This window comes from Hibiscus syriacus, unplaced genomic scaffold, assembly GCF_006381635.1.
Source record: "Hibiscus syriacus cultivar Baekdansim isolate YM2019G1 unplaced genomic scaffold, ASM638163v2 tig00110391_pilon, whole genome shotgun sequence".
NCBI classification, from domain to species: domain Eukaryota; kingdom Viridiplantae; phylum Streptophyta; class Magnoliopsida; order Malvales; family Malvaceae; genus Hibiscus; species Hibiscus syriacus.
The window spans coordinates 1,371,612-1,515,790 of NW_024062719.1; the positions used below are offsets into that span (position 1 = coordinate 1,371,612).

At 34.2% G+C, this 144,179-nt stretch overlaps 4 protein-coding genes, 3 long non-coding RNA genes and 1 pseudogene across 8 annotated transcripts; 5 read left to right on the forward strand and 3 right to left on the reverse strand.

Annotated features, from left to right (window-relative positions):
* Window positions 1-1,586: 1,586 nt before the first annotated feature.
* On the reverse strand, window positions 1,587-2,784 carry LOC120123233. Its single transcript, XR_005516176.1, has 2 exons — window positions 2,520-2,784; window positions 1,587-1,775 (listed from the first exon to the last, which is right to left on the reverse strand). It is a non-coding gene; the product is annotated as an uncharacterized LOC120123233 (long non-coding RNA).
* Window positions 2,785-3,753: 969 nt separating this feature from the next.
* Window positions 3,754-6,730, forward strand: LOC120123163 (rop guanine nucleotide exchange factor 1-like). The gene is made up of 5 exons (XM_039142116.1): window positions 3,754-4,121; window positions 4,412-4,528; window positions 4,629-5,167; window positions 5,419-5,772; window positions 6,165-6,730. The coding sequence occupies exons 1-5, from the start codon at window positions 3,848-3,850 to the stop codon at window positions 6,591-6,593; spliced, it is 1,713 nt and encodes a 570-aa protein (XP_038998047.1). The 5' UTR covers window positions 3,754-3,847; the 3' UTR covers window positions 6,594-6,730.
* Window positions 6,731-9,795: 3,065 nt separating this feature from the next.
* LOC120123169 lies at window positions 9,796-12,566 on the forward strand (annotated as a pseudogene).
* On the reverse strand, window positions 12,338-16,844 carry LOC120123168 (hippocampus abundant transcript 1 protein-like). 2 transcript variants are annotated; one of them, XM_039142123.1, is made up of 14 exons: window positions 16,639-16,844; window positions 14,591-14,699; window positions 14,404-14,519; window positions 14,200-14,322; window positions 13,912-14,120; window positions 13,762-13,837; window positions 13,595-13,681; window positions 13,408-13,488; window positions 13,278-13,310; window positions 13,124-13,177; window positions 12,986-13,027; window positions 12,832-12,910; window positions 12,656-12,726; window positions 12,338-12,558 (listed from the first exon to the last, which is right to left on the reverse strand). In XM_039142123.1, the coding sequence occupies exons 1-14, from the start codon at window positions 16,804-16,806 to the stop codon at window positions 12,472-12,474; spliced, it is 1,335 nt and encodes a 444-aa protein (XP_038998054.1). In that variant the 5' UTR covers window positions 16,807-16,844; the 3' UTR covers window positions 12,338-12,471. The 2 variants fall into 2 exon arrangements, with proteins under 2 accessions (XP_038998054.1, XP_038998053.1); XM_039142122.1 differs by having other exon boundaries at window positions 14,404-14,516; window positions 14,588-14,699.
* Window positions 16,845-21,409: 4,565 nt separating this feature from the next.
* On the forward strand, window positions 21,410-23,770 carry LOC120123224. Its single transcript, XR_005516174.1, has 3 exons — window positions 21,410-21,473; window positions 22,834-22,926; window positions 23,729-23,770. It is a non-coding gene; the product is annotated as an uncharacterized LOC120123224 (long non-coding RNA).
* A 5,844-nt stretch (window positions 23,771-29,614) lies between these two features.
* On the forward strand, window positions 29,615-32,018 carry LOC120123235. The gene is made up of 3 exons (XR_005516178.1): window positions 29,615-29,722; window positions 31,081-31,173; window positions 31,977-32,018. It is a non-coding gene; the product is annotated as an uncharacterized LOC120123235 (long non-coding RNA).
* A 23,496-nt stretch (window positions 32,019-55,514) lies between these two features.
* Window positions 55,515-84,138, forward strand: LOC120123191. Its single transcript, XM_039142134.1, has 5 exons — window positions 55,515-55,783; window positions 83,262-83,424; window positions 83,516-83,655; window positions 83,780-83,861; window positions 83,972-84,138. The coding sequence occupies exons 1-5, from the start codon at window positions 55,515-55,517 to the stop codon at window positions 84,080-84,082; spliced, it is 765 nt and encodes a 254-aa protein (XP_038998065.1). The 3' UTR covers window positions 84,083-84,138.
* A 52,946-nt stretch (window positions 84,139-137,084) lies between these two features.
* On the reverse strand, window positions 137,085-141,311 carry LOC120123160 (probable protein phosphatase 2C 46). Its single transcript, XM_039142114.1, is given in 6 exon segments — window positions 137,085-137,496; window positions 137,825-137,998; window positions 138,000-138,062; window positions 139,445-139,812; window positions 140,014-140,435; window positions 140,947-141,311. Coding segments are annotated over 5 exon segments (1,194 nt in total). The 5' UTR covers window positions 140,333-140,435; window positions 140,947-141,311; the 3' UTR covers window positions 137,085-137,226.
* Window positions 141,312-144,179: the final 2,868 nt, after the last annotated feature.

Here is a 144,179-nt window from a genome sequence, read left to right on the forward strand (position 1 = left end):
GAATAAAGAACTTCATCTTATTCTTCCAATAGACGTAATTAGCGCCATGGAATAATGGAAGCTTGTTGACGGGCTGTGAATCAAGAACGAAGTCGAAGTTTGATGTAGAGGCCATTGCTGACTTGAATATCGATTGACACTTCCCATATCTTCTCAAGAGGTGGTAAGACCTTCAAATGAGTGTAGCTTTGATTCTAATTTATGAGTTAATCAATCAGATGAAAAATCCAAGAGGATGTAAATTGGCAATTAAAATTTTGGTGGAAGCTTTGACAGAAAATTGAAAAGATTTGTACATCGATTTAGAGTGGTTCGACTTTCTTAATCAAAGTCTACATCCACTACCTTAGCTATCTACACTAAGGATTTTCCACAAATTCACTAATTTGTCTTTCTTTTGAGGATAAATAGTAACCTTACAACTCTCTCAAGAAATATACCCCAAATTATTGAGACACTCTATTCTCAAAGAGAAAATTACAAACTTTGCAAACTTGAAGAAAAACCTCACATGGTAGAATGTTTGCATAATTCTCGAACAAAGAAAGAACACTTAAGTATGAATATAATTGAGCACAAATGGTGTTCTTGAAAGCAAAATGAATATTGAATGGATTTTGGCTTGAATTGCTCAAACAATAAGTTTAAGGCTTTCTCTCTTTTAATTCTTTCTCAAAACTTGTTTCTTGTTGTTCATCAACGACTTTAAGACTTGTTTAAATACTCATTGAATGAATTCTAAACGTTGGGGATGATCATGAAGTCAATAGAGCTGTTGTTGTATGTTTTCCACTTCAAAAAACTGTTGGGAACGTATGGGTATCGGTACTCCTTCATAGGGGTATCGATACTACCTGTATAAAATTCAAATATTTTGACCGTTGCAAAACTGATGGTATCGGTGCCTCTCAAGGGGGTGTCGATACTACTATGTAAAGAGGTATCCATACCAGTCATGGTATCGATACCCATTTTGCATTATGTCATTTCTCGGAGTCAAAATCAACATGAGGGGTATCAGTACCTTTTGGCTAGGTATCAATACCTCTATGTAAAGGGGTATTGATACCCTTTAGGGTATTAATACCTCTTTTGCATTCGATGTTTGAGGGGTATCAATACCCATTAAAGAGGTATCGTTACTTCACTATTAAAACTGAATTTTGACTCGATTATGGTTCGAAATACTTTGTAAAAATTGTTTGAAATTTTTTTAAGAGTAAAACACAAATTTTATTTAAGTAAAGAGTAAAATTGATATTTGAAAACTTGGAGTAATATTTGTTATATTCGATTAATTGAATCGAATATTATATTTGAATTTAATATAAAATCTTAAAATTCATTAATACTTTATTTGTTATATTGAAACATCAAAAATATTTTCAACAGACAATCTGAAATTCAATTAAAACAGAAACTAAAATTCAAACATTTCTTTCTATTCAAAATCTATAAGCCAACTAAACATTTTAGCTGAACATTTTAGTATGACAGAATCTGAAATTCAAACATTTCTTGCTATTCAAAATCTATAACCCATCTAAACATTTTAGTATGATGGAATGTGAAATTAAATCAAAATCTATAATCCAACTAAAAATACTCACATTCAATATTTCTTCAGCAGTTTTAAGATTGGTACAACGACACCCACCGCCTCACCCACACAATGTAGCTCGAACTACAAAAGAGCTATTCAATCGAAAAAAAGAACCAGAAAGCTTCGATTGCTACCAGGACTGCCAGAGAAGATAGCTCCCAAATTACATAACCTGCCAAAAGTCTCAAGCAGAACATAAGCAAAATCCAGAGAACTAAAACAATTGAAACCTACCCAGCTGACCCAAAACATCTCTTGTAAAACGCAAAGCAATAACATCACAACACACCCAAACCATAGAAACAACTGCACAAGCTTTGCCTCCCCATTTCAAAACCCAACTACAAGAGCAGGAAGAACGCATTACCCAGCTCCCCAAACAACGAAGGATCGCACATAATTCAAATCGCATAGACAACAAGCATTGCACGAAACACAGAATCAGACATTGGACATCATTTACAAACCATGACAAGAACCTCAAAAACCAAAACCTAAAACTTCCTCATCCCTTAAAGTCACGCACCTAACTTAAACAATTATGCAGAGGCTAAAACCTTGAGAAAATCACAATTAGAATCAACATCATTAACGAATCCAAACCTAGCACCTACTCGAATCCTCTTCTATGGATAGAACACACATATGGCCTCACCATAGCACCCATAATCTGCCATAAACCCTCATACTATATTTATCAAACGAGCAAAAGATTGGTTCACTATGGCTTTAACACAAACATCTTGCGAGCAGAAATAACTATCGCAATCTAACTCCATAAACTGACAGAAACCCACACAGTATCTCAAAAACTTTGAAACTCATGTCAAGAGTAACCGAAGCTCGAGCACGAACCAGCAATCAAATAGAGATAGGAATATAATCACAGCTGGAAGAAAGAGAGAGTCGAACTCACCAAGCTAGACGAGAAACACCCAATCAAACGAGAAGAAAAATTGTGGACGAAAGCCGACGAATCCTAAATCCAAATACACCAGAGCAGGGCCGACCAAACCCTTATTCAAAGAACATGAAAAAGGGTTCAACGTCATTGTGTTGGGCTGTTGAGATCTTGGAAGAAATGGTCGAAAAATAGAAAAAAGTAGCAAGAACGGTGGTGGAGGCGGCCACCGCCTCGCCAGAGAAAAAGTTTGTGTAAGTAACCGTGAATGGTCTCTTAGTTATAGCGGCATTTAGTGTTATGAAACTGAATGAATGGTCAAACCGACCAAATTAATGATCTTTAAATTGATTTAATTGGTTGAATCACCAATGGATCAATTTATTATTCTTCAATTGGCTTGATAGATTGGTTTGTCCGTTAAAGATAATTAATAAAAATTAAAAAAAATTAACCAGTTAAAATATCAATCCTTTGGATTTAGATTTTTAAATTTGTAATAATTTGGATAATTTGTATTTTATTTATATAACTAGGAGTAGTATTTAATTTTTAATTGATAAATTTAAATTAAATATTATAAAATCTAATTATGAATAACTTTTTTACAAAATTAAGATTCAAACTATTAAATTCATTTAAAAATATAATGTTTTATCCTATTAGATTAAACTGGAGCTGGCGCTGTCGTTGATTAGCCGTTCTACTCTACACCAATGTTCCCTTGTCTTTTACTTATAAATGTCGGAATTCTATTTTTACTTATGTACCCTAAAATGTTACCATTGAAAAGAAAATCACTAAACTTATTTTAGAAAGTGTAACGTTTGGAATGAAGTATATATATTTTTTATTTCATTGATATAGTCTAATGATCCAAAGTATTAATTATTGATTTAAGTCGTTGAACCAATCCAATATTTACAGGCGAGAAAGGGGGAATTGAGAGGAGGAGTGGGGTCCAAACTGCAAAGAAAAAGGCTACTGTCGGGTGGGTTAAGGGGCATGGAGGAGCTTTGACGGAAAGACAAAGCACTGGGCAAAGCCGTCTCTTTAAGATTTTGCGCACACAAACACACCGTCACAAATGGAAAGAGAGAGAGAGAAAGAGCAACGCAACAAATTAAAAGTTTCAGTACTAATATAGAGAGAGAAAGGTGAAAAAGAAAAGAAACGAAAACTTGTTTACGAGATCTTTCACTTTATATATATATATATATATATTTTACTTCACTGCTACAAGTGGGAAAGACCCACCTCTCTTCTTCTTCTTCTTCGTTTAGCAAATGCGTCTGAGGGCTTTCTTTTTTTAAAGCCATTGGAATTTGCGATTAGAAAATATCATGGCAAGTGAATGTTCCGACGACGGTTCCGATCAGCAGAGCGAGCGGTGTGGGAGCTACAGTTTGAGCGCTGACGTCAGCGAATCCGAGAGTTGCAGCAGCTTCTCGTGTCGGCGTTTCGATGGAGAAGGCTGTTCCAGTTCGATGACGTCATCCCCGAGGTTAATGGCTGCCGGAGGGTTCGGTTTTCAGGTGCCAGTGATTGGTGGGAAGGATGTCGTGATTTGGGATGACGACGACGAGAAGATTGAGAAACGTGACACCGATTTGTCCGGTATTTCCGGTTTCTTCATTTTTTTTTTGCATTATAATTAGAATAAAATCTTTCAAAATGGTTTGTATATTTCTTACATCGATTTGCTTGTTTCTAATTTTGTCCTTAAAAATTACTAAATCAAATATTAAAAAAGAACAAACAAATCCAAGTAGGGATGAAAATTAAAGGAAAAATTGCACCTGTTAAATCATTTTGTATCATATCAAGTTCATTTTTATATTTTATGAAGGAATTTTGGGATAATTAAGCATTTACCTGGGTTTTGCAATGTTTTCCATATCATGTAGGAGTTGAGATGATGAAGGAGAGATTTGCTAAGCTTCTTTTAGGAGAAGACATGTCTGGAGGTGGGAAAGGAGTGTGTACTGCACTCGCTATTTCGAATGCGATCACGAATCTCTCCGGTTAGCTCCATTTTGCTTATAATTCCTTGTGGTATGTATATATCTGCATTTTGTGTAACCTTCTTTTAAGCTAAATGGGTGCTCTTCTTTGTAATGCCAGCCACCGTGTTCGGTGAGCTATGGAGATTAGAGCCATTAGCCCCGCAGAAGAAGGCAATGTGGAGGCGGGAAATGGAGTGGCTCTTGTGTGTGAGCGATTCGATCGTTGAACTTGTACCTTCAATACAACAATTCCCAGGGGGAGGAACATATGAAGTCATGGTGACAAGGCCAAGGTCGGATTTGTACATAAGTCTTCCAGCCCTTAAGAAGCTCGATGTGATTTTGATTACCATGCTTGACGGATTTCGAGAGGCAGAGTTTTGGTACGTTGATCGTGGGATAGTCGTGGGTGATGGTGGGGACTCTGGTGCTTATTATCCATTTGTTTCTGGAGGGAGGCCCTCTATTAGGCAGGAAGAGAAGTGGTGGTTGCCATGTCCGAAAGTGCCGACGAATGGTTTGTCAGAGGATACAAGGAAGAAGTTGCAACATTGTAGGGATAACACAAACCAAATACTGAAGGCAGCCATGGCGATTAATAACAGTGTGCTCGCCGAGATGGAGATACCTACTGCTTACTTGGAGACATTACCAAAGGTATGTTGCTTTGTTTCTCGAGCAGCTGAAGTTCTTGCAGTCATGCCGAAAACCGTATGCGTTGTTTACATTTTGGGTGAGATTTCTTAAATGTTAGTATTAGGTAGTCAACATTGATCTGTCAAGCTAATGAGCATCTTTATCAAGAGACCTGTTAACTAAGCGAGGTGGATTTTGGCGTAGCTAATTGTGATTTAGTATGATTTACCTTATATCTGCTTGAAGGGTTAACATATTTTTCTTGTCATCAGAATGGAAAGGCTTGTCTGGGAGATATTATCTACCGCTACATGACAGCGGATCAGTTCTCGCCTGAATGTCTCCTCGATTGTCTTGATCTGTCAACGGAACATCACACTCTGGAAACAGCCAACAGGATCGAGGCAGCGGTACATGTTTGGAAGCAGAAAGATCATAGGAAACACATGAATCACATAAAAGGTAGGCGTTCTTCGTGGGGAGGAAAGGTCAAGGGCCTTGTTTCTGACAGTGAAAGGAACAACTTTCTATCTCAAAGAGCTGAGACTCTCTTACATAGCTTGAGGGTTCGTTTTCCCGGCCTCCCGCAGACCGCATTGGATATGAACAAAATTCAATATAACAAGGTATTTTCACATTGAATCTTTCGTCGTGTCCGCCTAACCATGTGGCCTAATAAATGAGATATGGTAGCTCCTTGGGAGGAATAGGACCAACTTATGTTGCTTCCTTGTATCTTTTTTTTTTTTTGGATAAGTACTTCCTTGTATCTTTTGCCAATGTGTACTCATCCATGATCTTGGGACCACAGCATTTTAATAGGGGATAATGGGGGGCCTATATTGAGTGAATTTACAAACCACGTTATCTTGTTTTGGTAATCTCTGAAGTGAAAGGTGAACCTCCTCTACTTGATGGGTACATTTTGTAAGCAGTGGTTCCCACCGTTACTCGATTTGTGATTCGAATCGACCTCATTGTTTTAGGTTATATAGACCTCATAATCTTTTAATTGCAGGACGTTGGGCAATCAATTCTTGAAAGCTACTCAAGGGTGATGGAGAGTTTGGCCTTCAACATTATGGCAAGGATAGATGATGTCCTATATGTTGATGATGCTGTCAAGCATTGTGCTGAAGCCGAATCGATCGCCCTTTTCAGCAGGGGCGGCTTAAGCAGTCGGCCCATACAGAGGAGAATGTCTCCCAGTCCCTTTTCTATTCAACACACTCCTTATGCCTCTCCGTTCGCGACGCCGACCTTTTCTTCATCTCCGATTACCGGAAGTCCAGGAAGGGCAGCTTCATCTTTGAAGAGAAATGGTATTAAGGAAGAACCTGATTGGATACACGAGAAACCGTATGCATCCGAGTTTGAGAAGGTGTGGTCGTATACCGGGAACCTCAGCGCAAGAAGAGTTTCGGAGAATGCTCCCGAGAGAGACTGAAACCAAAGATTCATAACCATTTGTTTAGTTTCATTGGGTGTCTGAATATGGGTAAATCTAATATTTGTATATTTCTTTGCATTAGGAATATCAATTTCAAAGTTTTGATATTTTTTAAATCTCCTATTGTGAGCTAATACCGACTAGTTAGACCTGTGGATTCTTACAACGAGCATTTCGATCAAAATGTTGTATAAAGCCAACGTTTAAACAACGGTCAACTACGGTCGTTCTTCCGTTTGATCAATGGCGTAAAACTTGTTATCGAAGGTGATAATATCCTGAACACCATGCACATTTTCAAGTCAAGTCCTTTCATTTTCACCTGATCGTATCGATGTAACAAGGTGAGCATCACGAGATTGTACCAATATCGACCGCAAGATTAGCTGCACGGTGACGGGGTTACATTGGTTACGGTGGTTTCCGGCGGGGAACGAGGTATTTCTGGTGACATGGAAAATGGGATATATTCGAGCAAAGGTTTGGTGGAAAGGAATGTCATGAACGGCAAACTGATCGGAGTTGGAGAGCATCTAAACGGGTTTCCTTGAAGGAATCACTGATTCCGAACAAGTTACCCACGGAGGAGGTGGCCAAAACAAGCAGGGCAATTCTCTCAAGGACTAGAAACACCCTGTCCCCTTTCAAAATCAAACACACATAAGTTTATCGTCAACATTAAGATATTGTGGCGTGCACGAGCAAGGAACAAATGATGTAACCATCTCACTGTTTAGATTTTGAAGTTTATCCATTTTAAATGGATTTCCCATAAAATCATTCTAAACAGAAATAATATAAATTATAAATAAATATTTGGGTATCAATATTACAGCAACAAATGATGATCGAAAAAATTAATGATGTTTTATAAGATTAAATCAATGACAAATTCAAAAAAAAATATTATTGACTATGCCGATATAAATATTTGAACCAAATTTCAATACTTGAAATGAAAGTGTCTTTAGTCTTCTTTGTCGATCGTTTAACTATTATTTTTTATTTTTGTTCTTTTAGGGTTAGATTTGATGTTATTATGGTTGATCAATATGACGCTTATTTGTAATCACGTTAATCTTCTTTACTATAGATTTTCATATTGAATTTGAATATACGATTTTGTGTTTGTAGATAGTTTTTCATGACGCTCTAATTTGATTTTCGGTTCTCGATAGTTTTTAATAGTTTAATCCATTTTTGTGGTTCGTTTATCAATGCGGTCATATATTTCGTTCGAGTCTTTTGATTGAGTTTTTAACCTTTTTCATTTATGGCCCGGTACTTATATGATTTAAAATAACTAATTTTAATATTATAAAAATATTCAAATTATGTATCTAATTCACAATAATAGTTGTAAACCCTTGTCGCTCATCTCTTTTCCTTTTGGTCTTTGTTGATTAATAATGACATCAACTTTAATGTTGGTTGTCGACTTCCGACATTCTATATTGATTTTTTTTCTTCTTTATATCGTATCTCTATTTTATTTTATTTTTTATTAGTCTCTAGGTATGACACGATTTTAGTTGTCTTTATAACACATGTTGATAACGCCACGACTGATCATGATAGTGCTTATTTAATATATTGTTGATATTCTCTGGTTTGGATACTCGGATTAAATGTGGATACCCAATTTACGTTTGTGGATAGTTTTTCACATCGCTCGAGTCTGATTTGCATTTTATCGGTGATCTTTCAATAGCTTGATCCCTTTTGTGGTTCGTTTGCCGATATGATTAGATCTTTTTATATTTATCTTTGTTCGAGTTTCTTGGTAAAATTGTTAATCTTTTATTTTTTTTATCCTTATGTGATTTTAAATTGCTAGTTTTGTTTTAATTATTATAATTTTTTTTAATTATGTGCTTAATTTACAATTATAATTATAAATTTTTATTGTAATTTGAGATATTTACTATTTTGAATTCTAAAAAAAAATTGTAAACACTTTTTATAATTTTAGATATTTTCATTTTTGTAATAAGACTAGTTGCTTATATTAAAAAATATATATTCAAACTAACCTCTTTACGCCTGGATCCCTCGCCATTGATGGAGAAAATTGGAATATAAAGTTCGCGGTTATTTGTTGGCAGCTTTGGAAACAGAGATGTTGTTTGATTCTTGAGCCTGACTACACCCAAAGAGATGATTTCCTCACTCGTTGTAGTCGACTAACAATGGAGTTTTCTTCAGCTACAACGGCAGCTGTCCTTGTAGACACTAATATCAAAATTAGTTCGGATGGAGCAGTTAGGAGTAGCAACAACATGGCCGCTGCTGGAGGTTTGATACGGGATGCTGAGGGTACTTGGTTGTTTGGCTATTCCCGCAGCCTTGGACGTTGTTCGGTGCTTGTTGCCGAGTTCTGGGCTCTTCATGACATTCTTCTACGTGCTTGGAAGTTAGGATATCGACAGGTGGAAATAGAAACGGATAACCTGGAGGTATCGAGGATATGGTATAACACCTCTGATGCACTGGCCGGGAATGCTCTAGTGGAGGCGATCTATGATCTTCGAGATCGTGATTGGTAATGGAAATGCGACATGTTCGACGTGATCAGAACGCTGCGGCGGACTATCTTGCGGGTTTGAGTCTAGAAACCCTTTTTTAAGCTTCTCTTTGGGTTTCAATTGAGAATCGAAGTTTTGTTTTCATCTCTTTGATTTTATTTTAAAAAACATTTTTGACCAAAAAGGTAGTCTTTTCTACCTTAAATTCACGATGACTAATGAAAGGCCAAGGATTAGCTTGGACAAGGCGGTGGTTGATGTTCGGCAACCGGAACTCGGGGAACTCTCAGCTAGGAATTTCGCCAAATGCCTTGCTGCTTGAGAGGTTTCAACTCTTTATTCCAATCCCGGAAATCCCTTATTCCCCTTTCATTCATTGATTAATTGTCTAATTGATCATTGATGGCGGGTTGATATTAGTTAATCTTGTTAATTTGCATCTGTTATTGACCTGGGGTTGCAAAAATAATCGATGGGTGCCAATTCATGATGATTAATGGTAGAGAGAACAGTGCTAAAATGTCTTCTTTGACATTGATTGCATCGGAAAATTTTTAACTTTTTCTATAGAATTTTATTTTCTTGGATGTGAAATATATATTGGCATTAGCACTTTATGTGAAGTTTTGCCTGAATGAATGGATAATCTTATTTATATTACCTTGTTTTGGATCGATATTCTGTTTATAGTACCAATCCGGCACACCGGCGGGCCTTGAAGGTGGAATAACTAACTTGCTATCTTTCACAAATTTCTATGTTGAAGGATCTTGTGCCCCGGCTTGGCATTTATAAGAAACTCAAAAAGCACCACGGTTGTGTAAATACAGTGAGCTTTAATGCTGATGGCAACAATTTAGTATCCGGCTCCGATGACATGCGTGTTATTGTATGGGGTTGGGAAACTGGGCATTCCAAGCTTTCTTTCTGGTCGGGTCATTCCGACAATGTTTTCCAAGCAAGATTCATGCTTTACACAGATGACCGCAGCTTGGTCACCTGCGCTGCAGATGGGGAGGTGAATTTCTTGTCTAGGCAAGCAACAATTTTCTAAAATTTACAATAAATTTTTTAGGATCAATTTGCTACATGAATCTCGTCCCTTTGAGCTTAAATGTTGATGGTTTAAATGGAAAAGGAGTCGATTTTCAAAGTCTAACAAGTATCATTTACATCATTACATTGAGAAAGAACGCCAGGCTTGATATGGAAAACAGTGCTACATGGCTAACAAGTATCACGAGCTTAAGCAAAGGCTTTTGTTTACTGAATTTAAAGAGCTGTTTCTTACTTGTAGGTTTGACATGCTCAAATTTTGGAACGCGGCTTCGAAACTAGGCTGCTGCCAAACATCAGGGCTGAGCTTTTAAATTGGCCATTGAACCAGGAAGCCCTCATATATTTTACACTTGTGGCGCAGATGGGTTAGTGCAGCATGTGAGTTGGGTTTAACTGCAAAGTCGTCATTATTTCCTTAAAATTCTTTTAGGTTTATAATTTACAAACATTTACGTGACTGAAGCAGCACCAATAGTTCTTTGGAGAGAACTTAAGTCGTCCGTGGCCAAGTTGGACAACCTTTTGGGAGTTCAATTTCGATATCTAGTTGACTGCAATTGGTTTTCATGTTATTGTTCTCTTCTTTTTGTTGTATGATGACATTTTGTCTAATGGCCTTACTTTTTGGCTTGATTTTAATATAGCCGACTAATACAGCTCTGTTACACTATCACTTGCATTTCAGAATGATCTTAGAACTGCACAAGCTACTGAACTTTTCACATGCTATCCACTTGACGATAGCAGGGCTTGCATGCGAGTTATCAAGCTCAACTCTATTGCAATTGATCCAAGGAACCCAAATCTCTTTGCAGTTGCAGGATCTGATGGGTTCACTCGCCTTTATGATTATACGAAAGTATAAGTGGGATGGCTCGACTGATTTTGGTCAACCTACTGATTGTTTTTTCCCCCCCACATTTGATTGGTGATGATCTAGTTGGAATAGCAGGTTTGGCCTTTTCAGATCAGAGTGAACTTCTAGTCTCTCACAGTAACGAGTTCATTTATCTCTCTACACGAGATATGGGACTGGGGCATGATCCAGCCCTGGCATCTTCATCATCTGTATGTAGTGAAGCAAGTGAAATTGGACTTGATCATTCAGCTGTGTCGGCATCAGCTATGGATGCCAATGACAAAGGTATTCCACAAGTTTACAAGGGACATATGAACCGTGAGATGGTGAAAGGAGTGAGGTTCTTTGGACCGAGATCAGAGTACGTTGTTAGTGGATCTGACTGTGGTCGAATATTTATATGGAAGAGGAAATGTGGAGAGCTAGTTCGTGTGATGGAAGCAGAGAAGCACGTGGTCAACTGTATCGAATCTCATCCTCATAGTGCAGTTCTTGCTAGCAGTGGAATCGAGACTGTTATCAAGATATGGGCTCCAAAGGCTCTTCATAAAGCTATTCCTCCGACAAATATTGAAGAGGTATGTCTTGTTCTTCTAATCTCTTATAGAAAGAAAAATATGAAGACAAACATAGAACAGGTCTTCTGTTCATAACTGTATATTTATTCACTCGTATTGGTCGGTATATACGTTTTTCTATTATAAAGACATACGAGAAGCAGAGGAGCTGATCTCTCTGCTATTACTTCTTTGCAAAAGGTGCCAAAACCAAGTCACTTTCGTTTGTTTTACCTCAAGGATGATGTGTATGATAATGACGACGACGATATGATCCCCTTTTTAACATTGAAGATGATAGTAGTGATGAGATTATGATGGGCCAGTTTCAGAGCTGTCAATTTTTCCCCAAAACAGAAAACCTACCCAACCATATGATGATAATGTCGACGACAATAATTGTAAAAAAAATTTATATCTTTCCAGTTATAATGATGCTAACGATGATTGTAATTTTGCACACTGTCTTCAGTGCAAACCAAAACCTAGGGACTGGATGTACCGAATGATTGTAATGATGCTAATGATGTGTTTACTTTCATGGCAGAGGCTGGGGAGTAGACCAGAACAATAAGGAGAAAACTCATCGGCAAGAGGGCGAGAACTTCTAGATCTCATATGGATATCCGACACCAACAGCGATGCTTATTTGGATAACGGAGAGAATGCTTCCGGTCCAGAGGACTTATTCAGTTGAATGATAATGTTGTGGTAACCCTGTTTAGTCATTGCACTTGTACATACTCATAACAATATCTTTCTATAGCTTTTGTTTTGTCTCACATAAAAAGTCGCCTTTCATGAAATCATCCATTGATATGAAAGAGACTTTCACCTTCTATAATTATTATACATACATCATTTCACTCTCCTGTCTAAACCTCCATGCAATTGCTGCTGCTTTTGTCACTTGAATTTGAAGGAGCATTCCCTATTGTCGAACTCAGAATGAAGGCGATCGCCTGTTAAAGTTGAAAAGAGTCGTTTTAATTGCGAAAGACTGAATCTATGATGGTAAAAAGGATACTTGGTTACTTTTATACCAAGTAAAGTCCATACCAATATGATGGCAATGCACAAGATACTAAATCCAGGGAAATGAAATGGTGCATCTTCTGATAGGAATGATGCTGGATAAGCAGTAGAAACCATTGGTTAATTTACCTTCAACAGTAAAAAAAAACAACCGTGAATTCTTTTTTGGGGGAAGATAGAAAATATCAATCTTTTCAAACCTGTGAGAGGACTAAAAATCAATGGAGCAATGATGTTGGCCATGGAACTCACTCCTGATATGCATCCTTGAGCCTTCCCCTGGTTATAATTAAATGTTTTGACAGTTAAATTCATGCTTGAAGAAAAGGGTTCAAAACAGGGAGATTCAGTCACCTGCTCCGTCGAGCCAACTTGTTTCGAAACAATGCTGCGTAACTGTATAATTCGTAATTTGGATTCGATCAGATGACATCGTCTTTCAGATAATCGAACAAAGCTCACAATGAAATGTCAATAAACGGAAGAACTTACAGACGGTGGAGCAAAGACCATCACAGCAGATAATGCAGTGGTTGCATAGGGAACCTGCAGAAAAATATCGAATCATTCGAAGGAACGAGATATAAATACGGGTAACTGGTTGTCTATGATCGAACTAAGTTAAACTCTGGGTTTATCTAACTACCCATGGTGACCAGGCCAAGCTGTAAATAATGGCCTGCAAAAGAAGGCAGGTAAGAAAATTCATCAGTTTACATGTCTTCAAACCATTGTTAATAAGAGATTGAGCATAAGATGAGAAAAAAAACTCTTACGTGTATACATGAAACTAAGAGTCCTACTGAAAGCAACTTTCCATCTCCAATGGGAGATACCAATAAGGGCATGATAAACAACTGCAGGAATATGATTCAGAAACACAAAAGAAAAACAACGTTTTACTGATAATTGATCAACGAAAGAATCAAATAGCTACGAGAAATGTATCGACAGTGTTTATACCTGCGAAGCGGTCGCTATAATTCCAGAAATTAGCATCAAATCAGCAAATTGGTTCTTGTTAAAGTGGAAACGAGCCTTCAAATAGTACTGCAGGGTCACAGAATTTTGAAGTATAATAAGAGAAAGTGTAACATTATTTCCACAATTTGATAGGGAAAAAAACATACCATTGATGAAGATATCAACCCACCCTCTGCAAGATTATAGAAGAAAGCAACAACTGCTGCTTGGGTAAACGATGGACTGAAATTACAGAAGTTCACCGGTCATTTTAAACTTCGAAAAATTGAAAGAAGGAATTTACATCAAACCAGTACCTGCTCCTCAGCAAGGAAATAATGTCACCAAGGGATGGAATTCTCTTGAATGCAGGCATCTTCCTAGGTACAACATTGCCATCCTTTTGAATGACATCTTCACTTTCTTTCAAGATTGGTTGTGTCATACTGTCATCTCGATCCGGTATACTTTCCTCAAGGAAAATTCTCATGTAGACAACGGCGAGCATCGATACGAACGTAGCAACCTGCAGAGTTTTGATTCAACAATGAGAAAGGTGCAGATTGGAGGTTGCAGAGAAGAATTAAGGGTGGGAAAAACCTAACCTGAAATGTCGAACCGGCAGAGAGGAAATGAGCTGCTAAATTTGCACATACAAATGCAGCAGAGGTTATACCAGAGAGAATTCCAAATGCAGATGCCCTTTGACTATCTGCTATGTTGTCTGCCTGCAGAGGCCCATAAACTTCAGCCTTACACAATTACACAATGATTACAAAGCAGTTACAGAATGATTGAGGGTTAATTACCAAATAAGCAAGAGCAAGGCAGTTAACGCTGCCTTCACAGATCATGGCAGTGAGCGTCTTGAGGGCGTAATACGCATAAAAATAATTGGTTGTTCGGCTGCACGCCAATACAGCTGCAGGAAGACAATTCACATATTTACATATATAAATTGTTTGACAACATGAAAATGAAAAGCATACGTACTGAAGGGGATAATGGACAAAGCCATAGGTAAAGTGAGGAGAGATTTCCTGCCATACTGATCGGACAGATTCCCAATAAGTGGCATCATCAGAGCCGTCCCAACTCCTATCACCTGCATGCTTCCATCACATCTAACGCGTCACAACTAGGACGGGGTCCGTATACTATAACTAAAGTATAAGAAAATGGAATCACAAAATCTAATTAAACTAAAATTAAAAGATCTAAGTACGTATATATGTATATATAATCTTTAATAATACAAATATTAAGGGGACAGAAGCATAGCTTCGTCCTCACAGTTGTGAACCTCTATTATTTTTCATGCTCTACATGTGATTTGCTTTGATTCCAAGCATATCAGAGATAAGGGTTAGACAATTAGAAGGATTAAATCATCTAATTTTGAAGTTAACAGTAAACAAGTATTTAATCTAAAATTTGAGAGGAACTTAAAGGTGTAATTTGATAATTATTTTAATTAATAGGGACTAAAATTATTATTAGACAAAAAATATAGATGATCCCCTCCCATGCCCTTGATAACTTCGTCAATTCATATAGATTCTTCTCTAGAATTTTTTCTAAAACAAGTTGATGTCGATAGCATTATTTCTTGTAATCGTGAAAATGATGACATCACACGTGAAGATTAATTAAATTATCTTTATCGTAAGAAATTCATTAACTAAAAGAAAATTTATATTATCATTTTAACCATGCCGCTATCAATTTAATGACATTTGTATGAATTAAGTGATTTCGATGGTAAACGGATTATTGTTATTCTTTTAGGTCTCGTATTAAAGTACTATATATATTAAGGGTGTGAACATTGTCGATTGAGAATTATCTTTAAATAAATACTACCATACACTTACGTGAGATTAATAAAAAAAATGATAACATTGATTTTATCATACGAAAATTATCCAAGCCATCTTCATTGTAAGAAAGATACCAACCACATATTCATGAAAGGATTAATTATACTGACACTAAATCATTTATTTTCTAGATATTTGCAGAACATGGTAGTCTGTGTATCCAAATCGCAGAATAATTGGTTGGATCTGAAACAAAAACAAAGAGTTGAAAAAAGAACAATGACAAACGTGAAATGGACCCTTTAGTTAAAGCTGCACTAAGTTGCTTGTTTGCCCTTAAACAAGTTTTTGTATGGTTTCCCAACTGTCACGCAGCAAAGACATAAACATGGGCGTGACAGTGATGCATAATATGTCTGGTTTCAACATGTATACATCGCTTGCACATCTCAATTATTCCCTAATGCCACTTTGCAGGTTAATGCAATTTGTTTGCTTGCAAGGGGCAACTTCAGTATTAATTCACATGAAAGATACTGTCTATGATAAAACCACAATTATTCTGAATAATATCAAAGAGAATAATTAATCGTAAACTTTAACTTAAAAAACTTTGTTAATATTATATCAGTTGGATTTTTTTCCATTAACCTAGCACTCGGTTCATACTTTAAATGATGATTCGGATATGAGATGAAGCATATTTGAAACACGTGGATCCAGTGTACACCCACTCTATAGGTGGTACGCATATGATATGATATGATATGTTGAAAAGTAACACTATTAAAATTTTTGAACATGGATAGAATTGGGTGATAGATAAAGGAGTATATTATACTCGAGCCTGGGTCGAGTGTGCCAAAACCCGACCCGACCTATGATCATCCTTAAAATTGCTCCTGTGGTGTGGGGCAGGTGGATCTAAGATGGGGAAACCTGGCAGTAAACGTAAAACGATGGATATATTGGAGTTCAACCGTAAAAGTGCACATTAACGAAGGCTTTGCTTTTGCGAGGGAGGAAGAAGATCTAACTGCTAAACATGGTGCGTGGAAGAACGGACTCGTAAAACTTTTATCGCCGGGTTTAAAGAAATAATCTAAAACGCCGATGAGATGATCGGCGGTGTTATTAAAAAGCAGCTCTAACGTATATATATCAATAAGGAGCGGAAGGTAATAATAATAATAATAATAAATGAAGGGGAAGAAAAAAACGTACGGCTTGCTGGAAACCGGAGAGGTAAATGGCGAGTGAGCACTCGTCGGTGCCGGGGCAGAGGGCCAACATCGTCACATCTGTAATTGCAGGAATCACTATGCAGGTCGCAAACCCCGACATGAAAACGGTGACGTATAGATGGCTTAACGCTTTTAGCTTCTGCTCCATTCTTTTCCTTTAGAATTAATGGAAAAGCAAACTGCAAATATTGGAACTGACAAAGTTGGAAGTGCGGAGAGTGGATTCTCTTTTATTTAAGTTCATGACTGTGTCTAATTCTGCTCACTCCTTATACTTTCTTCAACTTTTGAATTTCAGTCCCTCTTCTTTTTTAATTCCTCAAATATTTAATCTCTCCACTTTATCAAACAATCTAACTATATCATATACTTAATTTATACAAAATATCAAACATACTTTATAGTAAAATTTAATGTTTTATTATTTACTTTATAGTTGCAAAGGAATTGTTGTTATTCATTGAGGTCTCGGATTCGAGCACTAAGAATGTTAGGGTTGTGAACATTCAATGTTAAATGATTGAGAGTTATTTTTAACGGATATTGTATTGTACCAATCCCATATTAATAAAAAAATAATGTTTAATTTTAAAGTACTATTTAAAAAATATTTAATTTTAAAGTATTTAATTTGTCAATACTCGTTTGTCAATTTATGAAAAGATACTTCAATTCTGTTAAATTTGAATAAAGTTTTATTATTTACTTTATAGTTGCAAATGAATTGTTGCTATTCATTGAGGTCTCGGATTCGAGCACTAAGAATATTAGGGCCGTGAGCATTCAATGTCAAATGATTGAGAGTTATTTTTTAACGGATATTGTCTTGTACCAATCCTATATTAATAAAATAATAATGTTTAATTTTAAAGTACTATTTAAAAAATATTTAATTTTTTAATACTCGTTTGTCAATTTATGAAACGATACTTCAATTCTGTTAAATCTGAATAAAGTTTTAATTATGATTATAAAGTTCATCGTTCTGTTATATCTACTTCAATTTGTTAGAATTGGATTGTTTTACTTTGCAAAAATTAAGAAATTTGTCCATTAGATAACATTAATAAAAGCCTTTCGCCAAGGACGGCGTCGGATCTAATCTTAGCAGGAGCCATATCTTTTTAACGACTTTAAAATTTATGAATAATTTTATTTATTTATTTATTTATTTCAAAATATATATAAATGCCTACATCAAATATTCTATCATTTCTTTGAAGTAACAAGTAGAAAATTATAAATAAAATTAAAGTAAATAATGATTTTAAAAGGTGTTATCATAATAAAACATGTCACTCCTTCAAAATACATACATGAGTGATATTGTATTAAATATAATAAAAATTAAATATAATATCATACAATAATTTAATAAATATACTATCACTTAATTACTTACCTTTAAAAATTGTCACTCAATTAAATTTCGACCTCTTAGTAAATCTCAAATAATCAGAGTATAATATAAGGGATTTACTTTTGTTGTGGAATTTTCATGCAGGAAGAACAAGAGTTTATAACTTATTATATTATCTTTTGAGAAAGAGAAAATCTCTGTAATTTGTTTAGGGTACTATTAATTTTATTCTGTTTTGTTTTGGTATCCAATTTTGTTTTCAAAATCATACCTAACATTTAATTTAGATTTTATTTTGATACCTCATCATTAAAAATTTAACAGTGATGTTGATGTATTACTATATGATAATGTCACGTTATCATTGAAAAATATTATATCAAGAGTTTTGTTAATTTTTTAAATGACGAATACCAAATTGAAACTTAAACTAAACGTTGGGCCTTATTTTAAAAATAAAATAAAATTTAGTATCAAAATAGAAGAAAATAATAGTTTAAATACTAAACTTGTAATTTATTCAATTCTTAATAATTTTTATATTAATATAAAAATTAAAATTATATATTACAACGAGAGTCGGGGCCACTTTGAACCCCAATGACCCTCCGCCCTGCTTTTCATTAAAAATCATTAAATAAAATAACTCTTCATTCAAATGTGTTGTCAATTAAAAATTTATTTTTTAAATATATATTTAAATTTGAAAAAAATCCATTAACAGTGATTTAAATAAGGTTCTAATTTTCAAATCAAACAAGGGACTCAATTCCATGAATTAAAAGAAGGAAGGCTGAAATTAAAATGTTTTGAAGTATGAGGATTGCGAACATAGTTAAACCATTTTAAAAGAGATAGGTAAGAGATTCAGGACTCGAAGTTGAATCTTTTCCTTTGATTTTTATTCTAAAACTGACACGTGGCTCACATTGCAAGATTTTTCTTATCAAATTTTCTTTTTACATTTTAGTATTATTGGTGTACTGATAATGACTCATTATCCAAAAAAATAAATAAAAAGAGAACATTAAATTAAATTAGGTTAAAACCCACAGTTAGCTAAGTTTATAGGACCTATAAGAAGTTTTATTTATTTATTTTACTTTATCTTTTAGTATCAAGTTAACAACAATAACTAATCTTGTTTTCTTGACTAAATTAAATTAAGAGATATTTTTAGATATTTTTTCAATGTTATTAACAATATTTTTAAAATCGTCATGTAAATTTGATAATTTATAATAAAGTTGTCTTTCTTTATTGACGGCTTTATATCGAGTTTTTATTTTTATTTGACTTAATACATTTTTAGATGTTTAAATCATATTTCAAATTGAATTTTGATGTCTAAAAATATTTTATTAAAAATAAGTGTATAATATTTTTTTATATTTTTAGGTGCCAACTGTTATAATTTATTTTCTAATAATAAAAATATTAATAAAAAACTTCAAAAAATATCAACCTTGGGTCATCCACGTCTCTCCCATCCCCTATCTCCGAAGATGAAGGGTCATTATTGGCTGAATTTTCCTAAGTAGGGTGAGAAATTCAATGGTGGCAACCCTGTAACGTACAACTAGTTGTAGCCGTTAAATTCTTTTGAATATAATGAAAGAAAACTTAGAAAATTGACAATTAGGGATGGACATAGGTCGGGTTGAGTTAGATTTTTGGTCCACCTGACTCGACCTGAAAATTATGCATCCTCCATCCGACCCGAATCTAACCCGAAAAATATACATATTTCACCCGACCTAAACCCAAATCGCCTTTTTTAGATAAAATCCAAACTCAACCCGACTCGAAATAATATAATATACTAAAAATATTACTTTTATTAATAAAATAGGGATTTAATTGAAAATAATAATATATAGAGGGGTATTATTATAATTATCTTTAAATATATAATATAAAATTACAATTTTTTCGGGTCAGGTTAGATATTTTTCACCCTAAACCCGAACCCAACATAAACCCAAAAAATCTAACATGACCTGTAACACCCCAACCCATAACTGACCCGTATACGAGTCCGAGGTTTCACATTGACTTTTTAAATCATTTACTTTGAAAAAAATAAAATAATTAAATAGAAATCCAGTTCGACATTTTCAATAAACCAAATAATTGCTAGTGTGTAAAATATATTGATTTACAAAACTTATCAGAGTGTATCCGACACAAATCTTTTATCTTACATGCCAACTACATTTCATAAAATGCATATAATTCAAGATTTTTCTGATCTGAACTTTAGAAAGGAGATGCTGACCTGATGAGCTCATCTTCGATCCCTTTTTTCTTTTCTCGAAACCTACGTGTGAAACATTCACGCGCTAAGTCGATGACTTAGTGAGACATTAAATTATGAAAGAACTCTAACTATTTACACATACATGAACATATCATCTTATAATGCCACATCAAAACCATATAACATTATATATATCATATACATATCACACATTATTTTAAATCTCTAACCTTAGTCCACTATCAATATTCTTATCATTTATAACTTATAATTATATCCTTATATCTATTCTTTTACTCAACATATTATTCAATTAACCAAGCAATACAAACATCATCATATAAATCATATCAGATTATCTAATAAGAAATACATGCATACATATAAATCATCATTAGTCACTTATCATTTAATCACATAACACATATACTTAACCTTCTTAATCATATACTATACATATACCTAATCATGTCCTTGCTATAAAATTTATCATATCACAACATATATTTGTTATTATCTTTTGATTAGCCCATGTACATGTAATACCCCAAAAATTTGACCAGCGACTAAAATGTAAGTTTTGAAAGTTTAGTGGCTAAAGTATAAACTTTGAAAAGTGTAGGGACTGAAATTTGTAATTTTTAAAAGTTATATATTTTAGCCCGTAAATGAACAGTTTGGCTGAAAACAAGGATTTTAGTGGAAATCATATTTTCGGTACGAGATTTGTGTTAAAGGCTATAAAGCGGTAAAGTTCGGTATTGAAATCGGATAATCAGATCGAATCAAAATTTCACAAAAATATTAAGGATGCTAGATAAAGGTTGGAAATATTATTTATATATTTTAGAAAAGTGAAATTTAACATGGATCAATGGAATTAAGGTCATGTTTCCATGTTAAGCCAAAAATTTGGAATTAGGTGACTAAATTGGAATTTTCAAAAATTACAAAGACAAACATGAAAAATCAGAATTTAGATATTTTTTCTGTATATGATGAGGTAAGGGATGATGTCATTGAGTGGCATGGATGTAATTTTGAGAATTCATTAATGGTATTTTAGGTTTTTGGCCCAAAATGAATATAAAATTCATTTTTCTAATCATATATTAAAGATAAGAGGGAGATATTTTCTCAAGAAATTTCATGAACTCTTCCCCCTATTTAGCTGCTGTCGGGTCTTCATAGCAAGGTAAGTGTGTTTTATATTTTTTTTTCCATTTTTGGTTCAATTTATTAGGATTTTGGGCTAAAGTGTGAAATAAGAAATTTACCTACACTATTTTCTCTACAATATGGTATAATTATTTCTTTGTTTCATGTTGATTTATGAAAGTTGTGATTTTGGAGGTTGAACGGGAAATGAGAATTCAAAGATATAAGATTGGGATTTTGGTTCTAGGAGTGTAATGGAAGCATGACTAAGCTTGAAAGTGGAAAAAATATATATTAGAGAGACTAGTTTAGTGATTCAGCTATGAATTTGGTGGGTGAGAACGATAAAATTGATTTGTTTTATTTTGTTAAATTTTGAAGAAGTTGAGGTTTGGCTTAGTTTCAGCAGACACTTTTGGGGTTACGAAGAGTTAAGTGATTTTAAAGAATTGGTTGTAAGGATTGATGAAGAATTTAAGGATGAAGTTAATGAAAACAGTTTAGATTTTGAATTTGACAGTGAATTTGAAAATTCACCAGAAATTCTATAAAAATGATTAGAATGTGATTTTTATATATTGTGTTCGTATATCAATATAGTTTCGTTTAAAACAAACGGGGATCAGTTTCAAGGTGTATAAAAAAAGATATAAATTTTTAACCGAGGAAAGGTCATAAAAACGGACAGCAGATTCTGCATAAAACAGATTCTGTCAGTCAACTTTAAAAATTCACCATAAATTGTACAGATTGAATTAGAAGGAGTTCTTTATATGGATAGATTCGTATTAGAGTTTAGTTTTCAATGGAAGAAACGGAATCAAATTCCAGTGTGTACATTAATACAGAATATTGATTGTTTAAAGATAGAACAAGTTGTCTATATATGGAAATTTGTAGAATTTAAGTTGAAATGGATTAGAAGATGAAGAATAATGTTTAAATGTTGAATATATTTTTGGATGCTTGGAATTGAAGTTAAATGGCAAGAGACCATTTTGAATAAATTGGAAATGTTGAGAAGAATTCTAAAAGAATTCATTCTAATGGTTAGATGGTGGAATTCGAAAGGTTCCAAAACTTTGGGGACTTGTTTACAAGTTCTTAAATGAAGAAGTATTATTTGGGTATTTTATTCAAGTTCTGGAATTTTAGTAATTAATGTAAAATTATCATAATGGCGAAGGACCATTATGAATTAAAGGAAAAGTTGAGTTGAATTTTAGAAAGAATTCAAAAATATGTGGTTTGACGTTATAATGGAGTTATGATTTAGGTTGATATCGATTTAGTTATCGATTTTATTTTATAGATTCTCAAATGTCAAAAATGAGCTTATGTTAGAACGATACTAATATGTAGTTTAAACATTTTGTGTTATAATTTCGTATTGTCAGATTTCAATAAAACTAGCAATCCGAACAATCTGAAAGGAAAGGACAAAGCTTGTGACTAGTATTATCGTATACAAGCTCTTAAGTGAGGCAAAGGTGAGTGCAATTTATTTATTTAATTATTTTGATCGAGGACGACTTGCGATAAGTCAACCTCACCTTATTTATTTCAAAGATATGAATTATGTTTTGATTATGAAATTATATCCATAATTTCTTTAATAAGTTTTATGAAAGATTTTGGACATGAACTGTCCATGTCACATTTTAAGAATGTGAATTAAATATATTTTCGACTCTGATATGATGTTTATCAAATGGTTAAGAAATGAACTAAAAGCCCACTGTATGTTATATTGAGAGTCAAAGGTACAATTGGCTTGCCATGAGGTGGAGTGATTATCTGTTCTGATTTTGATATACTGTGGTGTACCGGAGTGTACACTAGTATATATATATATTCTGATCTGAATGCACTTGGTGTGCATATTGTTATTTCCGATGTGATAGCACTATGTGTGTTTATATATTCCGACAGATGATCTGATATCTGTATTGCGCACACTCGTCTGACTCACGTATCTTATATTCTCTTAAAATATACTTTGGGCTATAAAAATGAAATAAGAAAGTTCTGAAAAGTGTCTGACTACAAAGAATTATAAACTGATTATTCTGTCTGATCCGATTATTTATGATCTTGTGAAAATTATCAGATGATTATTTTCAGGTTTATTATAAAGTTCAACATGAGATATCTGGTTTGAATATTCTGAAGAATTTCAGTCTGTATTATTTTAATGATTTTATATATTTTGATATTTTATTTAATTATTCTCACCTTTAGTATTACTGCCTCACTAAGTTATACTTAGCGCGTGATGATTTTCATGCGTAGGTTCTAGTAAGGATAAGTACGATCGGTAAGGAGCTATCGGAGCATCTTTTGGAAAGACATACATATCATCAGTATCAGTAAGACATCTATGATGTTCCTTTTGACTTATAGTGGCATGTATAATTATGTCAATAGTTTCTAATTATCGTATTTATTTTAAATAAATTGTAATAGTAAACTAGAACTATTTTAGTTTATTTTACTTACTTAGTTTAGTTTTATTGATAACTATGCATGACAAGAATTTATTACATTATTATGTTTTTAAAAGGTTTTACGAAAAGACATGGTTTAGTAAAATTACTGAATAAATAATGAATTTATTTTCCTATAATAAAGAAAGAAATTATAATATGAAATATACTTTAAAATAGATTTTTTTTAAGTTAGAACAAGAGTATTTTCAAAGAAATTTTTTTTACGGAAATTTCAGTTCAGTAAATGTTTTCAGTTTGATGTGACATCGTTAACTCGTATATCGAGACATATACGGGTTAAGGGTGTTACATTTATTGGTATCAGAGCTACAGATTTAGCAGATTCTCGGCCTAAATCGAGCCTATAATATGTCAAAAATATGCACATGCCACTAAGATGTCGAAATTACTGATATGGTATGGTCTGATGATTTTATTTATGATGCTGCTCCTTACTAACGTAAATTTGTGCTTTTGTTTAGATGTCGGGTTCGGAAGGCATAAGACAGGCCACCGAACAAGGGGTTCCTGAGGGAACTGGTAGTGGGAGTAGTAACGAAGTAGAGCACGTACCTCAACGTCTGGGAGAACCTGTACATCAAGGAGTACCCACTCCAGATCAGGGAACTTTCTTACAAGCTCTAGAGGCTATACTGGCTCGATATCAGCCGGCGGCAGCACCTCCTCTTCCTCCGCCTCCACCTCTTCCTCCAGCTCCGAGAATATCGGTTCCGAAAGAATTAAAAAGCTTAGGAGCTGTAGAATTTAAAGGCGAAGCAAACGAAGGTCCAGTAGAAGCAGATATGTGGTTGAATGATGTGAAAATAATGTTGGACAGTCTTCACTGTTCCGATGATGAAAGATTAGAGGGAGTAGTTTCATTATTACAAGGTCAGGCTCGTATATGGTGGACGAACGTGACGAAACGTGTTCCTCCAGATCAGATCATATGGCGGTTTTTCTTAGAAGCATTTCAGAAGAAGTATATTGGAGAGCAATTTATTACTCAGATGAAGCATGATTTCTTTAATCTGATTCAGGGTGGTAAATCGGTGTACGATTATGAATGTGAGTTTAATAAACTTGCTCGATATGCCTCAGAGATGATTCCTACTGAAAGAGACATATGTCAGAAATTTATTCGAGGTCTTCGTCCCAGACTCAAGGAACTTCTGTTGGCTGCAAACTTGACCACTTTTCAAGAAGTAGTGAACAAAGCAAAAGATTTGGAAATGGCACAAAATGAGAATTTTCTGATAGAGCAGAGACGACAGTCTAAAAGATCCGGAGCATCATCATTTTTTCAGTCTAAAAGAGGTCGAGGTTCCGGTTATCGATATCAAAATAAAACTGAAAGTGGTGCTTCTAGTCGTAAAGGATTTGAGGCAAAAGAAAAAGGTCGACAGACTCATATGACAGTTTCAGGAGCCAGTAGATCAGCTTGATCACAGGATCAAATATTGCCATGTCAGTATTGCGGTAAAAATCACCCTGGAGTTTGTAGAATGAAGACTGGAGCTTGTTTCCGTTGTGGAGATACCAATCACTTTGTCAGAGATTGCCCTTTAATTGGGGAGAGACCAGTGCAGACAGAAAGGTCTGTAGCAGTATCTCAGAGAGGCAGTAGAGGCAGAGGTAGAGAGAGGGGATATTCTGAGACAGCCTCCCAGTCTAACGTTCGTGCTCCAACGAGAATTTATAACATCAAGACTAATGATGATCGTGACGACCCAGAGATCATAGCAGGTATTTTCTATCTTTATGATGAGTCTACATTTGTTTTGATTGATCCGGGTTCTACGCGTTCCTATGTTAGCTCGGAATTAGTTAAAAATAAGAATATTCCGTTAGAACCCATCAATAGTGATATGATAGCTATAAATCCACTGGGTCATAGTGCTAGAGTCACAAGGATTAGCAGAAATTGTCCGCTAAAGATTCAAGGGGTTATATTCCTAGCGAATCTTTTGGAGTTACCGTTTGATGAGTTTGAGATTATATTGGGCATGGATTGGTTATCTCGGCATTATGGTTGGGTAGATTGTCTCATGAAGTGATTATTTATAAAGGATGCAGAGGGTACCGAGATAATAGTAATTAGAGAAAAAGCGGGGTCTTCGCCTAATGTAATATCAGCCTTTACGACAATGAAAATGATGGAAAAAGGTTGCACAACTTTCTTAGCAAATGTGCTCGATACCCGGACATCTGAAATTTGATTAGAGAATATTCCGATAGTTTGAGAATTTTCAGATGTATTTTCTGATAATTTACCCGGATTACCTCCTGATCGAGAAGTGGAGTTTAAAATTGAAGTTTTCCCGGGTACATCTCCTATTTCAATGGCTCCATATAGGATGGCTCCAACGGAACTCAGAGAACTAAAGGCGCAATTACAGGAGCTATTAGATCGAGGTTTTATTAGACCTAGTGTATCTCCTTGGGGTGCACCAGTACTTTTTGTTAAAAAGAAAGATGGCTCGATGCGATTATGTATAGATTATCGTAAATTGAATAAGGTGACAGTGAAGAATAAATACCCTCTTCCGAGGATCGATGATCTGTTTGATCAGCTCAAGGGTGCTTCAGTATTTTCAAAAATTGATCTTCGATCAGGGTATCATCAGCTAAAGATAAAAGAGGAAGATATTCCAAAGACGGCTTTCAGAACTCGATATAGTCATTATGAGTTTGTTGTGATTCCGTTTGGACTAACCAATGCTCCAGCAGCATTTATGGATTTGATGAATCGAGTCTTTCAGCCATATTTGGATCAATTTGTGGTTGTGTTCATTGATGATATTTTGGTGTATTCTAAGACTATGAAAGAGCACGACACACATCTCTGTATCGTACTTCAGATATTACGAGATAAAAAGTTATATGCTAAATTATCAAAATGTGAATTTTGGCTGTCAGAGGTCGCCTTTCTGGGTCACGTGATTTCAGCATAAGGAATTAGAGTGGATCCTAAGAAAATACAAGCGGTAGTGGAGTGGAAACCTCCAAAAAATGTTTCTGAAGTCCGAAGTTTCTTGGGGTTAGCTGGATATTATCAGAGATTTGTGAAGAATTTTTCAATAATTGCATCTCCACTTACCAAACTACTTCGAAAGGATGTACCATTCGTTTGGAATGAAAAGTGTCAAGAAAGTTTTGAGAAGCTTAAAAAGATTCTGACTGAGGCACCGGTATTAGTGCAGCCAGAGTCAGGAAAAGATTATGTAATCTACAGTGATGCATCCCATAATGGTTTGGGATGTGTTTTAATGCAAGAAGGTAAAGTGGTAGCCTATGCTTCAAGGCAGTTAAAGACGCATGAACGGAATTATCCAACACATGATTTGGAGCTAGCAGCTGTAGTGTTTGCTCTAAAAATATGGCGCCACTATTTATATGGTGAGCGATGTTATATTTATACAGATCATAAGAGTTTAAAATATTTGCTCACTCAGAAAGAGTTAAATCTAAGACAAAGAAGATGGATTGAGCTTCTCAAAGACTATGATGTGATTATTGATTATCATCCTGGGAAGGCTAATATGGTAGCTGACGCACTTAGCCGAAAAACCTTTGCTGCTATGAGAGCGTTAGATGCATGACTATCAATGGAAGATGATGGTGCATTGATTGCAGAATTGAGATTGAGACCCGCCCTATTGAATCGTATCAAGGATATTCAGAATAAAGATAAGAAGTGTTTAGATAGAATGAAGCAAGCAAAGAAATGAGAAATGACAGATTTTGAAATTAAGTCTGATGGATGTTTGTATTATCGGAATCGAATTTGCATACCCGATGATGAAGAACTGAAGAAAGATCTTCTTTCTGAAGCTCATTATAGTCCTTTGACTATGCATCCAGGAGGAAACAAAATGTATCAAGATTTAAAGAGTCGGTATTGGTGGGCAGGTATGAAAAGAGCTATCACTGAGTTTGTTTCTAAATGTCTAACCTGTCAGCAGGTAAAAGTAGAACACCAAGTACCTTCGGGGTTGTTGCAACCTATCTCAATTCCTCAATGGAAATGGGAACGAGTTACCATGGATTTTGTGACAGGTTTACCTTTGACACCTAGTAAGAAAGATTCGATCTGGGTGATATTGGATAGTTTGACAAAGACATCACACTTTATCCCAGTTCGAGAAGATTATTCTATGAACAAGTATGCTGAGTTATATATCAGAGAAATAGTACGACTTCATGGAGTACCCATTTCGATAGTTTCCGATAGAGATCCGAGATTCACTTCAAGATTTTGGAAGTCCTTGCATGAGGCATTGGGAACCAGACTAAATTTCAGCACATCTTATCATCCTCAGACAGATGGTCAATCTGAAAGAACTATTCAGATACTTGAAGATATGCTAAGGGCGTGTGTTATTGATTTTAAAGGATCGTGGGAAAAGTATTTACCTTTAGCAGAGTTTGCTTATAATAACAGTTATCAATCAAGTATCAAAATGGCTCCTTTTGAAGCGTTGTATGGAAGAAAATGTAGAACACCACTGAATTGGTACGAATTAAAAGATCGAGATGTAATTGGTCCAGATCTAATTAAGGAGATGGAAGACAAAGTGAAAGTAATCCAAGACAATCTCAAGATAGCAGCTGATAGACAGAAATCTTATGCTGATTTAAAAAGAAAAGAGATTGAATATCAAGTGGGTGATAAGGTATTTCTTAAGGTGTCACCTTGGAAAAAGATTCTAAGATTTGGACGAAAAGGGAAATTGAGTCCAAGATTTATCGGGCCATACGAGATTGTAAAGAGAGTTGGACCAGTAGCTTATCAGTTGGCGTTACCTCCAGAGATGGACAAGATTCATAATGTATTTCATGTATTAATGCTTCGAAGATATCGATCAGATCCTTCACATGTAGTTACACGGGAGAAAATTGAGATTCAACCAGATTTATCATACGAAGAGGATCCAGTAAAGATTTTAGCACATGAAGTCAAAGAATTAAGAAATAAGACGATTCCATTAGTAAAAGTACTTTGGCGAAACCATAAAGTTGTGGAATCAACTTGGGAACGAGAAGAAGACATGAAGAAAAAGTTTCCTCATCTATTTAATTTAGGTATGTAAATATATATGGAAAATTCGAGGACGAATTTTATTTAAGGGGGGAGGCATTGTAATACCCCAAAAATTTGACCAGCGACTAAATTGTAAGTTTTGAAAGTTTAGTGGCTAAAGTATAAACTTTGAAAAGTGTAGGGACTGAAATTTGTAATTTTTAAAAGTTATATATTTTAGCCCGTAAATGAACAGTTTGGCCGAAAACAAGGATTTTAGTGGAAATCATATTTTCGGTACGAGATTTGTGTTAAAGGCTATAAAGCGGTAAAGTTCGGTATTGAAATCGAATAATCAGATCGAATCAAAATCTCACAAAAATATTAAGGATGCTAGATAAAGGTTGGAAATATTATTTATATATTTTAGAAAAGTGAAATTTAACATGGATCAATGGAATTAAGGTCGATTTTCCATGTTAAGCCAAAAATTTGGAATTAGGTGACTAAATTGGAATTTTCAAAAATTACAAAGATAAACATGAAAAATCAGAATTTAGATATTTTTCTGGATATGATGAGGTAAGGGATGATGTCATTGAGTGGCATGGATGTAATTTTGAGAATTCATTAATGGTATTTTAGGTTTTTGGCCCAAAATGAATATAAAATTCATTTTTCTAATCATATATTAAAGATAAGGGGGAGATATTTTCTCAAGAAATTTCATGAACTCTTCCCCCTATTCAGCTGCTGTCGGGTCTTCATAGCAAGGTAAGTGTGTTTTATATTTTTTTCCATTTTTGGTTCAATTTATTAGGATTTTGGGCTAAAGTGTGAAATAAGAAATTTACCTACACTATTTTCTCTACAATATGGTATAATTATTTCTTTGTTTCATGTTGATTTATGAAAGTTGTGATTTTGGAGATTGAACGGGAAATGAGAATTCAAAGATATAAGATTGGGATTTTGGTTCTAGGAGTGTAATGGAAGCATGACTAAGCTTGAAAGTGGAAAAAAAATATATTAGAGAGACTAGTTTAGTGATTCAGCTATGAATTTGGTGGGTGAGAACGATAAAATTGATTTGTTTTATTTTGATAAATTTTGAAGAAGCTGAGGTTTGGCTTAGTCTCAGCAGACACTTTTGGGGTTATGAAGAGTTAAGTGATTTTAAAGAATTGGTTGTAAGGATTGATGAAGAATTTAAGGATGAAGTTAATGAAAACAGTTTAGATTTTGAATTTGGCAGTGAGTTTGAAAATTCACCAGAAATTTTATAGTAATGATTAGAATGTTATTTTTATATATTGTGTTCTTATATCAATCTAGTTTTGTTTAAAACAAACGAGGATCAGTTTCAAGGTATATAAAAAAAGATATGAATTTTTAACCGAGGAAAGGTCATAAAAACGGGCAGCAGATTCTGCATAAAACAGATTCTGTCAGTCAACTTTAAAAATTCATCATAAATTGTACAGATTGAATTAGAAGGAGTTATTTATATGGATAGATTCATATTCGAGTCTAGTTTTCAATGGAAGAAACGGAATCAAATTCCAGTGTGTACATTAATACAGAATATTGATTCTTTAAAGATAGCACAAGTTGTCTGAATATGGAAATTTGTAGAATATAAGTTGAAATGGATTAGAAGATGAAGAATAATGTTTAAATGTTGAATATATTTTTGGATGCTTGGAATTGAAGTTAAATGGCAATAGACCATTTTGAATAAATTGGAAATGTTGAGAAGAATTCTAAAAGAATTCATTCTAATGGTTAGATGGTGGAATTCGAAAGGTTCCAAAACTTTGGGGACTTGTTTACAAGTTCTTAAATGAAGAAGTATTATTTGGGTATTTTATTCAAGTTCTGGAATTTTAGTAATTAATGTAAAATTATCATAATGGCGAAGGACCATTATGAATTAAAGGAAAAGTTGAGTTGAATTTTAGAAAGAATTCAAAAATATGTGGTTTGACGTTATAATGGAGTTATGATTTAGGTTGATATCGATTTAGTTATCGATTTTATTTTATAGATTCTCAAATGTCAAAAATGAGCTTATGTTAGAACGATACTAATATGTAGTTTAAACATTTTGTGTTATAATTTCGTATTGTCAGATTTCAATAAAACTAGCAATCCGAACAATCTGAAAGGAAAGGACAAAGCTTGTGACTAGTATTATCGTATACAAGCTCTTAAGTGAGGCAAAGGTGAGTGCAATTTATTTATTTAATTATTTTGATCGAGGACGACTTGCGATAAGTCAACCTCACCTTATTTATTTCAAAGATATGAATTATGTTTTGATTATGAAATTATATCCATAATTTCTTTAATAAGTTTTATGAAAGATTTTGGACATGAACTGTCCATGTCACATTTTAAGAATGTGAATTAAATATATTTTCGACTCTGATATGATGTTTATCAAATGGTTAAGAAATGAACTAAAAGCCCACTGTATGTTATATTGAGAGTCAAAGGTACAATTGGCTTGCCATGAGGTGGAGTGATTATCTGTTCTGATTTTGATATACTGTGGTGTACCGGAGTGTACACTAGTATATATATATATTCTGATCTGAATGCACTTGGTGTGCATATTGTTATTTCCGATGTGATAGCACTATGTGTGTTTATATAATTCCGACAGATGATCTGATATCTGTATTGCGCACACTCGTCTGACTCACGTATCTTATATTCTCTTAAAATATACTTTGGGCTATAAAAATGAAATAAGAAAGTTCTGAAAAGTGTCTGACTACAAAGAATTATAAACTGATTATTCTGTCTGATCCGATTATTTATGATCTTGTGAAAATTATCAGATGATTATTTTCAGGTTTATTATAAAGTTCAACATGAGATATCTGGTTTGAATATTCTGAAGAATTTCAGTCTGTATTATTTTAATGATTTTATATATTTTGATATTTTATTTAATTATTCTCACCTTTAGTATTACTGCCTCACTAAGTTATACTTAGCGCGTGATGATTTTCATGCGTAGGTTCTAGTAAGGATAAGTACGATCGGTAAGGAGCTATCGGAGCATCTTTTGGAAAGACATACATATCATCAGTATCAGTAAGACATCTATGATGTTCCTTTTGACTTATAGTGGCATGTATAATTATGTCAATAGTTTCTAATTATCGTATTTATTTTAAATAAATTGTAATAGTAAACTAGAACTATTTTAGTTTATTTTACTTAGTTTAGTTTTATTGATAACTATGCATGACAAGAATTTATTACATTATTATGTTTTTAAAAGGTTTTACGAAAAGACAGGGTTTAGTAAAATTACTGAATAAATAATGAATTTATTTTCCTGTAATAAAGAAAGAAATTATAATATGAAATATACTTTAAAATAGATTTTTTTTAAGTTAGAACAAGAGTATTTTCAAAGAATTTTTTTTACGGAAATTTCAGTTCAGTAAATGTTTTCAGTTTGATGTGACATCGTTAACTCGTATATCGAGACATATACGGGTTAAGGGTGTTACAGTACATATATGAGAACTATTGATATGTGAGTCTCTAGAGGTTATGCACTAATACTGTCACCACAGCTCATATAAATGCACCGAAGTGCAACGTAGAATTACACTGAAGTGCCGCGTAGAATTGCACAGAAGTGCCATATAAAATGTCCCTAAGGACCACGTAGAAAATTCCTTAAGAATCATATACATATGCAAAGGATCAAGTATATGTCTCAAAAGACATTACACATGTTCCAAGGAATACATATATGTCCCGAAGGATTGCGTAGACCCTCGAATCTTGGCATGCCAACTATACCTCTAGCTCTCAGGACACATAACATGGGCATTAATATTTATGTTATCACACATTAATATATTTACCTAGTCACATAGTTCTTTCACATAGCTCATTGTCACATAAATCACATATCACATATACATATAAACATATGGTTCACTTACGTAGAACATTTTCATATGATTCACATATCACAGAGCTTATCACATAATAATTGTATTCTTTTTCATATAATCACATAGTTATATAATATTTCATATGCCATATACTTTCTCTTTCATATATCTCATGTCATGTATCATATCTTATGATCATGTAATCATGTTACTCATACTCACATAACTTCTACTCATAAGGTTCAACATCATTGAACTTAGTTCACTTTCCATATTATCGTACATTTATATAATCTTATATGTCATATCATTAACCTATAAACTTACTCATATACTCATATAACTATTATCCTTTATCCGGTAATCACATAGATCACATTTTATAACGTACACTATGTACATATAATAACTTATCTCATATCATATAACTTATGGTTTATACTTTTATATTAACATAAATTCTGTAACATATTATAGCCTATAAACATATATCACTTATGCATGTATTCATGTACACATTTTCATATAGTATATATATATAACTCCATGTTTTATATAATTACTTATCTCCCATCATTTATTTACTAATTTCATATATTTACCTAGTTCAGTTTCACATAGCTTATCACATATAAAAGTCTTCTAATAAATTATCATCAAAAGCTCCTATAATATCTCTCTATGGCTTCATAGATTTTTACTATATATCTTATTCATTATAAATTCATTTAAGCCTATAAATCTTTCCCATATAATTTATCTTACATGTTTATATAGTCACTTTCTCTTGTTATCACATAAGTCATTGGTATTTTACATAATTCGTGATCCTATAATTTATATCTCAGGTTCATATAACTCATATAACATTTTCCTATAATACATAAATCATTGCCATATAACACATATCATATAAATTCATACCACATAACAGGTAATTTGAACTAATCATATTCACGTAATATCAAACATAATCATACTTCTAATCATACAATCATATATTCAACATATTGGAAACAGACTTGTCGCAAGTCCAATTTCCATATACAATACATATATTCTAATAATACGCACTCACCTGGCCTCACTAGTCAATACCGATATGTTATCTTTTCCTTGATCAATCTTACTTGCCAAGTTCCGGAACTTGTTTAGGCTCTGTATCTACATAGTAATATATATTGATACTTATCAATATACTAATTAATATATTCTAAACTATCATTTCTAAACATAATTCTCTCATTTCCCACGTGGTTCCCTTATCTTATAAAAGGAATATAAAAATTTTCCTTGTCAAATGACCATTTTGCCCTTTAATTCCTTTAATAATTACTAACAACTTCTAGGAAATATTTCCATATAAATCATTGAACTATTCAATTATTCTACTTTAATCACCAAATTCCGAAACATTTCAATTTGTTCACTAACCTGATATTGAGGATGTTACATGACCCAACCCGAACTCGATTTTTTAAAAAAATCCGACATGATTAGGTCGCATTCTGGTCCCATGCCCATCCTTACCGATAACCCTTCATGACGCTTTTTACGACGATTGATGTAGTTTCACGGTGAATCATGAGACCTAAAAGTGTATTAAGCCTTTTTTATTGTCATCAACTTTTATGTTAATTTTTTCTTAGTTTATAGATCAAAATGGAAGAAAGGATAAAAGATGTCAAAAGGAAAAAAGGAAAAAAAATCAAATACAAAAACTTGTTATAAAATTTTTTCAAAAGAAAAAGCCTGCGTGACCAAAGTTAATGGGATTTGTATTTATGATCAATCTTTGACAATTTAAAGATAACAAATTTATCAGATATGAATTTTTCAAGTGTTTAAATATAATATGATTTCATTATTTTTAAGTGTTTAGATATTAATTTTTTTCAACTTTGGCCTTTTAGATATTAGTTTTTTTAAAATTTTAGCCCATTTTCCCTTTATTCACATTTTGGTCCTTAAATTCAATTTTTTTTGAAAATAATACCCTAAATCTGCGAATAATGGTCGAGATACCATATTCTCCATTTTCCAGCAACAATATCGTTCACATTTAACATGTTTCCTTTTCAAAATAATAAGAAAAAAGGTTTAATAATATCTAGGTCAAAGTACTTGACAGACCCCTCTATTATATAGATTAATTTAAATTAGTCAGTATACTATTAAAAGATCAACCCGTCTCTATAAAAGGAAAAAAAATAATAATAAAATAAAACTAAATTTTAACCGTAACATGTATTGTTTAATAGAGTTTATATTTTATAAAATTTTATGATTTTGCAAATATTGTTTTTGTTTGAAATCCGACTACAAATAAAAATAATAAATTTTATGCCATTTTTAAACAATAAACACTAACTCTATTAAAAATTATTAGTTTTTATCCTTTAATTAATACAGAGATCAACTTAATTTATTTAATAATAAATGAATTGATTTCAATTGACGGATATAATAAAGTAATTAAATTGATCTATCTAATAACAGTATTTTATAGTGATTTTCATAATAAAAAAATATTATCGTTTAACCCTATTTCTAATGTCACTTTTTAACTCATCTTTGCGTCAATAAAACCATGATGTGTTTCGCCTCATAAGCCAATTAATGTACGAATTAATGGAACACTTTTCTTCAATTCATTTATAGTGGGAGTAGGGATGGACATAGATCCAAATCTGAATTTAATTCGATCCGATCCGATCGAGTCGAGTTTTTTTTTTTAAATTGAGTTCGGGTTGAATTTGGGTTTAGGGTGAAAAATACCCAATCTTACCCGACCCGGAAAAAATATAATTTTACCTTATATATTTAAGAATAATTACAATAATACCCTCTATATATTATTTTTCAATTAAATCACTGTTTTTTTTGAATAAAAATAATATTTTTTTATTATTTCGAGTCGGATTAGATCGAGTTTGAATTTTATCTAAAAAAATCGGGTCTGATTTGAATCAGATGAATGGTATATATTTTTCGAATTAAGTAAGATCGAATGAATGATTCAAAATTTCAGATCAGTCGAATTGATCCAAACTTGACCCATACTCATCCCTAAGCGGGAGGCAAGTTGATTTAACCTTGAAGGTTTCCCTCGGTGCCACTTTGGGAAATTAAAATATCTTACTTTTATCATTTTATAATATGATGTCATCACACTTGATTTTTAGTATTATCATTAGTATTCAATTAATTAATTTATGAATACAGTAAAAATTATTATAAAAATATTTTATCCAATTAAATAAAGGATTAATTATTTCATTTATACATGAAATATATCAAATTATTAGTTTCATACATAATATTTTAAAATTCTTAGTTTCATACATGGTGTGTTATGACGCTAACGGGTTCACCCACTTCCTTCATAAAAAGTGACGTGAAACTTTGTGATCACTAACAAAATGACACGTGACACTTTAATATATATATATATATATTTAAAACATAAAACTCATTTCCCTTATTTTTCACGTGGATTTTAAACTATTTCATTTTTTCTTCTAAATGCGTTCAGACCTCTGTTCATAAAAGAGAAGTTCCATGATTTGAGGTGAATTAGAGAGAAGTTTAGATTACCCATTTCGATTTCTTTCAAACTGGGAATTTCTCAAATATGAAAAATGTTTAATCTGAGCGAGGTTCTTCGTCTTAGCATTTGGTTTGAGGTAAATAACTATTATCTAAAATTTGAAAACACATTCAATTTTTTTGTGTATTCGTTCTTTTTTATTTGAATGAATATTAGTATTTAGGGTTTTTCAGCGATTTTAAATAGTAACAATGTTTTCGTTTTGCTAATATTTTTGTAACATTCTTTATCTTTTAGATTGATTTCAGATAGTGATTAATCTTGCTTTTAGAGATTCAATTTTGGTCTAGATTTGAGAAAAGTGACTGAAAAGCAGAGAATATTTTAAAAGTGTAAGTATTATTTTATTCATCTTTTTTTATATAGAAATGCTTAAAAATCATATATAATATTGAGTTAAATTTGTTTTATTTTTCATCATGCATGCTTCTTGTATATAATAGGCTTGAAGTGCAAAATAATTGTAGACAAAACATTAATTATTATACACATAGGTGACAAATTTGTTAAGAAACCCAAATCTAGAATATGTTGGCAGAGATGAGGTTGAGAGGGTAATTAATAGAGATTTATTAAGTTATTTTGAGTTAGTTGATTTGGCACATAAGGCTGGTTATATAACAATAATGTGGTTTGACTATTTGGTATCAGGAGATACTTTAAAAAGATGGGCCCTTAGTTTGTTATGATGATACATCTTTTAGGACTATGATTTCACATAATAAGAAATGGTTATTGCATGTGTATGTTGAACATCAAGTGAATATCCCAAAATATGTAGATGAAGACCAATTAAGTGAAGATATTGAGATGCCTTGTGAGTCACATGTTGGTGATACATGTGATAGTACTGATGGACCTAACAGTTGTATAGGTGAGACAACAAATATTGATGGGTCTTATATATTAAATGAACAAAATTATTTAATTGATGCAAAATTAGTGACTTTAGTAAAATGATGAGTGCAGTAATGAGACAGATAATGAGACAATGGGCTTGACATGCATTGAAGTAGAAAGTAAAACAGAGGTTGAGGTAGAATCTTAGACTGAGCTTGAGGAAGAGGTTGAGGATGAGTGTAACGCCCCAAATCCTTGGTTAGTAGTTTCAGGGTAACCCAATAAGGCCTTAAGATAAATCCATTAACATTGTACGAAGTCATGAACCAAGTGGACTTTGGATTTAGGCTTGGTAGGGCATGACAAGGCATAAAAGGGACATTTTTAATCTTAAAACAAAAGAGGAAGGACTAAAAGTGTGAATAACCCCTCATTTGAATCAAAAGTTGAAATCTCTTAATTTATGGTGATGTAATCGTTAGGGAAGCACCAAATAATCCATTCAACTCCCCCACATTTTCCTACACTCCTTTGTTTCTTTCTTTCTTCTCCAACTTCTTCCTAACCGAGATACTTAAGAAAGATTAAAGCTTTGAGACCTTTTAAGCCTTACCCAACAATATCAAGGTAAGAAACTTAATTTCCTCTTTCCAAGCTTCATTTCAAGTCATCCTTTTTAAGTTTTGGTTATGGTAGCCAAATATGAGTTTTGTTGAAGTTTAAGAGAACATTAGTCATCTAGTCCGTTTTTGAATGATTTCAATCTTAGAAAGCATTTTTAATACCTTCCCAAGCTCCCAAACACATTAGTAATCCATGTGTTTAATTCTTGTCTATTGAGAGAAATTGGAGAAAGCTCCAAGTGTTAGGGAAATGAAAAATTCACCTTGGTTGAGTTAAACGAACTTCCAACAGCTTAGGACTCAAGATAACTCACTTCTAACTCATCTCTACTACAATGTAGATCATTACGTGTGTTTCGTTAGCTTGCATGAGTTATGAAACATGTTCATGGTAGATTCAACATCTAGTGTTTTGACCATGTTTATAAACCTATTATGACCCCTATTATCAGATATAACATTCTAATAACATTTGTGGAACTCAATAGGACTTTTGGGTGAATTAGAGGGTCATTTTCGTACCCAAAATAGGGTATTTCTAGGTGCGGGTATTAGTACTGGAAGAATAGTACCAAAATTGCTCTTTTGTATTGTTAGTCATTGGAGTATCGATATCGAGGGTAGAGTATCGATACTCCCCAATAGGGGTATCGATACTTAGGCATTTTTCAAAACATCGAAGCTAAGTTTGATATCGATACTCAGGAAAGTATCGATACCATAGACTAGAGGTATTGATACTCAAATTAAAGTATCGATAATAACCCTTTTTCTATTAGTCTTCAATAAGTCATTAGTATCGATACTTAGATATTGATATCGATACCCAGAGGTTAGTATCGATACTGAGGGGCTTAGTATTGATACCCATGAATACTTTTGGGTAAGAAACCCAAGGGTTTTAAGGGATAAATTTGAAAGACCCAACAATACCAGAAAGCCTTGAAATAAAACTACAAGTGAGAACAATAGTAAACTTAAAACAATTACAAACAATAATAACTAGGATGAAATAAACCTAGCCTTGTTTGATGCTTGAGAAACAGCCAGGAAACCCGAGTCACTTTAGCAGGCGACAATCATACAGTTTAGATATATCCCAGTTAGTGTCAAGGCGCTTTAGATGTAGTTGGGTGTAGATACCCCAAGACTTAATGGAGTAAGTTAATTGGGTGTACGTTTCCGATGGAGTTCCAAATCTCACCCTAGATCTTCGAGGATATTTTAGGAAAGCTGGAGGGGTGTGAGCTCTGAGATACAACACCCTCAACCATATCATGATGCCTACCTCAATATGTCATATCAGTATTTTATGTCATCATCCTTTGCTACTAGCATGCACATATAGTGAATGTATGTAGTAAAATATAATTATTAGTATGGAACTGAGCTAGAAAGTTCAGCGTACGAAATGTGTTTTTGTGCGTAGGTTCGTAGGAGACCATCTGTGGAGCGTTATCATCATCAGATATTCCAACCCAGCAGAGACTTTAGAGTACGTCTTGATTTGTATTAGAAGGCATGTATTATTGTAGACCTATTTTATATTTAGTCGTAACTCTATTTTTATATTAAACTTCATATCAATTTATGTTGAATATTTAGGAGATCCCCTGTATTTGTAACACATATTTATTATTTTTCATTTACATTGTTATGGATGATGTTTTATATAATGGTTTTTTTTAAAAAATATGGGTTAGCTACGGTGGTATTATGTGACACTTTAATCCATCGATCTTTAGGCCATACTGGATTAGAGTGTTACATTTACTGGTACTAGAGTGTCATGTTTAGTTGTTCCTAGGACCCGCGAGTTAGAGTTAATCAGCGTCTATACGTGTACATACCTCTAGAGAGTCAAGAGTACTATAAAGACCAAAATGATAATAATAACCTTTATTTCTTTCTAATTATAGAGAAAACTTATGGTATACGATCCAACATACAATCAGGATGGTAGGGATGAAAGTCATTCATCCCTAGAAGCCAACAGTGGTGATAAGTTCATCCCAGATACAAATGAACAGGAGGTACTTGTAGACGTGAGGATCGAGGAGAAAACCTTCTTTAGGGACTTTACTTCAGCCCTTAGACAGATCATTAAGTTTATACCTAGTGCTTGAGCTACACTATATCTCTCACCAGCATCACTAGCCTAACCCACAATAGTGCATCATGAGTCCCCTGTAGAGATCCTCAGTAGATATAAGACCATATACTTTCATGGTTTAAGGGACGATTACACCATAGAAGTTGACTAGTGGCTTAGGGAGACTCTTCGTACCGTCTGACAGCTGCACCTTACCCCTAAGGGTAAGCTTGAGTGTGTCACCACCCTACTTAAGGGTAAAACCATTGATTGGTAGGAGACGACATAGCTAGAACTAGAGTGGAGAGGTCATCATGGGAGATGTTCTTATCCGAGTTCTGCCATAAATACATCGGAGAGCAACATATCGATGATCTGAGGGATCAGTTCCTGTACCTAACTCAGGGGGATCACACTGTGATGGAGTATGAGAAGAAGTTCCTCAGACTGAGTAGGTATGCTCTAGAGTTGGTCTTGACATAAGAGCACATCTGTCATAGATTTAGACAAGGCCTAATAGTTAAGCGAGATAGTCTTCACTAAGTTATCCTACTAGGTAAAGGGAGTCGAGAAGGTCTTGATAGTTGAGCAAGGTAGTGGGTCAGTCCTGGAGAGTTATTAAGTTAGTGAGGCCATCATAGACTCCGTACAAGAGGGACAAAGGTTGTCAAGGTACGTTGAGATCCCTAGCAGTGCATGTGAGGAGTGCGAGACATAGTTCAGACTATGGAGATAGGTTTGAGTCTAGGAGGAGACCCTTGATGTTAGTATTCAGTGTGAGTTTTAGTTATTTAGCGAGAGTTTTCATACATCCGTTTTACGCTCATTATGGGAGGAGACACTCAAGGACATGTTACTAGGGATCTAGAGGTTGTTTTAGTTACAACTCCTTAGACCACTTTGTCAGAGATTATCCGGGGGTTTAGGGAGTGTATCTAGCATCTACCCAGAGGTCAACACTGTCCATACAGAGAGGTTGGGGGTCAGTGAGAGGTGGTAGTACTACATCTGGATAGTAGAGTAGAGGGATGACCAAATATGTGGTTAGTGCATAGTCGAGTGTAGCCTCTAGATAGTATGCGGTGAGAACCCAAGAAGAGTATGATGCAATAGACGCGATCAGGTACATTCACTGTATTCTCCATTCCAATTATTGCATTGGTAGATCTCAGTCCTCCCACTCTTACATTTGCTCTAACCTATTTTAAAAACTAGAAACCCCATATAAAGACTTAGAGGTAGTAATTCGAGTATCTAGCCCTCTAGGTCTAGATTTTATAGTAGACAAGATTCACCAATGATGCCTAGTAGAAATTTAGGGTCATACCTTCCTAGAAAACTTAATGCATTTAACTTCCGATATTTTAACGTGATCTTGAGAATGAATTGGTTATCAAAGCAAGAAACCAATTTAAAATACAAAGCCAAATAACTTAAAATCGGGGCAGATAATAGTACTAAGTTAGTAATGACTAGTGAAAAGTCGGGTCAATAAAGGATCGTGTCAGCTATGAAATCTTAGTGGATGATCGATCAAGGATGTGAGGCATTCTTAGTTTTTTTTTGTCGATACTTGAATTTTAGTTCCTACACTTTGGGATATTTGAGTAGTGTAAGGTTTCCCTGATGTATTCCTAGAAGAGTTATCGGGTTTACCACCTGATCATTAATTAAAGTTTAGCATCGAAGTAATATCTGTTTAACTTCGATGTCCATTGCTCCCCACTGTATTGTACTAAAACAATTAAAGACTCAAATTTAAGAGTTGCTAGATCAGGGCTTCATCCGATCGAACATCTCTCAGTGGGGAGCGTTGTTCTTATTTGTTAAGAAGAATGATGGGTTGATGAGGTTGTGTATCAACTTCATGCAGTTGAACAAGTTAACCATCAAGAATCGTTACCCACTTCCTAGGATAGACGATATCTTTGACTAACTAAGAGGAACGTGCGTGTTCTCTAAGATTGACTTGCGGTCAGGTTATTAGCAATTGAAAATGAATGATGTCGATGTGGAAAAGACAACTTTCAGGACGAGATTCAATAATTATGAGTTCTTAGTAATGCCATTTGGACTCACCAATGCCCCGGAGGCATTCATGAACTTGATGAACTGTGTATTTCACCCCTACCTAGATTAGTTCGTAATGGTGTTTATAAATGACATCATTGTGTACTCTGGATCAGAGGAGGAGAATGATCAACACCTTCACATCGCCTTGCATACACTTTAAGACCATTAATTATATGCTAAGTTTAGGAAGTATGAGTTTTAGTTTCCAGAGGTTTCATTTCTAGGTCATGTCATATCAGCAGACGGGATCTGAGTTAACCCTCATAAGATTCATACTATAATTGAGTGGGAACCACCTAAGAATATGTTAGAGGTACGTAGTTTCTTGGGTTTAGCTCGATATTATTGTCATTTCGTTCATGTTTTCTCGATAATAGCTGGCACACTGACCAAATTAATTTAAAAGGGAGTCCCCTTTGTGTGAGATAAAAAGTGACAAAAGTGCTTCAAGCAGTTGAAGGCCATCTTAACTTAGGCCCTAGTATTGACTTACCCAAATTTGGGTAAGGACTTCACAGTTTTTAGTGATGCTTAGTTAAATGATCTTGGATGCGTCTTGATGCAGGAAGGGAAGGTTGTAGCTTACGAATCGTATCAGCTTAAACCACATGAATGTAATTACCCCACCCACGACCTTGAATTAGCAACAATGGTATTTGCCTTGAAGATTTGGTGACATTACCTATTTAGTGAGAAATATCACATTTTCACTGATCATAAAAGTCTTAAGTATCTACTCACACAGAAGGAGATTAACTTAAGTCAACATATGTGGGTTGAGTTGCTTAAGGACTAAGACTATGTTATAGACTAACATTCAGGTAAAGCTAATGTTGTGGTAAACTCCTTGATCAAGAAGAAGATATTAGAGTTGCAAGCTCTTTTAGCACGTTTGAGCTTAACTAATGGCATTGGGTTTTTAGTTGAGTTGCGAGTCGGTTCGAAATTAGTAGGCGAGAACAAAAGATTACAAGGTTCAGATGACTAGTTAAGGGCTCAATTTGAGCAAGTTTGTCTAGGTGAAGCAATGGGTTTTGAGTTGTATGATGGGGGTATTTTGTACTTTAGGGGTTTAGGGTTTAATCATGGATATTGGATAGAGTGACCATGGACTTCGTGACAAGGTTACGCTTGACCAGAAAAAGTCACGATATAGTTTGGTTCATAGTAGATCGTTTGGCCAAATCAACTCATTTTCTCTCCGTTAAGATGGATTATACGTTAGAGAGGTTAGCTCAGTTGTGCATCCGTGAGATAGTGAGGTTGCACAGGGTACTGACTTCTATTATATCTGAAAGATATCCTTGATTCACTTCTTGGTTCTGGAAAGCTCTTCATGAATCCATGGTCACCAAACTAAATTTTTATACTACTTTCCACCCTAAGACAAATGGTCAGTCAAAACGTGTCATCCAGATCTTAGAGGACATGCTTAGGTGCACCATCATAGACCTCAAGAGTAGTTAGGAGGACTACCTGTCATTATTGGAGTTTGCTTGCAATAACAATTTTTAGTCGAGCATTCAGATGGCTTCATATAAGGCCTTGTACAGATTCAAGTGTAGAACTCCATTTTGTTAGAAAGAGCTCAACGACGGTCAAATAGAAGGTTCGGTTAATTCAGGTTTAGTTAATTCAGTGTCGGTTGAGAGAAACCTCATATGGGCATACATTTTATACATATATGAAGTGTAAGGATATTGACTTTGTAGTGGGGGACAAAGTATTCCTCAAGGTTTCTCCATGGAAGAAAGTGTTTCATTTTGGATGCAAAGGAAAGTTAACTCTGCGCTTCATAGGATCTTACGAGACATTAGAGAGGGTTAGACCATTGGCTTACCGGTTAGTCTGATCACCGAGCTAGAGCGTATCTATAATGTGTTTCATTTATCCATACTTATAAGATACTATTTTGATTTATCTCACATCATACCCCTAGAGTAGATCGAAGTAAGCCAAGACATGACCTATGAAGAAGAGCCAGTCAGAATCTTGACAAGAGATGTAAAAGAGATAAGGAATAAAAGGATTACTTTAGTGAATGTGCTATGGAGGAACTATGGCATTAAGGAAGTAACTTGGGAGACTGAGGAGGATATGCAGCTTCAATACCCTTACCTCTTATATCTAGATAAATTTCAATGACAAAATTTAAATTAAGAGGAAAGAGTTGTAACACCCCAAATTCTGGGTTAGTAGTTTCGGGCTAAACTGATAAGGTCTTAGGATAAATCCATTAGCAATGTGGGAAGTCATGAACCAGATGGATTTTGAATTTGGGCTTGATAGGGCCCAATAAGGCATAAAATGGATATTTTTAATCATAGGATAAAAAAGAAGGACTAAAAGTGTGAATAACCCCTCATTTGAATCAAAAGCTGAAATCTCTTAATTTGTGGTGATGTAATCGATAGGGAAAGCACCAATATAATCCATTCAACTCCCCTCACCTTTTCCCACACTCTTTTGTTTCTTTCTCTCTTCTCAATCTTCTTCCTCACTAAGAAACCTAAGAAAGGTGAAGCTTTGAGACTTTTTAAGCCTTACCCAACAATATCAAGGTAATAAACTTAATCTTATCTTTTCAAGAATCATTTCAAACCCTCCTTTGTAAGTTTTGGTTATGGTACCCAAATATGGGTTTTTTGGAGGTTTAAGAGAACATTAGTTATCCATCATATTTTTAAAGGATTTTAGTCTTAGGAAGTGTTTTTAATACCTTTTAAATCTCCTAAATACATTAGTAATCTATATGTTTAATTCTTGTCTAGTAAGTATCCCTAGTATGTCATATCAGTATTATATGCCTTCATACCTATGCCACTAGTATGCATATGTAATGAATGCATGTAGTATAGTACATTTATTAGTGTGATACTGAGCTTGTAAGCTCACTATTTGGAATGTGTTTCTGTACGTGTGTTCTTAGGAGATCGTCCGTGGTGTGTTATCATCATCATATATTCCAGCTCAACAGATACTTCAGAGTACGTCTTGATTTGAATTAGAGGGCATGTACTATTGTGGACCCATTTTATATTCAATTTTAACTCAGATTTTGTATTAAACTCCGTCTTGTTTCATTTTGAATATTTGGGAGCTCCTCTCGTATTTATAACACATATTTATTATGTTTTATTTATATTGATATGGATGACATTTTATATAATGGTTTTTAAAAATAAAATTTTTAGGTTAGCCACTTCAGTGGTCTCGTGTGGCACTTTAATCCATCGATCTCTGGGTCAGACTGAATTAGGATGTTACAATGAGATCAAGAGTGAGGGTAAAAGTGAGACTGGTAACTCATTTGATGATGATGGTTTAAGTTTTTATTTTTGCACATAGATGTGGTTATGGATCTAATGATAATGAAATTAGGGGAATAAATAAGAGTGTCTTAAGTTCTATGAGAAAAAAAATAGTAAAAAGTTGTCAAGTGATGTTGTGCATAGAGAGCCCATTTTTAAAGATGTTGCAACTGATCAGGCCTCAAATGTGAAAAAGGATAATAAGGGCGATAAGTCTGATAGTGAAGGAGATACAAATTATATTCATTCATCAGATGTTGGAAGTTATGAAAGTGGGAAAAATAAAAAAAGTTGTTTACCACAAAAATAACAAGATATTTTATGACCATTTTGATTCAATCCCTAGTTTAACTATTGGTTTGATTTTTCTAGCATAAGATAGTTCAAAGATGCTTTAGATAACTATGTTGTGTCAAAAATATTTGATTATAAACTTACGAGAAATTAGAGTGACATGGTTAATGGAAAATGTAAGGATGAAGGGTGTAATTGGAAGATTTATGTCTCTATTAATAGTAATGATGGATTTTTTAAGATCAAAAATTTGATTTGTCAACATGATTGTTCAATAACCTTTAAAAATTCAAAGGCAAATTACAAGATATAGACAAACACTTTTTTTTAAAAAATTGAGGATCATAATAAAGTTAACTTTGCAAGAGATGCGATACTTGACTAAGGAGGGTTTAAATGTTGATGTCTTTATTAATTTGTGTAGTAAAGAAAGGATGTGGGCTATGAATGAGATTAATGGGAGGGTTACATACAAGTTTGATAAGTTATTTGACTATGTTGCAACATTAAGGCAAGCTGACCCAAATTGCAATGTAGATCTAATGGTTGTAAGAACTAGTCCCAATCACTCTAAGATCGTCAGAAGCATCTATATCTATATTGGTACAATTAAAGAGGAATTCAAAAACTATTCTAGGCCAGTTATCAATTTAGATGATTTCTTTTTGATATATTCATTTAATGGAGAATTACTTAAATTTGTTGAAAGAGATGCAAACAATCAAATTTATCCAATAATTTGATATGATATAGAAGTGGATTCAAAGGAGTCATGAAGATGATTTTTGAAGAACTTGAAGATTGATATATATTTATGTGATGATTTAGGGTTCACTATAACGAATAATTCGCATAAGGTATGTAACAACCCAAATCTAGGGTTTAGAGTTTCAGGTTAATCCGAGAGAGGTTGAATAAACCCATTAGCCTTAAGAATGTCTTGGTCCAAGGGTTAAAGGGATTTAGACTTGAGTTGGGCCCATTATGTGCTAAAGAGGGTGATTTTAATCATATCATGGAAGTAGGAGGACTAAAAGTGCTATTAGACCAAATTTTAAAATAAAATCTAAACTATTTAATTTTGGGATGATCTCACGTCCAACACCCTTCTCTTTTTTTTCACCACTTTTGTCTTCTTCTTCTCCCAAAAGCCGTCATCTTTTTCCTTAGCAAGCTAGAAAATAGATGGCAACTTTTAGTCTTGCAAGCCTAGTTCAAGAATTCCAAGGTAAAAAATGAAACACACACCTTAAGAGCTTTAATTTAAGCCCCCAAACAAAAACTTTGAACCTTTGTAGCCATGAGTGGGTTTTAGTGGGGGTTAGGAAATCAAACATTCCTAACTCATTTTTTGTGGATTTAAGTTTTAGGAAGTGTCTTTAAGTTAAATCCAAGCTTCTAAATGAGTTAGTAACTCACTTACTTGTCTTTTATTAAATAAAGAGGTGAGAGAAGACTCCAAGGCTAGAGGTAAGGAGAAATTACACCTTGGGTGACTTGAAAGAGTTTCTAGCAGCTAGGAAACTAAGGTAACATATTTATAGTTTTTTCATACAATTTGTGAGTCATTAGGATGTATCTAGCTAGAAAGTTTTTGAGAATGAATGAGCTTCCATGGTGATCTCACAAAATTAATGTTATTAAAATGTTTGAAGAACTTTTACGACCCCTTATGTAATACCCCAAATTTTGGTTAGTGATCAAAATGTAAATTGTGAATGTTTGATGGCCAAAGTAAAAAATTAGGAAAAGTTTAAGGAACTAAGTGGTAATTTTCCCAAACATTTATTCCATTAATGGATATTTTAATATTGAGAGTGGGTTTTTTTTAATTCGGATTCTTGATCAAGAAATTGTGTTAAAAACTAGAAAGTGTTAAAGTTCGATAATAATTCGGTAAATCGGATCTAATAAAAAATTTAGCGAAAATTTGAAGGATGATAAATTAAGCTTAGAAATTTTATTTCCACATTTTGAAATGATGGAAAATAATATGGATCATTGGATTTGAAAATTTATTTCCATGTTTAATTTGGATCGTTGGATCAAACTGACAAGATTGTAATTTTTGGAAATTTTCTTGGTAAAATTGGAAAAGGGTAAGGTATTTTGTTCATCTTTGACTTTGGAATATGATAAAGGTTATGTGGCTTGATATTATGGTAAATATCAAGTTTCATTAATGGTAAAATGGACATTTCACATTAAATGAATTTAAAATTCAACTAAGCTTAATATAAGGTAAATTAACATGAAATTCATTAGAAATTTCATGAAAACTTAGCCATTGTCATCTAACATTTCGTTCTCCCCATGAACAAGGTAAGATAATTTTTATTTTTCATTTTTGATCAAATTTCTTTGGATTTTGGAAAAGTTTCAAATTGTTGTGTTCAAAGATTATTGTTTGCTAATTTAGTTTGAGTTCAAAGATCTCAAATTATAGGGTTTATGTTCCCATTAGGTTTTATGAAATTGATGAAGGGTTTTGATGTTATTGAGGTTGTAGAATCATTTCCAAGCATGATTGATGATTAAAATCACTTGTATATGACCATATGAACATATGAAGTTTCGGCATAGCCCTAATCTTTGGAGAAAAAGTTTAGGGTTTTTATTGTAGAGATTTTATAAGGTTAAATAAAAGTTGATTTCATGCTTGAATTGAATCAAAATCTAGTAAAATCATGAAAACTCTAATCTTGAACATACAAAACATTCGACCTTGACTATAGAAGATGAAATAAATTATGGAAAAATTATGTAGGGGTTGGAAATGATGTAGGAAGTATTCTGCAAGCCTTAGAAAATATTGGGGACCATTCTGTAATTTTTTGAAAAGTTAGGGGATCAAATTGGCAATTTTGGAAAAGTTTCAAATTGTTGTGTAATTGTTCATTAGTTGAGGTTCTATTCTGGAAATTAATGTTTGAGTGTTTAAATTAAAGTTAGGATGTGAAATTAGATTATTTTGGAATCCTTGTAAAACTTGAGGTTTATATCACAAATATGGAAAGGTTGGGAGCTTAAGTGAAAATGTTATGTGAAGTTGGGATAAAAAGGAACTTGAGTGGTCAATTAGAAGTATTAAGGTCAACATTTATGTTGTGACTTGGAAATTATATCGAATAAGCATCGAAAAATTTGTTAGGAATTTATTTTCCAAAGTATGCCTATGTTAGTAAGATTCTAACATTTGGATTGTATATGTTTGGTAATGATGTTCATTTAGATTGAGTGCTTGAAATCCAGATCAAATATTATTAAAGCTAAGGAGAAGCTTAAGGATGAAATGGGAAATTCTAAGGAAGTTTGCAAGCTAAGGATAACAGGTGAGTGCAAATTTAATTTGTCCTTATGTTATCGAACAAACATTGGCTTGCGATGAGTCAGTGACAGAGTTACTATGGTAAGAAGTGACTCCTAAAATGTTATGTGATTTGTAATGCATGCATATATGTGCATTTGGCGAGCTAATAGAATTAGTGACAAGCAGAAAATGCAAATTGGTGAAGTCTGCGTAGAAATTTAGTTCAAGACAGTAAGTTTAGAAACTCACCATAAATTCTAAAAAATGATTAGAGGATAAATTTTATACCGTTGGATTTGTATATCAATTTAGTTTTTTTAGAATAAACATAAACTTATTCCAAGCTGTATACACAAAGATATGAATTTTTAACCGATGATTGGTCAGAAAATGGGGAAGCATATTATGCTAAAAACATATTCTGTCAGTTAATTTTGAAAATTTATCATAAATTGAACAAATTGAACTAGAATGATTTCCTTATATGGATAGATTCGTATTCGAGTATAGTTTCCATTGGTATAAATGGAATAATTTTTAAATGTATATATTAATACAAAATATTATTTCTTTAAAGGCAGTGCAAATTCCCAGGATATAAAATTATGACCAATTTTGGGATTTAACCAAATTAGAAGCAAATGATCAAGTTAAATATTAGTGAGGCTTATATTTTGACTTGTATATAATGTCAAAATGAGTACAATGCAAGCATAACATTATACATGGATGTTCTATACATCATCGGGTAGGACTTGCGATGAGTCTACCTTAATTATGTTGTCATGATATTTATGTCATTCATCATATATCTGATATATTCTAAATATGTCAAAGGTTGAATATAGAATGCATTGATCACTTATTATATATATGATTTTTATCATGAATATATATGATGTTTATTATGAATATTATTTCGGGTATGAACTGCCAAATGTTAAAACTATATTAATATACATTGCCATGGATGAAATAAAAAAATAGACTATATGCCCAAGTAAGTCATTGAGGGACAAGGTATAGTTGACATACCATAGAGTATAGAAGCTGTAGGTTTATATTAGCACTAGTGTGTAAGGTCACTAAGTGCAGGTGGAGGGCACAACCTTATGTGTCATATCCAGATTAGCACTAGAGTGTAGCAGAGGGCACAACCTTATGTGTCATATCCGGATTAGCACTAGAGCGTAAGCTTAGTGCAGGTTTAGCACTACGGTGCATATATTTGACTCGAACACTGAGGGTCCTTGGAGTTTAAATTGGGCTATGGTTTATTGGTTAATAAATTATAAACAGGAAAATAAGCTTACGAGCTTATGGAATAAATGACAAGTATATTGGTAAGAAATTTTATATAATGTTATATCGATCATGTTAATTTATGGTAACATGGTTGGAATGCAGGTAAAGTGATCACATTGCATTAAATATTATTACTCATTTATATTTATATGTTGCATTTCTTTGAATATTTATATGATTGCCTCACTAAGTGTATACTTAGCGTGTGATGATTTTAATGCGTAAGAAAAAGGAAGAAAAATGAGTAAGGAGGTGAGCTTGGCATCAATCACCAAGAAAATATTTACAGCTAACAATGATGACATCCTACTGTGTTCTAAAAGTCTTGGCATGTATACAAGAATGAAATGTCTGCAATTTCTTAATATAGCTAGTATTAAATATAATTCATAGTATAAATTAATATTATGATATTAAACTATGCTTAAAAAATTATTTGGGTTTTAAATCAAACTGTTAGACAATCTTATTCATTTTATGAAACATAACATAACTGTCTATCACTACTTGAAACTGGTTTTGAATTGGTAACAAAAAAATATTATATTACAATTTTTCTCTAAATAATTATTTTATAATAATTGTTTAAGTTATGAAACTAGTGATGTTTAAATGGAAGAAAATTTTACTCAGTTCAATTAAAGAAATTTTTTGATTTTTTGATGTGATGTTTGTAACTTGTATTGGGCTGCGTATGTGAGTTATGGGTGTTACACCTTATATCTTACATAAGATTTTAAGAATAGTTGGGAACCTCAATGAGAGATTTAGGATAGTTTAATGATCAAATTTTGTGCCTTACTAAGGCATTTCTGGGAAAGAGTATCGATACTAAAGGAACTGTATCAATATTATTCTTCAGATGCAAGAATAAAAGGTTTTGGGGGTAGAAGTATCGATATTATTTCAATGAGTATCGGTATTGTGGGTTGGGTCTCAATACTCGTAAGATAATATCATAATGAGATCACTTAACACATTCCAATACACAATTTTGGTACCGATACCCACAAGAGTATCGATACCGATATCGGTACTCTCCATAGGGGTATTGGTACTCAACTATGTTTCCAAAACATCGAAGCAAAAATTGGTATCGATACTTAATCTAGTATCGATACCCTAGCTTGAGAGAATTGATATTGTCCAACATTATCGATACCATCCCTTAACCTAAGCTCATTTTAACCCGACAGTATCGATACTCAAGAATAAGTATCGATACCCATATATATTTTTTGGCAAGAAGCCTGAGAGATTTAGGAAGGGTAATTGAGGGACCCAAGAATACTATAATATCCTCGAGTAAGACTTCAAGTGAGAACCCTTATTAATGTCTAATTACAACTAGAAACACCATTAATTAGGACAACATAAAACTAGCATTGGTTGACGCTCGGGAAATGGCAAGGACACCCGAGTTACTCTAGTCGATGATGATAGTATCGCAGTATAAACTGTCTAGATATCCTTAGGTAGTGCGCAAGGAACTTAAGACTAACCATGGCACAATGTCTCAACACTCACATTGTTCAGATATTCGACGTAGTAATTCTGGATCCTCACCCTAGGTAGACTAGAGGGGTGCGTGAGCTCCGAGATGCAGTAATCCCTCAATCGTACCATGACGTCTACCCTAGAGTAGCGTGAGTATACAAGCATACTCACTTTACTTATTGCACTTGATAGTATGAGCATCGATAAACACTCTTAGTATGATTTTATCATTAGTGTGGCACTGAGCTAGTATGCTCAACGTTTAGAATTTTGTTCTGTTCGCATGTATCAAGATGAGAACTTGAGGAGCTAGTTGCTTTGCAAATGCTCCAAACCACCGAGCAGTTAAAGTAAATCTTGAGTCTTACTCATTTAGAGGGCATGTATTATTCATAGACCTTCATATATTCAAGTCGTAACTTATTTGACAATCGTTTGTATTATTTTGAGATACATATTTTGGGAGCTACCCCTTACTACAAACATGTATTAATTTTATTTTTCTTTATAAATTTTAAATAAGAAATTTTTCGTTGGTTGCTCTAGTGGTCTCGTGTGACATTCTAATCGGTCGAATGAATGTCATATCAGATTAGGCTGTTGCATCTAGTGATATCAGAGCGCCAGGTTAAGTCAGTTTCTAGGACTCATGGGTTAGAGTTAGTAAGAGTCTAGAAGTATACATACCTCTAATGAGTTGAAAGTACCTTTATGTATAAAATAGCTATAATGACTACTCGTCTTGTCTTAATTTTCAAAGTTTATCCATGAGCGACGACACTAATCCTAGCCACAAGGGTAAAGTATATAGTGTAGCTTCCTTGGCGGGTGATTCTGGGGAAGTGTTTTCCCTAGATACTAAGCTTGAGGATCAGGGGGACGTTCGGGTCGATGAGGTAACCTTTTTTTGAGACTTGACCTCGACCCTCAGGAAGATCATGCCCATACATAGGATTCTAATTGTACCACCTGCTACACCTGTACTGCCAAATCTCAGTCGAGAGACTCCGTAGGTACCGAACAATAGATTTTTATAGATTTTGGAGATGATGACCCTATAGCTACAGATTAGTGGCTGAAAAAGACCATCCATATGCTTAGGCAGATACATCTTACCCCTGAGGGTAACCTAGAGTACATCACCTCCTTGCTAAAGGGTGATGCCATAGACTGGTGGGAGACCATCGAGCTGGATATAGAGCCTGAGAAGCCTATGTGGGATATATTCTTATCCGATTTCAGGCAAAAGTACATTAGGGAGGCCTATACTGACGATATAAGAGACCAGTTCCTCCATATGACTCAAGAGGACCATTTGATGATGGAGTATGAGAGGGAGTCCCTTTGATTGAGTCGATATGCTCTGGAATTAGTAGCATCAGAGTATCACCGCTAAATTGGTTTAAGGAGGGCCTCCACCTTGACATTCTTACTCACCTAGTTCTTGACCCATTTTGGGTCTTCTTCGAGTTGACTCGTTAGACATAAGTGCTCGATAGTGATTTAGGGATGAGATCCAGAGCTTTAGTTGTCACTACAATACAAATTTAGAGGATGGATGAGTCTTTGCAACCTACACAGGCACCGACCAAGAGGGTTAAGAATTCGTAGGGATCGTAGAGGACCCTAGAGACCGACTTAAAGCACGGACCGTAGATCTGTGGCTAGTGCCAGTAGATCTGTGGGGACACCATATCCAACTTGTCAGACTTGTGAGAAGAGGCACACTGAGACGTGCCACGTTAGGACTCGAGGGTACTTCATTTGTGGCTCACTAGACCATTTCATTTAGGATTACCCAGGGGCACAGAGTGGGGCCTCGATACTAACTCAGAGACCCTTACAGTCAGTACTGAGAAGCCGAGGGCCTTTGAAAGGTGGTAGTTTTACTTCCGGTCAGTACAGTAAAGGTGCTACTAGATTCGTTTCAGGTTCGTTTCGTCACGTAGCCTCCCGTTAATATGTCATCCGAGCCTAGGAAGAGTGTGAACTCATTGATGTGATTTCATGTACTTTCACTATGTTTTCTATTCCGGTTATGGCACTAGTAGACCCAGGATCCACCCACTCTTATATATGTTATGACTTAGTTTGAGAAAGAAACCTAGCAGTCGAGGACTTAGAGATAGGAGTTCTAGTCCCCTAGGGTTGGACGTCTTAGTTGAAAAGATCCACTGCCAATGCTTAGTGGAAATTTAAGGTGGAATTTTGCCAAACGATCTAATTTAGTTTCCATTCTTAGAATTTGACTTGATATTGGGTATAGATTGGCTTTCGGATCATGACACCAGTTTGAGGTGCAAGGCCAGACAACTTAAAATAAGAAAGGTTAATGGAATCAAAGTTGTAATTATTAACGAGAAGCCAAGGAGCATATGGATTGTTTCAGTTATAAAGGCACAAAAGATGATAGATAGAAGTTGTGAAACTTTCTTGGCTCATATAATCAACACCCAAGTCGTTGTTCTGAGTCTAGAGGTTATCTGAACTATACGTGATTTCCCAAATGTGTTTCTAGAGGAATTGTCAGGTTACCTCCTGATCGAGAATTAGAGTTCGGCATTGAATTTTTTTTGGGTTTTTCTTCGGTGTCCATTGCTCCTTACCGCATGGTGCCAATAAAGCTAAAGAAGTTGAAAACTCAAATTCAAGAATTTTTGAAGAAGGTTTCGTTCGCCCAAGCATTTCCCCTTGGAGAGCACTGGTCCTCTTTGTCAAAAAAAGAACAGATTGATAAGGTTATGCATCGACTACTGTCAATTAAAGAAGTTAACCATTAAGAACCGATATCCCCTTCCAAGAATCGATGACCACTTTGATCAACTCAATGGAGCGTGCGTATTCTCCAAGATAGACTTGAGATCAGGATACTACCAGTTGAAAGACAAGAATGTTGACATAGCCAAGACATCATTTAAAATTAGGTATGGTTACTATGAGTTCCTCGTAATGTCGTTTGGACTCACCAATGCTTTGGAGACATTCATGGACTTAATGAATAGATTTTTCCACCTGTACTTGGACCAGTTCGTAGTGGTCTTCATAGATGACATCCTAGTGCATTACGATCCGAGGAAGAACATGATCAACACCTCTGTATAGTTCTGCAGACCCTTCAGGAGCGACAATTGTTTGCCAAGTTTGGGAAGTGCAAGTTTTGGTTATCCAAGGTTGCATTTTTTGGGCATGTAGTTGTAGCAGATTGTATTCGGGTTAATCCTTAGAAGATTCAAGTTGTATTAGAGTGAGAACCTCTGAGGAATGTGACCGAAGTGTGCAGTTTCTTGGGCCTTATCGGGTATTACCATTTATGAAAGGTTTTTCGATGATTGCTGCTTCGATGACTAAAATACTTCAAAAAAGAGTTACATTCGCATGGGAAAAAAGCCATGTTTTGAGTAGTTGAAGACTATATTAACCCAAGCTCTCGTCTTAACCTAGCCAGAGTCGGGAAATGATTTCACCATTTTTATTGATGATTCGCTAAATAGACATGGTTACGTTTTGATGCAAAAAGGGAAAGTGGTGGCATACGTATACTGTTAAATCAAGTCTCATTATCGAAACTACCCCACCCACGATTTAGATCTTGCGACAATAGTCTTCGCTATAAAGATATAGAGACACTATCTTTTTTGGTGAAAAGTGTCACAACTTCACCGATCACAAAAGCCTCAAGTATCAGATGACGCAAAAAGAGTTGAATTTGAGACAGCTTATATGGGTTGAGTTGTTGAAAAACTATAATTGTGTGATTGATTACCACCCAGGGAAGGCAAATGTAGTTGTCGACGCGTTGAGCAGAAAGCCGATGTCAAAATTGAGGGTGTTGTTAGCATGCCTGAGATTATCTAAGGATGATGGGTTATTAGCCAAGTTACGAGTAGAACCTGAGTTTGTGAGCGAGTTTAAAAGATTACAGATCTCTGATAGCCATCTAAGGGATCATGTGGGGTAAGTTCACAGAGTCAAGGCCACGAGATTTGAATTACGAAAGGGAAATGTACTTTTCTTTAGGGGTTGGTTATCTGTTCCTAATGATGTGCAGTTGCATAGTAAGATACTCTATGATTCCCATTGTAGTCCCCTCTCAATATATCTGGGTAGTAATAAGATGTACCAAGAACTTCAGTCGTTGTATTGGTGGCCGGGGATGCAGAGAAAAGTACCTGAATTAGTTGCTAAGTGTTTAGTATGCCAGCAAGTCAAAGCGGAGTACTAGGTTCTTTCAGGGTTGCTTCAGCCGATTCAAATTTCACAGTGGAAATAGGACAGAGTGACTATCAATTTTTCATGGAATTACTGGTGACTAGACAAAGGCACAATGTTGTGTGGGTTATAGTTGACCGATTAACCAAATCAGTTCATTTCCTTTCAATTTCAGATGGATTTCACTTTAGTGAGGTTGACTCAACTCTACATCCGTGAGATAGTGAGATTGCATGGAGTTTCAACTTTGATCATATTCGATAGAGACCCGTTTCACTTTCCGATTTTATAAAGTTCTCTACGAAGCCTCAGGTACCAAACTCCACTTTAGTACCCATTCTATCCTCAGATGGACATACTGTCATAATGTGTTATTAAGATCCTATAGGACATGCTTAGGTTCACTATCATAGACCTTGAGGGTAGTTGGGAGGACCACTTGCCACTAGTAACGTTTACCTACAATAATAGTTACCAGTCTTGTATCCAGATGGCTCCATATGAGGCTTTCTATGGATGCAAATGTAGAACTCTTCTTTGTTAGACCAAGCTCAATGGCGGGAAGATGTATCCAGATTTGATTAAAGAAACTGAAGAAAATGTTTGGTTAATTTAGAGTCTATTGAAGGAAGCATCTGATAGGCGAAGGCCGTATACGAACTTGAAACATAGGATATTAAATTTACCATAGGAGACAAGGTGTTTCTCAAGGTGTCTGTGTAGAAGAAAGTACTTCGGTTTGGACGCAAGAGGAAGTTGACCACGCGCTTCATAAGATCGTATAAGGTACTTGAGAGAGTTGAACCTGCATCTTATCTTTTGGCTTTACCCTTGGAGTTGGAGCGCATTCACAACGTGTTTCATGTATACATGCTTAGAAGGCATCGTTCCTATCATTCTCACATTATACCCTTAGAGAAGATCGAGGTAAGTCAAGATATCACTTATGATGAAGAGTCGATAAGAGTCTTGGCACGAAAAGTAAATGAGTTAAGGAACAAGAGAATTCCTCTAGTAAAATTTCTATGGAGGAAATATGGAGTCGGTGGGGCAACTTGAGAAAACGAGGATATGTAGCAGCAGTATCCGTATCTATTCTATTAAGGTCAATTTTGAAGATAATTTCTTATTAGAAGGGGAGAGTTGTAACACTTCAAATATTAGGTTAGGAGTTTCAGGTCAATCCGAGAGATGTCGAATAAACCCATTAGCCTTAAGAAAGTCTTGGTCCAAGAGTTAAAAAGGTTTGGGCTTGAGTTTGGCCCATTATGTGATAAAGAGGGTGTTTTCAATCATAACATGGAAGTAGGAGGACTAAAAGAGATATTAGATCAAATTTCAAAACAAAAGATAAAATCTTTAATTTTGGGATGATCTCACGTCCTGCACCCTTCTCTTTTTCTTCATCACCTTTGTCTTATTCTTCTCCTAAAAACCTTCATCTTCTTCCTTAGGAAGCTAGAACAAAGTTGGAACTTTTAGTCTTGCAAGCCTAGTTCAAGAATTCCAAGGTAAGAAATGAAACCCACACCTCAAGAGCTTTAATTTAAGCCCCCAAACATAAGGTTTGAATCTTTATAGCCATAAATGGGCTTTAGTGGGGGATTTAGTAAATAAAACGTTCCCAACTCATCTTTTGTGGATTTAATTTATAGAAAGTGTCTTTAAGTTAAATACAAGCTTCTAAATGAGTTAGTAAGTCACTTGTCTTTGATTGAAGAAATAGGTGGGAGAATGCTCCAAGGCTAGAGGGAATGAGAAATTGCTCATTGGGTGATTTAAAAGAGTTTTCAGCAACTAGAAAACTAAGGTAACATATTTACAACTCTTTCCTACCATTTGTGAATCATTAGGATGTATCTAGCTAGAAAGTTTGAGTTTTTGAGCATGAATGAGCTTCTATGGTAAATTTCACAAAATTCATGTTATTAGCATATTTAAAGACCTTTTATTACGCCTTATATCTCCCATAATATTTTAAGAACAATTAGGAACCTTAATGGGACATTTAGGATAGTTTAATAAGCAAATTTCGTGCCTTACTAAGGTATTTCTATGCACAAGTATCAGTATTAGAGGAACAGTACCAATATCGTTCTTCAAAAGCAAGAACAAAGGGATTTTAGGGGCAGAATCATCAATAATCTTTCAATTAGTATTGATATTGTGGGATGGATCTCGATACTCATAGGGTAGTATCAATACATTGATCACTTAGCACATTCCAGTGTATAATTTTGGTACCGATACCCACGAGAGTATCGGTACTGGTACTTGTACTCTCTATGGGGGTATCAGTACTCAACTATTTTTACAAAACATCGAAGCAAAAATTGGTATCTATACTTTATACATGCATCACAAGACTCACATCAAAGGAAGAAGTAATAACTCTTCCAAATGATCCACTCGTCCAAGCATTGGAAGAGAAGATCAGAACAGAAGCAGACTTGATACAACTTTTTGAATGGGATCCTGATCTTATTTGGTCAATATGTCTTCTGGATATACGACCGTCTGTCTCTTATCTTTCCAAAGGTTCTTGAATCGCATCAATCCGATATCGGGAACTAAGATATGACCATTTTATAAAAGACGGTGCATGCAGGAAATCCTATACGAGATTAATATGTGATTTTGTAAATATTACGAATTTTCAATAATTATATTGATTATTTGTAATATAATTTAATATAGGATGAAGAATTATCTTTTAGGATCAGACTTATTATTTTATTAGGAATTAAAGTTGGGTTAAAATAATATTTTTAGTTATTATTATTTTATTAGGAATTAGAGTTAAGACATGTTTAGTTTATTATTATTTTATTCTTTAGTTATTTAGGACCTTTAGAACTCAGCCCCTATATAAAGGAGGGTTCATTTAACTTTGTAAATCAAGATTTCTTTGATTAATAATACAACGAGAGTTTGTTTTTGCAAGTGTTGATTGCCTTGTGCCTTCGAAGCTTCTTCTCCTTGAGTTCTTTCAAGTTCTTGTGAGGGAGATTAATCTTCACACTCTAATTTTCCTTTTCATCGTGACTAGGAGGGTTGGTTAGAGCTAAATTATCGTGTTTGCCTTTTCATTGCGACTTGGAGGGCTCGATAGGACACTTATCCATCTATTTTCCACAAATCCATCAACACCATCAATCATCTTTACCGTTCACCTTCATAAGGAAGATCTTTTGATTTCTTGGTTATCTTACTTTATTTTCAATTTCTTTATCTTATTCTAATCTTGTTTCTTACCTTATTTCCAGCACTTAAAATAAACTCTAAAAGACCCTAGTTGCTGCCACCACCTTCCCCTATTCATCCCCCTTTGTTCTCCATCGAGTCTAGAGCTTTCTAGGTTTGATTATTCAACAAGAGCAACGTTTATTAACCCGCCACCGCTTCCTTATCAATTGGTATCAGAGTTGGGCCGATTCTTGGAAAGAAGCAAGCAATCTTGCACACAAAACCGTCAAGGTATCCCAACGGAGCTAGTTCATAGAAGATTCATCGTTTCAGGTTCTTTTTATTTAATTTTAATTTAGATTCAAATCCTTCTTGTTAGTTTGCTATTTTAAAAAAAAAAACAAAAAAAAAAACAAAAAAGCCAAAATTTCAAAAAAAATTCAAACGAATGTATTTAGGGCTTATTTTCTCCAGATATCATATTCATCCTAATATAAATCTCCAGTCCAAAATTCAATCAAATCGGAGTTCATTAGAGCCTTCAAATACATTCTTCAAGTTTCATCGGCAGATTCGGTCTAGGATCTTGTCGAATTTCTTCAAAATTATACAGGAGGAGTTTCGTGGTGCAAATTTTCAGATTGAAACTTCATATATTGAAGATCATTTACACAAAAAATTAGAATTTTTTGGAGATCAAGAACACTTTCGAACAAAGTGATAACAAAAATAGATTGTTTGAGGACTCACCGTTCAATAGAGTCTACTGGATACTACTGAAGGTAATTGGTTCTGAAATTTTACAGGTGATTTCTTGACGCATCGAAAGACATTCAAGAATTTTTCCAAAATTTTCGGAAACCGGTAACACCCTAAAAACGTTGCTCAAGTTGATCCAGCGTTTTCCAGGTTTCTGGGTTGGTTCTTTTTTTTCTGACTCTTAGTGCTTTAGGTTCTTTTATTTTTCCTTTTTATTGTTCTTTTGCATTATCTAACACATTATCTTTCTTTTGTTAGTAGGACTAAAGAGTTTGCATACTTCTTCCTTCTTTGCATTCTCGTTCTCTTGGAGTCTAACCCTTGTTTGGCCTCTTAGAGCTTTTAGGTATTTCTTATCGCCTTTGCTAGTAATCAAACTTCGATACGACATGTGGAAGACTACTTGGTAAAGTGAGTTTTAAAGAGTACAAGATCGGCTTACTTGCCTCTCGTTGTGTTACTTTCTTGGAGTGACTTGTGAGGTTTCTTGCTTTGTTGAATTTTCTTTTTTTTATTTTTTATTTTACTTTAAAATTTTCTTTCAAGTATTATGATTTCAGGATGGGCGACAATAACAACAAGACACTTACGACTATCTTAGCCACACTTGCACTACTTACGACTCAAGTTGAAAGATTTGATGAACTTACCAATACCGTGAGAGAACAACAAGAACCACAACTAGATCTATCAAACCAGAATCCAAGAACAAACAATGCTGAACTTTCAGTACCCAGGCGAGAACAACCACGTTACCAAGCACCCAAACTTTTTGCAAAACCAAAGTTTATGATCCTGTCTTTCAAAGGAGACAACAATCCGGATAGGTACATCGATTAGGAAGGAAAATTTGATCTCATGTTCGCATACCATGACTACCCCCAAGCTAAACAAGTTCCCCTTATCACCATGCAATTCGAAGGATATGCTCGAACTTGGTGGATGCAAACAATGAAAAAGATCCAGAACATCCAAATTCCAATGATCACTTCTTGGACCGACCTTAAGCAAACCATGAGGAAGCGATTTATACCGACACATTATACACGAGAAGTTAAACTACAACTACACCGACTTCGACAAGGTAGAAGTTCAGTTGAAGACTACTACAAGGAGATGCAGTCCTTACTCAATAGGGCTAACATAACCGAAAAAGAAGAGGTCACCGTGTCAAGATTCGTCTTCAGCTTGAACTCAAATATCACTGATCTTCTTGACCTCCATGGGTACGAAAACCTTGAAGATACACTAAAGAAAGCAATGACAATCGAAGCACAAATCCAAAGGAGATTCCAATATGAGAACATTACGAAGGTACTTCATCCTCTTACGAAGGTAATCCTTCAAATCCTTCCTCATCTTCTACTCCATTTTCTCTAAAAAAGCCAAGAGATGACAAACCTGACAAGGAGAAAGAACGACCAGCAAAGAATGACACTTCCATCCCCTAAAGATCAAATGATAATTTGTGAGGAGGTAGGGAAAGCAAAAAAAGAAAAAGATGAGAAAAAGGAAAAATCAAAAGAGGTCACTAGTTAAAAAGTCAAAAGAATAATGACCCATGGGTGGTGAGTGAACCTAAATGTGAGAAGAAAAGAGTGACTCAAAATCAATGTGTGAGGACAAAATAATTGAGAGAGAACCTTCTTTACAAACAACCTTCCATCCTTGTTCACTTTAGGGAATCAATTGTTTCGATTTCTAACATTAACAAGGATTTGCCTAGTGTGTTTTCATCTTTGTTACAGGATTTTTGAGAAGTATTAAGTAATCCACCTAACAAATTTCCATCGAAAAGAGGAAAACAACACCAAACCAATCTAATTCAAGGTTCCATCATACCTCGTCAAACATACTATATTCGAAGAAACCAAAGAGTTAGATTTGTTACAAAAAGGCTACATCCAGGAAAGCCTTAGTAGCGACACAATCTTAATGACAAACCATGATTTGAACAACTCCACAGACTTTATAGTTCACGCACAGGAAATCCATGTAAATGATGAAAAAGTAAAAGCAACACGAGACTGACCCACACCATCTTCCATCGCCATGAGTTTTCGAATAATGTTAGGTGACCCTCCTGACGGGTTACCACCTAAAAGCCCTAATCACGATGCCATATCAATGAACAGTCACGATTTACGGGAGTTCAAAGGTAAGTATTTTATTACTCATTTTAATGACATTGTAACGTACTTCTCCTTTTTACAAGGTAAGGCTCGTGAAGTTGTCATCCATACTAAACACAACTCCTTTAAGTGCGTCACAGACCGAGGTAAGCAAAACATAGTAGACAATGCACTACCACGAAGGTATACTTTTACCTATCAAACGCACTACTATTCCAAGAATTGAACATATCAAAGATGTATATCACAATAACTCGGATATTTCTGATATTTCTACCCATACTTTTAAAAGTGCTTCTAATGAGCTTTATCTTGTATATGAGTTTCCTTGCCGACTAAACAGGTTTTACAGTCCACAAATCTCCTCCCAAGAATTTTTAATTCATGAACCACACTTAGGAGACTTAAGGGATTACTTTAACAAACCAGTTGACATGGTTTTTAAACACTCATTCTTACCACACATGAATAAAACCATGGAGAAATTATCTGAAGCAATCATACAGAAAGCCAACAGTGGTCGACGCCATGTTGAATTTCAACCTAAACATCAGATTACAAGACTTATATGCAAAAGAGGATTTCAAGACTACAAGAAATCAATTCCTACAAAGAAGAAACCTCGACTAAAACGCATAAAGACACGTCACATTGATCCTGGTAAATGTTTCACAAGTTTTTCTTTCAATATATCTAATTCTCTTTCTTTTAGATTTTTAGATTCGAGGATGAATCCTTTTGAGGAGTGGGGGAATGATACATGCACCAGAGTCCATAATACATGCTTCTTTGGACTAATGTTTCTACTCGAACCTATTAGAAAAACAAAGTCTCGAAGATTCAAAGCATATCTATTCGGTAAGTATAATGTGAATTAATCATTAAACGATTATAATGTTGCTCCCTTTAATGTTTTAGATTCGAGGTAGAATCTTTTTGAAGAAAGAATGGATGATACATGCATCACAAGACTCACATCAAAGGAAGAAGTAATAACTATTCCAAATGATCCACTCGACAAGCATTGGAAAAGAAGATCAGAACAGAAGCAGACTTGATACGACTTTTTGAATGGGATCCTGATCTTATTTGATCAATATGTCTTATGGAGATACGACCGTCTGTCTCTTATCTTTCCAACGGTTTTGAATCTCATCAATCCGATATCGGGAACTCAAGATATGATCATTTTACTGAAGACGGTACATGCATGAAATCTTATGCGGGATTAATACGTGATTTTGTAAATATTACGAATTTTCAATAATTATATTGATTATTTGTAATATAATTTAATATATGATGAAGAATTATCTTTTAGGATCAGATTTATTATTTTATTATGTATTAAGGTTGGGTTAAAACAATATTTTTAGTTATTATTATTTTATTAGGAATTAGAGTTAAGACATATTTAGCTTATTATTATTTTATTCTTTAGTTATTTAGGACCTTTAGAACTCAACCCCTATATAAAGGAGGGTTCATTCAACTTTGTAAATCAAGATTTCTTTGATTAATAATACAACAAGATTTCGTTTTTGCAAGTGTTGATTGCCTTGTGCCTTCGAAGCTTCTTCTCCTTGAGTTCTTTCGAGTTCCTGTGAGGGAGATTAATCTTCACACTCCAATTTGCCTTTTTATCGCGACTAGGAGGGTTGGTTAGAGCCATATTATCATGTTTGCCTTTTTATTGCGACTAGGAGGGCTCGATAGGACACTTATCCATCTATTTTCCACAAATCCATCTATTTTCCACAAATCCATCCACACCATCAATCATCTTTACCGTTCACCTTCATAAGGGAGATCTTTTGATTTCTTGGTTATCTTACTTTATTTTCAATTTCTTTATCTTATTCTAATCTTGTTTCTTACCTTATTTCCAGCACTTAAAAGAAACTCTAAAAGACCCTAGTTGCTGCCACCACCTTCCCCTATTCATCCCCCTTTGTTCTTCATTGAGTCTAGAGCTTTCTAGGTTTGATTCTTCAACAAGAGCAACGTTTATTAACCCGCCACTGTTTCCCTATCAATACTCAAGACAATATTGATACCCTAACCTGAGAGTATTGATATTGGTTCATTAGTACCAATACCATCCCATATCCTATAGCTTGTTTTAACCCAACAACATCATTACTTAAGGATGAGTATCGATACCCATGAACATTTCTTGGGAATAAAGCCTGAGAGATTTAGGAAGGGTTAATGAGGGACCCAAGAATACTATAATATAATCGAATAAGACTTCAGGTGAGACTTCTTATTAATGGCTAATTACAACTAAAAACACCATTAATTAGGATTAATAAAACTAGCCTTGGTTTACGCTTAAGAAATGACAAAGACACCGAGTTATTATAGTCGACGATGATAGTATCGAAGTATAGACTGTCTGGATATCCTTAGGTGGTGCGCAAGGCACTTGAGACTAACCATGGAACAAGGCATCAATACTCACAAAGGGTGGGTTAGTTTGGTGTTGTATCTGATGTAGTAATTACATATCCTCACCCTAGGTAGACTAGAGGGATGTGCGAGCTCCGAGATGTAGTAATCATCAACTGTACCATGAAGTCTACCCTAGAGTAGCAAGAGTATGCGAGCATACTCACTTTATTTATTGCACTTGATAGCATGAGCATTGATGAACATTCTTAGTATGATTTCGTTGTTCATGTGGCACTGACCTAGTGAGCCCAGCGTTCAAAATTATGTTTCTGTTGGTAGGTATTAAGAGGAACACTTGAGGAGCCGGTCACTTTGCAAACTTTTCAGACCGCCGAGCAGTTAAAGTATGCATTGAGTCTTACTCATTTAGAGGGCATGTATTATTCATAGACCTTCATGTATTTAAGTCGTAACTTATTTGATACTCGTTTGTATTATTTTGATATACATATTTTGGGAGCTCCCATGTACTATAAACATATATTTATTTTGTATTTCTTTGTAGAGCTTAAATGGTTATGGATTATTATTTTATAGTCGTTTAAAAAAGAGAAATTTTTGGGTTAGCCGCTCCGGTAATCCTGTGTGATGTTCTAATCAGTCAACCTTGTGTCGTATCGGATTAGGGTGTTACAAGGTAAATTATCAAATTTTATCTTATGTTAATTATTAGAATTTTTAAATTATTTAACTATAATTTTTTTTGAATACATGGTTTAACTGAAGAAATCATTAAAATTTTACCAGTTGTTGAGCATCATTTTTATACAATACACTTCTATGGTTTTTAAAAAACACAAAGACATTGAGTTACAAAAGTTGTTTTGGACTTGTTGCAAAAACAACGATGAAGATGATTTCTATCATTATACATTTAGATTAGGTGAGTTGCAAGATAAAACTTTAATGAATTTGTTATTAAAAAGTACTGTAAACTAATGTTTAATTTTTTTAAATAACTTCTCATAGTGATGTAGTTGATAATAATTATGTTGAAGTATGTAATGTTAATATTATGTAATAAAGGTTCATGTCCTTATTATACATGATTGAGTACATTAGGCATTATGTAATGAACAAAATTATAGAAAAATGAAGAAAACTATGTCTTAAAAATTAATGTTTGGATCTAAACTCATGGGAAAAGTTTAAACCAATAAGGAGTTGAGTTCTTACTGCCATGTTATTTGAAATGATTCATAGGTATGAAGTAGTGTGGAGAAGATACTTTTGTTGTTAACATGAATGTAAGAAAATGATTTTGTAGGAGATGGAATTTAAATCATATATCATGTCCCCATGCTATATGTGTCATTTTATTTAGAAAGAAGTCGATTGAGGATTATGTGTTTTATTTATATAAGAAGGAAGGTAATGAGTTGCTTTATAGTTGTGTCCTCCCTGCATTACCTGGTGAAAAGTTCTGACCGAGGATAAATCTGGATTCTTTAAATCTATCCGTTGAGAAGAAAATGCCTAGGAGACAGAAAAAGAAAAGAAGACAAGAACTAGGTGAAATTAGTTGCAGGACAAGATTATCTAAAAGAGAAGTAAGACAAATTTCTCAAATATGTTTCAAACAAGGACATAACTCAAGGAAATGTCCTATTAAACAACAACCTTAACAGAAAACAACAGCACAACAGGAAACAACACCAAATGTAAATTAAAGTAGTCTTCCACCTAGTTTCTTATATGTTGCTAGGTATTCTCTATTAAATGTGTACTAATAAATCATTTTCATCTTTGGTAAAGTTATCAAAGGGTGCAGGACAAGATTATCTAAAAGAGATGTAAGACAAATTTCTCAACTATGTTTCAAACAAGGACATAACTCAAGGAAATGTCCTATTAAACAACAACCTTAACAGAAAACAACATCACAATAGGAAACAACACCAAATGTAAATTAAATTAGTCTTCCACCTAGTTTCTTATATGTTGCTAGGTATTCTCTATTAAATGTGTACTAATAAATCATTTTCATCTTTGGTAAAGTTATCAAAGGGCTATAGTCATAGCAATTCTCCTATTCAACTACTTTAACCATTTCCAAGAACCTTATATTATAGGGGCATTCGGGGATTCGATTTTTTATGTATAACTTGATTTCTCATGCACTGCCCCTTATAATTAATTGGTTCCGAATATAAAAAATATTTTCTTGTATTGGTCCATAACCTGACTTAGGTAAATCCACGAAATCAATTTGTTTATTCTTTTATATTTTTACTAGTCGCCTGAACTTGATCCATGAATTGTCTTATGGCTCATCAATCAAATAGATGAATTTTTGACTGAACTCTTCAATTCAGGGAAAAAGTGATCCCTTATCTCACTATCGGTTGATCCCCACCCAAATATACCCCTCCCCTTCCATCAACTAATCTTATTCTTTGATCTTATTCATGATATTGATAAAAATCAATATTTTTTGTATTCTTCTAATTTCTATGTGTATTAAATTACTATAGTATGATATATATATATATATATATATATATATATATATATCCTTCATTTTATTCTTTTATTTATTGTTTTTGTTTTCTTTCTCATATTTTCTTCAGTTGAATAAAAACAATCTGGAGTTCATTTTTTTCATTTCATTTGACATGTTGAAAATGAGATCTCTCCAGATAGTCCTTCCACAATTAACCAAACTACTCCACTATCAAATACTACTAGCAAGAGTAAAAACAAATCAGTTAAAAATAACCTATAGTTTAATCTACAAGGCCAAAAAGGAAATTCTATAATATTGAAAATAAGAGAGGATGGAGAAGAGGAAACAATCATGGAAATAGATAGCTAGTAAATGAACTACCCTTTATCTTATTTTGTACAACTTTATTTTAGGAGGCAATTATAACTTTATATATTTTGTTAACTTTATATATATATATATATTAACTTAGTATTTTTATTAAATCTTGAATGGAAATTCTGTCAACTTTATATATTTTGTTTAATCTTGAATGAAAATTTTGATCAACTATGTTGAAGTTTAACAATACAACTATATTTTTTGTCAACTCTATTGAAGGTTAACAATGTAATATAGCACAAACATCTTTGGTATTGTTAACCTATTATAATTATTTTCTTTAAATAACATAACATGAATGTTTTAAAGTTTCATAATTCATGCTATAAAAAGTATAGCACTTAACACATACTTACACCGATGTAAGTAAATAAAATAAAAAAGTAAGTACTTAATACATACATACAATGATGTAAGTGAATAAAATAAAAAAGTGTAGCACTAACACATATTTACATTAGTGTAAGTGAATAAAATAAAAAAGTGTAGAACTTAACACATACCTACACCAATGTAAGTATGTATATCTCCTAAAAAGTGTAGCACTTAACGCATACTTACACCAATATATTTACATCTCCCAATATACTTATAAATTTAATTTATTAATGGTTAACCGCTTATCAAAATTTGTAATTGTAGCCTTAACTGTTAACCATCATTTTAATGGTTCGGATAACAAAAATCATTGAGCATTAATAGTTCAATTAATTAACCTATTAAATGTAATAATTACATCAATTAACAATTACAGTTAATAGTTACATATTTTATTGAATACACTTACTGCAAATTTGCAATAGATGTATAATAAACAACATTTTATAAAAATCCAATTGTTTAAGTACATAAACCTTGTACAACTAAAACAAGCTTAATGTTAACAAGTACATGAAAATACTCCATAAAAAACAATTAAACAACCTTTTACACTACATCAACCTTGGATACTTTGTAAGGTGATCAATTCTAATATATGAATTACTCATGGAAAATGGTATACGAAAAACCATAAAAAACAATATCACAAACTTGTACATATAAGCTTCACACTTGGCCTTCCTAAATTTCTCCTTCATCTCCAACAATTTTGAATCATCACTAACACAACAATCTCTTTTGCATTTCAACACTACTTGAGTAACCTTTAACTCTCGATTCTTCCTCAACAACATGTTATTTTTTGCCATAACTTCGAGAACAATGTTCTTTTCATATTTGTCTCCATCTTCATCAACTCAATGAAAGAATTTACATCCACCCTCCTACATCACATTTCATAAATTCAGTTCAAAATAATAAATAAAATTTCATTACTATTATCACAAATTTCAGAAAATATTTACATTTCATCAATCCATAAAGAAGAATTAACTAATAATAAATTTGAGCAACCAAAGAATCGTTGAACTTTTGTTACTTCTTTTCTAAAAGTACAAATTTCAGTTTTCTTCCCACAATCGAACAAAATTTCTCGACAATTTCTTCCCTTTGAGTTTGAGGAATATGATGACATCCTTTAAAACAATTAAATGAAAAATAAATTCAAAACGAATAAGCAAGCCAAAATTCGTATAAACCCAAATGAAATCGAAATGAGCCCTATAATAATTTAATATCAATGCAAAACTGCTAAAATACCCAAAAAAAGCAAATGAAATTGAAAAGAACATTTGTTTGCTTGAAATTTCATAACACAAGTCTTGATTGATTCCAAATCAAATCCCTTTATTTTTCTGAATAAAGCCTGGATGTAAATTGCATTTTGCAAATAGGGAGAAATGAGACCTTCTAAAATCCACTGGAAAATAAGTGGGAAATGAGTTTTATTTTTAATTTTTTTTAAATGTCATGAGTCATTTTGTTAGTGGTTACAGAGTTCCACGTCACCTTCCATGACGAAAGTAGGTGAACCTGTTAATGATAGAACACACCATGTATGAAATTAAGAATTTTTAAACATTATGTGTGAAACTGAAAATTTGATTTATTTCATGTATGACTAGGATAAGTATCCCTTAAATATATTGATAGTTGATTAATCACATTTCACTTTTTTGAATTGGAAGAAGACATCAAGCTAATGATATGAATACAAATAGTTATACGGTACAAAAGTCTCGATATATCCCTTAAAACAAGTGATTGGATATTAGATGGTACATAGTCAAACAATAAAACTCGATAATAATCAAAAGTTGGCATCTTCACTATTCAATCAGTCGTCATGTTGCATTCTCGTGAGATCCAAAAAAATTATGTAAACTAAACTTGATTTCGAATAAAAAAATATGGCTTTTGCTAGTAAGAAAGGGTTGAAGTCTACCCTAAGGGTGCGTTTGGTTCACGGAATTTAAGATTACCGACGAGAATAGGATTACCGGTGAGAATAGGATTACCGGCGGGAATAAGATTACTGGGAATGTTTCATTTTTCTGTTTGGTTCGTTTAACAAGAATGTAAGATTACAATGTTTGGTTAAAGGAATAAAAGATTATTGGAATGTATGTTTTACCAAATTGTCCTTATTATATATTTTTTTAACAAGTTGAATTCTACTATAATTTTACTATAATTAATTTATATATTTTCTTTAAAAATTTAAATTCATAAAATTTATATAATTTCTTTTACAAAATTGAAAAGATAAATAGGTTTAATGAAATGGTAAAATTTTATTTTAACCCCTAAACTTCATATAAAATTCTAATTATGATCTTTTTTTGTGAATCTAAAATAATTTAAGGATAAATTTGCAATTTAACCATCGCATAATTTTTTTATTCCACGACAGAAGAAGAATATTTTTGAAAAACAATTAAAGGCATTTTTGTCCAAAATGCCAGGAATGTAACAATACCTAAGGGAAGGGGGGAATCACATTCCTGATAATAAGTCCCCAAAATACCACTATTGAGAATAAATGATTACCGGAGGTTGAAAATGTTTGCAATCCAAACGGGGGAATGACATTCCATTCCCCAGTAATCCAAGATTACATGAACCAAATGTCCCCTAAGAGTAAGGAATAATTTTACAACTTCTGCACACTCTAATATAATTTGGAGTCGTTCAAAATCGTGAATTCATACCACTAACGTTCCACTTTAAGTCTAATTACAAAATAAAATATATTTGTAAAGATGAAAATTAAATTCTAAACATGATTCCAAAATTTTCGCAAACATAAAATTAATATACAATAAAGAGTTTCTTTTTACATTTATTTAAGTTTACTCAAATTTGTAGTATATTAGATTTTTTATTAATAATATAAATTGTACTAATATACGATTAATATAAGTAGGGACGAACGAATAATTTTATGTTATGTGATACTTTAAAAATTTTAGAGGATGAACTTAAACTTATAAAGTTCTATGGGAGAAAACAAACTTCCAATAGAAAATATATAGAAAAATAAAATATATGATATTTTTAAATTTTTTGGGGATAACTACTCTTGTCTACCCCTCGATCCATCCATAAATATAAGATAATAATTTATTAAAAATAAATTATATACTAACTAATTTTGATATTAATATTTAATTGTTGATATGTATAATCTTATAGTGGGATCTAGGCTTATAAACAAACCAAACGGTTTAAAGAACTGTTCATGAATCGTTTGACATAAAGTTTGTTTATGTTCGTTCATTTATTAAACGAACTAATATGAACAAGATTTTAAGTTTGTTTAATTAAATGAACGAAAACGAACATAAGACTCGTTTGTTTATTTACGTTTGTGAACATTCGATAATCTGATGTTCATTCATTTATGTTCGTTCATTTATGATTGTTCGTTTATGTTCGTTTGTTTATATTTAACCCGATCTCTAGATCCGTTTGAAATATTAAGACTTAATAAATATTAACCTTAAACTCATGAATATTTTAAAATCCAATTAGGTTTAGACCTAAATAAAAAATGCTCAAATCAATTAAAGAATAAATAAATCTTAAAATTATTTGGGAAGAGAAAACTCTTATAAAATATAGATTCAATTAATTTTATGTTCGTTTCTTTATGTTTATTTATGTTTGTTTATATTTGTTCGTTTGTGTTCGTTTATCATTTTAACGAATATAAAAGAATACAAACAAGTTAAATTTATTAATGAATAGACACAAATAAAAACTTTCGTTCATTTAGTTCTTCGTGTTTATTCGTTCATTCGGTTAAAATTAAACGAACGGATATGAACACGTCCTTATTCGTGTTTGTTCAGTTCGTTTACATAACTATTGGGATCGATGCAATAATATACGAATTATTTCTTAATTTATGTACTTTATTGCTGTTTTGGTATAATATTTGAGTGTGGCATAAAAGTTACTTCAATTATGCGATTCTTACTCAGGCGTGACCCTCTTTTCCACCGTATCTCCGCTGTTGTTCAGTTATTTTGATATTTTCCCGAGAAAGTGTAAAAGAATAATGTTTGGAGTGCACGTGTTATTGTGGGTTAGAACTTGTTAGGCAAAAAAGTGAATCTAGACGTGAGTATTTGTTAGGTAAAATAATAAAAAAAATATTGTACTTTTCAAATATAATTTTAAGTTTAAGTTTTATAGATAAAGGAATTAAATTTAAAAGAATTTTATTCAATGTTGTAAAGCCTTCTTCGATTATCAATATCAACGGATTATTGTTTTAAAAATATTTAAATAAAAAATTAATTATATATATATTGAGTTTAATATAATTTTGTAATAATTTAAAGTGATTATAAAATGATATGTATATGAACACATACACACTATATAAATATAATTATTTGAACTTAAAATCTCAAGAAGAAAAAAAACAATATTCTCTTTGACTATTAATATCACTCGATAAATTTAATAAAATTTTAAAACATACGAGGTTAATATAATTAACTTTGGATTTAATCCAAATTTAATATAACCCCAAGAGAGATGTGGTACCAAATAATTTAATCATAATGTAGGACATGAATATCAAAAGGTGTTAATATTATAATCGTCAAGATCATGTTAAATTAGTTAATTAAATTAAAAACCGATGGTTTAAACACTTAAACCAATAGAGTAAAATAAAAATAATAAAAAATAAAAAACAGAATAAAAAATAGTGATTCAATTTGTATATGTAAATTAAAATTATTATAATTTTTAGAAACAAATCTCATAACGTATACAATAGATACCATAATTATAAATTAACATTATGATTGAAAATTAATATAAATATATGAATTGTAAAACTATTTGTTTTAGGTATTATAGGAAAATTATAATGAAATGTAATTCTTTGTATAACGATCTATATTCGATCTATTAATTAATTCAGAAAAATATATTATAAAGACCCTGTAACATCCCAAACTATGGGTTAGTGATTTAATTTTAAAATTTCAGAATTTGGTGATTAAAGTGGAAAAGTTGAAAGGTTCAATGATTTATTTGAAAGTATTTCCTAAGTTTTAGTAATTATTAAGAGAATTAAAGGGCAAAATGGTCATTTGACAATAAAGATATTTTTCCCCTACTATATGAATGAATCACGTGGGGGGAAAGGAGAAGAGTTATCTTCTTCTTCTTGCTTTCTTCTTCTCCACCGTGGACTTCAAGAGCAAAGGTAAGATTTCTTAATTTTTTATTATTAGCTGAATTTTAAGTTGGGTTTTGATCATTAGATGATAACTAAGCTTAAGAAAAGCTTAAGTTATCTTAAAATCAAAAAATGAAGAAGTTATAAGAGATTAAAGAAAATGGGATATTATGGAAAAGAGTTGATAAGTTGAATTTGAAGTTAAATTTGACATGTCATCAAACTAATTAAGGAATATAAAGTGTTAGAATTGTATTTAGAACATATTGAAAATTGGGTATGATTCTTGAATTCTAGGTAGAGAAGTGGATTTTGAAGTTAAGGATGTATTGAATGAGTATTAATGAGTTCAAGTCTGAGTAGATGAGTTAAGTATATGTAAAGGAATGAAATAGTAAGTGTTTGAGCATAAATGAGGTGATTTTCGTGCTCAAAATATAATATCTGGTCATAGGGTATCGATACCCTATGAAGGGGTATCGATACCTCCTCTTGAACGAAAAATTACAGAATGTCAGTATGGTATCGATACCCCCTGAAGATGAAAATTTTGTTATCAGGGTATCTATACCTCAGTTAGAGATGTACCGATACCTATTTTATACAAGAAATGAAATTGGTCTTTCGTTTAGTATAATAATTGGATTATTAAAGTATACAATTGTATTACTAATATGTATAAATGTATAATTATATAGATAGTGAACGTAACTTTGTTCAGCAACGATCGAGGGATTAGAAACGATCGAGAAAGAGATAAGTTCTAGAATCGATTCAAATCAAACAAGGCTAAGGTGAGTGCAATTTAATTTGTACGTATGTATTAAATAAATATCGGCTTGCGATAAGCCAATGATGGAGTTACTATGGTAATAAGTAACTCCTAAAATATTATTTGATTAATGATCGATGTGATGATTTGTATGAGTATGGGTATATGTTATTATGTATGCCATGATCTACATGAATATGCACTATGTGATACATGTATATGTGATACGTCTGACATGTTATTCTATATACTGATTGATGTATATATATGAATATATGTAAACAAGACATGACATACGTGCTTATATGAAAACATGAGAAATGATTACACGCACATGTGATATATGTTATATGATATGGATCTATGTGACTACGTGAGAAATAATATATGTCTATGAGAAGACATAAGAACAAGGTATAAGCTATGTGACATGTGAATATGAATCATATGAAAATGTTCTACGTATAAATGAACTATGTGCTGATATGAATATGTAATAAATATGAAAGATAATGCCCATGTTATGTGTCATGAGATCTAGAGGTATAATTGGCATGCCAAGTGTAGAGGGTCTACGCGGTCCTTCGGGACAAATTCTGCATGGTCCTTCGGGACATATATGTATTCTTTGGAACATGTATGAGGTCTTTTGAGACACCTACTTGATCCTTGGTATTTGTATATGATTCTTAAGGAATTTCTATGTGGTCCTTATGGACAATCTTATATGGCACTACAGTGCAATTCTACTTCTCACTTCGGTGCAAATTTCTACGCGGTCCTTCGGGACAAATTTCATATGCCACTCAGTGGGACTTATACGAGCTGTGGTGACAGCAATAGTGCACAACCTCAATGTACTCGAATACCTTAAGTTCTCAATAATGTACATGGGCTAATAAAGAGACTATAACAAATACAATATATAAGATGCATATGCTTGTGATGATATAAAATGTCTTGCATGAATTATAGGAGGCTATGTGTATTTCTTTGTGATAATTATATATGTGTTCCGTGATTTGTATAGAAATGCTTAGTATATGTTTATATGATAAGAAGAATTAGTTACATTTATACATGGGATTAAAATGAGATAATAACAAATACACTACATATGATACGTATATTTGGTAATATGAAATATATTATAGAAATTACATGAGGATATGTTTATTCCTTGGTATAGTGATATATGTGTTATATGATGAATATATGGAAGTAAAAGGAATTTAATGATAGTATTTGCAGATGTATGCCTTTTGTTTATATGAAATGGTATATGGTTATAATATATGTTTTATATGCCTCACTAAGTCAACGAGTTAGCGTGTGATTGTTTCACGCGTAGGTTCCGAGAAGAGGAAGATTGGTAAAAGTTATGCAAGACAGGGCAATTTCTCCTTTCCAAAGATCAGATCAGAAAATAAATGTATAGTATGTATTTTTGTAATAAGGATAGTGATTGGCATGTAAATAAAGGATTAAATCCGATATATTCTAATCAGTTTTGTAAAATCATATGATTGAATTTAGTAATGTTTTAAATATGTATATGTAAATGGTAATTTTATACGAATGAAACCTCAGATTTTTTTTATAAATTTATAAGTATTTTACGGAAGTACTGTAGCAGGGTATCGATTCCCTGTAGCAGGAGAATCGGTTCCCCTCTTTGAATATGGAAAATTTATCATTCGGTACTGTAGTAGGTACTATTCATCATTATTCATCACTGTTCATATAGTACTGTTCATACGTATTTTACTGTTAATAAATACGTTTTTGATTGGAAATTTTATACGAAACACGATTTAATAGAATATTGTGGTATTTTCCTAAAATGAGTTCAAATGTTTTGATATTTTGTAAGAAAAAGGTTTTAAAAAGTCAATGTGACATCTCAGACTCGTATTTGGGTCAGATACGGGTTGGGGTGTTACATTTAATGGTATCAGAGCGTCGGTTTAGCCGATTCTAGGCTAAAAACGAAGTCAAAAGTGTTTTAAAAAGTATACATGCCAACATAAAGTGTAACATTTTCTGATCTGATAATGTAAGGAGTGTACTGTCTTGCTAATAGAATTAAAATGTTATGTTATATTAGATGTATGATCATAAGAGTTGTCAAAGTGAAGCATAGGGCAATAGACTGAAGGTAATAACATTCACATGCCCTGGCCAGGTAGGGAGAAGAGCGAAAACCTCAGGGAGTGTTTGTACAAGATTAGAGAATGTTTCATGAGGTTGAATGATATTTTGATGTGTTTTCAATTTTATACTTTTATAGTTCATGGAATGAATGTATTGAAATAGTTAAGAGAGAGTTAAGAGCAACCGAGTTCAAGGGTGAATTTGAGAAATGTTCCATTATTATGGATATTTGATTAAATGATAGAAAGATAATGTTAGAAAGTTTTCATTTCTCCAAATTGGAGAAGTTAAATTGAGTAGTTTCGTTACTACATGGGCAAGCTAGAAGTATGGTGGGCAAGCTAGAAGTATGGTGGACAAATGTCACCATGAGAATGTTAAAGACTCAATGATGTGGGTATTATTTATAGAAGAATTCAAGAATAAGTACATGGATGACCATTTCATAAGACAAATGAAGCTAAAATATACGAGCATGAAGTAAGGGAATTACACATGCATGTGTATGAATATGAGTGCGAGTTCAATAAGTTAAGTCGTTTTATGATTGAGTTAGTTCTGACAGAGAATGATTAATGCAAATTGGTTTGTGGAGGGCTTGCTCCCAAAATTAAAAGAAATGTTAATTATTTTGAATTTGTTCTCGTTTCAAGAAATGGTTAATCGCGTTAAAGCTCTAGTAAGAACTCAAAATGAAAGGATTAGAAAAAAAAATCACAGCTGATTAAGAGAATTATTTCTTCATAAAGTTAAGCATCATCACAGAAAGCTAGAGATTATGGTTTTCAACTTTAAATCAGATATGAATTAGTTGTATTCTCCACCAGAGAATCAAATCAGATGAGAGTCAGACAGAGTAAAGCAGTAGGGTCTGATATTGGAAGATTAAACAAGGAGTTAATTGATAATAAATAAGGATTAAAGACAACCTTTGTGAATTGGGTTAAAAGCCATGTTAGAAGTTATGTAAATTGAAGCAGAAAAAGTATTTTAAATGGATTAGATGAGTATTGAAATTTGGTGATTGTTGAAACAAGTGGAGAAAACACAAGTATAAAAATGATAAAGAATAAGGTTCTGTGCAAGTAAAGTTGACTATCAAAGTCATAAAAGTGTGATAAGGAGTGATAGTTAAGGATAAATGTATGTGATATACAAGAGCATGTGAGTATGAAGGACATGATATGATTTAGTTATGTATAAGACAATGTTGATTATAAAAAGGTAAATGGAACGGTTGAATTTGAACCAAAGGAATTGTATTATGAACGAGTGAGAATGAAAGTTTAATAAGTGAAAGAAATAGAGGATGAATTATTTTGACTAGAAATAATATATATATGGATAGTTTGATGAAGATTTATGTTTTGATTGAAAGAAATAAGTTGAATAATAAAGAAGTGTGATAGTGAGTGTATTAAAGTTAAAGGATTTGTATGTTTGACGGAAACTAAGGATTGATAGAAAAGTTAAAATGATAAAGAATGATAAGTATAAATGATATGAAAGGTAATGAAAGAATTAAAGTAATGAAGTGAAGATTATGATAGCACGAAAGATTTATTGAGGAGGTGATATGTGAAAAGGGATAATGGACATATATATAATATTATGTATAAGCATGAATGTGGATATGATAGGGGATTTGCATTATAGATGAAAAGAGTTAGCGATGGCTAACAAAATTATATGACAGAAATGTATTTGAATTATAAGATATTGTTAAGTTATGATAACCAAATATGAAGTGGATCTGGATACAGTTGTATATTTTAATTATGTAATATGATGTAGTGAAGGAGATAATGATTTGAATGTTTAAGAGAATATAAAGAGTAATAGAAAAGTTTGAGAATGAGTATGTCGGTGAACAATTTATAAGATAAAGGAAGTTAAAACGTTTGATTTTGAAACAGAGGAATAATATTGTGTGTGAGTAAAAGTCCGAGTTTGAAAAGTTGAGTATGGTACCGTAGAGGAAAATTTTGACGGAAAAGAAGGTATATGATTGGATGATTAGGACTTGTGCCCTAGATTGAACAGTTGATGTTTATTAACTGTAATAGTAAAGGTGATAGAATTGTAAGATTTGGAAAAAATATAAGGTTAAGTTAATTAAGTATGATGAATCTGGATTTGGTTGTGTATTCTGATCATATAGATATGATGTAGACAAAGAAATAAGTATTTGTATAAGATTAAGGAAGAAATTATCAGTACAAGAGATGGTAAAGGATGAGGTTACTGGTTACTGTTTAGATGATAAGCGACATTAGATGAATAAATAAAGGAAATAAATGGAATTATCAAAGTTACAAAGATGTGATGAAGATCGATAATCAGTGATAAGTATAAGCAATATGAAAAGAGTATGAGAGTATGAAGAAAAGATATGATATATGTTACAAGAAGATTTTGATTTGTGGATGTGTAAAGGGATAAGGAAATTAAAGGGTTAAGTATGCTAAAGGTTATATGGAAGTGTAAATGATAAGTTCGATATAGAAATATGAAAAGTGTGCAAGGTGATGTGAAAAGATTGTTTGATTCCATAAAGTATATGTTTAATCACAATTGAAGAAGATTTAAAGTCGTGTTTTGGTCAAATGATGATGGAATAAGAATTTGGTTACTGTTATGAGGAATTAGAGATAGATTTATGATATTGAGTAATGGAAATGGATGTTACTGTTTATGTGATAAGTGACATGATATGAATGTATAAAGGAAAAAGGTAGTTGAAAAATTAAAGGATTGAAAAGTAAGTTTTCTGATGATGACAACAAAGATTAAGTAAGTGAAGCAACATGAGAACATTAGAAGATATGTTCTTATCAATGTGTGCAATGAAAATTCGAGGACAAATTTTCTTAAAAGGAGGGGAGATTTGTAACATCCCAAACTATGGGTTAGTGATTTAATTTTAAAATTTCAAAATTTGGTGATTAAAGTGGAAAAGTTGAAAGGTTCAATTATTTATTTGAAAGTATTTCCTAAAAGTTTTAGTAATTATTAAGGAATTAAAGGGTAAAATGGTCATTTGACAATAAAGATATTTTCCCCCTATTATATGAATGAATCACGTGGGGGGAAAGGGGAAGAGTTATCTTCTTCTTCTTGCTTTCTTCTTCTCCACCGTGGACTTCAAGAGCAAAGGTATGATTTCTTAATTTTTTATTATTAGTTGAATTTTAAGTTGGGTTTTGATCATTAGATGATAACTAAGCTTACAAAAAGCTTAAGTTATCTTAAAATCAAAAGATGAAGAAGTTATAAGAGATTAAAGAAAATGAGTTATTATGGAAAAGAGTTGATAAGTTGAATTTGAAGTTAAATTTGACTTGTCATCAAACTAATTAAGGAATATGAAGTGTTAGAATTGTATTTAGAACATATTGAAAATTGGGTATGATTCTTGAATTCTAGGTAGAGAAGTGGATTTTAAAGTTAAGGATGTATTGAATGAGTATTAATGAGTTCAAGTATGAGTAGATGAGTTAAGAATATGTAAAGGAAAGAAATAGTAAGTGTTTGAGCAGAAATGAGGTGATTTTCGTGCTCAAAATATAATTTCTGGTCATAAGGGGTATCGATACCTCCTCTTGAACGAAAAATTATAGAATGTTAATATGGTATTGATACCCTATAGGGGGTATCGATACCCCCCTGAAGATGAAAAATTCCAGAATGTTATCAGGGTATCTATACCATAGGCAGGGTATCTACACCTCAGTTAGGGATGTATCGATACCTATTTTATACAATAAATGAAATTGGTCTTTCCTTTAGTATAATAATTGGAAGATTAGAGTATACAATTGTATTAACTAATATGTATAAATGCATAATTATGTAGATAGTGAACGTAACTTTGTTCCGCAACGATTGAGGGATTAGAAACGATCGAGAAATAAATAAGTTCTAGAATCAATTCAAATCAAGCAAAGCTAAGGTGAGTGCAATTTAATTTGTACTTATGTATTGAATAAACATCGGCTTGCGATGAGCCAATGATGGAGTTACTATGGTAATAAGTAACTCCTAAAATATTATTTGATTAATGATCGATGTGATGATTTATATGATTATGGGTATATGTTATTATGTATACCATGATCTACATGAATATGCACTATGTGATACATGTATATGTGATACGTCTGACATGTTATTCTATATTCTGATTGATGTATATATATGAATATATGTAAACAAGACATGACATACGTGCTTATATGAAAACATGAGAAATGATTACACGCACATGTGATATATGTTATATGATATGGATCTATGTGACTACGTGAGAAAGAATATATGTCTATGAGAAGACATAAGAACAAGGTATAAGCTATGTGACATGTGAATATGAATCATATGAAAATGTTCTACGTGTAAATAAACTATGTGTTGATATGAATATGTAATAAATATGAAAGATAATGCCCATGTTATGTGTCATGAGATTTAGAGGTATAGTTGGCATGCCTAGAGTAGAGGGTCTACGCGGTCCTTCGGGACAAATTCTACGTGGTCCTTCGGGACACATATGTATTCTTTGGAACATGTATGAGGTCTTTTGAGACATCTACTTGATCCTTGGTATATGCATATGATTCTTAAGGAATTTCTATGTGGTCCTTATGGACAATCTTATATGGCACTACGGTGCAATTCTACTTGGCACTTCAGTGCAAATTTCTACGCGGTCCTTCGGGACAAATTTTATATGCCACTCAGTGGGACTTATACGAAGCTGTGGTGACAGCAATAGTGCACAACCTCAATGTACTCGAATACCATAAGTTCTCAATAATGTACATGGGCTAATAAAGAGACAATAACAAATACAATATATAAGATGCATATGCTTGTGATGATATAAAATGTCTTGCATGAATTATTGGAGGCTATGTGTATTTCTTTGTGATAATGATATATGTGTTCCGTGATTTGTATAGAAATGCTTAGTATATGTTTATATGATAAGAAGAATTAGTTACATTTATACATGGGATTAAAATGAGATAATAACAAATACACTACATATGATACGTATATTTGGTAATATGAAATATATTATAGAAATTACATGAGGATATGTTTATTCCTTGGTATAGTGATATATGTGTTATATGATGAATATATGGTAAGTAAAAGGAATTTAATGATAGTATTTGCAGATGTATGCCTTTTGTTTATATGAAATGGTATATGGTTATAATATATGTTTTATATGTCTCACTAAGTCAACGAGTTAGCGTGTGATTGTTTCACGCGTAGGTTCCGAGAAGAGGAAGATTGGTAAAAGTTATGCAAGACAGATCAATTTCTCCTTTCCAAAGATCAGATCAGAATAGAAATGTATAGTATGTATTTTGTAATAAGGATAGTGGTTGGCATGTAAATAAAAGATTAAATCCGATATGTTCTAATCGGTTTTGTAAAATCATATGATAGAATTTGGTAATGTTTTAAATATGTATATGTAAATGGTAATTTTATACAACTGAAACCTCATATTTTTTTATAAATTTATAAGTATTTTACGGAAGTACTGTAGCAATATTGTAGCAGTATTGTAGCAGCACTGTAGCAGGGTATCAATTTCCTGTAGCAGGGGAATCGGTTCCCCTTTTTGAATCTGAAAAATTTTAACATTCGGGTACTGTTCATACATATTTTACTGTTTATAAATACGTTTTTGATTGGAAATTTTATACGAAACACAATTTAATAGAATATTGTGGTATTTTCTTAAAATGAGTTTAAATGTTTTGATATTTTGTAAGAAAAATATTTTGAAAAGTCAATGTAACATCTCGGACTCGTGTTCGGGTCGGATACATGTTGGGGTGTTACAGACCCAATATAAGGAAGGCCTCCCATCTCAATTTATTTTATTTACAAATGTGATTATTTAAATTTTTAATATTGTTTAAGGGATTTAGTGTCTTATTCTATTAAACCAATTGATTGTTGGTATAATAAAACGTAATGTTATAATAATAATTACATCCTTTTATAAATTTTAAGGTTTTTGAAATATGTTTCATCAATACCCATCAAGTATTCTCATTATAAAAATATCATTGTTCTTCATACATATCCTGAATTCGAACAATTGCGTCTGTATGATGTGTTGATTGTCAATAGTGTAATTTTTTTTTGAACATTTACCACATATAATCATCTCAAAACTATTTAAAAATGATAAAGTATATAAATGGTCCCCCGACTATATGACACAACTTTGTTGAGTCACTTTTACTATTAAAAGTTATAAAATAGTCCACTGATTATATGATATTGCTTTGTTGAGTCTATCAACTATTAAAACTTACAAAGTAGTCATGTGACTATTGATTATGTTCTAAACTCATCCTTTTTGTTGAAAAATCAATGGCGGTCTAAGCTGGATGTTAATCTACTGTTTGAAATATGATAATTGTTTAAGATTCTATGATCATATTTTATCATATCCCAAACAATAATTAACATCCAGTTTAAACTGTCGTCAATTTTTCTAATATAAAATGACTAATATGGAATATAATGAACAGTCGGATGACCATTTTGTAACTTTTAAGAGTCGAGAAACTCAACAAAACAACATCATATAGTCAGAGAATTATTTTATTATTTTTAATAGTAGATGGATTTAACAAAAAAACAACACTCCATTTTTATACTTTACCTTTGAAAAATACGTCTAACTGACCGATTTAATTAGAATTAATATAGGATTAAGTGAAAAATAATTTATTATTTAATTATTTTAATTTAATATATAATAATAAGTTGTATATTTAGAAAGGTCCCATGGCCTCCATTTCTTGGGCCTAATGCAATGCCCCCAGTACATGTTATTGGATTTGTGAAGCGAGAGGACATTCCACGGCCGAGCTTCTTCATCTTCTTCTTCACAAACAAACGGTACCCTTGAATTCACTGTTTCCTATACCTTCTGGGTTATTTCTTCTATTTGTTGTTCATATCTGGCTGTTATTTTCTTCTGCAACAATATGGTGAAAGATTTACTTTATTTTCCTTTCGGAGTTTAGATTAAATATCAGTTGTTTGCTAGAACTATGAGCATTTCAATCCTAGGTCCTTTCTACACTTGTTTTGTTCACCTGGAAAGGGAGGTTGAAATGGTAGAGGAGATTGCTTCCTGGGAATTTGTTATTTCTGGGTTAACTTATAGCAATATATATATATATATATATATAACTCTTCTGTATGTTTCTTCTTGAGCAGTGGGCAAGACTATTATAACAATCAACTTTGGGGCAATGATGATTGTTTCTAGGTTTCCGGCAGTTTCTTCAGATTTTTTATCTTCTTGTTTTTAGAACATTTTATGATTTTTTTGGACTGCTTTTGATTTTTTCCCCCTCAAATTTTAATTTTGTAGGTTTGCTTCATCCTAATTATAGTAAGCTATCTTTTCAGCTAAACAAATACCAAAGAACTAGACTTGCTTGTTATAAGCCAAATGGATCGACTTCTGAGAAGGTAATATTTATGTGCTATATTGTCTTAAATTCTGTTTATGCTCAGCATGTTGAGCAGTATTGCTCAATGTTTGAATGTTTTGTTCTTGTAGATTTCTAGAGGAAGTTCTCGTAGGAAGCCTTGTACAAGCAGGCATGTTGTGTCCATAAGAAGTAACCGTCATCGATTGAGTTTCGACAATGAATTACCCGAGGAACCTTTCTTGCTAAGTCTGATTAGGGAAACCATATGGTAATCCACTAAAGAATGATCTCGTTTCCCCCTTTCTTTTCCCTGTTTGCTTCCCTTTCCTGTTAGTTTTGATGATATGTGTGTATGTTGCCTTTGTTGAGTAACTGATGCATGATGCTTGTAGGGGCTTAAGATCTTTGTCTGTATTTCTGGTTGAGCAACCTAGTCAACTGAAATACATAGAATGGCCAAGCTTTGTAAGCACGGTAAGTATAGGAAAACTAAGTTACACTTGGAAGTTGTAGAATGCTTGATATTATAACAGATTAGTATACGCTAAAACGTATTTGTTTTCATCGGCGTTTTCCTTTCCCAGCTGAAGACTGCTATTTTAACTCTTGTTCTAGTTGCCGGGCTCATCGTTGCACTAGCATCAGTTGACTCCCTCTGCTATATTTTAGCTTTGTTGCTCAGAAGAACCCCTTAATAATTGAATTATTCCCTCAAAACACCTTTGATGATATATATTCCTTGGATGTTGCATTAGGGTTATCCATGGTTTCTTTTTCAGATAATATGTAGCTCGGACCGGCAAAAGATGAATGACACTGGAAATTGTTCACTGGACCGGCAGTAACTATTAGCTTAGTGACCTAGCAAAGATATGGCTATCTTATACTAATATATTTTATTTTTGTATATACTGCCTTGTTTAATGTTGTTTCATTCTCTGAGAATAAACAACTTTCTAATAAGAAAGTTCCACTTATCATCATCTGTGAATCAAAAACGATAATTGTAAGAATTTCAGCAAAGATAATATCCAGGAAAATAATTTCTGACTGAAAATTTTAAAGACAAATAGGTAAGATTGATCTCATGACTGCATGAAAGTTTACAGATCAACTTTTTTTTTTTTTGAATAGAGAATATACTATATGTTAGCTTTATCGAACAACCAAAATAAGCAAAGAGGGGGTGAGTTAGCCTTTATAAAAATTTGTAGAAGCAATCAAAAAATAAAATTATTGCACAACGATTTAGAGTGGTACAACTTTCTAAATCAAAGTTTGCATCCACTATCTTAGCACTACGTTAAGGATTTCTCAAATCCATTAGATTTGCTTATCATTAAGGAAAGGAGAATGTGTAATCTTACAAGCACTTCAAGGTTTATACCCAAAACCTTGAATGCACTCTCCCAAAGATAAATACAAATAAAGCACACAAATTAGAAAACCTCACAAGACAAATATGCTTGCACAATTTAAACACTAATCTAATACACACTTGAGCAAAATAAACAATATAGCTCTACAAATACACACTTGAGCAAAATAAACAATATAGCTCTACAACAAAGAATTTGACAAATTAAGCACAAAACAAAAACTTTGATGTTGGTAGGTTGGTTCAATATGATTATTGTCGACATTGGGAAGCTTTGACCTTCAATTTATATCTTCTCCATTAATTCTAGTCATTTGGAGCTGTTGGGGATCATTATAGTTGTTACTTGCAACCAAAAACAACATTTAATGCACAAGAGGTTAATCCTTTGGTGAAAGTGATCGTTCCTTTTTCAAATAATTTAACTGTTGCACGAAAGAGATTGATCATTTAAGGAAAGGGATCAATTCGTTTCATCGAGGGATCGATCATTTTTGTAAATGGATCGATTTACAAAAAAGATCGATCCCAAACCTACTAGAATCCAAGTGATCGATCCCAAACCTATTGGAATCCAAGTGATCAATCTCAAACCTACTAGAATTCAAGGGATCAATCCTAAACCTACTGGATCTAAGGGATCAATCTTTTTTTTCAAGGGGATCGATCTTTTTGTTAAGGGATTGATCATTTGAGCTAAAAATGTTTGAAAACTCAACTTTAAAGCGCGAAAACGAACGAGTATGTTTTTGAAAAGGTTCGACTAAGTTGGAAAACATTTAAAACATATTTTTCAGGTTAATTTGGACTTTGAATTATTTTGATCCAAAAGTAATTTTGCAATTTATTGTTATATCAAATGCTTAATACAACAAACTTCCCTTTTTAATATAACAAAACTCTTTAAAAAAATGTTAGCCTTTTGAAAAATAATAAAAAGATTTATGAATTAAAAAATTTAAGCTCCAATTTTAATTTGAAAAATTATTTTTTTATTTTACACTTATCTCCTTTTTGTTATATCAAAAATAATTCACAATGTTACTACAATATAACAAGGAAATAAAATAATTAAAACAAGCTAGAATCAAGAATAAGCATATTAAGGTACCAAAAGCATAAATATGCAAAATATTAAATGCATATAAGTTTAAATATCCAACATGAAAATTAACCAAATATCAAATTAACATAGGTTCATAATACCAAACATCTAAAGTCAAATATCCAAATGTAGCAAAGTGTAAAAAAATATAATAATGAAAATGATATGATATGCATGCATGAACTAAGATGGTGATGGAGGGAATGAAAATTTGTCCAACTGATGTTGGATCGCTTGAACCTCATCGATCATACGAGCCTTAATAGCATAATGATGACAATCAATCGCATCAAAACGGGAGTCTACTTGGGCTCGGAAAAAACTGATAGATTGTATCATCCTCTCTTCAAAGCCTCGGAAGAAATTTGTAGGAGGTGCCAAGCCAGGTCTACATGAGTCGTTCTCTCGGGTTTCTCGCCAACATCGTCATCATGAGCCTCCTTTATATGCTCGTCTCCATCGTGGTCATCATTTATATGCTTTCCATGGCGACTACGGTACCAACACATGGATCCCTCAGGCTCCTTTATATAGTCGATCTTCGTCATAGTGTCACGATCAATGGTCCTCTCATCGGAAGGGAATGTGTCGGGATCATGTGAAATATCGACATTGAGAAGCCCAAACAAATGACTAAGGTACATATCATAGACAAGGTTTAGTCGAGCCTTCGATTTGATAACGCTCACAATATCGTTGAATATCATACTAGTAAGATAAAGCTTGAGACTATGTTGAATGCAAAACATCCACCAATTTTCGCTCTTGCGAACTGTAAGGAATTTTGTGCCACAAGCACGGATGCAATGAGAGACAATGAGATGGAGTAAAGGTTGTTAATGGAGAAAAGGGTGGCTCTATTGATTAGAATGTGCATCTCGGGAGAAAAATGGCATTTTTCATTGTCATCGCTGGTAAAATGAAGGTCAAAAGATTGGACGATGAAGTAGACGATAATGGTGACGGTCTGACCCATAAGATTCGAGATAATGGTTCGATAGGTGGTGCCATCACGAGAAGCAGATGACACACGAGCATTCTAGTAAAAAGCTCAAACCAAAGAATGATAAGAATGGCCATAAAAATTAAGAAAGGTGAAAAGTTTCATATCTTTAAAGTTTTGCTCGTAAAGAAAATCTAAATTGTTTAAAAATTCAAAATTGATTTTTCAGGTTTCCTTAATCAGTCGATATGCAAAGAATGAGTCAAACACTCACAAGCTTTGGAGTTTCAAAAACGTAGGTCAATCCAATAATCAATTTGAGTGTTGTTTGTGGATTGTCCATTTGAAGCCATGATTTTTCTTTTGGGCTTTTTGAATTTTTTTAAATTTGTTTTTGAACCGAAAAGAATGTTTAAGGATGTTCAAAAATGATTTAGGAAGAATTATAAACTGAAATTTAAATTAGAAAATGGTGTATGGTCGAATGGTATTTGAAGGTGGTTTTGGTTGAGGACTTTTATCGTACACCTTGTCGATGTTAGATAAAAATTTGGAATTTTTTAAAAATTGATCAATGGATAATATTCCCTGTAACAAAACAATAAATTTTTTCAATAAATAAATGTTCTATAACCACCTAATTCAATCCAATTAATCCGAATTTAAAACATTGAAAAGTTAGGTTTTTGAAAAATCTTATCAAAATGTGATGATTCTTCAAAATTTGAAGAATGAATTGTTGAAATGATGAAATAGGATTGATTTTCACACAAAACTCACTTGAAAACAATTCAGATTGAAGATTTTGGTGAAATTTGGAGTTTGAGAGGTTTTTGGGTGTTTTTGTTTCGAATTATAGGGTGAAAAATGAGGTAACAAGAGCATCTATCCTTAAAATAGTCTTTCCCACATATTCGGTCTAACAGGATCGCTCCTTTGCAAAAGGGATCGATCTTTTGCAAAAAGGGATAAATACTTTTTGGAAAATGATCAATCATTTTTCTGAAAAATGCAAGAGATTGATCCTTTTTTTTCTGATTACACTTTTATTTCAAGGACCAAATTAGATTATATTACACTAAAATTCGAAGCAACCTAAGTCATATTATTGATAGAGAATTAATTTTATGATTTAGAGGATACTAAGGGTCAGTTTGGCAGGGCTTTTAAAAAGTGATTTTTAAAAGTGTGGTAGAAAAGAATTTTTAAAAATGTTGTTTAGAAGTGCATTTTAAATTTTAACTCTTTGGTGTTAAAAAGTGAGTTTGAAAAAAATAAAATGTTCATTATAGAAATTATGTTGTAAATTAAAAATATAAAATTTAAATTATATTTACAATTATTAATAATATATTAATACTATGATATATAAAATATATCACTTAATTTATAATAAAAATATAAAATAAATTATTAATAATAAATCATTAAAATAATTTTTTAAGGATGCTAATATTAAATTATTAAAATAAAATTTAATTATATAATTGAGTGGAGCTCATACATTAATAAGGGTAAAATTATAATTTGCTCACAAATGCAAAGTTGAAAATGAAAAAGCTACAAATCCTAGCTTTTGTGGTTAGTTTGAAACCATCGTTTCCACTATAATATTTTTAATATTTTTTACTTGTTTGATATTAATTTTACGGTCAAAACAGGCTTTTTAACTAAAAGTGCATTTGAAAAGCCACGTCAAACGGGACCTAAATGTGCATGAATGTCAACTTGAAACATCAAATTATACAAATTATTATTATTGATCAATTTAGTCCATAATTTGCACAAATAAAATCCAAATCAAGTTATACAAACATATAATGCTCTAAAGATTCTAAACATGCAATTTTTTTTGCTATATTTAAACATCATATTCTCAAAGTCAACATATACGATCAATATACAGCATGGAGAATATGATTTCACAATAACAATCAAATATTACAAATTTAAAATAAAAAATATCATCATAAACATATAAGATTATAAAATTGCAACTCATGTAATAATAACTCCCCTTAATTAATTGTGATTAAACAGTATATGGGGACACACCTTAGTTTTTAAAGACGTGCCCAGGGTGTGCCTAGACGCAAAGCGTTTATGGGTGCATGAAAATTCGCTTACAAAGTTGTAGGCGAACCGAGGTACAAAAAGCGTCCCAAAGTGCTCGCTTTTATACCTTTTGGATAAGGTGACAAGCGCACCGCTTCTGCGCCTCCACAGCTTTTTATTTCTCCTGCATAATAGATAGTGTAAAATCTTTTAATTTAACGGCACATAACGACAAAAAGACAACTGGCCTTAAAAAAGCCATCCACTTTTAGTAAAACCATTTTGACTATATTATAAAAAATAATAATTAAATAGAAGCTCTCCATCATTTTAAAATTAATTATTATATTCACATAATATGAAATAATTAATTTAATTAAAAAAATTAAAATACGTAATTAATAATATTTTATGAATTAATTGTATCATATGTCCTTAAAATATGATCCTAATTTTAAACAAGTTCCTTAACTTATAAATTTCCAATTTCATCCCTAAACTATGCCTACCATTTTAAATTAGTTCTCAAACTTTTAAAAAATTTAATTTCATCTCTAAACTATGACTCTCATTCTAATTTGGTCCCCTAAACTATGTCCTTAAACTATGACTTTTTGTTTAAAGACTAATTTAGAATGAGAGTCCTATTCTAAGGATAAATTAATATATTCAAAAGTTTAAAGATCAATTTAAAATGAGGGTTATAGTGATTTAGGAGTGAATTAATGTGTAACGGGTATAAATATGTTTCAGAATTGATTTATAAATATTTTTATCACAAAAGGTGTGCCTCACCTACAAAAGGTATGTGCCTTCGTCCAGTGCCTTGTGCCTAGGCTTTAGGGACTTTTTGTGCCCCGGTGCACCTCGCACCCTTAAAAACTAGGGGACTCACAATCATGCATATAAACATATTAAATCATACAAAGCATAGAATTGCATGAAAATAAAAACTTGTTACCACTTGAATAAAGGTTGAGTTGTTAGGCATCCATTTCTTCGAATGTCATTCCTTAGTGTGTCTAGAGCTTCCAAATTCATTGTCATTGCTCACCATTGCTCCAACACACCTACTAGAGACATTTACTTGATTTTTGGTACCCAAATTATTTTGGATCATTGATTGTTAGTTTTAATGCCTCTAGTTCCTTTAGGAATTCGTACTTGTCTTATTTTATAAAATTTTCTTTTTTTATAGGACAAGTATTAGAATTATGATCATGTGAATAATTTGTCATTATTGACTTTGATGAATTGTTAGAAATAATTTCTTTTTCTTTTATGAAGCTATCAAGGTTAATTTTCAAATCAAAAATTTCTTTTTTAAAATTTTCATTTTTCAATTTTGAAAGCTCCAAATATTTTTTCAAAATTTCATTTATTGTTTCAAAATTCAATTTAATTTTCAAAAGAGAATCACTTTTTTTTTAAATTTAGAAATAATTTTCTTACATTTGGAACTCATGATCTCAAATTTCAAAATCAATTCATCATAAGCATCTTGTAACTCATCAAAAGAATATGAATTTAATTCATCAAAAGCATCTTTGAATCTTCTTGGATGACCATAAGGTAAAGGTTGACTACTTCATCCTCTTCATCATCAGTGATGTTATCATCACTCCAAGTAGCAACAAAAGCATTCTTCTTTAGCTCACTTGATCTATTCTTCTTTAATTAGGGATAATCATACTTCACATGTATCAGTCTTTGGCAATTGTAGATATGATGAAATCATTCTTCTTCTTCGATTCATGTTTCCTTTCTTTTTCTTTGGATGACATGAATCACTTGAATCTCTTAAAGAGCTTGGTTATTTCATCATCTTCATCCATATCTTCACTTGAGTCTTGATTACTTTCATTGGTGGACTTGAAGGTGATTCCTACCTCCTTATTTTTCTTGTTCATATCTTTTTTTCCTTATTCTTTTAGAGTCTCAGCTCATGAGTGAGTAATGATCGAATTAGATCATCAAGGGTGTACAACTCCAAATTCTTGACTTCTTCGATGGTGGTTGATTTGCCTTCCTAAGATGTAGGTAATGAGGCAATCATCTTTCTCATAACTTCTTCATTGAGATAGAACTTCCCAAAGTTCTTCAACTCGTTAATTATTTAAGTGGACCAATCGAACATTGTATTTATGTCTTCATCGGGTTTCATCTTGAAGTTCTCGTAGTTAGGAGTGGGAATGTCAATCTTGGACTTCTTGACTTGGTTTGTTCTTTCAGTGGCCACCTCCAACTTGTCCTGCATCTCCTTAGCATTAGAGTATGAAGATAATCTACTATATTCATACGGATCAAGTGCACAAAAGAGAATGTGCATGGCTTTAGCATTGAGTTGGGTAAGCTTCTTGTCTTCATTGGTCCACTCCGATCGGTTTCTTGGAGGGTTAGGAGAATCATCGACGATTGCATCCCAAACATTGAGATTGGTGGCTTGAATGAATAAACTAATCTTATTCTTCCAATAGGCGTAGTTGACACCATTGAAGTAAGGAGGCTTCAAGATGCAATGAGAGTCCTTGAGGTAGTAAGAGTCGAAAGTCAAAGTCATCTTCTCGGTTAAGACGGGAATTGATAAAACGCTTATAGGATCTTCACAGCGTTGTTAAACAGTCGATTATGACCCACTCTGATTCCAATTGTTAGCTTTATCGAACAATTAAAATAAGCCAATAAGGGGTAAATTGGCCTTTATAAAAAATTTGTGGAAGCAACCTAAAATAAAATTTTTGCATAGTGATTCAGAGTGGTTCGATTTTCTAAACAAAAATCTAAATCCACTACTTTAGTATTCACACTAAGGATTTTTCAAATCCACTAGATTTGTTTACCTTTAAGGACAAGGTGTAACCTTACAAGCACTTCAATGTTTATAATCTAAAACCTTGAATACACACTCTTCCAAAGAATAAATACAAAAAAAAGCAAACAAATAAAAAATCTCATAGGATAAATATGTTTGCACAATTTAAGCACTCACCCAATACACACTTAAGTAAAGTAAACAATATAGCTCAAAAGTGTGTTTACCAAAAAGAATTTGACAAATGGATCACAAAATAAAAGTTTAATGTTGGTAGGTTTTTCAATATGATTCTTGTTGACCTTGGGAAGCTTTGATCTTCATTTTATACATTCTCTATTAATTCTAATCGTTTGGAGTCGTTGGGGATCTTTATAGCCATTACTTGTAACAAAAAACAACATTTAATGCACAAGGGATTGATCATTTGGTGAAAAGGATCGATCATTTTTCAAATAATTCGACCGTTACACAAAAGGGATTGATATTTTTCATTGAAGGATCGATCCTTTTGGTAAAGGGATTGATCCTTTTCCTCGAGGGATTGATTCTTTTTGTAAAGTGATCAATCTAAACCTACTAGTATCCAAGGAATTGATCCTTTTTCAAAGGGGTAAATCCTTTAGTCAAAGGGATGAATTCTTTTGGTAAGAGATCGATCCTTTAAGCCAAAAATGCTTGAAAACTCAACTTTAAAGCGCGAAAATGATCAAATATGTTTTTTGAAAAGGTTCGACTAAGTGGGAAACATTTAAAACATTTTTTTCAAGTTAATTTGGACTTTGAATTATTTTTGATAAATTTTTAATAAATTCGATTAAGTCCAAAATCAATTTTGTAATTTATTACTATATCAAAATCTTAATACAAAGTTAAATAATTAGTTCATTTTATTTTAAAACTTATCATCACTCTTGTTATTAATATTAATATTTGAATTTAACCATTTTTATAATAAATTAAATATTATATGCTTAGTATTATATTGTGAAAATCCTATAGATTTATAGTTTTTAAATTTAAAAAAAAAGTAATATATTACATTATAATAATATCTTAGAATCTAATCGTTCAATTCAAATTTTTAATTAATTTAATTTAAAAAATATTTGAACATAAGAATGTTTGTATTTTATTTTAGGGTTTGCTCCGAGAATTTAAGATATTGTTTTAAGAATTTAGGGTTTTCTACGGGTTTTTTTCATGAATGAACCGGTACAATCAGACCCGGGAGTGGCCTAGGTTACTCTTCTGGCAGTGCTGGAGTGGCCTGGCTCGTCAGTGGCGTTTGAGTCCCAACCCTCTTTGAAAAAAATGATAAACGAGGAATAAAGGAATCCCTTTGCGGATGTTGCTATGGTTGAAGTGACTCCAATCACGAAGGATGGTGGTTCCATACCCACAGGTATGGCTGCATGTTCATCGGTGCCTGGGGTAAAGTCTTATACGACTACACTTGCTATTGGAGTTAGAAATTTCTGGGGTCCGAACGTGGATTTTATTAATGAGGAGATTGTTATTCAAGACGGGGATGTGATGGTGGACAGAAGCAGATCTTATCCTATTATTACATTTTTTGTTCGAGTTCATGAGGCGATTATTGGAGTTAGCAAATCCATTGGTTATACGACTTTATGGAATAAGATAATTATGATGTGGCAGCCGCAAGGTAAATTCCAACTTGTTGACTTGGCAAATGACTATTATCTTGTCCGCTTGGAACATAAGGGGATTATACTAGGGCTTTGACAGATGGATCGTGGGTGATCTTTGTAGCTATCTCACAGTTCAACCATAGAGTCGATCGTTTAGCACGAAAGAGGATCATCCTTCGCAGGTTGTAGTTTGGGTTCGTCTTTCTGACCTCTCATACCGTTACTACTCAAAGTCTCTATTCCGATTGCTTGCTGTCGAGATTGGAAAAATTATTAAGGTTGATTACAACACATTTTTCAGAGAGAGTGTAAGTTTTCCCGTCTGGCTATTATCGTTTACCTCAATAAACCATTGTTGCCTTGTATTGGTATTGAGGGCTTTGTCCAACGATTAGGGTATGAAAGGTTGCATCACATTTATTTTAAGTGTGGTGTTTATAGCCATTCCCAGGAGTCATGTATTTTGCAGGAACAACCCACCCCGAACTAGACTGAACTGAGGTTTCCATGGTTCCAAAAGAGAAGTCGGGGGAGTTGTTTGGACTTGGATGATTTTGGAGAATAGACGATGTTGACCCCGAAAAGAAGCTAGAACAAATAATATGTCTCAAGTTGCAGTTGATCCCTCATCTAGCTCAAGGTTTGATGTATTGAACCAACTAATAGATGATTCGGGAAAGAAAAATGTGGATCCAAAATTTAGAAGTGTTAGACAGATCTATGTTGCGAACAAGAATGGAAATGAACAAGAATAGAAATGGGAATGAGATGATGACTGGAAACAAAAGATGAGTATGAGCTTCTAAAACACCCTCACTAGCTGGTTGATAACTCCGTAAAAGGTCACATTTTAGGACCTTTTCACTTAAGTTATTAAATGTTTAAGAACTCATTTAGGACCATGTAGATGCATTTAGAAGCATTTAGTTGCATGTGGTGGAAATTGGTTTGCCGCGGTATTTTAATTTGTCATCAGTGTGCTACCTTATGGGGAAGGTATTTGTCTAATGATGTGTAGGAATTGAAAGCAAGGGAAAAGAGGAAAGGAAATACCGTGACATAAGGTGATTGCTGAGCAAAATGCAATTTCCAAGTTCTACTGGCATTTCGAAAGCGCTTTAAGTGCGAGAAGATATTTTTGAAGCCAGTTGTCTTCGACTTCCCGAGAGCTCTGCCCGAGAAATCCACCTCGAAGATCCGCCTGGAGGGATCAACACTGCAACCGCCGATCCTGCTAATGACGCCGCCTGACCCTACAGATCTTGTCTGTCCTTGGGCGCCTGCAACGGGATTATGCCGGGTCACTTAACCAGCTACCCAGGCTGTATCATAGCTTGTTCAGCCTGACTCCCAAGGAATTTAACCATGGTTTTGGGGTTTCTTAGGAAAGTCAAGTCCAAGTCCTAGGATTAATTTTCCCCTATAAATAGAGGATAAAGCCACATTGTTGAAGACTTTGGTTCCACGATGTTTTGAGCTTAAATAGAGAGAGAAAAATGTCTCTCATTTTCTTTGTCAATCCTACTTGCCGTGGCATTTCTCCTTGACAAGCCTGAGGGAGTGGCATTCGGCAGTGCATGTCGAAGGCTTTCTCTCATCCCCTTTGTTCTTTGCTTTCATATTTTGTTATTGGGTTGTAAGGAATGAATGATACTTGCTTTGTGCTTGTTTATTTCGAACCCCACCATGAACTAATCCTATTTGGTGGGAGTTCACTCGGATGTTTAAGTTTTAATTTCAATGAATGGTTATTTTTCTATGATATATTCTGTTTTTGTTTATGAGACTTAGTGCCTTAAGGTTGTAGGAGCTACGAGAGTAGCCATTCCGTAGGAGATTTTTTGGGTTCGAGAGAATACCGAGATAAAATATCCTTAGTGTTCAAGAGGAACTAGGGAGGAACTACATAAACAAAGGGTTCTAGGTAGTAACTAGGCCTAATCCACCTTAGAGATAAGGCTATGATTTCATTTGACTAAAAGGAGTTGTGCATGAATGATAGGTTGGATGTTAATGCTGCCGCAAAAAGGTATTGCCGAGACATATCCTGTTATCTGGACCAATAGGATCACTGCAGGGGTTTACGCCAATCAGTTTTGCCAGGGCATCTTTAATCTGTCGAGTCCCTTACTAGAGATAGCATAGGGAACCTCAGTAGATTCTGTCGGGTAGACTAGGTATAGAAGGAAGACCATTCAGAGAAGTAGATTTAGATTTTCCTTAGTGACTCCTACCACTCATTACCCGAAGTAGCTTGTCATGTGAGAAAGCTAAAGCCCTATATATATATTAAATCCAGTAATTGCATTTTAGTTTTGCCTTAACATTTCCATTTGTTTGCACTCAACACAATTTAATTTGCCACGACATTTCCATCCACTTTGCCATGACATATCCATTTGCTACCATACCACCATTCCATTTCCACAACATCCATCTCATTTTGCCACATCATTATCATTTGTACATACCATCACTAACTTTACCTAGGTGACAAAGTAAAGCGCTTTGATAGAACTTATTTGACTTCCTCCAATCCTTGTGGAGACGATACTCACTTATCACTGTATTACTTGCTCGATTGTGTATACTTGCACATATATCCACACCCATATTTAGTACTCATACCGAGCGGATACGTTTTTGGCGCCGTTGCCGGGGAATTGGCAACTAGAAGTTAATTTGTTTTGTCAAAGTATTTTTATTTTACTTGTTCATTTTCTGTATAGTTTTACTTGTTATTTTCCTTGTTTTTTTCAGGTTTTTATTTTACGTGCTCAAGCAAATATGTATCAGATCAGAAATCAAAGAATTGGTCAAGAAGAATATTAGAATGTCGAGTCAATTCCGAATGCTAGGAAAGCATCTAGGCCTCGTAGTATTAGAGATCGTTTAAACCCTATCATGTACGACCTAAATCTTGGGATTATGGTGCATAAGATTCAGGCAGCTCACTTCGAGCTCAAACCAGTTATGTTTGACATGTTGGACTTTTTTGGACAGTTTGGTGGTACTCCTCAGGAGGATACAAGGAACATGTTTGGGCATTTTTAGAGGTCTGTGACTCCTTTCGACAACAAGGTGTGCATGAAGATGTGCTGAAATTGAAGTTATTTATGTATTCTTTGAAAGATCACGCCAGGGTATGGCTCAATGGATTACCTTCCGACTCGATAAGGTCTTGGGATGACTTGTGCAAAAAACTTTTGCTACGACATAATCAACCCAATATGAACAACCATCTTAGAAATGCCATAGCATCTTTTCACCAAGGCGATGAAGAGTTTATGTATGAGTGTTGGGATTGATACAAAAGTTTGCTTCACAAGTGCCCCAATCATGGATTCCACGACTGGACTCAAGTTGTTATGTTCTACAATGGAGTTAATGCACCCACGAGGATGATGCTAGATGCCTCGGCAAATGGGACATTACTTGACAAATTACCAGTAAAGGCATTTGACATTCTGGATAGGATTGCCACCAACGATTATCAATTTTCATCTACAAGGCTTGGACTTGGGCGAAAATCACATGGAGCTCTCGAGCTAGACTCTAAGGATACAGTGTCCGCCTAACTTGATGCTATCACTAATATGTTGAAGAATTTGCAAAGAGCAAGTGAGGTGAAAGAAGCGAAGGCAACCAACTCAGCATGTCTATTATGCCATGGCAATCACAATGAGAGCGAGTATTCAACCAATCTAGAATCCATCAACTATGTAGAGAACTATAAGTGAGGTAACAACAACCCCTATTCTAACAATCTTGGATGGTGTCAGTATCCAAACTTCTCTTGGGGAAATCAAGGAACCAGCAATGCTAGTCAGCCCACTAGGCAACAGAACTTTAGTGACTCCTGGGGTTTTCAAACGAATATGTCATGGCATAATTCTAACGCGGGAGTACCATCTTCATCTAACACAAGTTCCTTGGAGGCCACAATGCTAGATTTTATAGCAACCATAAAGACCATGTTGCATGATCATGCGACCTCTATAAAAAACCAAGAAGCTTTACTTCAAAGCCATAACTCATCTTTGAGGGCCTTGGAGGGTCAGGTTGATCAAATTGCCACGACATTACATTTTTGCCCACATGGCAATCTACCTAGTGATACTGAAGTCACTCAGGCTCAAGACATGGAGCATTGTGGTACATTCACCTTAAGGAGTGGCACCAAAATCTATAAAGATGCTAAGTTCTGGGGGGGTAACACTCGGAGAGCCTGGTCATGAGATTATGCACGAAGATCTGAAGTTTCAAGAAAATTCACATTTACTGGAAACCAATGATGAGGGGTCGAAGAGTGTAGCCAATGAAGACGCAAAAAAAAATTCCACGACAAAAGAAAAACCCCCATCAGTAGGAGTTGATTTCCAAAGGAAAGCTACAGAACTTTTTCGCAACAAATTTTTATGCACTAATAATCACTTGAAGCTTGATTAAGAATATAAAGAAGAGCTCGAGGATATTCTAAAGGAGATGAGTCTAACTAGCTTACCCAAAGCTAGACCAGGTATGAAATTTGAACCTTTGGATTCTATTGAACTCACTCATCCTAAACCCCAAGTGATTGATCATCTATCTAGGCTAGAAATTATAAAAGAATTAAGGAATGAAATAGAGATTAAGGAAAAATTCCCTAATAAGAAATTATTATTTGCCGTAGTAATTTTTTGGCATGCTAACATTGTCAATTTTCTCGTTAGTGTTGTTTTGCTTTCTTACTTAAATAGCCTCGGAAAGAACAAGGTCATACACGATGATGGCTATTGTCATGGGGATGATCCCGACCTCTTCAACAAATTTACTGTCCAAATGATTTCAAGTTGCCATAGTAAAAAGAGATCTCATTCATCTATCATTCAACTTCATGTAGAGAATACTTTGAAGAAGAAAAGACTACTGCAAAGGTCATACAATTCAGATGTGAAAGACCCAAAATGCCAAGGCAAAATATTTTGAAGGCAGAATTATTATATATGTGGGGCATTTTGGTCTACACTGGTGCTCCAATCGAACGAGACAAAAATGCCATAACAATTTGAGATGTTTCAGAAAGCACTGTTGAAAATATTTTGATATTTCGATATAACAAATTAAGTTAAATGAATTTTAATATTTTCCAAAAAGATTTTCTAAGTATATTCGATATAATTATTCGAATATCAAAACATTACTCTAAATCTTTCAAAAGTCATTTTTAATCCTTACTCAAGTGTAAAATTAAGTTTTAATCTTAAAAAAATATTCAAAATAATTTAACAAAGTATTTCGAATCGTTTCAAAGCCAAATATTCCAGATTGCTCAGAGGGAACCGATTCCCCCTAAATGGTTTGGCTCCGAGAATTTCAGTATGCTCGGAGGAAACCGATTCCCCCCAGGGGGTACCGATTCCCCCCACTTTTCAACGGTCGAAATATTTGAATTTTACACTTAGGGAACCGATTCCCCTAATGGGGTACCGATTACCCCCACGCTCCAAGCAGAAATATTAATTGTTTTCACACTTAAACGGCTCCAAAAACTTCATTAATGACCCCCAACGTTCAGAAGTGATTCAAGGTGTATTTAAGCAAGCTTAGAAGCCATTGATCAAAAATAAGAAACATCAAGCAACTAGAATCAAGAGAGAATCAAAGAGAAAGCATCAAACCTCAACTTTGAGCATTTTAAGCCTATTTTTCATTCAATATTCATTTTGCTTTCAAGAATACTTATTGTGCTCAATTGTATTCATTCTTGAGTGTTCTTTTCTTTATTCTAGAATTGTACAAACAATCTACTTTGTGAGGATTTCCTTGTAAGTTTGCAAATTTGTATTGTTCTCTTTGGGAGAGAGTGTTCTCAAGAATTTGGGATATAATTCTTGAGGGATTGTAAGGTTACTCTTTGTCCTCAAAAGAAAGACAAATTAGTGAATTTGTGGAAAATCCTTAGTGTGGATAGCTAAGGTAGTGGACGTAGACTTTGGTTGAGAATGTCGAACCACTCTAAATCGCTGAGCAATTTCTTTCAATTTTCTGCAAAAGCTTCCACCAAAATTTTAATTGCCAATTCACCCCCCTCTTGATCATATTTGTCAATCGATTAACTCAACAATTGGTATCAGAGCCTAACTCATTTAAAGGTTTAATCGCCTCTTGAGTCGATTCAGGAAGAGTTACATCGATAATCAAAGTCATCAATGGCCTCTACTTCAAACTTCGACTCCGGTCTCGATTCGATGCCCGTCAATAAGCCTCATTTCTTCAATGGGGCTAATTATGCCTATTGGAAAAATAGGATGATGTACTTCATTCAAGCAAGTGACATGGGAGCATGGAATGTCGTAGAAGAATGATACTTCAAGCCTCTCACTCATCCAAGATTATGGAGTGAAGGAGAGACAAAAATGTTCCAGCTCAACTCCAAAGCCATCCATATCATATTTTGTTCTCTTGGACCAGATGAATACGGAAGAGTTTCATCTTGTGCAACCGCCAAAGAAATATGGGACAAACTTCACTCATGAAGGTACCGATGAGGTAAAGAAATCTAAAATTAGTATTCTAACGCATAGCTATAAAAATTTCAGGATGAAACCAAATGAAGATATCAAAGCTATGATGGATAGATTCTCAGCGATTGTCAATGGTCTTATATCATATGGAGAGATCATTTCAAATGAAAAGCTTGTGAGGAAGTTAGTCTACTCCCTCCCAAAATCGTGGCAATCAAAGAAGACGGGAATCATCGAGTCTAAGGATCTAACGTCCTTAACTCTTGAAGAGCTAATCAGTTCACTCCTCACTCATGAAATGATGATTGAAGATGAGATGGACCTTGATAAGATTGAAGAGACACCAAAGGAGAATGAGAAGAAGAAAAACATTGGAGTTGCTCTCAAATCCACAAAAAATGAGAGTGATTCGGATGAAGATGACGATGATGAGGAAATGGCATTGTTTGCCAAACGGTTCAGAAAAATGATGAGACCTTACCGAGAAATAAAATTCAAACGAAATGAAGGCCTCAAAAATGAACCAAAAGAGAAGGACCCGATCATTTGCTATGAATGCAAAAATCCGGGGCATGTCAAATATGATTGCCCATAATTGAAGAGAAAGGGTCAATCAAAGAATAAACACAAGGCTCATGTGGCTACGTGGAACGATGAAGAAGGTTCTGATGGAGAGGAACAAGAAGTAGCAAACTTGTGCTTGATGGCATTCAGGGAAGATTCTAAGGTAACCTCTAACTCATCTGATTTTGATGATTTATCCTATGATGAGTTATTAAAGGAATATAATGGGTTGGCTTCGGATTATGAGAAATTGTTTTTAAAATATAAAAATGATGTTTCAAAATTGAAAAATGAAAATAAACTCATATCCAAAACCAACAACGATCTTGAAAGTAAAATCAAAGATTTGCAAATCAAACTAGAAGAGTTTGAAAAGAAAATTTTGGATTTGCAAAATTTACTTTCAAAGGTCAATGATGATCATCAAAAGAAAATTGATGATCTTAAAACTTCTTTTGATAAAGTTGGAACAAAACGTTTTAAAAATAAAGAAAATTCAAAATCCAACTTTGTTAGAAAAAGTTTTATAAACTACTATCATAGAGGTCCCCCAAAGAACCTCTAATGGAAAAATCGTTAGAAGTATATGGGTTCCTAAAGAGATCATTACTACTAAAGATAAGGATATCCTACACAAATGGATACCTAAGGGGACTAGGATTTTGGAAACTAATGAATATGGACCCAAAAGAATTTGGGTACCAAAAATTAGAAATTAATCTATGTTTGTAGGAAAAGGAGCATTGCTACAAGGCACGAGAAATAAATCCAAATTCATGGTACCTTGATAGTGGATGCTCAAGACACATGACCGGAGACAAAAACCGGTTCAGTGAGTTTAACGCCAAAAATAGAGGAGAAGTGACTTTTGGTGATGATTCAAAAGGCCACATTGAAGGTATTGGTACTATTGGTAATACCTCTTCCATACAAATTAATAATGTTTTATATGTGAATGGATTAAAGCATAATCTATTAAGTATTAGTCAATTTTTTGATAAGGGATTCAATGTCATGTTTGATATTAATGGTTGTAAAGTCATTGACATTGCATTTAATCAGATTATGCTTGTTGGTCATAGAATAGGAAACATATACATGGTGCATTTAGATTCTATTGATATGACTAATTTGTGCCTAGTTGCTAAGGATGAACATGATAAATGGTTATGGCATAGGAGACTAGGACATGCTAGTATGAGTGTTTTGCAACGGCTAATTCAAGGTGATTTAGTTCGAGGGTTGCCTAAGCTTAAATTTGATAATGATAAAATATGTGATGCTTGTGCTAAAGGAAAACAAAAGCAAGTTTCTTTTAAATCCATTAATGACGTATCAACTAGTAGAGTATTACAATTGATCCATATAGATCTTTTTTGGGCCAACTAGGACTACTAGCTTGGGTGGAAAACAATATGAATTTGTCTTGGTAGATGACTATTCTAGATATACTTGGGTTCTATTCTTAAGTACTAAAGATGAAGCATTAGAAAATTTCATCACATTTTCAAAAGTAATCCAAAACGAAAAAGGTTACTCTATCACTAGTGTTAGAAGTGATCATGGCACTAAATTTAAAAATCTTGGATTTAATGAGTTTTGTAATTCTAATGGTATTAGCCATAATTTTTCAGCACCTAGAACCCCTCAACAAAATGGAGTTGTTGAGAGGAAAAATCGAACTTTAGAAGAAATGGCTAGAACCATGCTTTGTGAAAATAATTTGCCAAAATATTTTTTGGGCGAAAGCCACAAATACTGCTTGTTATGTTGTAAATCGAGTAATGATTAGGCCAATTTTAAAGAAAACTCCATATGAAATTTTCAAAAATAAAAAGCCTAACATTAGCTATTTTCATCCTTTTGGATGTAAATGTTTTGTTTTAAATAACGGTAAAGAAAACCTTGGCAAATTTGATGCTAAAAGTGATGAAGGAATTTTTCTGGGTTATTCCTTAAATTCTAAAGCTTATCGAGTATTTAATAAAAGAACTTTAGTTGTAGAAGAGTCTATACATGTTGTTTTCGATGATAATCCCCTTCCGAGGAAGGATTCTTGTGTGAATGATGATGTAGGTATTATAAATACAAATGAAGTTAGACATGACGTTGAAGAACCATCATCAAAGGAACAAACAAAAGATGAGGTAACTCATGATCCTCTTGAGAATCCAACCATTGAAGAAAGGGAAGTATCTTATCCAAGAGAGTACAACTATGTCAAGGATTGTGAGATTATAGGTGATCCATCCAAAGGGGTAACAACTCGATCTTCTCTTAGAAATATTTGTAATTATTTTGCATTTATTTCATGCATAGAACCTAAGAATATTAAAGAAGCATTAAAAGATGAACATTGGATTATGGCTATGCAAGAAGAATTAAATCAATTTGAGAGAAGTAAAGTATGGACATTAGTTGAAAGGCCTAGTAATAAATCTATTGTAGGTACTAGATGGGTATTTAGGAATAAGCTTGATGATATTGGTAATATAGTGAGAAACAAGGCTAGACTTGTTGCTCAAGAGTATACTCAAGAAGAGGGCATAGACTATGATGAAATATACGCTCCCGTAGCTAGGATGGAAGCAATTAGAATATTATTAGCATTTGCATGTTTTCATGAATTTAAATTATATCAAATGAATGTTAAAAGTACATTTTTAAATGGTTTTATAAAGGAAGAAGTGTATGTGGAACAACCTCCAGGTTTTGAAGATTCAAAATTTCCGGATCATGTTCTTAAATTGACAAAAGCACTTTATGGTTTAAAACAAGCTCCTAGAGCTTGGTATGAAAGATTGTCAAATTTTTTTAATTGAAAAAGGTTTTTCAAAAGGGAAGGTTGACACTACATTGTTTTTAAAGCATAAAGGTAAAGATTTATTAGTAGTTCAAATTTATGTTGATGATATAATATTTGGTTCTACTAATGATGTTCTTTGCCAAGAATTTTCTAAGCTAATGCAAAGTGAGTTTGAGATGAGCATGATGGGAGAGCTCTCATTTTTCTTGGGACTCCAAATCAAGCAAAGAAAAGATGGCATCTTCATCAATCAAGCTAAGTACGTCAAAGATATGCTCAAGAAGTTTGGACTGGAAAATGGCAAACCTCATGACACTCCAATGAGCTCTTCAACAAAGCTTGACTTAGATGAAGGAGGTTTAATGTGTAGATGTTAAATTATATAGATCAATGATTGGCTCTTTGCTTTATCTAACTGCAAGTAGACCGGACATTATGTTTAGTGTTTGCTTATGTGCTAGATTTCAATCATGTCCTAAGGAATCACATTTACTAGCTGTTAAGAGAATCTTTAGATACCTTAAGGACACTCCTAGTTTAGGACTTTGGTATCCTAGAGACTCTAGCTTTAGCTTGCATGCCTTTTCTGATGCGGATTATGGAGGATGCAAATTAGATAGGAAAAGCACCTCCGGTACTTGTCAATTCCTTGGAAATATGTTGATTTCTTGGTTTTCAAAGAAACAAAATTGTGTTGCATTATCTATCACTGAAGTCGAATACATTTCAGCTGGTAGTTGTTGTGCACAAGTTTTATGGATGAAACAACAACTTTTTGATTATGGAATTGAAGTAGGTACCATTCCTATCAAGTGTGACAATACTAGTGCTATTTGTCTCACTAAAAATCCCATCCAACACTCTAGAACTAAGCACATTGAAAAAAGACATCACTTCATTAGAGACCATGTCACTAAGGAAGATGTAGTTCTAGAATTTGTTGATACTTTGCACCAATTAGCGTATATCTTTACAAAACCATTAGACAAGGAAAAATTTTGGACACTTAGGAGAGAATTAGGTTTGACCAACATATATTCACTTAGTGTTTAAAATAATTTTAGCACCTTTAAGACTAAATGAAAAATGCTTAGAATAGTAATTTTTGATTGCATTCATTTCTATTAGTTAGGGGGAGTTTATGATTTTTGATGAAAATTAACTTTATGTTCAAATATATTTTACAGATTAATTTGATTGTTTGAACGTGATTAATTTTCAATATATGAGTTGCCAATACCACTAGAGAAAATTAATTTAGCATTTTGTGTGTTTAAAATCAGATTTTAGCATTTTGGTGCAGAGGGAATCGATACCCCCATGAGGGAACCGATTCCCCCTTTGAAAGGGAATCGATTCCCCTCACAGGGGAATCGATACCCCCCTGGGGTTCTGGTTTTATCGGGCAGAACCCTTGGTTTTGGCTCAAAACCTCTCTTCTCTTCTCTTCCGCCGTTTCCACTCTCTACTCTCCCTATCTCCATTCTTGCCTCAAAACAACATTTTTAATCGGAATTCTCTTCAAATATCATCTTCTAAACTTGCTAGCATCATTAAAATCGTGCAAACAACATCAAAATCCACTCAATCTCATCTTTCAAGGTAAATTTTTCTAAACTCTCTATTTCATTGATTTTGAACATAGGACTAGTTTTTAGATAGAAATACTGATCGGGCATTGATTGTTTAGTGATTAGAAACTAGATATTACAACTAATTTCATCAAAAACACAAGAATTTTCCAAAAATTTTGAAATTTTTCAATAGTTTTCAAAAACTTTGCCCATTAGGATTGATTTAGAGAACCTTGAAATATTGAGGACTCAATTGAGTTTTGGGATTGATTGAATTGCATACATGTTTTTCTAAATTGTAGGTTATCCATTCTATTCCTATTTCCTAAACCATGTCCAATCCTAAACATGCTAGGTCATCATCTAGTCGCTCACACCATCAACCAAATCCACCTCCAAATCCTCCTCCTATTGTAACATCCTCCATGCCGGGTTAGTGATTAAGTTGCAAAGTTTCAATATTTGGTGATTTAAGTAAAATGATGGAAGAGTGTAATGATCTATTTGAGTTATTTGGTGTAGGATGTAATTATAAAGAAGGGGAATTAAGAGGGTAAAAGAGTAATTGAGTAAATGAAATAATTAAATATTCCTTGGGGATTATATTAGAAATCACGTGGGTATTAGGTTTCAAGAATACTCTCATTTCTTCTTTCTTATCTTCTTCTCTTCCTTCTCCAAACGTGGAGCTTGCAAGTAAAGGTAAGAAACTGAACCTTGGTAGTTTCTTTGATTTTTAAGATTGGAAATGAAAGTTTGTATGTTATATAGCTAAAGGAAAGCTTATATGACATTAAAACTACAAGATAAGTGTTTTAGAGATAGATTTGGAAAATGAGTTTTTAGATGAAATTTTGATATGGATGTGTTTTTGATGTTTGAATCAGATTTTTGACTTGTCAATAAGCTAAGTAAGAAGTATGAAGTAATAGAATTGAAATTAGAACAAGTTGGAATTGGAGTAAGATTCTTCAATTCTATATGGATGAGTAGTTTTCTTAGTTTTAGAGGTATTGAATGGATAATAATTAGTTTAAGTAAGTGTATGAGAGCTAAGAGTATTAAAGGGATTGAAATATGTATGTTTGAGCTGAAATGAGATGATTTCCGGGCTCAAAATAGGATTTCTGGGTTAGGGGAATCGGTACCCATTCAAGGGGAATCGATACCCCCTCAACGAATATGAATTTCCAGAAGGCTAGAGGGGAATCGATACCCCCTCAACGAATATGAATTTCCAGAAGGCTAGAGGGGAATCGATACCCCCATGGGGGAACCGATACCCCCTCATCGTATATGAAATTCCAGAATGCTTGAGGGGAATCGATACCCCCAAGGGGGGGAACCGATTCCCCCATGAGAAAAAAAAAAGAAAGAAAAGAAAGAAAGACTAAGCTATAAATTCCTTAAATTAGTAAGCTATTAAAGCTTAATTTCAAGACATAGACATCTGATGATCATCTTGAAAATTATGTTTATGTAGATACTGAGCCTACTCGAGTTCGGGAACAATCTACAAGTAGGATCGATCGAGGAAAAGGCAAAGAAGTATAGGTGAGTGCATATGCATAGCATGATTATAGAAATATCCTGCATTCTAGACTTGTGATAAGTCTAGATTTATATCTTGATACATGAGCATATTCTGTATTATGAGACATGACATGAATTCATATAAAATGCATTATATGACATGAATATGTGGGAAAAATTATGAGCTATGTGAAAAGGTAAGAAATTACATGTCTACGCGATATAGACTACGTGAAATGTAAAAGCCCATGTTATGTAGATGAGAACTATAGGTATAGTTGGCATGCCAAGGGTAGAGGGTCTATGCGGTTCTTTAGGACATATGTATATCCTTTGGAACCTGTGTGAAGTCTTGAAAGACACATACTTGATCCATAGTATATGTATATGATTCTTAAGGAATTCTATGTGGTCCTTATGGACATCATTATATGGCACTACGGTGTAATTCTACGCGGTTCTTTAGGACATATGTATATCCTTTGGAACCTGTGTGAAGTCTTGAAAGACACATACTTGATCCATAGTATATGTATATGATTCTTAAGGAATTCTATGTGGTCCTTATGGACATCATTATATGGCACTACGGTGCAATTCTACGGGGCACTTCGGTGTATTTATACGAGCTGTGGTGACAGCATAGTGCACAACCTCACATTACTCCGATACCTTAGGTTCTCAATATGCTATCATGGGCCAATAAACTTATTAATACAGATTCATGAATGTTACAGTCATAAGCTTACAGGTATGGATATTGATGATGTATACTACATTGATTAAGTACATGTTTGCATCTCATCTCATATAATCCTGACATTTTCATTACATTACATTACATTACATTGCCTTGTTATTATTATTGCCTCACTAAGTCGATGACTTAGCGTGTGAGTGTTTCACACGTAGGATCCGAGGAATTAGACGAGACAGGTGAAGCAGCTTGACAGCATTACTCCTGCAACCACCAGATCAGAAGCAACTTAATCAGTAGGTCATTTTGTTATGTAAATAGCAGTTGGCATGTAATTAAAGGGTTAAGTTGTGTATGCTCTGAATATTTTGGTAAACTTATATTACAGTATGTATATTATTGTATTTTCTTAATATAAGTTCAAATATTTTACTATTATTTATTAAGAGTTGTGTTTTAAAGTCAATGTAGTATCTCTGACTCATATCCGGGTCGGGTATGGGTTGGGGGTGTTACATTTAATGGTATCAGAGCTATGGTTTAGCCGATTCTAGGCATAAACCAGAGTCTATGGAGTCTTTAAATGGAATACATGCCAATAAATAGCGAGAACTTCTGATCTGGTATAGTATGAGTATGTTGTTTTGCTAATAGAACAATGTGTTTATTCTTATTAGATGTCCGGACATAATAGCTCCCGAAGTGAAGCGGGAGAAGATAGGCATGCTGAAAGCAGTAATTCACCTGCCCTGGCCAGGCGGAGTAAAGAACAGGCATCTCAAGGAGTGCCTGTGCAAGATCAAGATACGCTCTTCAGAACGTTAGACGCTATTCTGACGCGTCTTCAACCTCCTGCTCCACTAACTCCAAGAATTAATGTAGCAAAAGAGTTGAGAAGTTTAGGAGCTCCCGAATTTAAGGGAGAAGCTGAGGAAGGTCCAGTGTCAGCGGATCTTTGGTTGAATGATTTGAAAATCATGTTAGATGGTCTCCACTGTTCCGAAGTGGAGAAATTAGATGGAGCTGTGTCTTTATTGAGGGGTCAGGCGAGGATATGGTGGACGAATGTCACCATGAGGATGTCAACCGACCAGTTGACTTGGTCTTTGTTTTTAGAAGAATTTAAAAACAAGTATATTGGAGATCAGTTTATCCGACAAATGAAGCAGGAGTTTATGAATTTGAAGCAAATGAGCCGCTCTGTATATGAGTACGAATGTGAGTTTAATAAGCTGAGCAGGTTTGCAGCTGAGCTTGTGCCTACTGAAAAAGATGCTTGCGAATGGTTCGTGGAGGGCTTGCGCCCTAGACTTAAAGAAATGTTGATAGTATTAAACTTGTCCTCGTTCCAGGAGGTGATCAATCGTGCAAAAGCTCTTGAAAGGGCTCAGAATGAACGATTTGGGGACTCAAGAGTTCAGACATCAAAGAGGACGACTACTTCTTCTAGCTCAGTACCAACAAAAAGGGGAAGAGACTCAGGATTTCGATCACAAACTAGATCAGAATCAGTTGCATCGTCTGCTAGGGGAGCAAGTCAGGCAAGACCTAGACAGACGCAGTCAATGGAATCTGGTGCTGGGAGATCTACTCCGGGTCAAGGGAGACAGTGTCAGCATTGTGGGAAAAACCATTATGGAACTTGTCGTATGGCAGCTGGGACTTGTTTTCGATGCGGAGATGCCGGACATTTTGTCCGGGATTGTCCATTGATTGTTGGTGAGCCGGCACCATCTGGAAGAGCGGGTTCTTCCTCACAAAGAGGACGAGGAAGAGGCAGATGAAGGAACCCGTCTGAATTCTCTGCTCAACCTGAAGTTCGATCCACTGCTCGAGTATACAACCTAAAGACAAGTGAAGACCGTGATGACCCTGATATTATAGCAGGTACTTTTCAGTTGTATGATAAATTAGTATTGGTACTGATTGATCCAGGTTCTAATTATTCTTATATTACAAGTAAGTTAGTAAAGGAGTTGGGGATTCCCTTAGAAGCTATGAGTAATGAGATTATAGTAACGACTACGTTAGGCCATAGTGCCCGGGTGAATAAAGTCTGTAAGGGGTGTCCCATAAAGGTTCAGGGAATTGAATTCCCTGCTAATCTGATGGAATTACCCATTGACGAGTTTGAAGTGATTCTGGGAATGGATTGGTTGTTCAGTTATTATGGAGATGTTAGTTGCAGATTGAAAAAGGTAACTCTGAAAAGTCCAGAAGGAACAGAGATAAGTGTGAGAAGTGAAAAGTTTAATCCTTTAGCAAATGTAATATCAGTGATGTCTGCCAAGAAATTATTGCTACAAGGATGTCAGGCTTTTCTTGCAAATGTGATTGATTCAAGAGTTCAAGATAAAAGGTTAAAGGAAATTCCAATAGTTCGAGAGTTCCCTGATGTTTTTCTTGCTAAATTGCCAGGATTACCTCCAGATAGAGAGGTAGAATTCCAAATTGAAATAATGCCGGGAACAGCTCCGATTGCAATGGCACCTTATCGAATGGCTCCGAAAGAATTGCAAGAGTTAAAGAATCAATTACAAGAGTTGCTAGAGAAGGGATTTATCCGACCAAGTGTATCGCCTTGGGGAGCTCCGGTGTTATTTGTTAAAAAGAAGGATGGATCAATGCGTCTTTGCATTGACTATCGACAGCTCAATAAGGTGACCATCAAGAACAAGTATCCCCTTCCGCGCATTGATGACTTGTTTGATCAACTAAAAGGAGCTTCGGTATTTTCGAAGATTGATCTATGTTCGGGTTATCATCAATTGAAGATCCAGGAGAAAGATATTCCGAAGACAGCTTTCAGAACGAGATATGGTCATTATGAATTCATAGTAATGCCATTCGGAGTAACGAATGCACCTGCTGCTTTCATGGATCTCATGAACAGGATTTTTCAGCCCTATCTGGACCAGTTTGTTGTTGTCTTTATTGATGACATACTGGTGTACTCGAAATCCCATGAAGAGCATAGCACACATCTGAGGATCGTCTTGCAAATTTTAAGAGATAAAAAGTTGTATGCCAAATTGTCCAAATGTGAGTTCTGGTTAAAGGAAGTAATTTTCCTGGGGCATGTGATCTCGGCAGTTGGGATTAGAGTAGACCCTCAGAAAGTTAAAGCTATAATGGATTGGGAAGTTCCTAAGAATGTGTCTGAAGTTCGGAGTTTTCTTGGACTTGACGGTTACTATCGAAGATTCGTTAAGAATTTTTCGATGATTGTGCTGTCTCTAACAAAGCTAATGAGAAAGAACGTACCATTTGTTTGGACTTCTGAATGTCAAGAAAGCTTCGAAGCTTTAAAGAGAATTCTGACGGAAACTCCGAAATTGGTTCAACCGGAATCTAGCAAGAATTTTGTAGTATACAGTGACGCATCCCATCACGGGTTGGGGTGTGTATTAATGCAAGAAGGAAAAGTGGTAGCGTACGCATCGAGACAGTTGAAACCACATGAAAGGAATTACCCCACTCATGATTTAGAAATGGCTGCTGTAGTATTCACTCTCAGGATTTGGCGTCATTATCTTTATGGGGAGCGTTGTTACTTATATACGGATCATAAGAGCCTGAAGTACCTAATGACTCAAAAAGAATTGAATTTGAGGCAACGTAGATGGGTAGAGTTCTTAAAGGATTATGATGTGATAATTGACTATCATCCCGGAAAGGCTAATGTGGTAGCAGATGCTCTGAGTAGAAAGACGTTTGCAGCTTTACGAGCTATGGATGCAAGATTATCTTTAACGGGAGATGGTGGTCTTTGTGCGGAATTAACCCTTAAACCAGCATGGTTGGAACGAATAGGAGAATTGCAAGGTAAAGATGAAATGTGTTTGAAAAGAATTGAACAAGTAAAGAACAAAGAGATTAAAGACTTTGAGATTAGGTCAGATGGAAATCTATATTATAAAGGAAGAATTGTAATACCCGACAATGACGACTTGAAGAAAGAAATATTAACAGAGGCTCATTGCAGTCCGTTAACGACGCACCCGGGTGGAACCAAGATGTATATGGATTTGAAGAATCGATTTTGGTGGTCAGGGATGAAGCGAAGCGTCACCGAATTTGTGTCTAAGTGTTTGATATGTCAACAAGTCAAAGCCGAGCATCAAGTTCCATCAGGATTATTGCAACCTCTTTTCATTCCTCAATGGAAATGGGAAAATGTTACGATGGATTTTGTTTCGGGGTTACCCTTGACTCCGAACAAAAGAGAATCAATCTGGGTAATTGTTGATCGATTAACTAAGTCAGCGCATTTCCTCCTTGTTAGAACGGATTTCTCTATGGAAAAGTATGCAGAGCTGTATATTAGAGAAGTTATTAGATTGCATGGAGTACCTGTTTCCATAGTCTCTGATCGAGACCCTCGATTCACCTCTAGATTCTGGAAATCTTTGCATGGAGCGTTGGGGACTCGTTTAAACTTTAGTACGGCTTTTCATCCTCAGACTGATGGGCAATCAGAGAGAACTATTCAGATATTGGAAGATATGCTGAGAGCATGCGTAATGGAATTTAAAGGATCACGGGAAAAGTATTTACCGCTGGCAGAGTTCGCTTACAACAATAGTTATCAGTCGAGTATAAAGATGGCTCCCTATGAAGCTCTTTATGGAAGGAAATGTCGTATGCCTTTGAACTGGTATGAGCTTAAAGATAAAGAAGTGCTTGGTCCTGAGTTGATTCAGGAAGTAGAAGAAAAGGTCCGGATAATTCAGAGTAATCTCAAAGCTGCAGCAGACAGGCAGAAATCATATGCAGATCTAAAAAGGAAAGAAATTGAATTTTAAGTTGGAGATAAAGTGTTTTTAAAAGTGTCTCCATGGAAGAAGGTGTTGAGATTTGGTCGAAAAGGAAAATTGAGTCCTCGGTTTATTGGACCATATGAGATTGTAAAGAGAGTAGGACCGGTAGCATATCAACTAGCTTTACCACCTGAGATGGAAAAGATACATGATGTCTTTCACGTTTCAATGCTTCGAAGATATCGATCGGATCCCTCTCATATCATAAATCCAGAAGAGATCGAGGTACAACCGGATATGACTTATGAGGAAGAACCGATTCAAATTTTAGCCCATGAAGTTAAGCAATTGAGGAACAAGACTATTCCTTTGGTCAAAGTGTTGTGGAGAAATCACAAAGTAGAAGAAGCAACGTGGGAGCGTGAAGAGGATATGCGACATCAATACCCTCATTTGTTCGTACAATGAAAAATTCGAGGACGAATTTTCTTAAGGGGGAGAGATTTGTAACATCCTCCATTCCGGGTTAGTGATTAAGTTGCAAAGTTTCAATATTTGGTGATTTAAGTAAAATGATGGAAGAGTGTAATGATCTATTTGAGTTATTTGGTGTAGGATGTAATTATAAAGAAGGGGAATTAAGAGGGTAAAAGAGTAATTGAGTAAATGAAATAATTAAATATTCCTTGGGGATTATATTAGAAATCACGTGGGTATTAGGTTTCCAGAATACTCTCATTTCTTCTTTCTTATCTTCTTCTCTTCCTTCTCCAAACGTGGAGCTTGCAAGTAAAGGTAAGAAACTGAACCTTGGTAGTTTCTTTGATTTTTAAGATTGGAAATGAAAGTTTGTATGTTATATAAGCTAAAGGAAAGCTTATATGACATTAAAACTACAAGATAAGTGTTTTAGAGATAGATTTGGAAAATGAGTTTTTAGATGAAATTTTGATATGGATGAGTTTTTGATGTTTGAATCAGATTTTTGACTTGTCAATAAGCTAAGTAAGAAGTATGAAGTAATAGAATTGAAATTAGAACAAGTTGGAATTGGAGTAAGATTCTTCAATTCTATATGGATGAGTAGTTTTCTTAGTTTTAGAGGTATTGAATGGATAATAATTAGTTTAAGTAAGTGTATGAGAGCTAAGAGTATTAAAGGGATTGAAATATGTATGTTTGAGCTGAAATGAGATGATTTCCGGGCTCAAAATAGGATTTCTGGGTTAGGGGAATCGGTACCCATTCAAGGGGAATCGATACCCCCTCAACGAATATGAATTTCCAGAAGGCTAGAGGGGAATCGATACCCCCATGGGGGAACCGATACCCCCTCATCGTATATGAAATTCCAGAATGCTTGAGGGGAATCGATACCCCCAAGGGGGGGAACCGATTCCCCCATGAGAAAAAAAAAAGAAAGAAAAGAAAGAAAGACTAAGCTATAAATTCCTTAAATTAGTAAGCTATTAAAGCTTAATTTCAAGACATAGACATCTGATGATCATCTTGAAAATTATGTTTATGTAGATACCGAGCCTACTCGAGTTCGGGAACAATCTACAAGTAGGATCGATCGAGGAAAAGGCAAAGAAGTATAGGTGAGTGCATATGCATAGCATGATTATAGAAATATCCTGCATTCTAGACTTGTGATAAGTCTAGATTTATATCTTGATACATGAGAATATTCTGTATTATGAGACATGACATGAATTCATATAAAATGCATTATATGACATGAATATGTGGGAAAAATTATGAGCTATGTGAAAAGGTAAGAAATTACATGTCTACGCGATATAGACTACATGAAATGTAAAAGCCCATGTTATGTAGATGAGAACTATAGGTATAGTTGGCATGCCAAGGGTAGAGGGTCTACGCGGTTCTTTAGGACATATGTATATCCTTTGGAACCTGTGTGAAGTCTTGAAAGACACATACTTGATCCATAGTATATGTATATGATTCTTAAGGAATTCTATGTGGTCCTTATGGACATCATTATATGGCACTACGGTGCAATTCTACGCGGTTCTTTAGGACATATGTATATCCTTTGGAACCTGTGTGAAGTCTTGAAAGACACATACTTGATCCATAGTATATGTATATGATTCTTAAGGAATTCTATGTGGTCCTTATGGACATCATTATATGGCACTACGGTGCAATTCTACGGGGCACTTCGGTGCATTTATACGAGCTGTGGTGACAGCATAGTGCACAACCTCACATTACTCCGATACCTTAGGTTCTCAATATGCTATCATGGGCCAATAAACTTATTAATACAGATTCATGAATGTTACAGTCATACGCTTACAGGTATGGATATTGATGATGTATACTACATTGATTAAGTACATGTTTGCATCTCATCTCATATAATCCTGACATTTTCATTACATTACATTGCCTTGTTATTATTATTGCCTCACTAAGTCGATGACTTAGTGTGTGAGTCTTTCACACGTAGGATCCGAGGAATTAGACGAGACAGGTGAAGCAGCTTGACAGCATTACTCCTGCAACCACCAGATCAGAAGCAACTTAATCAGTAGGTCATTTTGTTATGTAAATAGCAGTTGGCATGTAATTAAAGGGTTAAGTTGTGTATGCTCTGAATATTTTGGTAAACTTATATTACAGTATGTATATTATTGTATTTTCTTAATATAAGTTCAAATATTTTACTATTATTTATTAAGAGTTGTGTTTTAAAGTCAATGTAGTATCTCTTACTCATATCCGGGTCGGGTATGGGTTGGGGGTGTTACACCTATTCCTGAAATTCCAATTCCTAATCCTAATCCAGTTGATCCCAATATAACTATCCAAAATTCATGCTTCAATCATCCTGGTCCTAGAAATCATCATTTTTGGTATTATCATTATTTCGACTCTTATAAAATTAGAGAAGAACGTATCCCTTCTCGTCAAGATATGTTAGATATTAATTTTAAATATCTTCCTCTTTTACAAGAGTGGAAATTTGATAAACTTTGTGACCTTGAACCTATAGTTTACCATCAACTTGTTCGCATCTTTTATTCTAATGCCGTTTGTGTCAAAAACCGAGCTCAAACTGAGACCATAGAAGTTTGTTCCTACCTCCTAGGATAATTCTTACATATTAACTCATCTTACATAGCGAAGGCATTAGGATTAGATAACGATGGTATTTCAAATGAAAAATAAATTTTAGGTTCTCGTTATAAAAGAAGGGATGGTGCGAGTGTCTTAGACCTTCATGAACGTTTTCTTCATCTAATGATTTCTTTGTGGTTTCGACCATCCGAAGGTCGTTATTATACTCTTAGAGCCTTGGATCTTTGGTGGTTACATTGTTTCAAAAACAGTATTAAAATAAACCTACCTCAGATCATTTTTGCTGAAATTGTTGAAATCGTAAATCTTGTTCCTAACAAGAAACTCTGTTCATCTCTAGTTTACGTTGCATTTTGAGTAATCTTTTTACTAAAGCCGGGCTTAGAGTTGGTCTAGATGTCTCATTTCCTCTAAAGAAACAAATTAATCTTCTTTCCTTAATGAGAGCGGGATGGATAAAGGATAAGGAAACCGGTGAATGGGTTCGATCTTCTGAAAATACTCTGGGAGCTAGTTCTTCACGAGCTCCACCAGAAGCTGACGACGATCCCGAGCTTGAACAATTAATGCGAGACATCGATGAAGCCGAAGATGAGCCTGAACAGCCCGAGGAGCAAGCACAACAAACGCATCAAATGCCTCCATATTTTCAATCTTTTATGGAGACATTCGATTTCCAGTATGCTACCATGGATTCGCGCTTTACTTCTATAGAGTCTCATTTATCCACAATGGGAGCTCAACAATTAGAAATTCTCCGAGAGACGCGCACAAACAACGCTTCGATGAATGAACGTATTGATGCACTCTCACATGAGATGGCCGCTATGAGAGCTCGTTTTCCTCGTCCCGATCCGGATGTTTGATTCTGTGTTTAGCTTTAGAACTTTGAACTAAAAGATTATTGTTCAACATTTTGAATATTTTGGAATGTTTGATTTTGTGGATTGTTAGACTTTGGATTTGTTTGGATGTTTGAACTTATATATTTGGTGTGGTTAAATTTATTCATTATTGCATCATTTACATCATGTTAGATATATGACCAATTTTGCCATATCACATTAATTATGAATATTGATTATGAAACTAATGGCTAACGTTTCTCTTGATTGTGATCTTAGCATCTTAAACTATATATAATCAAATTGGCTAAGTGATTTGAAAACCTTGTTTAAATTCTTTTAAAATGTCTTTTTGATTTAACAAAAAGGGGGAGAAGTGTTCAAGTAAGGGGGAGTAATTTCAAAACTTGATTTCAAAATCTTAAAATTACTAAAATGTTTTGTTATATCAAAAAGGGGGAGATTGTTGAAAACATTTTGATATTTCGATATAACAAATTAAGTTAAATGAATTTTAAGAATTTCCAAAAAGATTTTCTAAGTATATTCGATATAATTATTCGAATATCAAAACATTACTCTAAATCTTTCAAAGGTCATTTTTAATCCTTACTCAAGTGTAAAATTAAGTTTTAATCTTAAAACAATATTCAAAATAATTTTACAAAGTATTTTGAACCGTTTCAAAGTCAAAAATTCCAGATTACTCAGAGGGAGCCGATTCCCCCCCCAAGGGGGTACCAATTCCCCCCTGAATGGTTTGGCTCCGAGAATTCCAATATGCTCGGAGGGAACCGATTCCCCCCAGGGGGTACCGATTCCCCCCATTGTTCAACAGTCGAAATATTTTAATTTTATACTTAGGGAACCGATTCCCCTAATGGGGTATCGATTCCCCCCACGCTCCAAGCAGAAATATTAATTGTTTTCACACTTAAACAGCTCCAAAAATTTCATTAATGATCCCCAACGTTCAGAAGTGATTCAAGGTGTATTTAAGCAAGCTTAGAAGCCATTGATCAAAAATAAGAAATATCAAGCAACTAGAATCAAGAGAGAATCAAAGAGAAAGCATCAAACCTCAACTTTGAGAATTTCAAGCCTATTTTTCATTCAATATTCATTTTGCTTTCAAGAACACTTATTGTGCTCAATTGTATTCATTCTTGAGTGTTCTTTTCTTTTTTCTAGAATTGTACAAACAATCTACCTTGTGAGGATTTCCTTGTATGTTTGCAAATTTGTATTGTTCTCTTTGGGAGAGGGTGTTCTCAAGAATTTGGGGTATAATTTCTTGAGGGATTGTAAGGTTACTCTTTTTTCTCAAAAGAAAGACAAATTAGTGAATTTGTGGAAAATCCTTAGTGTGGATAGCTAAGGTAGTGGACGTAGGCTTTGGTTGAGAAAGTCGAACCACTCTAAATTGCTATGCAATTTCTTTCAATTTTATGCAAAAGCTTTCACCAAAATTTTAATTGCCCATTCACCCCCCTCTTGGCCATATTCGTCAATCAATTAACTCAACAAGCACAGACTCTCAAACATGTGGCCATATTAGTGTTGGCACAAACGATGACATTGTTGATGATGTCCACCCATATGCACAAATGCCACGGTAAATTACAATACTTCTGTCCAAGCAGACCCAAGATCAAGTGGCGAATCCGACCAGCAACCTGATGACCTTCTTTGCCTATATCAAGCGACGGGATGAGGATGTGGCAATAGCCTTCATGGAGCTCTTTCTGCAGCCCACAGAGCCACACGATGTAGCACAATCGAAAATATTGCAACAATTTCCTATGTGTAGGAACCGACGCCGCCTGAAGAATGCATCTAAGCGCGAGGAGCCCCAGCTCTTAACTGCCTCTGAAGGTCCCAATACTCCTCCAGTTGCACTCGCTTCTGACTCCGAACACTCCAGCCCCACCCAACTGCGTAAGCGCACTCACCACGCGACCGCTGCACCACCACCCGCTTAAAGTCAAGGTACCTTGCATTTGCATTGCATTCATAGCATGAAGTTTTCATTTTCCTTAGTCTTAGTAAGCATTGAGGACAATGCTTCTATCAAGTTTGGGGAAAGTAGGGTTCTCGCATCATTGCATGATAGTAGTAGTAAAATAATTATGCCATGACATGAGTAAAGGTTTGAATAGTTTTCTGGAATTAGTTAAGGATGCCCGATGATGATGAATCTTAATGGCTAAAATAGAATGTACATGACTGGTTGAGGATGATAGAACTAACTTTAGGACTAGCTTCTTTGAAATCCTTGAACACACGATTATATGTTTTCCATGCTTAAGAAACTTAGAAATTTTTATAAGAGAATTCTTAAAATGTCGTGGCATAAAATTTTGAATGATGAAAAACCCACTAAAAATGAAAAACAAATTGGAAAAAATGAAAAAAAAATGAAGTTGTGAATAAATGCCTTGGCATATCTGTAGAGGGACATTCTGCTATACCAGGGCATATGAGTGAATGAAATTAGTCACGGGATGACTCTACTTGACTAGCTCGGGGGTGGAAGGTATGCTCCCTTTCACCTAGAGTGTGGGATGATAAAGTGATGGGCTGACTCCCCTCGTAGAAAAAATAAAGGAAAAAAGCAAGGTGGGAGTAAAAATTTCTAAATGTCATGGAAAATTAAGAAAGCTTGCTTAGAAAATTTTTAAGTTTGTTAAGCATGGACTAGATACAACACGCACAAACCCATACAAAGAATCTTTCCCTAAGGGACAGTACTAGATTTCTCAAACCTAGTCTAGCATGTTGAAGCCATATGTGCTGAGCGCTGAAATTTTATCCCATAAGACTATTCTTCTTCTGAACTTGTCATGGTATTTTTGTTTTGCTTATTACTATCCATTGCTTGAGGACAAGCAATAGCTTAAGTTTGGGGGTGTGATAACTCCGTAAAAGGTCACATTTTGGGACCTTTTCACTTAAGCTATTAAATGTTTAAGAGCTCATTTAGGACCATGTAGATGCATTTAGAAGCATTTAGTTGCACGTAGTGGAAATAGGTTTGTCGCAGTATTTTAATTTGTCATAAGTGTTACCTTATGGGGAAGGTGTTTGTCTAATGATGTGTAGGAATTGAAAGCAAGGGAAAAGAGGAAAGGAAATGTCGTGACATAAGGAGATTGCTGAGCAAAATGCAATTACCAAGTTCTACTGGCATTTCAAAAGCGCTTTAAGTGCGAGAAGATATTTTTGAAGCCATCTGTCTCCAACTTCCCGAGAGCTCTGCCCGAGAAATCCACCTCGAAGATCCGCCTGGAGGGATAAGCATTGCAATTGTCGGTTCTGCTGATGACGCTCTGTCCTTGGGCGCCTGCAACGGGATTATGCCGAGTCACTCAGCCAGCTACACATGCTGTATCATAGACTGTTCAGCCTGACTTCCAAGGAATTTAACCATGGTTTTGGGGTTTCCTAGGAAAGTCAAGACCAAGTCCTAGGATTAGTTTTCCCCTATAAATAGAGGATAAAACCACATTATTGAAGACTTTGGTTCCACGACATTTTGAGCTTAAATAGAGAGAGAAAAAGGTCTCTCATTTCCTCTGTCAATCCTACTTGTCGTGGCATTTCTCCTTGACAAGCCTGAGGGAGTGGCATCGTGAGCATCCGAGAGGAGCCAGTTTGTTAGGAGCAGTGCTTGGTGGCCAAGGGAAGCATTGGGCAGTGCACGTCGAAGGCTTTCTCTCATTCCCTTTGTTCTTTCCTTTCATATTTTGTTATTAGGTTGTAAGGAACGAATGATACTTGCTTTGTGCTTTTTTATTTCGAGCCCCACCATGAACTAATCCTATTTGGTGGGAGTTCACTTGGATGTTTAAGTTTTTATTTTAATAAATGGTTGTTTTTCTTTGCTATATTCTATTTTGTTTATGAGACTTAGTGCCTTAAGGTTGTAGGAGCTACGAGAGCAGCCATTCCTTAGGAGATTCTTTGGGTTCGAGAGAATACCGAGATAATATATCCTTAGTGTTCAAGAGAAACTAGGGAGGAACTAAATAAACAAAGGGTTCTAGGTAGTAACTAGGCCTAATCCACCTTAGAGATAAGGCTAGGATTTCATTCGAATAAAAGGAGTTGTGCATGAACGATAGGTTAGATGTTAATGCTACCGCAAAAAGGTATTGCCGAGACATATCCTATTATCTAGACCAATAGGATCCCTGCAGAGGTTTACGCCAATCGATTTTGCTAGGGCATCTTTAATCTGTCGAGTCCCTTACTAGAGATAGCATAGGGCGCCTCAGTAGACTCTGTCGGGCAGACTAGGCATAGAAGGAAGACCATTCAGAGAAGTAGATTTAGATTTTCCTTAGTGACTCCTACCACTCATTCCCAAAGTAGCTTGTCATGTGAGAAAGCTAAAGTCCTATATATATATTAAATCCAGTAATTGCATTTTAGTTTTTCCTTAACATTTCCATTTGTTTGCACTCAACACAATTTAATTTGTCATAACATTTCCATCCACTTTGCCATGACATATCCATTTGCTACCACACCACCATTCCATTTCCACAACATCCAACTCATTTTGCCACAACATTATCATTTGTACATACTATCACTAACTTTACTTAGGTGACAAAGTAAAGCGCTTTGATAGAACTTATTCGACTTCCTCCAATCCCTGTGGAGACGATACTCACTTATCACTGTATTACTTGTTCGATTGTGTATACTTGCACATATATCCGCACCCATATTTAGACTCATATCGAGCGGACACTGGTCTAACCGTTGCCCCATTGGGGTTGAGGATTGTCATGCCTGAGAACGTTGTCCAGGAGGATAGTGGTACAAGGATCACTATTGACACGTCTAAAGAATCCTCAGATGTGTTATACTCACTTATCACTGTATTACTTGTTCGATTGTGTATACTTGCACATATATCCGCACCCATATTTAGACTCATATCGAGCGGACACTGGTCTAACCGTTGCCCCATTGGGGTTGAGGATTGTCATGCCTGAGAACGTTGTCCAGGAGGATAGTGGTACAAGGATCACTATTGACACGTCTAAAGAATCCTCAGATGGTGTTGTAAATGGTATGATTAAAAAGGTGAGGCACATCGAGCTGTTTAGATTATTAAGGACCAGCCAATTAATGGTTCGAACATGTGAGATCAGAGTAAGAAATTGGGTCATGGTAAGTACTTGGAATATCAAACTACGAGTCTTAAAGTCAAGAAATGGCTTGGCCATAAGAACTCGGGTAGACCCTTAATTTTCGATTGGATCCAAATGGCTACTCAGATGATCAATAAGATAGGCTCGGGTTAGGAGGGGGATCTCAGACATGTAGCAGTAAACCAGATGGAGAAGGTCGTAGAAACAACTACTGAAGGGTTTATACACCTGGGTAATCTTCATTCTTAATTCCATTTTTTTCATGTTTACGTGTTTCTTTCGGAATTGTTAGGGTGTTACAAGCCCAACTTATCATCATTACTTCAAGAACTTTATATCTACATATCACCCTTTTGTGGTATCTTTGTTTAAAATGAGAATCAGTGGTCAATGTGCTGATGCATTGATTTATCATTTAGGGTTTTTGAATTGTTTTATAGTAGAGGCTTTTGGTATCAGTAGGGGCATCTGGTTGCTTTGGCAGGATGGGGTGTATATTGAGATTCTTAATATTTCCAACCAATTCATCCACACTAGAGTTTGTGCTACTGAGTTGGATTCTCTGATTTTTATTACATTAGTTTATACCAAATGTCATAATCTGAAATAGGCTCTGGCCGAAGCTTGGTGAATTAGACCCAGGGACCGACTCTCCTTGGTTATTGGGTGGTGATTTTAATGCATTGTTGTGTGCCTCGAAGAGAAAGGGAGGTATTGTTAGGAGTGCCAGATGAGCTGAGGTTTTATTAGTGTGGTTTAATAATGGGTTACTAGATATGGGTTTTTGTGGACCCTCTTTTACATGGGTTCGGGGATCTTTTTTTTTAGAGACTCAATCGTTTTCAAGTGAATGCTTTAATACCCTACGTCGACCGTTTTCCTTTTGGATAGGTTAGGCTCAGATCATTGTTTCTTCTATTTCAGGTTCAATCGTCACCACGTGCTAGCAATTCACCTCCTTTCTATTTACCCTTCAGCTGGAAGAGTCATCCTAAGTTTCAGTCATTGGCACGAGATTCATAAAATAGTCAGGTTGATGTGAGTTCTAATCTTACTGCACTTCAGCTGAAATTGGTGGACTGGAATACTTGTATTTTTTGGAGCGTTGGAGCTAGGAAAATGAAACTTTTGGCCTGAATTCAGGGAATTGAGCACGTATTACAAACCATGAATTTAGAGGTATCACATGAACTAGAAGGTAACCTGATGAAAGAGCTTGAAATGGTTCTTCAACAGGAAGAGAGTATCAGGATCCAAAAATCGCGTTGTGATTAGATTTTATTTAGAAATAGGAACACTAAATGTTTTCATGCTTGTGTTAAGTGGAGAAGTTGGGTAAATACGATAGCCTTACAATGTGAGGATGAAGATTAGTGCTCTGATCAGGATATGTTACGGAACAAGTGAATGATTTCTTCAAAAAAGTTGTTCTTGAGTTCTAGGAATGGTGGATATACCTACAACATCCGAGGTCAAATTACTTCTATGGATCCTGATGTTTTGAGTAGTCTTACGTTGCCTATTAGTAATGTTACGGTACAACGGGTGGTGTTTGATATGCAACCAGTGAAGGCACCGAGATTCAATGGCTACCATGCGTATTTCTATCAATAGAACTGAGATATCATTGGGGAAAATGTTTGTGATTTCATTCGTCAATCCTTTGAGAGTGGAGAAATCCCTGCAGAACTTAACTATGCATTACTGGTCCTCATCCCGAAGATGGGAACACCTAAGAACTGCACTCAACTCCGATCAATAAGTTTGTGTACGGTTCTTTTTAAGATCTTAACAAAGACGATAGTGAATCAACTTAAACCTTTTCTTCCTAGGTGGATTTCGAAAACTCAGACCAACTTCGTCCTAGGCCGCTGCATCACGGATAATATAATCATTGCGCAGGAAGTAGTACACTTGATGAGACAAAAATGTAATGGAAAGGGTTGGATGGTCATTAAAATAGATCTCCATAAAGCCTATGATCAGCTCGAATGGGGATTTATTGATAATACGTTTGGGGATCTTGGGTTCCCAAGTCACTCCGGAGGTTTATTATGAATTATGTTTCTATAGTATCTACTCAAATCCTTTGGAATGACACTGCTTCAGAGCCCTTTCATCTATCTCGGGATATCCGTCAGGGTGATTTATAGGGAAGCGGTGGCGGATTAATGAGCGTTGCTCTTGTTGAAGATTCAGACCTAGAAAGCTCTATCTTCTATAAAGAACAATGGAATGAATATGCGAAGGTGGCGGCATCAAGTAGGGTTCTTAGGGTTTCTTTTAGGAGCTGGAAACAAGGTAAAGAATAATATTACAACAATATAAAAAAAAAGATAAAGAACTTAAAATAAAGTATGATAATCAAGAAATCAAAAGATTTCCCTTGTGAAGGTGAATAGCAAAGGTGATGATGGTGAGGATGGATTTGTGGAAAATAGATGGATAATGTCCTATCGAGCCCTCCTAGTCGCAATGAAAAGGAAAACACGATAATATGGCTCTAACCAACCGTCCTAGTCGTGATGAAAAGGCAAATTGGAGTGTGAAGGTTAATCTCACTCATAAGAACTTGAAAGAACTCCAGGAGAAGATGCATCGAAGGTACAAGGTAATCAACACTTGCAAAAATGAACTCAAGTTGTATTATTAATCAAAGAAATATGTTTTAAAAAGTTGAATGAAGCTTCCTTTATATAAGGGATGAGTTCTAAACGTCCTAAATAATTAATGAATAAAATAATAACAAACTAAATATTTTTTAACTCTAATTCTTAATAAAATAATAATAAACAAAAACTAATATTTTAACTCAACCTTAATTCCTAATAAAATAATAAATATAATCCTAAAAGATAATGCATCATCCTATATTAAATTATATTACAAATAATCAATAAAAATATTAAAAATTTGTAATATTTACAAAATCTCGTATAGGATTTTCTGCATGCAAGGTTTTCACTAAAATAGTCATATCTTGAGTTCCCGATATCATATTGATGCAATTAAAGACCCGTTGGAAAGATAAGATACATAATTTGGTATCTCTAGAAGACATGTTAACCAAATAAGATCATATCCCATTCAAAAAGTCGTTGTAAATCTGATGTTGTTATGGTCTTCTTTTACATGGCTTAGACGAGTGGGTCATTTGGAAGAGTAATTACTTCATCTTTTGATATGAGTCTTGTGATGTATGTATCATCCTACATTTCTTAAAAAATATTTGACCTCGAATATGAAACATTAAATGGAGCAACATTAGAATCGTTTAATAATTCATTTATATTATGCTTATCGAATAGATATGCTTTGAATCTTCGAGACTTTGTTCTTCTAATAAGTTCAAGTATAAAAACTAGTCCAAAGAAGCATGCATTATTATTATGGACTCTGGTGCATGTATCATTCCCCCACTCCTCAAAAGGATTTGTCCTCAAATCTAAAAATCCAAGAGAAAGATAATTAGTTGTGTTGAAAGGAAAACTTGTGAAACATTTACCAGGATCAATGTGATGTGTCTTTATGCATTTTAGTCGAGGTTTATTCTTAGTAGGAACTGATTTCTTGTAGTCTTGAAATCCTTTTTTGCATACAAGTCTTGTAATCTGATGTTTAGGTTGAAATTGAACATGGCGTCAGCTACTGTTGGCTTTCATTATAATTGCTTCAGATATTCTCTCCATGGTTTGACTCGTGTGTGGCGAGAATGAGTGTTGAAAAACCATGTCAACTGGTTTATGAAAGTAATCCCTTAAGTCTCTTAAGTGTAATTTATGAATTAAGAATTCTCGGGACTAGCATCATTCGACAACTCTTGGTGATGGAAGATGGTATGGGCCAGTCCGGTGTTTCTTTCACTTTTTCATCAATTACATGGATTCCCTATGCACGAACTATAAAGCCTATGGAGTTGTTCAAATCATGTTTTTTCATTAAGATGGCGTCACAACTAAGTTTTTCCTGGATGTAGCCTTCTTGTAACAAATCTAACTCTTTGGTTTCTTTGAGATTGTATGTTTGACGAGGTATGATGGAACCTTGAATTAGATTGGTTTGGTGTTTGTTCTTCTTTTCGGTGGTAATTCGTTAGGTGGATCACCTAACATTTCTCGAAAATCCTATAAAAGAGATGAAAACACACTAGGCAAATCCTTGTTAATGTTAGAAGTCGAAACAATTGATTTCCTAAAGCGAACAAAGATACAAGGTTGTTTGTAAATAAGGTTCTCTCTCAATTCTTTTGTGATCACACATAGATTTTGAGTCACTATTTTCTTCTCACAATTAGGTGCACTCAGCTCCCATGGGTCATTATTCTTTAGGCTTTTGTAACTAGTGACCTCTTTTGTTTTTGCCTCTTTCTCAGCTTTTTCCTTTTTTACTTTCCATACCTCCTCAAAAATTCTCATTTGATTGTTAGGGGTTGGAAGTGTGACATTCTTTGTTGGTCGTTGTTTCTCCTTGTCCAGTTTGTCATCTCTCGACTTTTTTTTAGAGAATATGAGGAAGGATTTGAAGGATTACTCTTGTAAGATATGACGTACCTTGGTAATGTTCTCTAAATCGAAATCTCCTTTGGATTTGTTCTTCGATTGTTATTGCCTTCTTTAGTGTATCTTCAAGGTTTTCGTACCCATGAAGGTCAACAAGATCAGTGATGTTTGAGTTCAAGCCGACGACGAATCTTAACACGATGTCCTCTTCTTCATCGATTATGTTAGCCCTATTGAGTAAGGACTACATCTCCTTGTAGTAGTCTTCAACTGAACTTCAACCTTGTCGAAGTCGGTGTAGTCGTAGTTTAACTTCTCGTCTATAATGTGTCGGTAGGAATAGGTTCCTCATTGATTGTTTGAGGTCGGTCCAAGAAGTGATTGCTTGAATTTGTAAGTTCTCGATCTTTTTCCTTATTTGCATCCACCATGATGTAAGGCGAATTCTACACGCTTTGGTGGAAGAGAGTAGATAGCCTTATTGTGTCTCGATCTAGGATTGACAAGTACTTATGTCCTTGAATTATAAACTTGGGCTGCAATAAAGATAAGAAAAATATATGATTAATATGGGAATAATAAATGGAATAATAAGATAAATGATGAATGAAAGAATAGGGATAGAGATGGATGCGGAATTGATGGTCATGATGGATGAAGTTGATGGTATTGATGATGAAATGGAGATGGTATTGTTGTTATATCTCAAGCACACCAAAGAGGAAACAATGCTAGGAAGTACAATCCCGATCTTCATAAACTTTCTTGAGGGGTGGTAGAAGTGTCTTCAATCCACTAGATATCAATCTAGGAATTTTGGAATCAAAATAGAAGGAATGACACCACAAGTATATGAATTATACTTGCTTAATCGATAAAGTTAACAAAGAACTTTGAAGAGAAATTAACTCACAAGAGTATGTTTTATATATGAGATGAGATGAGGACAAATGAAGGCAGACCTCTCAATTTATAGGGAATGAGAGGGTTTGGTCGAATGATTACATAGGGATTCGGCTAGGTACATGTCTCTATGGAAGTATATAATGATTTAAGATGAAAGGATAAGTCCCTTGGCTTGGTATTAGTTCGGCTAACCCTTCATGAAGGGGCTTAATGTTTCGGCCAAAGGGTGAGAAGATATCTCCCATGGCCGAATGGTGCATGCTTGTTCATCTTGATGCCAATTTCCTCTCCTTCGCCAAATAGTGATGTGCCTCCTTATGCTTGGTGCCAAAGCTCTCATGTGCAAGGCATGTGGTGTGGTCGAATAGGTATGGAGCTCTATCTCATGTCCCTTGGTGATTTAAGCCTCCAATGGTTGCAATCTCTTCACAATCGCGCTCCTAGATGAAAAGGCATCTTCATCGGCAACATCATTCATGAAAGGTCACAATGTGAAAAAGGTAACCCTTCATGTTTGAGCTACTTCGGGTGTGAATGTGCTGGAGGTGAGTTGGCCATAGGTGAGTTGTAGCATGGTGAATATTATGGAAGCTCCTTGTGAAAAGGTACCTCTTGAAGTGGCAACTATTCACGAAAAGGTACGATTTCACAAATTTTGACTTAGGACATTTTTGAAATGTCCTAAGTGGTGATAATGATGGTGCAGCTCCCCAGCTGAATTGAAGTCATCTTGTAGCTCAAATTTTCAACTAAATCCAGCTATGAGCTCACAGGTCTCCGGACAACTTTTCACCAATGGTTCCTTATGCTCTCCTAAACGTCCCCATGTAAGTTTCCTTACTATTGCATGCTCCAATTAGCTCCAATTTGGCTCCCAAGTTGTGGCCGAATGTACCTACATATATAACATAAGGAATTAAGTTAAGTATATGAATTATTATAAAATAATAAGGATGTGCATATTATAAAGATGTGAACTATAGGTTTTAATAATAACTCATGCATCATATGATAATGAATGAATATTATTATTATAACTATAGATTATATGCATGAATATCAATCAATGATGCAAACCATAGTACATAATGAATGAATGCACATTCTATGATAATTCAAGTATAGTCTAATATGCAAATGTATTCTCATAATAATATATAGTGCATAAATGAGTAAATATAATATAAAGTATGGTAGAACTCCTTTATATTGACCTTGATGGATCTTCAATGATGTGAGTATGTCATGAAGAAAGTTAGTGCTAGACAGGATCATATCATCCTTCCCTTCTTTTAGGCAATTTTAAGAAAGTTAGTGCTAGACAGGATCATATCATCCTTCCCTTCTTTTAGGCAATTTTTCCTCAAATTGAAAGGTGAATTCTCCTTAGTGTCTTTCCATTCAAACGTTGTTGATTTGTCTTCAAAATATATCCATTCAATAGCAACTTGTTCAAGACATTCACTTTCGAAAAGTTCTATGAAATGATCCTTATGAAAAGTTATGAACCTTGAATAAGTACCTTGAACCTCCTTGTCCTGAAAAGAAAGAATACTTTCATAAGTAAGGGAATTATTAATCATTGTTAAGTTAAAAGTATACTCCATGTTTATATCTTTTGGATGGCCAATAGTGGTGTCTTTTGAATCACAATAGATATTGCTTCGAATGATCATAACATTTAGCACTATAAAAGACACATTCTTTGGTTTTTTAAGGGTCATATCCTTTGATTGAGGAATTACACCCCTTGGAAAATCAAAATATAAGTATTTTAAACTTTCATGGATCATGTCTCTTGGTTCCTCCATTTGACAAATTGTGCCTTTTAGATTGTCCAACAAATCAAAGAAAATTTCTATAATTTCATGGTTATAATAATCATCCTTGATCTTTTGTTTCGTCCATAAGCATTCTCGAATGACCTTGTTATCAAAAATTGATAAGATAATGCCATAGACATGAATCGATTTGCTGCAAAATAAATCAAAATATGTAAATGAAAAACTATTGACAAGATGAAAGGAAATATAAAACCAGGGTGGATGTTTAATGGGAGTTGGTTGCTGAATTCTTTTCTGGATTGGCAATGCACTTGGAATGTCAACGAACACAACTCTTGGAACTTCAAGTGATGCTTCTTTTGGAACTTCAAATGGAATAACCTTTGAAATATCAAGAGACATGTTTTGTGAATCACCAAAAGTCGTGGCTATTGGTTCTTCAAAAGTCACATCTTTTGGTTTTCCAAAAGCCATGATTTTTGAATAATTTCCTTGAAAAGATATGTCTCTTGAATTATCCTGAAAAACAAAAGAGATAATAGGAGAAGAATTAAGGTTAGATAAAAATTGTTCTTCACTCTTCTCTTTCCTCCAAATTCATTCTTTTCAATTCTCTCAATTCCAACGATTTCTGCATCCACTCTCTGTTCATCATTTTCAACTCCAACATTTTGTTCAACTTAAAAATGCTTTTGTTCATTTGAATTTTTCTCCAAACATTCTTCAGTTGCATTGTCTTTAAGTTGTTTTTTCATTGCTTCATTGTTCTTCTTCAAGGTGTTTTGATCTTCATTTACTCGGCTAGGAGATAGTGGGGTCAAGATGACTTTCCTCTCATTGTGGAAGAATGAATACCGATTTGTGAAGCCATCATAAACAACCCGTTTGTCAAATTGCCATGGCCTCCCCAAAAGTAAATGACTCGTATTCATATGCACCACGTCACATAGAATCTCTTCTTTGTAACTTCCAAGTGAGAATGGAACAAGTACTTGTTCAGTAACCTTCAATTCTTCCTCATCGTTCAACCATTGCAATTCATATGGGCTGGAATGTTTGATCGTTGTAAGCCCCAATTTGTTCACCATGTATGTGCTTGCAATGTTTGAACAACTTCCTCCGTCAATAGCTACAAGACACACTTTACCATTTACATGGCAACGAGTGTGAAATGTGTTTGTTCTTTGTTGTTCGTCCTCCAATATTTGGAAAGATGGAATATCACAAGACATTGTTAATAGAAAATAAAAAAAATTAAAACCTTACCAGCACACTCACAAGGCCTCACAAACTTCACTCCAAAGAAAAGATAAGATCACTCCACTCAACACTCGTGCTTACTCTCGGGAATATAATTTGGCTTTTAACAATTCCCCTTCTGAACTCACTCTCTCAATTAGCCTTTTTCCACTCGATCTCTCTTGCTAATTCCTTTGAAGAACTTACTCAAGATTAGAACAAGTTAATTCTCCCTTCTGTATGTCGACTGCAAATAGGTTAGGGCAGAAAAGAAAATACAAATGGAAAGGTAGAAGAAAGTATTCAAGGTATTTAAAAGAAGGAAATGGTTGAAGACAAGGAAAATGAAAGGATGGAAAAGGAAGAGGTGACTTACAATTCAAGAAACAACACTTACTGCAACCTTTCTCAAGAAACAATAAGGTTATCTTCTCTCAGTGTAGATATGCCTCTTTGATGTACTTGCAATAGTAGAGCACTTTCCTTGGCTTTGCTTTCTTTTTGAAATTCTTCTTTTCTTTTTCTTCTTTTCTAGATTTTTTCTTCTTATTTTTTTGTCTTTTCTTTCTTTTTGTACTCCAATTTTGATGTAGGAGTCTTTTTCTTTTGATGACACTTTTGTTTTCAATCCAACTATGCTCTGATTATTGCTTGATGTAAGGCGAATTCTACACGCTTTGGTGGAAAAGAGTAGATAGCTTTATTGTGTCCTGATCTAAGATTGACAAGTACTGATGTCCTTGAATTATAAGCTTGGGCTGCAATAAATATAAGAAAAATATATGATTAATATGGGAATAATAAATGGAATAATAAGATAAATGATGAAATGAAAGAATAGGGATAGAGATGGCTGCGGAATTAATGGTCTTGATGGATGAAGTTGATGATGAAATGGAGATGGTGCTGTTGTTGTATCTCAAGCACGCCAAAGAGGAAACAATTCTAGGAAGCACAATCCCGATCTTCACAAACTTGCTTGAGGGGTGGTAGAAGTGTTTTCAACCCACTAGATATCAATCTAGGAATTTTGGAATCAAAATGGAAGGAATGACGCCACAATTATATGAATTATACTTGCTTAATCGATAAAGTTCATAAAGAACTTTGAAGAGAAATTAACTCACAAGAGTATGTTTTATATATGAGATGAGATGAGTACAAATGAAGGCAAGCCTCTCAATTTATAGGGAATAAAAGGGCTTGGTTGAATGGTTACATAGGGATTCGACTAGGTACATGTCTCTATGGAAGTACATAATGATTCAAGATGAAATGAGAAGTCCCTTGGCTTGGTGTTGGTCGGCTAACCCTTCATGAAGGGGCTTAATGTTTTGGCAGGGTGGGGAGACATCTCCCTTGGCCAAATAGTGCATGCTTGTTCATCTTGGTGCCAATTTCCTCTCCTTGGCCGAATGGTGATGTGCCTCCTCATGCTTGGCACCAAAGCTCTCATGTGCAAGGCATATGGTGTGGTCGAATAGGCATGGAGCTCTATCTCATGTCCCTTGGTGATTTAAGCCTCCAATGGTTGAAATCTCTTCACCATCGTGCTCCTAGATGAAAAGGCATCTTCATGGGCATCATCATTTATGAAAGGTCACAATGTTTGAAAAATGTAACCCTTAATGTTTGAGCTACTTCGGGTGTGAATGAGCTGAAGGTGAGCTGGCCATATGTGAGTTGTAGCGTGGTGAACATTATGGCAGCTCCTTGTGAAAAGGTACCCCTTGAAGTGGAAACTATTCACGAAAAGGTACGATTTCACAAATTATGACTTAGGAAATATTTGAAGTGTCCTAAGTGGTAATGATGATGGTACAGCTCCCCAGCTGAATTAAAGTCATCTTGTAGCTCAAATCTTCAGTTCAATCCAGCTATGAGCTCACAGGTCTCCGGACAACTTTTAACCAATGGTTCTTTATGCTCTCATAAACGTCCCTATGTAAGTTTCCTTACTGTTGCATGCTCCAATTAGCTTCAATTTAGCTCCCAAGTTGTGGCCGAATGTACTTACATATATAATATAAGGAATTAAGTTAAGTATATGAATTATTATAAAGTAATAAGGATGTGCATATTATAAAGATGTGAACTATAGGTTATAATAATAACTCATGCATTATATGATAATGAATGAATTTTATTATTATAACTATAGATTATATGCACGAATATCAATCAATGATGCAAACCATAGGACATAATGAATGAATGCACATTCTATGATAATTCAAGTATAGTTTAATATGAAAATGTAATATATAGTGCATAAATGAGTAAATATAATATAAAGTATGGTAGAACTCCCTTATATTAACCTTGATGGATCTTCAATGATGTGAGTATGTCATGAAAAGAGTTAGTGCTAGACAGGATCACATCACACCAAGTGTGAGCATATCCTTCGAATTTCATGGTGATGAGGGGAACTTGTTCAGCTTAGGGGCAGTCATGGTATACGAACATGAGATCAACTTTTCTTTCCCAATCGATGTACTTGTCCAGATCTTTGTCTCCTTTGAAAGACGGGATCATGAATTTTGATTTTGCAAAGAGTTCGGGTGCTTGGAAACGTGGTTGTTCTCGTCTGGGTACCAGAAGTTTAGCATTGTTTGGTCTTGGATTCTGGTTTAGTAGATCTAGTTGTGGTTCTTGTCTTTCTCTCACAGTATTGTTAAGTTCATCAAATCTTTCAAATTGAGTAATGAGTTATGCAAGTGCGGCTAAGATAGCCGTAAGTGTCTTGTTGTTATTGTCGTCCATCCTGAAATCATAACACTCAAAACAAAATTTTTAAAGTAAAATAAAAATAAAAGAAAGAAAGAAAATTCAACAAATAAAGAAACCTCACAAGTCACTCCAAGAAAGTAACATAGCGAGAGGCAAGTAAGCCGATCTTGTACTCTTTAAAACTCACTTTACCAAGTAGTCTTCTACAGTTCGTATCGGAGTTTGATTACTAGCAAAGGTGATAAGAAAACTTAAAAGCTCTAAGAGGTCAAACAAAGTTTAGACTCCAAGAAAATGAGAATGCAAATAAGGAAGAAGTATGCAAACTCTTTAGTCCTACTAACACAAGAAAGATAATGTGTTAGATAATGCAAAGAACAATAAAAAGAAAAACAAAAGAACCTAAAACACTAAGAGTCAAAGAAAAACAAACAAACCAGAAACCTAGAAAACGTTGGGTCAACTTGAGCATCGTTTTTGAGGGGGTTACCAGTGTCCAAAAATTTTGGGAAAATTATTTAATATCTTTAGATGTGTATAGAAATCACCTGTAAAATTTCAGAACCAAAAACCTTTAGTAGTATCCAGTAGACTCTGTTGAACGATGAGTCCTCAAACAGTCTATTTTTCGTGATCGCTTTGTTCGAAGGTGTTATTGATCTCCAAAAATTCTGATTTTTTTAATAATCTTAAATATATGTAGTTTCAATCTGAACGTTTTCACAACAAAATTCCTCTTATAGAATTTTCAAGAAATTCGACAAGATTCTAGACTAAATCTGTCGATGAAACTTGAACGATGTATTTGAAGACTCTAATAAACTCTGATTGCGGTGAATTTTGGACTGGAGATTACTCTTAGGATGAATATGAGATATGGAGAAAATAAGACCTAAATTACTTCTTTTTCAATTTTTGAATTTTTTGTATTTTTTTATGAAAAATAGCAAACTAACAAGAAGAATTTGAATCTAAATTAAAATTAAAATTAAACAAAAAAGAACCTGAAACAATGAATCTTTTGCGAACTAGATCTATTGAGGTACCTTAGCGGTTTTCTGTGCAAGAATAAGCAAGATTGCTTGTTTCTTTCCAAGAATTGGCCCAAATCTGATACCAATTGATAGGGAAGCGGTGGCAGATTAATGAAGGTTGCTCTTATTGAAGAATCAAACCTAGAAAGCTTTAGAATCTATGAAGAACAATGGGGGATGAATAGGGGAAGGTGGCGATAGCAAGTAGGGTTCTTAGGGTTTCTTTTAGGTGATGGATACAAGGCAAAAAATAATATTAGAATAATATTAAACAAAAGATAAAGAACTTAAAATAAAGTATGATAATCAAGAAATCAAAAGATCTCCCTTGTGAAGGTGGATGACAAAGGTGATGATGGTGAGGATGAATTTCTGGAAATAGATGGATAATGTCCTATCGAGCCCTCTTAGTTGCAATGAAAAGGAAAACACGATAATATGGCTCTAACCAACCCTCCTAGTCGCGATGAAAAGGCAAATTGGAGTGTGAAGATTAATCTCCCTCACAAGAACTTGAAAGGGCTCCAGGAGAAGAAGCTTCGAAGGCACAAGACAGTCAACACTTGTAAAAACGAACTCAAGTTGTATTATTAATCAAATAAATATGTTTTACAAAGTTGAATGAAACCTCCTTTATATAGGGGATGAGTTCTAAATGTACTAAATAACTAATGAATAAAATAATAACAAACTAAATATTTCTTAACTCTAATTCTTAATAAAATAATAATAAACAAAAAATAATATTTTAACTCAACCTTAATTCCTAATAAAATAATAAATATAATCCTAAAAGATAATGCATCATCCTATATTAAATTATATTACAAATAATCTATAAAAATATTGAAAATTCGTAATATTTACAAAATCTCGTATTAATCTCGTATAGGATTTTCTGCATGCATTGTATTCACTAAAATGGTCATATATTGAGTTCCCGATATCGGATTGATGCAATTAAAGAACCGTTGGAAAGATAAGAGACAAAAATTTGTATCTCCAAAAGACATGTTGACCAAATAAGATGAGATCCCATTCAAAAAGTCGTTGCAAGTTTGTTGTTATTCTAATCTTCTTTTCCATGGCTTGGACGAGTGGGTCATTTGGAAGAGTTATTACTTATTCCTTTGATGTGAACCTTGTGATACATGTATCAATGATCCTCTATCACTTTACTTATTTGTTATCTGCATGGAACGTTTGGCTCAAGCGATTCAGGGAGCAGTTGATGAGGGTAGTTGGAAACCAATTATGCTGTCGAGAACTGGTTCGAGCCTATCTTATTTATTTTTCGCATATGACTTAATTCTATTTGCTGAGGCCTCGCTTGATCAGTTTGATGTTATCCAGCATATTCTCATATATTTTTGTGACAGTTCAGGATATAGGGTTAGTCTGAATAAGACTAATATTTACTTTTCGGCTAATGTGGATATTCATTCACAAGAGGATATTTGTGGTGGCTTTCAATTCATGAGAGTCGACGAATTTGGTAAGTATTTAGAGGTCCCGCTACTTCATAACAGGGCCACTAGAGCCACTAGAGCCACTCACCAGTGCATCATCCAAAGAATGCGAGAAAGGTTAGCCAGTTGGAAAGCTAAAACCCTTTCCTTTGCGGGTAGGATCACTTTAGCGAAGTCCATTTTGTCGGTCCTACGCAATGGAAGGTGTGTGAGGATATGGATGGATTGATCCGAAATTTTCTACGAGGTAATTCAGAGGACTTAAAGAAGGTTCATCTAGTGAGGTGGTCTGACGTTTGTCAACCGTCTAATAAAGGCAGACTGGGACTAAAAAATTGCATACACAAAATGAAGCCTTCTTACTGAAAATAGAATATCAGATGGTTGATCAAAAGGACCAATTATGGGCACATGTTTTGCGTTCCAAATACAAGGTTTGGGACTTAATACCGGAGTCTATTGCTAGATCTGGAGGGTCACGCCTTTGGCATGGAATCCGAGTTATCTGGAGCGATCTGCGGGATGGCTTGGTATGGAATATTGGTGATGGAACTCGGTTAAGGTTTTGGAATGATTCACGGCTTAGGAATTTGGGGTCGTTACGGGACCATCATATTGGGACGTACAATTCCATGCAAGACCACATGATGATACGAGACACGATCGCTCATGATGGGCAATGGAATTGGGTGGCCTTGCGCCAATATTTGCCTCCTGTAGTCGTTTTTTATTTTACGGCTATAAAACCATATGCACCTAATGGCGGCGCGGATATGGTCGCGTAGAGGTGGGATGCCATATGCAGATTTTCAACAAAGTCTGCCTATGAGCAGTGCTCGGGCGTCTTTCTAATAGATGATGAAGCTGGTTGGAAATATATCTCTGCTTTCAAGGGGTTACCAAGGATTAAAACTTTATTGTGGTTACTATACCATGGGAGAGTTCTGTCTAATGATGAGCGTGACCGACGACACATGGCGAATGACACGAGTTGCGGCTTGTGTGGTAACGTTGTCGAGTCAATCTCGCACATCCTTCGCCATTGTATGATTGCTAAAGGAGTTTAGGAGGGACTTATCAAACCTCAGTGCATGGATGAATTCCAAGGAATGGGATTACGGGAATGGTTATTGAAGAACCTTACACTACCGTCCTATTTTCCGTTCACGGGTGATGACTGAGACCTTTTATTTGGTGTAATTGTTTGGTCCTTGTGGAAACGGAGGAATCAACTTCTTTTTGCTCCTGAAGTACAGTCGAGTGATAGTGTTTTAGCGTGTAGCAGGAGATTGTACACGGAAGCTAGGGAGGCTATAGCCTCTCCGTCAGCAGGACTTAACCGAGCCACAAGACTAGTGGATCGAGCTGGGCGGTGGAAAGCGCCTGATACGGGTTGGTTTAAACTAAAAACTGATGGGGTGTGTTGATCGGTTTCCGGGTTAGCTACATGTAATGGTGTTATTCGAGGTCATGCAGGGGCCTTGTTAGTGGGGTTCACAAAAGCCATTGGTAGGTGTTCGGCATGGGAGGCGGAGCTTTGGGGTATTTTCGAAGGGATGCACTAGGCCTGGGATATGGGACTACGGCATATAGTGGTAGAAACAGATTTCAAAGAGGTCGTTTCAGCTCTGCAATCCGGCCATTGGCGGGGAATGGGAGTCTCCATGGTTCATCATATTAGAGAGTTGCTGATTTGTAATTGGGAAGTTCGGTTGAATTTTATTCCACGAGAACAGAATCGTATGACAGATTGCATGGCAAAGATGACGTGGAGGAGACCTTTAGAAACCGAGATTCATCATGATCCACCATTAGAGGTGGGATGTGTGTTTTATGGAGACACCTAGTGTTGTGGATCCTCATGTGTAATACTAAGATTATTTCCTTTTCATTCCAAAAAAAAATGAACATCTTTAAGTCATAATAATTTAATTTTTGCCAAAATTTTAAAATTTGATCACTTTTCAATAATTTAATTTTTGCTAAAATTTTAAAATTTATCACTTTTCAATAATTTAATTTCCTAATTTAATCATGTGTTATAATTTATTTGTCGCAATTGTTAAATCTATTCATATTTATCTTTCGTTCGATTATTTTTTAAGTTTTTATATTTTTCATGTATAATCCTTATATGATCTTAAATAACTAATTATAATCATCTAATTAATGATTAGTTATAATTTTAAATTTTTCTTTTTAATAAAATTATTTGTTTCTATTTTGTATAAAAAACATGTTTATGCTTCTATAGAAAAACATGATTTAAGTAAAAATAACGAAATAATTGCTTAAACACAATTCTTTTACGTACGCAAGAATGTGAAATTCATGATTTATACTCCTATCATCCGCATAATAGGAGATTCACACAGTAAAAGAGTAAACTGCACTAACAGAAGAACAAAACGAAGCTACTCATATATGAACTATGAAAACTATCCCAAGAGATAACTATAATAATCGTCAACTTGTTTTTTCTATAGTTCTTTCGCGTTTTTCGATGAACGTAATACGGGCATTAGTTTCCTGTTAAACGTTACAGAGTACATTAAAGAATCGAAGGCTCGCTCCTCATTTATCGCTTTTCGGAAGCTACCTGGTATTCACATAAGAAAATGATACAACAAAGGAGTAAAAACATGCGACATAAGCGTACATGATCAGCTGCCACCGGCTTCGGTTGGTGTAGCACAGGGAGCCAGTATGTTAGGAGGGAAGTTAACTCCTCCCCCTCTAACGGATAGATTAGGGCCCTTAATCCAGCTGGCCCTGCTCACAAGGTTCGAATCGAGAAACACCACAATTACTGTGATGTCGTCGTGGAAATGCCGGCGGACACCGCGGTTGATCTTCTGCAAGTCGGAATACCTCATTTCTCGCTTCTTTGCTGCCTCTTGTAGAGCAGTTTTTACGAGCCTCTTTGCACTTCCCTGCATAATTCAAAACTGAAAGGTTAACATTCAACGTTTTTACCCTTACTTTCAGATCACTCCTCGTCCCCGCATGAGCATCGTTCATACGATACATGAGCAAATGTCATTTTTCCATTCTACGCATGCAGGAAGATGAGAGGAAAATCACCGTTTGTTACAGGCAAAACATTCATATCTGGTCGGTTTAAGATAAAATCATCCATATTTAACCAAAATGGAAGTTAAGACCATGGAGAAAGGCTTTCGGACTCGGACCGAATGAAAGTGTAATAAGAAAAAATAAATAACAAGATAAACAATACCTAACACTGAAGCATAGACTTACATTTCGTGGATGATTTTGAACTATATCGACAGCCTCCTGATTACTTAAGTGCTCCCATAGCCCATCCGATGCAAATATCACAAATTGATCCTGTGGCTGCAGCTGATGCATTGATATTGATGGATCTGCACTCAATATTGGCTTTTTAAAAGGTTCACGAAGGCGGAATTTTTTTATATAAAGGCTCCCTGTTGAACTCAGCCTTTTTCAAATATACATCACCAATAGACTTGGAAATCTGAAAGATCAAGAATTCTATCAATAAGCAATCGGAAAGTGTGATCAGACAACAAACCATGGAAAACTAGAGAAAGGACATTACAATATTGAATTGCTGGACATACAGCATGCATTTGCGGAATGTACTATACCTCTCTCTCACTCTTCGATCGGGGATGTGGAGAGGGGATTCTATAATAGTGATATTATAGCAGAAGCCTCATTAACAAATAAAGGCTTTGCACCATCCTGGCCGGTCTTAAGGGTAACAGCCATGGCAGCAAAAGAATCTTTCACAAATGAAATCCATGTGCACATTGCTGTCTGAAAAACTTTAAATTATTTCTAAAGATTCCACAAATATACGTGGTTACTTGCTCCGAAGTTTCTCGACCAATTTGATCAAGTAAAAAAACCTGTCTAAACCATCAGTTAAGGAATCCGAAGTGAGAACCATCCCTTTGGATTTCCTAGCCTAGCCATAGATTCTAATATGAAGTTCAAAAACAAGGAAAATACATTTAAATAAGCACTTATTGGCTACGGTAAAAGAACTATTTCTCCAATCCCCATGCTTCGGGGAAGGGGGTTCAATTTGTTGAGGGGTTGCTGTGACCATCTTCCAAGGCCATCATGACAAGGCAACCAGAACTTAGTTTATTCGGTCAGTAAAACCGGGGGATAATTAAAATCTAGCAGAGTACCTCCTTTCACCAAACCTTTTTGTTAGCCAAGACAACTAAATGGAGCTGAAAAGTCATACAGCTAATGTGATTCAATAATAAAAAAGCCTGAAGTTTAAAAATAACCAACTCCAAGACCACCACTGAGCTTATTAGTTCCTCACTTGGAAAATACATCAATGGATAACCATCAAATTACTTTCTTTCCATGCGATCGACATGGAATCCAGCAGTGTTCGCTCAGGTTCTCTAGCTTTATGAAACAGCCAGTAGCACTTTCTTACCCCTTCTCATAACCTTTTTAATTACTAAGATCTCTTATAGTCAAAGATTTTTTTCGCATTTCCTTTTCTCTTCCAGCCATCCCACTGGAATCGGTTATTTAGACAAACTTGTCTCCTTGCCTTGAAAATTTTTAAGTTCTAAAGCATATGCACGATATGAAAACCCAGGTTCCTGCCCTTCAATAAGAACTTTAGAAACATCCAAAATTGCATCCTCTAAAGCGCTCAATTTGGACAAGAAACAGTTCAAGATCTCTCTGTGTCTGCAGAGACGTGAAAGTCGTATTTGCTCTTCCAATGATTCGTTCCCCAACCACTTATCACAGCTATGCAAAAGCATTGCTGTTTAGAAATACTGCGATTACCTACTCATATTATCAGCTAAATTACTACTAATTAAAAATTAAAAAGGAAATGTACACAGTGAAACACACCTGTATGAGACCTTTTACACGCCATACGTTATGCTTCAAAACTACAATTTGTGAGTCATCTGGATGCAATGACTTCATCTCCTGTCTTACAGACTCTATACACACATTATGCTCAGCCGACAGCTGAATGGCTAGAACCTCTCCTGTCGCCTTCACAGCTCTCCCCAAGACAGCACGGGAATCACCAAGGTTGGCAACATAAATAGTTCCACCACATATAACACCAACCAGGCAGCATGATCCAACAGCTGCAATTTGTGGTTTCATAGGCCACTGTTTAGTAACAAGAGACAAGAAACCCTCTTCTGTTGCTTGATACGCTTTGAGTATCACATCAACCGACATCCCTTGTTGCTCTGAAGTAAATCCTGAACATAACAAATATCATCAGTACAAAAGCGAGCACAGAAACATAACAAAGATGTTTCTTGGTTTCGATTCAGAACAAACACTTAACTATCGCTGCAACAAGTTTACCACAGTAATTCACAATCATATTATCACATCCAAATCATCAGTAAATAAAGGGCAACAGAAAAGTAAAATCTTAGCAAATGCTTTGGGCTTACGCTTTAGATGTTGAAAGAGATGATCGTTGATGTAGCGTGAAGTCTCTGGACCTCCATGCCCATCATATACACCAACAAAAGTACCATAGGGGCCCGACTCGTGTGAACTCAAACAACCAGACTCAAGCTGGCTCTGGTCCTCAAGTAAATTGTTAGCCTGTACAACTGCCATGGAGAACTCACCATTGATGTGCTGCCCTGAGTCCTTGTACCACAAAAGGCCATCTTGACGTCCTCCAGCTTCAGAACTTGTGTGAACGTATCGATCTGAACTCGGTCGAAAACAGGCCCTCAAAAACTTCATCAACCCAGATAACATCCCTCATCTCACCCACAAAACCCTCCCAATACTCATCTAAACCAGGCCCTACAAATTTGAAGGATGAACCCTATCCTCTGGTTCTCAACACAACACTGGAACACTGCAGCAACAACAACAACAACAACAACAAAGCACACCAAAAAGATTAGCAATAGTTCAATGTGCAGCAACCTGCAACTTAGTATCTTCCACAACCCCTAAAGGGGAACAGCACCAGCTAGAAGGTACAAAACACGAGGAGATCAATAAATGATGTCCAAGAAGCTAACTGTTTCTCGGTTTGTCATTGAGCTCAAACAACAAAAGATGTTCCTTCTTAAAACAGGAAAGTCATGACCGTACAAGGTCGAGTTGGAAAAATCAACAAAACACAAAAGGGTTTTTTTGGGAAACAAGGGAATCGGTCAAAGATCACTTTTTTTTCCTAACAAAGTAGTTTGGTCAGACCATTAGGATATCCAGAAGGTCTAATGTTTCACATTGAGAAGCTTCAAACAAAACCCAGATTCACAAAACTCTCTACACCCACTAATCATTCATAAATCAACTTATATTTCCAACACCAAGCACAGGAAAACATATAGGGAAAAGACCAAAAGGAGAAATCTTACCTTTTAATTTGACAACTTTAGGTTATATGCTTGAAAAGGAAGATCTGGGAATAGAAAAGTAAGAAACTTCATGCGGGGTATGAAACTTGGAATTACAGATCTATGGATCAGTCAAATCAAAGGAAAATAAAGATAAGAATTGGGTTTTGGCTTCTGATTTGGTTGGTTTCAAGTTTCATCAAGTGATGAGATAATTGAAGAAGAATGAATGAAATGGATGAGCTTCAAAAAAGTCCTTTTATGTGAAAAGATTTCGGCTTGCTCCTAAAAATAGATATAGAAAATCTCTTTATCCCCCCTTATATCTCTTGTTTCTCTCAGCAGACTACAACCGTAAAAGACCAACAATGGAAAGCTCGAAGCCAGCAAAGCAAAGGTCCAGTTTTGGGCTCCACACCCCTAAAATAATTGCAAAAAAAAAGGATTTAAAGAGAAAAGCTTTCACAAGCTTAAGCTTAATAGTCAATAAGAACAACGTTTCTGAGTACATATATGAAACAAAACTAAATTTCTAAATCAGTAATGAAATTTTCCTACTGCTTTCATTCAAAAAGATTTATATTTAACATCGAGTTCGTTATCATTTTACTCAAGTATACCATTTGTATTATAATATTAACTTATGTAAGGAAGAAATTAGATCTAATGGGGGTAACAGGTGGCGCCATTTTTGTTTGCCACGAACCTAACTATCACCGGTGGTTTTCATCTTTGAATCACTGTGTTGTTACACGTGTTAGTTCTATCAAAAGTAGTATGAAATTGTGGTACCTTGGGCGGTGGTCGTTATTTACAGGTTACTGTTGGAAAACCCGAGTAACGCAGACTAGAACCCTCCACAAAACACAAGGAATCATTGGCTGCTTCGTTTCACTGTTAAACTAAGGGTAAACTACATCAATAACCACTAATGTTTGAATAAGATTTTTCTTTTCCCATTAAAGTTTCAAAAGTAACACATTAGTTACTAATATTATCGATTTATAACAAAATGATCACTCCACCGTTATGTCCGTCAAAGAGTTTATAATTAAGGGAACCATATCTTCTTTGAAGATCACAACCAAAGAAAGATTCAATGATTTCAACCTATCAATTAATTCATGTATGTTTTCGCATCTAGTATTTTTATTCTTAATGATTTGACATAATTAGATCAAAGTTTGATTTCATATTTATTATGATTTGATTCTAACAAGTGATATTATCGTAATGTCTAATTATTAAGAAACAATTATTATTTTTATTTGTTGGATTCAAAATTTTTAATCTGTAATATTCGATTATATTTTTTAGTCGAGTAGTCTTTATCAATAGATACTTATAGGGATGGACATGGGTCGGGTCGGGTTTTTGGTCCACCCGACCCGAGAACAATAATTCCTCCACCCGAGATCATACCCGCATGAAACAAGATTTCACCCGACCCGACCCGATATATAACTTAAAAATCCAACCTGACCCAAAATAATAATAAAAATATTATTTTTATTCAATAAAAACAGTGACTTAATTGAAAAAAATAATATATAGAGGGGTATTATTGTAATTATTCCTAAATATATATAAGACAAAATTATATTCTTTTCGGGTCGGGTCGGGTCAGATATTTTTCACCCTAAATCCGACTCGAACATCACATTTAAAAAATTCGACCCGATTCGACTTAAACCCGATTTTTTAAAAAAAATCCGACTCGTTTGGGTCGGAACCCATCGGATCTGCGTCCCATACCCATCCCTAGATACTTATTTATACGTATAGGTGATTTTTACAGCATTATTAATTATAATTAAATTTTGTTGTTGTTACATATTTTTTCTCGGATTCGAAAATTATTGCGCCAATTATTAACTTTTGTTAATTAATTTCCTGAATTATTATTTTAACAGTTTTAGGTTTAAAAGGAGCATATATATTTTCCACAACTTTATTATAAGTTACTTCAAAAATCATGGCGTGGTTAGAAAATTCAGTTTTGGTATTTTTTTATTGTTATAGATTATGAAATACGACATTGATATATTCGATTAAATTTGATTAAAAAAATTTATCTTTTAATCTTTAATTAAAGATTTAATTCACTAGTATGTACTTTGACTTTGACTTTTGATTAAATGTTGATTGTTTTGAATTTGATATATCTTTGGTAATTTATAAAGTTATGAATTAAATGATGTTTAAGGAATTTTTCAGAAACAATCAAAGATTTGAGTTTCTAATTTTTTATAGCACCATTTATGTAACCTTATTTTGAGTTATTTCGGATATTGTGGTGCAATCGAAAATTTCAATTTTGACCTTCGATTGTTATATAAATATTAAATTTGAATATTAATATTTATTTTGAGACAACTAAATTAAAGTAATAAGTCGTTAGAGTGACATTAGTTTGATTTTCAAATATAAAGGTTATGTACATGTAACTTAAGATATGTTAGTATTGATTGGCCCAAAAGAAGATTAATATTGACATAATCGCATGTACAACTTTGATAATAAACATGTGATAATTATTCAGTTTGATGTGTGAGTAATAAATCGACCCAAATGAAGATTTTTGCTTGACGTGTTCTTATTATCATTGTTTGGTTACCGCATCAAATATCACTTAAGGTGAATATTTTGTCTTAAGATGAATATTAATGGAGTATTTGATATCTTGAGATAAGGTTCAAGTGTATTCAAATTTATTATTATTTTGGCTATCTTTTAATTTAATTGAAAGATTGAGAATTTGGGTGTTGACAATATTTATATGGTTTTATTTATATTGTTAATGCAATATATCTATATATTCAATTTGATATTTCAGTTTTGATTGTTAGTTATTAGAATATATATATATATATATATATATATATATATATATATATATATATTGAAACAAATTAATTCATATTTTGGCTAAGTCTCATATTTTAGTAGATTTATTGAAACAAAATATCGTCAAAGTAACCTCTTTTGTGTAAACCAATTTATTTAAAATATCAAGATGATTATGTGTTTCTTGTAATTCATGCGTTTATTAATTGACTCAAAGGAAAGTTTAATATTTGGTCGAATTTCAAGAGACACATGTGGTAATAATATGTGACAATTATAAGGTATTTTATGTGAGCATTACATTAATTCAAATATTAGTCTTTTGTTGTACATATCTTATTGTCAATGTTTGATTTTTACAACAGGAGTATCATCTATTGTTAATATTATTGTCCAAAGACTTAATA

What these genes read in the sequence shown, in the direction of transcription:
- LOC120123163 (XM_039142116.1), top strand. Translation starts at nt 3,848, where the DNA reads ATGGCAAGTGAATGTTCCGACGACGGTTCCGATCAGCAGAGCGAGCGG. An exon ending in TGCGATCACGAATCTCTCCG is followed by an intron (nt 4,529 to 4,628) that starts GTTAGCTCCATT and finishes TTGTAATGCCAG; the next exon opens with CCACCGTGTTCGGTGAGCTA. An exon ending in ACAAAATTCAATATAACAAG is followed by an intron (nt 5,773 to 6,164) that starts GTATTTTCACAT and finishes TTTTAATTGCAG; the next exon opens with GACGTTGGGCAATCAATTCT.
- LOC120123168 (XM_039142123.1), bottom strand. Translation starts at nt 16,806, where the DNA reads ATGGAGCAGAAGCTAAAAGCGTTAAGCCATCTATACGTCACCGTTTTC. An exon ending in TCTCCGGTTTCCAGCAAGCC is followed by an intron (nt 14,700 to 16,638) that starts GTACGTTTTTTT and finishes GGAAGCATGCAG; the next exon opens with GTGATAGGAGTTGGGACGGC. An exon ending in CTGCCGGTTCGACATTTCAG is followed by an intron (nt 14,121 to 14,199) that starts GTTAGGTTTTTC and finishes AAAACTCTGCAG; the next exon opens with GTTGCTACGTTCGTATCGAT.
- LOC120123191 (XM_039142134.1), top strand. Translation starts at nt 55,515, where the DNA reads ATGACGCAAAAAGAGTTGAATTTGAGACAGCTTATATGGGTTGAGTTG. An exon ending in ATGGATCGACTTCTGAGAAG is followed by an intron (nt 83,425 to 83,515) that starts GTAATATTTATG and finishes TTGTTCTTGTAG; the next exon opens with ATTTCTAGAGGAAGTTCTCG. An exon ending in GGCCAAGCTTTGTAAGCACG is followed by an intron (nt 83,862 to 83,971) that starts GTAAGTATAGGA and finishes TTCCTTTCCCAG; the next exon opens with CTGAAGACTGCTATTTTAAC.